We start from the raw sequence: 117,260 nt of genomic DNA, 5'->3' as shown, positions 1-117,260 counted from the left end.
CCGGCTGACGTGGGGTGCCTGCCAATGCTCCACGGACCCTGAACTCTCCGGATCCAGGTTTCGAGATGAGGCTTTAATTTGCAAATGTTGGCGGGGAGGACCCCGGGTTTCCAGGCATGCCTGCGCGGTATTGGAGCTGTCCCACGTTTTGGTGGAGGAATGGGCTGGGGAGAGAAGCCCAAAGTCTGGGGGGTTTAACCCTGGAGCAGAGGGCAGAGGGCTCAGCGGGGGATTCGAAGAGATATTTTCACTCATCTCCTAAATCTGCTCATGGGGGCCCTACCAAATTTCAGCTAACCTAGATCAATCCACTCTGCTCTTGCCAACAAACCACTCAGCCCCCTTGTCTAGAAATGTCACCCCTGATCAAGGAACGGTGCCTTAGGGAGGTTCACTCCAGGAGGCCGAAGGCCCGAGGGCAACAACCAGCTCCCAGCTGGTAACTCTGGCCCTAAGGAAGCATCTCCACTGGACCCTTGGGTGGGCTCTAGGCTGCATGTGTTCAAAGAACAGCTGCTTTGGTTTAAATATTAATAATGCAAAATGAAATGTGTGGGGTGCCAGCACGCCAGAGCCCAGCTGGGGCGCACTGCACCTCATGTCCTCTGCACTTTGGGTTTGGAAAAATGTGGTCAGTGAAATTACTATGCTTTTTGGCAAAGGGAAGATAACAGTTCACTTCTTTCCTAAGCCTTAATAAAGTAGGTTTTTGCCCTGCAAAGCAAACGAGGGAGAGTGGGGTCTCCCAGTGTACCCAGCAGTCCTGCGACCTGAATTCTGCTCACCTCGACACTCACAGGGGGCTCTGGGAGTCACAGAACTTCCCAGAGAGAGCTGGCCTTGTTTGAGATTCAGCAGGGCCTGAGGTGGGCCTCAAAGCCTACGTCTTCCTGGCGAGAGCTCCTCCCGCAGGATTGGGTTCTCTCCCCGGGTTCATGGTCCCATCCTGGATCCCTCCCCAATGCTGCTGTTCATCAGGGAAGTCAAGGTGAGAATGTTGGCGTTCCCCAGCCCCGTGGGCTCCCTGATACTGAATTACGGGTCCAAAGTTGAGGTCTCCAAGCATCTGATGTCAGCCCCTAAAATCTCCTTCCCTCAACCCCAGGATTTGTTAATCCTGGCAGCCTCTGACAGAGCTGCTGTAAAGAAGGGTTTCCCCCCTCTACAGCCGACGTGAACCAACTATCGCCAGAAGCTCTGTGAGCCTGTTCCTTCTTCTCCAACATCCCAGGCCCTGCTTGTCTCTTGCCAAATGCTGCCTCTCTCAATTGGCTTCTTGAGAAGTTAACAGATGCTTCAGGACCGGGAGCAGGAGCGCGGCGGAGGCGGGAGTTTCTGAGCCTACCCAGGGTTGGCCCAACAAAGGTGCCCTGTGCTGGGCGGTCACGGCAAAGCCGCAGGCCTGGGGACAGAGCTGGCCGGGGTCTCCCCTGAGTCTGTCTCTGGTTTTCTACAACCTGATAATGTTCCCAGTTAGAGGCCTGAGCAAATCATCAGGCAGTGAAAGGCAGGCGGCCCTTGCTGGAGGCTCAGCCGGGGCCCGCCCTGGGGGCCCTCCCAGGCTGCTGGGGAAAATGGTCACCCCTCCTGGGTCTGGGACGAGGCCTGGACCCCAGGTGGGGGGAGAAGCGGGGCTGCCTGGGGGAGAGTGGGAGCTGCAGTCACCCTGGTTCTGGGGCTCCAGCTGTGCTCCAGGCTCCAGCTCCCCCAACACCCCCCGCCCCCCCCCCCCCCACTTGGCGTCAGGCCCTTGGGGAAGCTGAGAGAAAGTCTCGCCTGTTCTGGATGCCGCGGGCGGGACCGGCCACAGTGACCCCCTTCATGTGTCACCGCTGGCTGTAAGCGCTGTGTTTGGTTTGGCAAAACGGCTATTTAAATAGCAGCGAAATGTGTCACTGGAAAAAAATTAGCTCATGTTTCCTGTGCCATTTCTTCATGATTTCCATTAAAAGTGTAACCACGGGTAATAAATTAACAAGATCTGTAAAAGAGACCATAGGAAACCATGGAACCAGAATTCCTATAAACTTCTAACCCACGGAGCTGAGCAGCAGGGCTACCTGGGGGAAGGGAGGTTGGCTCACCCATTCCTCACTTCGTTTTCTGTCTGTTTCCCACCCCGTTGGCCTGAAAATGCAAAAGGAAGCACCCCCCCCCCCACTTCTTTCAGGGGGTATTATGGTTATCAGAGTGACATTCTTCACTTGGAAAATGCTGAGACTTGTGGCATGGCCTGGCACTTCCTGTTTCCCCCCAAAAAGGGCAAGAAAAACAAAACTAAAAAATTACCTCCCTGCCGAAGCCTAATCCCCTCCTTCCCCTAAACCATGCCTCCCCTGGCCCTGGCCACCCTTAAGTTCTTGGCCTCTCCATTCCCTGTGGAAATCAGACCCTTTCACCTGGGTCCTGCATGGCTTGAGGCCGAGGTGCGGCTCAGTCTCGCAGATAGGAAGCCTGAGCGCAAAAGAAAATATTTGCCTTCAGGACAAAACCCACTAATCAATCAGGGGACAGAGGAGGGAGCCCTGAACACAATCCTCTCACTGCCACCAAACCCAACACACACACACACACAAGGTACACACGCGTGCGCACACACAGACACACCCACACACCAACCACAGTGCTTGTTTGTGCTGGGCTGGGGGCAGATGGTCTCTGTAGCATCATGAGTCTCTCTGGGGATCGCAGACCCAAAAAGCTGCTCCCAAGGAAGGCAGCCAAGGACTGTGTTTGGTGTGACACCGACGAGCCATGGGGGTGCCGAGGAAGTGTGTGTGCAGTGCCTCACCCAAGGACTGGAGGGCTATGCTGGTGTCACCTCCTGGACTGGGGAAGGGAAGAGTGTGTTTCATTATCGCCAGGGCTAGAGGAGTGGGGTGGAAGACTAGGGCGGAGTGTTTAGGGCTACACTCAGCGCTGGGGAAGCGGGGGATGTGTTTGGTGTCACACACAGGGCTGGGGGAGTGGGAGGATGTGTTTGGTGTCACACACAGGGCTGGGGGAGTGGGAGGATGTGTTTGGTGTCACACACAGGGCTGGGGGAGTGGGAGGATGTGTTTGGTGTCACACACAGGGCTGGGGGAGTGGGAGGATGTGTTTGGTGTCACACACAGGGCTGGGGGGGGTGGGAGGATGTGTTTGGTGTCACACACAGGGCTGGGGGGGTGGGAGGATGTGTTTGGTGTCACACACAGGGCTGGGGGAGTGGGGGGAATATGTTTAGTGTCACACAGTGGGCTGGGGGAGTGGGGGGAATATGTTTAGTGTCACACACTGGGCTGGGGGAGTGGGGGAATATGTTTGGTGTCACACACTGGGCTGGGGGAGTGGGGGAATATGTTTGGTGTCACACACTGGGCTGGGGGACTGGGTGGATGTGTTTAGTGTCACACACTGGGCTGGTGGACTGGGTGGATGTGTTTATGTCACACACTGGGATGGGGGAGTGGGGGGAATATGTTTAGTGTCACACACTGGGCTGGGGAAGTGGGGAGATGTGTTTAGTGTCACACACAGGGCTGGGGGAGTGGGGGGAATATGTTTGTTGTCACACACTGGGCTGGGGGAGTGGGGGGAATATGTTTAGTGTCACACACTGGGCTGGGGGAGTGGGAGTGAGGCCTGGGGGGTGTATTTAGTGTTACACCCAGGGGCTGAGGAAGCAGGGAGAGGATGAAGCGTGTGTTGTGTTATACACAGGGGCTGGGGAATGGGGAATAGATCTGGAGGCAGCGTGTTAATGGGACACAGGATGAGCATGGGGAGGATGGAAGTAGTAAAGGGAAGGCATCAAGTGATGATACCCAGTGAGTCTCTGTTTGTCGTGGCTCCTGCCTCTCCTGCTCCTCGCAGTCCCCTGTCCCGGTTTCCTCTTCAGTGATCCCTCTCACAAATACCTCAACACACCTCTATCATCTTGTGAGTTGAATGTGATGTACCCATTGTTCCCGGTCGGTAGAAGCTGGGATGGAGGAGGGGGATGGGACATTTTGTGCTACTTTCTATGTCCCAGGACATCCTCTGTCCCTCCAGCCCTTCTCCGTTTGCATATTAGACCTGGGGGTAAGAAGGAGAGTCCGGTAGCCCATTTCTTGTTTCTTCAGGACGGTGCCTTTCCCTGGAAGGCAGTGGGATAGAATGCGCAGGCTCAGAAAACTCTTTGTCACACTAAAATCATAGAGGGATTTGGCAGCAACTCTTTTTCCCACTGATTTGCATCAGGACATCTCCCTCGCCACTTGCATCTCTTCAACTCCCAAACTTTTCAACCCATCTCTGCAGACGCCCGCCTGCGGGGCCAGTTTCCCCAGCACCTTTCTTCTAGAGGTCTGTGTCTTCCTTTGCCCGTTCCTCTCGGTGAGGCCCACGTGCCCGGCTTCTGGCTAAGGGAATGGTGCGCAGCCCTCCCAAACCCCTCCTGGGACCCGGACCCCCGAGGGGGCCCTTTTCTGATGGCGGGAGACTGAGCACGCTGCAGAGGCACCTGCTGTCAGGAAGGGAAACATCTGCTTGTTTTGTTTACATTTCATCCAGATGTCTGGGTGCCATGCAGACACAGCCTGTGGGTCTGAAGGCTGTGGCTGGAAACCGAGCTTCCTTGTGCTGGGACCTGGGTGGAGGGAGGGAGGGACTTCGGACAGAGAAGGGAATGGGGCCGGGCGAGGCGGGAAGGCGAGCTGGGGAGCCCGGGGTGGGGTGGGGGGAGGCTCACAGCTGTGGCAACGTGACTCCTAATAAACACTGACCTGTTTACAAAGCCATCGCTGCACACAAGCATTTGCTAAATCTTGATTTGTAAAAAAATCGTCCCTAACGGTGCTTCGCGCTACTTAGCAGATGCAGAGCAGGGGCCTACTGTGCGCGCGCCCGCCCCGCCCCCGGGCCCGCCCCGCCCACCCCGTCTGCCCCGCCCCCGGACCCGCCTCCGGGCCCGCCCCGCCCCCCGCCAGCCCCGCCCGGACGCAAAGCAAAGCAGCCTCCCGAGACCCCTGGCCGAGGCGGCCAGTTAACAATGCCCGGCAGTGAGCATAAATCACCCCCGTGCCCCTTTTTCCTTGGGTTCAGGGCTGGAAAGTATCAGAACTGTGAAAATAGTTGGGATGTTTCGCTTTATTAGTGATAAAATATTGGTCGTCAGCGTGCGCAGTTTCACGCACTGCCTCCGACAGTTGGAGCAGTAATTGTGATGAATAGGGGTGCAGGGGCAGGGCTGCAGGCGGACAGGAAGGCTCGGTGGATTGAAAATATTAGGATTGATTAAAGGCCAAAGACTTTATAAATTTATCAGTACTGGATATATCCTCCTGGGGCTGGGGCGGGGGAGGGCTGCTACCCACTCAGCCAGTCGGAAAAAGAACTATGGTCGAATGCTTTCTTCGCTCTTCCCTTCATGCCCCAAACACGTTTAACCTACAGTTGATTAAACGAGCAGAAATTGGCCTGTTATTTGTGCTCTTTCCCTTCTGCCTGGAGGTGAGGTCTGTGCAGACGTGGATGTGGGCAGGAGCCGTCCCATCTCTCCCTGGAGAGGAAAGAGGCCCTTTCCCTGGGATTGAGCCGGCCACCCTACGCCCAGCGCTCAGCCACGGGGCTGCTGGGCCATCAGGGCAGAGCCTGCGTGGACTGTGATCAGGAACAACTCTGCTGCCGGGCCAAGGAGCCCTCGGGGCACAAAGGGTCATCTGGTTGATTCTGGTCTTCGCAGGAGGAGTGTCTGGCTTCCTGCTATTAAAGAGATCTTTGTAACTCTTAGGCTGCCAGAAAAGCTCAGAGTTAAACTTTCTGTTGAATCACAGTAACAGCATCACCTGCCTGTCACAATAGGTTTGTTTATGGCACAAACATGTATCCAGGCAGGAAACTTTATAGGGCTGGAGGTAAAACAGGTGACACAATAGATGAAAAACTCTAATGGAGATTATATTCTAGGGGGGAGTGAGAAAAAAACCATAAAATATCATAAATTATATAGTATATTATATTGTAATAAGTCCTAAGGAGAATAATAAAGGAGAGAAGGAGGAGAGGGAGGAGCCAGGGATGGGGGCAGTGGGAAAGGGTGACAGTTCTGGTAAGAAGGGAATTGCGAAGAAGACCTGGAGAAGGTGAGGGAATGTGCGTGGTTATTGGAAGGAAGTGCACTCACCTATGAAGTTGTTTTAATTGCACTAGATGTGAGTATTTTAGTATTGGCTGTCCACTTCCCTTTTGGAATTACGTGTGGAGATAAAAACATAGATAGAAAATGAATAAGGTAGACCAAAACTTTCTCAGAGAAAGGGATTTCCAAAACCCTAGACTGATGGCTTGCAAAGATTACCTGGGCCCTACCCCCAGAGTTTCTAAATCAGCAGTCTGAAGTGGATTCTGAGGATTTGCCTTTCTAACAAGTTTCTGGGGCTGCTGCTGCTACTGATCCAGGGGCCACACTTTGAGAATGACAGCGTTGTCTCTGTTCAGGTGAGACTTCCAGGAGGAGATAAACTCCTGAATAAAATTTGGGAAGATGGACAAATAGCAATTTTTTAATCTCATGCTTTAAAACAAGGCACAGTAAAAATTCTATTAGCCAGTGAGTGCAGACTGCGGGCCAAACTGCAGATAGCTGAGGGAATGGTTTGGTTGGCTGAAGGTGAAGCTGACTCTCCTTCCTTTCTCCAGAATTCTGGGCTGGAGCAGAGAAGGGGAGAGTCAGCAAGCAGAGGGGGAAAAATCTGCATTGGGCCAGTGTGTTGGCCAGATCGAGAGCTGTGGAGTAGAAGTCAGGGAGGGGAAGCTGGAGTAGAGTTGCCTCTCCTAGACCAAGGTAAACCTCATGAGGCTGGGGAATGAGGGTGGACACAAACTTTAAAGGTGGGTTTTCCCAAAATATGCTCCACCCATAACACTCCTCCCAAGGGATGTTTGTAGAAATCACCAAAAAAGAAAGCCATCTTTTGTGCAATATGTTTACAGCAGACCCATGTTAAACAAATTTCTTTTTTGTAGGAGTTCTTAGGGTCTCTAATATGTAAATGTGCATTGTGAACCAATCCAAGAAGATGTAATATTCGATATTTCTTAAACTTTTTGGCCACAGAACCACCCTTTTTTCACGGAGAAGCTTGTAAGACTAGTGTACAGAGGGACATACTTTAGAAAAGACTGCTTTAAGGACTAAATGGTTGCCTCTAGCACTGAAGGGTGAGGTGTCTAAACCCTCCCCCAGCCAGGAATTCAGGACACACCTCCACAGATAGGCAATCTATCTTTTGTTCCCTGAAAGACCTCTAGGTGGGCTTAGAAAGGCCTGCAGATCTGCCCAGGTCCTAAGCCTCTCCTGGATCCCAAGACCCCACAGTTCTTTGAGGAGAAAGCCTTTAGCCTTGGCCTCTTGAACTTACGCATGGCTTGGGCAGGATGGGAAGACATATTCCCACTCAGATCTGCATCTTGCTCAAACACACTCCCACCACATGAAGTGTGTGAAAGGAGCACATGCTGGGCTGGTCTGATTGGGCAGATGGGGTGTGGTCTACACTGGATCAGAGACCGTGGCTGATGCCTGTAAGCAGGGCTGACGAGGCTTGCAGAGCTCAGGAGGAAGGAGGGGCCGGGAGGCCCAGATGTGTGTGGAAACCAGCAGCCCTGATATTTACGACTATGATGGTCTTTCTCTAGTGGACCCACTTTGGAACATAAATAAACATAATGGGCTTCAAATAATTGTGACAACAGTGTTTAAACCCCAGACTGTGGTCCAGGGCAATGGATGTCTCTCTCCCTAGAAAGCCCCAGGTAGTCAGTGTTGGCTCAGTCCTAATCTTAGAGCACCCATGTCTCAGTGGGTTTTCAGTTAAAGAGATTGGGGTGGAGAGTGGTTGGGGAGTGAACCAGAAGAGAGAGCTCTGTTTTTGTAGAATGTGCCAGGCTGAAACGTATTACTTATCTCATCCAACTCCCAGCTGGGGCAGATTTCAGGTTTTGCCTCCATGCTGTCCCCTGCCCAGCCATTCCCAGAAGTTGTTGCTGAGACACACAAAGTCATAAATTTGATTCAAGGCCCAGGCACGTGTTAAAAAGAGTTCGTAAGGGTGAGACGTCCTGACATCCTGTAGGAAAGAAGGACACAAACCTGCAAAGTGTGGCAAAAAGAAATAAAGGGCTGTCACGTAACATTCTGAAGTAAGAGAAGAAAATGACAGTTGAGACTAGTTTCTGCTGAGTGGAAACGGGACTTTCCATGGAAGGGAAGACCTAAAGAGAGGCGCGGAGATGGGGAGCACAAGGAATGATCAGAGAATCGTGGAGTGGAGTGAGAAAAAGCAGGAAAAACATGTTGGAGTTGGAACTTGGGTTGATTTACCTTTCATAGTAAGGGATGTAGACTCTATCAAATAAACACTAGGAAGCCAGGTTTCATTTTATTTTGTATTTTTAAGTAATACATGCCCCAAAGTGGATTCATTTGCTTGAGAGAAATCATTTGGTTTGCCTGACTTTAGGTAAGAGTAAAACCTCCAAACAATGCAAAAGTATATTAAGTGAAAAGTAAGCCTCTCTCCCATCCCCAGGCTGTATGTGCTGCGATAGTCCCACTTATAACATACATAACCTATAGAATAATTCTCGTTCCTTTCCCAGTTTCTTGTGTATTCTTTCAGAGATAATCCAGTCTATGCAAGAATACATGTGACTCTATCTCTCTGACATGTGTAAGTCACAATTATTCGTCTGTGATGGATCTGTCCCTTGGAGCCCCTTTAGATGGAGTGTGTTGTGTCCCACAGTTTATTTAATAAGACATTTCGTGTTTCCAGTCTTTTTCAACTTCAAGCGATGATGCAGTGAATATCTGTGCTGGTTTGAAAGAAAATATGCCCCCTAGAAAAGCCATGTTTTTTTTTTTAATTAATTAAAAAAAATTAACTAACACAACATTTAGAAATCATTCCATTCTACATATGCAATCAGTAATTCTTAATAACATCACATAGATGTATGATCATCATTTCTTAGTACATTTGCATCGATTTAGAAAAAGAAATAGCAAGACAACAGAAAAAGAAATAAAACGATAATATAGAGAAAAAAATAAAAACAAAAAATACAAAAAAATATATAAAAACAAATAAACAAAAAAACTATAGCTCAGATGCAGCTTCATTCAGTGTTTTAACATAATTACATTACAATTAGGTAGTATTGTGCTGTCCATTTTTGAGTTTTTGTATCTAGTCCTGTTGCACAATCTGTAGCCCTTCAGCTCCAATTACCCATTATCTTACCCTGTTTCTAACTCCTGATGGTCTCTGTTACCAATGATATATTCCAAGTTTATTCTCGAATGTCGGTTCACATCAGTGGGACCATACAGTATTTGTCCTTTAGTTTTTGGCTAGTCTCACTCAGCATAATGTTCTCTAGGTCCATCCATGTTATTACATGCTTCATAAGTTTATTCTGTCTTAAAGCTGCATAATATTCCATCGTATGTATATACCACAGTTTGTTTAGCCACTGGTCTGTTGATGGACATTTTGGCTGTTTCCATCTCTTTGCAATTGTAAATAATGCTGCTATAAACATTGGTGTGCAAATGTCCGTTTGTGTCTTTGCCCTTAAGTCCTCTGAGTAGATACCTAGCAGTGGTATTGCTGGGTCGTATGGCAATTCTATATTCAGTTGAAAAGCCATGTTTTAGTCAAACTCCTATTTCATAAAGGTAGAATAATCCCTTTTCCATACTGTATGTTTGAAACAGTAATCAGATCATCTCCCTGGATGATGTGATTTAGTCAAGAGTGGTTGTTAAACTGGATTAGGTGACGATATGTCTCCACCCATTTGGGTGGGTCTTGATTGGTTTATTGAAGTCCTATAAAAGAGGAAATGTTTTGGAGAATGGGAGATTCAGAGAGAGCAGAGAATGCTGCAGCACCATGAAGCAGAGAGTCCACGAGCTAGTAACTTTTGAAGATGAAGAAGGAAAATGCCTCCCTGGAGCTTCATGAAACTGGAAGCCAGGAGAGAAAGCTAGCAGATGATGCCATATTTGCCATGTGCCCTTCTCACTTGAGAGAGAAACTCTGAACTTCATTGGCCTTCTTGAACCAAGGTATCTTTCCCTGGATGCCTTAGATTGGACATTTCTGTAGATTTGTTTTAACTGGGACATTTTCTTGGCCTTAGAACTGTAAGCTAGCAACTCATTAAATTCCTCTTTTTAAAAGCCATTCCATTTCTGGTATATTGCATTCCGGCAGCTGGCAGGCTAGAACAATATCCTTGGATGTAAATTCATAGAAGTGGAATTGCTTAATCAAAGGGTATTTGCATTTTTAATTTTGATAGATTCACGTGAGAAATTTTTAAGCAAGAGATGGTAGGCCCAGATCTATTTTTGGAAGATCCTTTTGGAGGCAATGAGATGATGGGCAAAGGGGAAGGGACAAAGTTGGAGGGGGCTCTCATTCAACCGAGACTAGAGACAGTTACTAGAGACACTAGTAACTGATTAGATGTCTACTTGAAGAAAAGGAAAGACAACACTGAGGTCCAGAGCCTCAAGATGGGGATGGATTAACCAAGAGATATGAGGAGTGGCTTTTACTAGATTCTCAAACAAGAATGTGTTTGCATTGGTGGGAAAGTGGAAAGCTAAGATATGACTATGACCTTCAGGCCCTGTAGAGCAGGAAGAAGGGTGAGGCCTGAAAAAGAGTTAGAGGGTCCTCATGTCCCCTACAGTGCACTGACCGAACATGCCATATAGGTACAGACAAGGAGGAAATCAAGAGCAGGGACTGTGGAGTCCATGAGTTGGCAAACGGCTTATGAACTGTGTTGGCTTATGCTTATGGCTGGAACCAACACTCACCATATTTCAATGGCTCAACACAATAGAAGATTATTTCTAGCTCACATCATCATCCAATGAAGTTTGGTGAGGGAGGGGCTCTGCTCCACGTACTCATTCAGTATCCTAGATTCTTCCATCTTCAGGCTCTTACCTCTTCTAGGTCCTCAGGGTCCTCTCCATTCAGCCATCAGATGGGAAAAGACAGGTTTATGGACCAGAACTGAAAATGACTAATGACACTTCTACCCACTCTCTGTTGGCCAGAATCCAGTCATATGGCTGCGTCTAATTGCAAGGGAGCCTGGGAAATGGCATTTGGCTGTATGCCCAGGAGGAAAAGGGAAATGCTTTAGTGAACAGCTAGCTGGCTTCTATCCCCAATACAGTGTGTCCTCAGAGGTTTAGGTCTTACATTTGTAAAATGAGAATAATGATACTTTCTATCTCATATTGTTGTTGTGAGGATTAAATGAGATGTTGTATGCCAACCATTTGGTCTGGCACACGTAGATGGATAATATTAATTGCGGTGAATATTGATGCACATCCACAGTGTATACTCACTGGCCCTGACCCCAACAGCAGTTGTGATTCTCCCTGTCTTTCTCTGCCCACTCCAGGTCTATACAGATAGAGGAAAGCTCGGTCTGTTTACGAGTGACCTGGATCATTCTGGCCCCAAAGTAGGTTGACTTTCTTGAAATAAATCATTTGGTTTGGCTGACTCCACGGATCAAATTCATGAGCTCACTCCAAATCTCACCCTGCTTGGTCCGTGTAGACACAGCTGCAACCTGTGCCAGAGCGCCCAGCTCACAGCGTCACAAAACATACAGGCCGCCGGACGATTCTTGTTCGTTCTTTCATGTTATTCCCACACTTATGAAGTCTGGAGGGAAGCTGAATGTTTGCTGTTCTGGGATCATTTGAAGCCGGGCATGCAAAGAGTTCCGAGTCGCTTTCAAGTCTGCCTGTAGGAAATCTATCTTGGCAACCAGACAACTAGAATTAGTTATTAAAGGCATGTCAAATGAATAAAGACACCTCTGTGAGGAAAACCGCAAGAGCAGTTACTTTTTCTAATATGAATGGGAGGCTAATATCAAATCACCTTTAATTTTCCACTCTTTCTTTGCAGTTTGGATGGTAGGTCAAATCTAATAATACAGATACAACGGAGAACCATTTCTGTTTTCATCCATCATAGTACATATGCCCACTGCAGATGTGTGTCTTAAAAGTCAGAGTCTGGAATTTAAACGAGTACCTGGATACTGGCAAGGCTGGATGCCAAGTCTGTGTTGCCCTCCCGGGCTGTGAGAAACCGACCCCTTCCCCGCCCCCCAACACACACACACACACACACACACACACAAAGAATAAAGCACGGCCTTGTCCATGGAACCACGTATCCCGCAGAGGATGGGTCACGATACGTGACAAAAGGCAAGAGTGACCAAAGAGGCACTCCCAGCTTAGGGCTGGGGAGCAGAGGGGTGTGAAGGTATTTTGAGCATGCTAGCCGCTGTACAGATATGACTCACCAAGGGTGCAGCAAACCCTTTTGTCCATGAGGGCTATTATTCAGGGTCACAGCAGAGAGATCTGCAGACAGGGAAAGTGGTGACAAACAAAGGGAGGATGTGCATTATGGTGGCTAAGAGGCTCCAGTGTTTGACACGTGGTCTGGGTTCAAACCCAAGTCTTGTTATAAAGGACAAATTACTCAGTTTCTCAGCTTCCTCTTCTAATAATACCCACCTCACATAGTTGTTGTGAGGATTAAATGAGCTAAATTCTCATAAAGGGCTGAGAGCAAATGTTGGTGCAGAGTAAGCGCTCACTGAATGTTGACTATTATTACTACTGTGATTGTTTTTCCGTCATTATCAATAGCAGTTGAGGGCCAAGTGGTCATTTATGGCATTTGCCCCAGGATCGAGCCCTCAGCCAATACTGTGACCTTTGTCCTTACTTTCAGGTAGGGAGCATCTGGTCAGGGCTTGGCACCCCCGCCTCCTTTCCACTGACACTAAAGGCCACAGAGCTGGGCTGGGGTTTCTGGGTTTTGTCTGCGAGAGCCACGGTTGACCGTGGGTCACACTGTCTCAACTTACAGGCACACCTGGTGGAATGAGCAGGAGATCTCTCCGGGGCCATTTAGTCAAGAGAGATCAGGGGTCATGGCCACGGAGTCCTAGAGAGTTCTTAACCTTTTCTGCCCTAGTTCTCTCCATGCTTGATATTTTTCGATGCAATCATGATTTAATTAACTGACCAATAACAGTGTGGCCTCAATTACGTGCATAATTTCTTTGATCAGGATTCAAATGAAACAAAAGTGACTTACTTTTGGCATGTTTGTGCTTCCTCCTGGTTTCTAAAAAGGATTTCAGGTGGCTAATTAGTCTATGCAGAACCCAATGTGAAGATGGAGATGGAAAACTTCACCCAGATACTGGGTTATGGCCATCTTTTGAATGTTTGCCTTTGTGAATGAAAGCAAGCAGATAATTGATGAGATTTTATTTTTCCTGACTAGTTGTGGTGGGGTAGAAACACAGTCTTGGCCTACTGCAATGGACGGGGCCTCTCTGTGTGTGTGTGTGTGTGTGTGTGCCTGTGTCTGCTCGTCACAGAGGCTTAATTTCATTTAGTCCTTGTGACAAACCAATGAAGCAGGTATTATAATTATTACACATGAGAAAACTGAATTTAAGAAAGGCAGCATCATATTGGAGTCACTAGAGGGAAATTCCCGAAACTGCTGAACTGTGTTCCAGTAGCCTTGATTCTTGAAGACGAAACTTTTACAATGTGACTGTGTGATTGTGAAAACCTTGTGGCTGATGCTCCCTTCATCCAGGCTGTGGACAGATGAGTGAAAAATAAGGGCAATAAATAAGTAAATAATGGGGGCTGGGGGGGGTAAGGGGCAAAAAAGAAATTGGGGTAGATTGCAATCCTAGTGGTCAAAGAGAGGGAGGGGTATGGGGTATGGGATGGATGAGTTTTTTCTTTTTATTTCTTTTTCTGGAGTGATGCAAATGTTCTAAAAGTGATCATGGTGATGAATGCACAATTATGAGCCATTGATTGTATACTTTGGCTGTTCTGTATGATGTGTGAAGATATCTCAATACAAAATATACATATATAGAGAGAGTTTACCCAAGCTCCAGTACCAAAGCAGAGAAGAAGGGTGCATCCAATCTAGTCCAATTGACTCCAGAGACTGAGCTCTGTTGGCTTTGTAAAGGGAAGAGGAGGAATGAGTGGATGAGAGTGGGATGAGAGTGGGAATACAGAGGGAAAGACAGAAAACATCCCAGGGACAGGATAAAACATACATGGTGAAGTTTGAGCCATCCTGCTCACTCTGTTCTGGGGACCCCGAACTCTCAGAACCTGGATCTGTGACCTGCTCCCCCCACCCCCACCCTCTCTCTCCCCCTCCCTCCTTTTCTCTTCGTACCTGCGGGAGCCCTGACCTGCCACGATGACCGATGAACTCGTGTCCCGATGCTGGAATCTGGGAATCCTGTGGCCGTGGGGAGAAGGTCAGGACCCTGCTTCGGGGCCACTGCCTGGGGCAGGGGCAGGTCCCAGGTGCTCCTCAGCGGCTGGCCTGAGCTGGCTCACCTGTGGGAGGGTGCCCGGGGCAAGGGGGCGCAGCAGGGCCAGAGGGAGTGGGTCCCGCGGCCACCCTGCACCCATCTGCTCACGTCCTGCGCTTCCTGGGAGGGAGCGCAGAGAGTGAGAAGCCGGCAGTGTAGACGCTTCGCTGCAGGCGTTTCTCTCCTTCACTTGTCACCCGGGCTCAGCGCGCGAGTCATCCAGAAGTGGCCGTGACACTGTGGCTTTCATCGCCATCAGAGGGGACCCCGCGGGAGGGAAGCGCCTTTCTCTCGCTCCGGCCAGCGCCCCTCTCCCCTGGGCGGCACGCTGCCTGCCACCCGGGAGCGGCGGCTGTGAGCCTTGTCCCTGCCCACCTCCTTCCTTGACTCGGCACCTCTGCGGCGCCACTGCCTGAGCTCTCCTGAGCCGAGCCAAGCCAGGGGAAGCCCTGCATATAAGGCCTCAATTTCAGATTAGAGTCACAAATTTAATTTCCTATTCCTTAATTTAATTCTGCATTTTAGTTTTGTTTTTATTATTTACATGGGTTCCCTTTAATGATTCCAAATTGCTGCTGCCCTCTAGCAGTATTTTGTCTTAGGTTAACTTCTTGAAAACTGATCAGCGTTGGAGTTTACTCCGCGCTGGGTTTAGTTATTTTCTGAAACGAAGCACAATTAAATTAGAATAATGAACATGCTCTTTAGAGGATTAATTCATAATAAGCAGGCCATGTGCTACAGCTCACAGAAGAAAGGGCACGAGGATCGAAAGCTGTTTTTTCTCCCTAAATATGAAAAGTACATTCTGCAGAGCAGAACAAATCAGCTAATGACATCCAGAGCGCTGGCCGGCCCCAGAGCGGCACAGAGCTGGCATCTCGAGTCCGGCCGATCCCTGCCAACGCTGCTGCCTACCTTTCCCTCCCCGAGAAGGCTGGTGGTGGGACTCTGCCTGTGGCAGCTTTCTCCACAGTACAGCGGATAGAAGGCACCGTGGGCTGCCTCGATTCAGCCCCGGGAAGCCCAAACCCCACAACCTGCCATGCCACAAGCTTTACTTCCCAGAGCCCATTCATTCATTCATTCGCTCATTCATTCATTCTCTCATTCATTCATTCTCTCTTCCAGCAAATGTTTCATTGAGCTCCTGTTACATTCCCAGCACTGTTCTATGCCTTTGGGGTATATGCAGGGAAGAAAACAAAGACTTCTGCTCTCCTGGCAATTACATTCTGGTGAGGAGAGACAGACAACCAACAATAGGGATCGTAAGTAAATTGTATGGTCTGTTAGAAGGCGATGAGCTGGGAGGAAGGAGGAAGCGTGTGGGGGGTGGAGTGGAATGGGGGCACAGTCTGTGGGTGAACTTGTGATGGGTCATGGTAGGCTTGGTAGGCTTGGTTGAGGAGGTGTCATTTCAGCCAAGACGGTGAAGAGGTGAGAAACTGAGCCACAGAGATATCTGGGTCAAAGGGTGATCAGGGAAGAGGAAATGGCGGCCAAAGAGTGGAGGGAGGAGTGTGGCTGGCGAGTCCGAGGAAGGAGGAGGCCAGTGGGGCCTGGAAGTGGGGCGTGGGTAGGGGTTGAGGGGTCCAGGTCATGGACGGGGGTTTTGAGCAGAGGCAGGTGGTGATCTGATTTACACCAAAGTCTCACTCTGCTTGCTGGCTGCTGATAGCCTTAACGGGGTGAGAGCGGGTGGAAGCTGAGAGAGAGAAAGACACCCTCTCAGCCAGCTACCCTGCAAGGTAAGTCAGAAGAAGGCTTCTGCTGCGCAGCTGCCCCAGAAACAGGGGCAGATCAAAGCAGCAGAGGACCAACTTCTGCGGCAACCAAAGCGGGGAAGAGGTACAAACAAACAGAATGAATAAATAAGCAGATGAATGATTGATGAGCGGATGGGTGAATGATTAATAAATAAATGAATGATTGATGAATGAACGAACATATGGCCTGGAGTCAGCTTCTCTGTGCTTTGGGTATATTCTCTTCTGGGAACCGAGAAACAAAAATCCTCCAATGGCCCTCACCTCCAGAAATCCCCGCTGGAGTTGGGATTTGCATCCTAGGGGCAGAGAGGGCTTTGGTTTAGGAGCAGGGGCCCAAGACTTCTGGGTGGGGGGGGCTGGAGCAATTGGGGCCGGGATGGAGGGTGCTTGGTGTAGCCTGTTGGTCCCAAGGGAGGACAGCTCTGAGGCTGCAGGAGGAGGGGAGGGTGTTGGAGGAAGAAGGAAAGAAGAGAGATTTGTGCTTTGCTTTCCCAGTCCCACACTAGACGTTCTGCAGATGCTGGGCCTCTGATTCGTCTCATACTAGGCCCTGTTAAGACAGAGAGTCCCATCTCCACTGAGAGTGTGACTATATTATCCCAACAGGAGGGAAGTTCTCTGCGACTGAAGTTGTCCCAAAGTCCCCCGACAGGCAGGCTGGTGATGACTCCAGCTCAGGTCCACACGACCCTTCCCTGCTGAGTGTGTCTCTCTGCACTGGCCCCACCCAGATACTTCTAGAAGCTCTTGCCTCCCAGCAGCCCCATAGCCTGACTCAGTTTTGGTGGAGGGTCCTGCCTGGGCTTCCCATGGAATCTGGCCTGCAAGTTTGCAGTCCGAGTCTACCCAGGAGAATACATGTGTAAGTTCCATTTTATTTTCTGAACTCTAACAAACAGTCATTATCAAACTGGCTCCTACTCATTGTGAGCTTACTCAGGGCTAGATATTGGGCTAAGAGCTTTACATTCTTACATTCTCTCACTAACCCCGGGATGTAGATATTTTTACCCTCATTTTACAGATGAAAACGAGGCACAGGGAGGCCGAGTAACTTGCTGGTAACTGCAGGAGCCAGAATTGAACCCAGATGGATCATGGCTATCTGGCATTGAAAACTGAAGGGATTTTCCTGGAGACCTCATCTAAGCACCCCGCTGATTTTTCACTTCTCTAACATGATGTTCTTAACCCTTTGGGGGCCGGAGACCCTTTGAACATGGGATAAAAGTGTGGAGCCTCCTCCTAGAAAATGTACATTACGCACAAGTATGTTTTAAAGGCAATTTCGGGGGCCCTCAGGCCTCTTGAAGCTCAAGAACCCTGATTTAGGCAGTCACTTTCTGCAGTGGCTGTTTTTTCTTCTTATAACCCCAGGGCGCAGGGCAACCCTCAGGGTCCCCATATCAGCCCAGTGGGGAATGGAATCACACAGGACAGGTTAATCAATGGAGGCTCACTGCATGCTCCTTCCATAATTACATTCCTGCCTTTTCATCCTAACAGCCAGCACTTAGGGTAATTGCATTCCAATAAGGCTCCCAGTTCTGGGCCTCTGGGGCCTGCCCTGGAACCTGTTTACATGCCATCTGCTGTCAGAGGGGTTTGGAGACCAAGACAAGCCTTTTAAAATTCTCTGTTGTCTTTGCTGTAAGAAAGACAAAGGACACAGTAACAGATCTTGTTCAAAATCCCATTTCTTGACCCATTCCACATCAGCCCTGGAGCCACTGGTCCCAGGCTGTCTTTCTGAGGTCAAAACGCCAGCGTCTGTCCCTTAGGGTGGGTGACTGTTGCAACACCTGGCTTTGGAGCAGGGCGGTCACCTCTGGGCCTGGCTGGGCAGAATCAGCCCAGGGCCAGGGAATCAAAGGTTTGGACGCTCCCTCAGGAGGCTGAGTGTTGTGTTGCCCCAAACACCCCAAGTGTTACTTATTTATTCACAAGATTTACAATCCCTCTAAAGGGCTCCTACTCCTTGCAAAGAAAACCCTTGAGCCAAGGAAGAAGGGAATCCCCAAGAAATGAGGATATCTTCTCTAAAGAAGTCCGCACAATTAGAAAAAGGGCAGGGTTGATGGGGGGTTGGGTTGCATTGGTTTCCCACACAGACCTGGCTCATCTGCTCACCTCCACCAAGAGTTATAAAGTGGGGAGGACTGGGGTTTCTTATATGACTCGCTGTTCACGGATGCTCCCCTCCAACCCCCAGGTCTGCACGCTTCCTTCCCACGGGGAGCAGTTTCCTCTGGGACTCTTGGTCTTGTGGGGGGGAGCAGCGCCCACCGCCCAGCTCCCCGGTGCCCCTCCCTCAGCGCTGAGGGCAGACTCTCTCCCCTCTGCGGAGTCCCCTCTGCTCGTGCTCAGAGGAAATGGATTGTTTCAGGATGGAAATGTGCTTGGTGCAGTAGGGGAGGAGAGTTGGAGTTTGGCCTCTGATGAATATTAGTCCCTCCCTCCAACCTGACAATGTCGTGGCTGATTGGCAGCTTAGCAGACAGAGCTCCAAATTCTCAGTAAGGCAGGTCTGGGTTGGAACCCCAGCTCTGCCAGCTTACAAACTGTATGACACTGCGCAGTCAATTTATCTCCCCATGCTTCAGTTTTCTCCTGTGGGGAGAAAAATAGGGAATGACATTTATTTTACAAGTTTCAAAGTAAAGAGAAAATATATGCCATAGTACCTGGCGTGTGATGCATGAAGCTTTCCTTTGCTCTTTCCCTCCATGTAGGCACAGACCTCTAAAGCATGTGGCAGGAGTCCGAGGGTACCACTGGGCTGTGTTGTCTCAGCGCTCTTGGGCCCTCCCCACTCCGTTTTTCCTTCATCCTCTCTCTCCCTCTTCCCACAGTGGATGGATAGCCTTGACTCCAAACCACCCCTTCTGGCTTTTCTGAGAGGGCTCAGTTCTCACCAACAGGCTTCGCTCCCCTCCCGGAATTTACAGCAGCGGCCAAGGCAGCCTCACAGATGTTTGGCCCAGGGAGAGGTCAGTTTGTCCATCCCTGCCTCTTCTGGCTTATCACCAGTGTCCCAGGTCCAAGTCTGCTAGGGCTGCTAAAAACTTTCTGTGGATGGTGGAACTGCAGACTTTGCAAGGGGGTCAGACCCCTGGGGGCAGGGCTGGGCCACGCACGTGCCTTCCAGCCCGCAGCCACCTCGCCCGCGCATTTACCACCCAGCACCCGACTGGCAGGGTCCGAGCTTTGGGGAACTTAACCCCCTGAAACAATCATTAGACTCTCACAGGACCCCAGACCCACCATTTTTTCCTTTTTTTGATGTGTTTTATATGTTCCCAGGTTAAGTGTTTTAAATGTAACCTTGAAGTACCCAAGTCGGCGCGGACGCGTTGGGTGAGGGGAGTGGGGGAGATGGGGGGAGTTTGGGTGAGGGCTGTTAGGCGCAAAGCTGCTTCGCATGATAATGGCAGTTTATCTGAATTCCATTCTACTGAAGGAAGCTTCTTCTACCCTTAATCACTGTGGCTTTTTCTTAGTGTCCCCCCACCCCCCACCCCACCTGGGTAGGCAGGAGAGTTTCTCTCCCTGCTGCAGCCCTGCTGGTCGTGGCTGAGGCAGAAACCCAGTTCTCCTGTCCTTGTACGAGGCCTGTCCACCTACCAGGCAATACCTAGCAGGTGAGGGGCCTGTAGGATGGCTCAGCAAGACCAGGTCTGGCTTGGGGGTGACCCCTGAAGGTCCCAGCATGGGGCTCCACAGAAAGCCAGGGCTGCAAGAGTGGCTCTGGTCTTAAGCTTCTGAGGCTGGGTCTGAGGTCTCCGCTCCTAGAAACCACAAACACCAAACAGGATCAACATTCCCCTGGGAAGCTCCTGCTGCCAAGGGCCCAGCATGGTCACTAAGTGTGCTTGGGGGTGTCAGGACCAGCAGGAGATGCCCTGGCTGACCTCTCTTGTTGGAGCCTGAGGCTGGCGGGTGTGTGTGTGTGTGTGTGTGTGTGTGGCCGTCTTAGCATTTGAGGGTCAGGAGGTAGCATTTTTCAGGTGGAAGGACAGCATTCAGTGACCCATCAGGACAAAGGGAGGTGTAGACAGAAAAAGAGCCCTGGGGGAGGATGAGGGGTTGGGATAGAGAGCCGGGGAGGTTAGGAAAGGAAGTCACAGGGAGATGGGCTGCAGCATTTGGAGATTCCAGCAGCAGGGGTAGGGCAGGAAAGGGTTAAAGGGTTTGGGAGCTCCTGTTTCCAATCACTTGTCAGCCAGCTTCGCTCTCATCCTTATCAGCAAGGGTAGGGCAAGGGCTGGGGGAGGCTCGCGGAGCTTTCATTTCCAGACTCTTCCCGGGCTGCAGGCTCTGGGCGGCAGCGGCGTCCTCTTTACCTTCTAAGGGCTCCCAGGCTCAGTATGGGGGGGAGGGCCCCGGGTAGGGGCTGGGAACCCAAACAAATTTAATGGAGCAGAGTCTGAGTTGCTAAATACAGCTCTGGGGTGGCAGTGGGGCTGCAGAATCTCAACCGTAAACTTTCAGAGTCAGGCTGTCCTTCCTCCCTTATCCCTCTTTTAACGTTAATGCCAGATCAGTGCAGCCTGTGTCTTCCCGCCCGTTTAATGCCCCTGGCGAAAACCTTCTCTCCCCTTTTACAGTTACTGCTGAGTCAGTCCTCTCCATTGTACATTTGTGCAGTTACATTTCAGGCGAAATTCATTCATTCTGCCATCCTATGTATTCACTCACCTCCCCTGTTTGAGTCAGCAGGAAATCTGATAAACCTGCTTTCTGTGTCTTCATTCTGGTTGTCGCTCTTTAAAAAATGTGGCTGGGAGAGGCAGAGGGCATAGCCACTTGTCATGTGAATACAGATTGTCCTCTAGAGCGCGACATCAATCCATGGCTAGTAATCTTCGGGTGTGGCTATAAATCAATTACTAATCCCCATATTGTGCATCCCCAATTTATAATCCGCCCAAGTATCCAGAAGGCTCCCGTGAGAAAAGATGAGCACCCTTCTGAAACCGAATACTTTGGGTTCCCTGAATCTCTTTGATTCGCCAGTCTTATGACTACTAAAGAGGGAAGGTTCATGTAATAGTTCGCAGTGGATAAAAGCTATGTTATGAATGCAAATGTAAATATCATACCTACAATTTCATAAGGAGCAAGAGTTGCCTGCCAGGAAGAATAGTGGGGGGTGTGAGTCAGATCCTCCAGGGAGCAGGGTCCGTAAAAAAGTGAACTGACTGAGAGAAGAAATGGGAGACCTAAAAGGGATTTGTTACTGAAGAGCAGGGCGTGGGGCAGCAGTTTGTGGAAGAGACGCTGGTTCCAACGGATCTGAGGGTCTTGTGACTGCGAGAGTGAGTCTTGGGCTAGAAACAAGATTTCCCCCTGGAGAACCAGCCCCAAGGTCTTGCATCTTCCAATTCTAGAAACCCCAGGCAGTTTTGGGGCACCCCAGCCTGCATGCTGCCTCAACATTTCTGCTAAAGTTGTTCCCCCTGAAATCCTACTTCCTGCCCACCCGGTGGATATCGGCTCATCCTTCTTTGTGAGCGCCAAGTCTTACATCCTCTAACATGTCTTTCCTGTCTGCCATCCTCACCCCAGTTCCAGTCTTGCCAGGCAGAATTTATTAGTTCTCTTACTTTGACCTTAGGTTCCCTGGATAGACTTCTATATTTGCATTGAGAACATTTCATTACATAGAGGTTAAGGACACAGGCTTTAAAGTCTGGTAGACTTAGATTTCAGCTCAGTGTAAACTCTCTAAACCCCATTCTCCTCATCTGTAAAATTGGAATGATAATACATACCCAGTAGGACCGGCAGAGGGATTCAATAGGTAATGAGCTCAAAGCACCGTAGTCACCTTTTGCTGGACAACAAATCATACCAAAACGTAATGGCTTAAAACAATAACATCTCACAGTTTATGTGGGTCATAGGGGTGGCTAAGTTGGGTGGTTCTAGGTTGAGGTTCCTCATGAAGTTGCAGGCAAGATGTCAGCTGGGGCTGCAGCCATCTGATGGCTTGTCCGAGGCCAAAGGCTCTGTTTCTAATATGGCTCAGTCACATGGCTCTTGGCAGAAGGTCTCAGTTTCTCTTCATGTGGTCTGCTCCAAAGGCTGCTTGATGAGTGTCTTCAAGAAATGGCAGCTGGATTCTCCTAGAGTGATCCAAGAGACAGCAAGGTAGAAGAAGCTGCAATGCCATTTATGACCTAGCCTGGGAAGTCCCACACCCTTATTTTCACAAGTCCTAGTAGTTACTCATGTCACCCCTAATCAATGCAGTGGGAACATTACATGAACCCCAGGAGATGACAATCCCAGGGTGGGGGTCATCATGGAGGCTGGCTACCACAAGTACTTAGCACAATGCTTGCCAAAAGCATATCATGGGTGGGCCACGCTGGCTCAGTGGCAGAGTTCTTACCTGCCATGCCAGAGACCTGGGTTGGATTCCCGGTGCCTGTCCATGCCAAAAAATATAAAGCTTATCATAAGGACTCAATAAACAGTAGCTGCTGTTAATTCACAGCTAATTAATCTGTATTGTCTACTAGAAAATAACCCCCTGAGGGCAAAGGCCATGTCCTCAGGGACTGTTTGTATCTGAAATGCCCAGGGTAATGTCAAGCATATTGGTAGGTCCCTCCTAAACGCTGGTGGAGGAGAATGAATGAATGTCGAGGTGGCTGGGAGAGGGTTAGCCTGGTGGAAGGCTCAGAGTGAATGGGGAGGGAATTCACACTCAGCTCTTAAGTAGGATTCTGTGACTCAGTTGTATATCCTGAATTACCAACCTGCCCAGAGTCAAGACACGGAGGTCCCTTAACTCTGATGCTTGAGTACCTAAGATATTTGAGTGCTAAAACAGCAGGCAAGGGCAGGCAAAGTTCTTATGATTGTCTTTGGAAAAGGCGGGCCCGGAGCAAGAATTTGGTGTGACGCAATGGTCTCAATTCCACGATTTAAAGAACAATCCTACCGCTGTTTACTCCTCTGGGCCAAGGTAGACATGGGACCCTCTTGATATTTTTGTCATACTCAAATTCTTATCTTGATGACTCCTTTGTCCTTCTACCAGGCAGAACAATCTTCCTTTCCAGTAGAGTCTGATGCACACTTCTTAGAGTTAATTAAAAGGTGCACAGAGCATTTCACGCCAGAGGTCTGAGTTCTCCATCACCCATGCCTGCTGACCACTCCAGCCCACCCAGCAGGAGGGGTTCTGAGTCTGTGAGGTAATCCATACTCTGGGAACTACTGTGTTTTCAGATGTCTAGTTCCAATTGTTAAGACTTGTTCCCATCAGACAAAGCCCCCTGTTTGTGCTGGTGCTGCTCTTCCACTTTGCAACAAGAAGCCACTCCCGTGGGGCTGCACCTTCAGCAGACTCAGGGACAAAGACCTAATGGGAAGGCAGTTCCACCAGAGATTTCCTAGTAGATTACATTGCCACTTGCCTGAGGTTCCGTCTCCCCCCAGGTCCTTGAAATCCCAAACAAGTAGCTTTAATTGGCTCTTTCTCCCCTTGTTATATTCTAGGGGGTGAGTAAGGCAAGAAGAAGGCTAAGTTTTTTCTGTTTGGGTGGTAAGAGCTTTGTTGCATTGAACAATATTTTGCTTGTGGATAATAAAAAGGAGATTGAACCATGAAAATTATGGGTGGGATGAAATCATGGGAGATGGACAATATTTGAAATGCATCGAAGTCAAATTAGGTCACCATATAAGACCATGAAAAGAAAATAAAACTGTTTACTGATCAAAATAAAAATACCGTAAATTGATCTGAAGAAAGCAATACCGTAATTTAGGAACCACTGTAATCCAAGGCAAATGGACTCTGGAACCCCCATTTCGAACAAGCTTCTTTATGGTATTTATTTCACTTCCCTGGTATTTAATCAGAAAGAAATTTTTTTTTTTTTTATAGAGTCAGCATTGAGAAATAGGGCCAGTGGGAGAGTTGGGGGAATTGTGCACATGAGGAATTCTTTTGGTGGAGGATCAAGGTGAGGGAGCTGGGCGAATGGGACTCCACTGGTTTCCAAATTCCCCTTCTGTATAGCTGTGGAAGGAATGTGTTATCCCAGCCAACATGTTCCCATTGAGATAAAGACACTGAACAAGAGTCCTAAAAAACTGTTTTTGAGGGCGGGCCGCGGTGGCTCAGCGGGCAAAGTGCTTGCCTGCTATGCCGGAGGACCTCGGTTCGATTCCCGGCCCCAGCCCATGTAACGAAAACGGAGAAACAAAATACAATAAAAAACAAGAAAATGTTTAAAAGATGTTTCCCTTTCTTCCTCTCTTCCTTCCTTCTATCCTTCCTTCCTTCTCTCTGTCTTTCCTTTAGAAAAAAAAAAAAAAAAAAAAAAAAAAACTGTTTTTGAGGGGTCAAAAAAATGTTAATGAAACAGTTTATTTAGGTGTTAAAAATTAAAGGAATATTTATGGTCAGTGGAAATACTTAAGAAGATGCAGAAAGAAAATGTTGAGCTTCCAGATGGGGGTCAGAGTGGGGCAGAAAGAAGTCAATTCCTGCAAAGGTTAGGCTAAGCCTACTTAAAATTAGGCCTACGAGTCACCCCCAAGAGAATATCTTTTGTTGCTCAGATGTGGCCTCTCTCTCTCAGCCAACACAACAAGCAAACTCACTACCCTCCCCCGTCTATGTGGGACATGACTCCCAGGGGTGTGGACCTTCCTGGCAACGTGGGACACAAATCCTAGAATGAGCTGAGACTCAGCACCAAGGGATTGAGAAAACCTTCTCTACCAAAAGGGGGAAGAGTGAAATGAGACAAAATGTCAATGGCTGAGAGATTCCAAACAAAGCCGAGAGGTTATCCTGGAGGTTATTCTTATGCATTAAGTAGATATCACCTTGTTATTCAAGATGTAATAGAGAGGCTGGAGGGAACTGCCTGAAAATGTAGCGCTGTGTTCCAGTAGCCATGTTTCTTTAGGATGATTGAATAATGATAGAGCTTTCACAATGTGACTGTGTGATTGTGAAAACCTTGTGTCTGATGCTCCTTTTATCTACTTCATCAACAGATGAGTAGAACATATGGAATAAAAGTAAATGATAGGGGGAACAAATGTTAAAATAAGTTTAGTTTGAAATGCTAGTGATCAATGAAAGGGAGGGGTAGGGGGAATGGTATGTACAATTTTTTTTCTGTTTTCATTTTATTTCTTTTTCTGAATAGATGCAAATGTTCTGAGAAATGATTATGATGATGAATATGCAACTATGTGATGATATTATGAATTACTGATTATATATGTAGAACGGAATGATCATAAGTTAAGAATGTTTGTGTTTATTTGTTGTTAGATTTTTTAAAAAATTAAAAATTTTAATAAAAATATTTACTGATCACTACATATTAAATATTTTACAAGAATTATAATCTGCTATGAGAGCAGAGACTATGTTTTTGGTCACATTTGTTTCTCCATTTTAAAAATCCTTACAACTACATGAGTAGCACAATTGTTAATCCCATTTTACAGATGAGGAGCTGGAGGTCCAAAGACGTTGAGCACTTGCTTGGTGTTCAGAAGAGGCAGAGCACAGATTTGAACCCCGGAAATGCCATGACTGAATGCCACCCTGTTGAAAAGTACATGAGAAACCAAAAGGTAAGCAGAAAGTGACAAGCACTCCATGGGTGGTGATTCAAACAAACTGCAGTTGGAGTTCTAACCTTTGGCCAAAGAAAGGTAGGGTAGGCACAGCAGGATCCTTAGAAGGGATGGCATTTGAGTTCGGTCTTAAAAATGTGGATGGAAAAAAAAGGGGGGGGGGCGGCGGGCCCCGGTGGCTCAGTGGCAGAGTTCTCGCCTGCCATGCCAGAGACCTGGGTTTGATTCCGGGTGCCTGACCTTGCAAAAAAAAAAAAAAAAAGAGTGGGTGGAATTTTCCTAATGAGCCAGCTCTCAGAGTTGGAAAAGTAAAAGGTGCATTTGGAGAATTTTAGAGCTCCAGTTTGCTGGGGAAGCAGCAGATGAGTGGCGCGGGCGGGAGGCAGTCTGGAAAGGGCTTCTGCCACTGTCACGTGCACAGGAGCCACCCGCAGTTCTTGTGAAGCTGCGGCTTCTGATTCAGCAGGTTTGTGGTGCCAGCCCCTAGTGAGGTCAGGGCTGCTGGCCTGGGACCACACTTGGAGCAGCAGGTTCTAGAAGGCCTTGCTTTCCTGGCTTGGGGAAATACAGCTTTAGAAAGGTGGTTTGGTGGTTGTGGATGTAGGGCGTGCTGGAGGAAGTTTGGGTTTTGGTTCCTGTAGCTCCTAACTTGTAAACCCTCAGAGCTGGCATTCTGATGCTGACGGGTCCAGACAGAAAAACAGACACCACCTTAGTTATTTTAGCAGAGGTAATTCAGCCACTGGCTTCAGACCCTCACTTAGTCACAAGAGCTGCCTAGAAACTGTTGCTCTTCCTCCTCCAGAACTGGCCAGAAGCAGAATTGGTTGGCACTGTCTAGGGGGCACGGAAAGGAGGTGAAACTTTGGCTTGATTTGAGCCATTCCTGGGGGCCTGTCCAGGCACAGGCTGGGCCCTGCCACCCAGCTCACTCTGGAGCACTTGCCCACAACGGGCACATCTTCTGGGGAAATGAAAATCACTGCTGATAGCCCGAAGACGCAGCATTAGGAAATTAAATCTGCGGCTTTAAAAAATCCCACACTGCATTCTGGGGCTGGCCTGTCTCCCTACCTGAGAGCTCTCCCTCAGCCTGGGGGGCTCCTCCTGGCCTCCTCCCCTCGTCGTCCCCTCCTTCTCTGGTCCTCCCACCCTCTCTCCCCTCCACCACCCTCCTCTCCTCCCTCTTCCTTTCTCTCCCGGGGCTCTACCCTTGGGGCTTAGGCCTTCCTTCCTGTCTCCAGGCCTCCAATGCCCAGCTCCAGGGAAGCATCTGTCTGTCTCCCTTTCACTTTCCTTCGGGGAATCCTAAATGCTGAATAGGCCCTTCTGACCAGGCCTTGAAGGGGGCTTGGCTGGGGCCAGGGAGGCGCTGGGGACCTGCTGAGGCCACACAGAAGCCCATTGATGGGGCAACCCTTCCACACAGACAGCCGGGTCCCAGCCACCACGGCTCCGGGCCGGGAGAGGCGTCCCTTCAGGCGGTGGCCAACATCCCAGCCACTGTGAATGACCTCAGTGTCTCTGGCTGGTGGGGGACCTTCGCTCTGCGGCCTCCAAGTCCTTCAGGCCTATCGGCCCGACCCCTGGTGTGAATATGCTCGTCTTGAAAACAGCTTGTCGGTACATCTCCATCAGCAGTGCTGATTTCATTAATTGGAAGAATTAGTTCTTTGTAGCCAATGGAAGAATATGGAGCCAAAACACATGGAGCGTTTTTCCCCAGTGACCCAGAGACCCTTGGACGAACTCCTGGGTGCCATGAAAATGGATCGTTTTGCAGAAAGAATATCATTGGCTGTTTATTTAACATCACTCCCCATCTCCCCCCCAAAAAAGGCCTTCGAATTGCTCTCCCATCTGGCTGCCTTTCTTCCCTCACTTTTTCATGCAAAGCCAGAGCAGGCAGGAAACTTCATCAAGTCTGAAAACATCCAGCAGCAAAGTGTAAATTAGATGTGTAGGAAAGCCAGAGGAGGGGGAGAACATCCTGGGACGGGAGTTGTCGGGAGACGGTGTCTTGACCCCACTCGGTGGAGGCAGAGCCGACTCTGGACTCGCATTTACCCCTAGGAGCTGTGGGACCTCGGGTGAGCCCCTTAACCCTTCTGAGCCTCAGTTTCCTTTGCTGGTGAAGTGGGGAAGTAACACGAACTCATAAGGTCGCTGGAGGATTAAGATACGAGGACTGTAGGGCAGGCAGAAGACACTCGATTGATGGAAGCTCCTATTACTATTGCTGGGACCCAAACCTGGGCAGGATCCTGATGGCCACAGAGCCCAAGTCCTCACCCCTCCGCGACCCACCACTGCTGGCCCCATTCAGAGAGACAGATGGGCAAAAGGATGGTCCGGTGGGGGAAGACGGAAGGACAAAGAAGGGTGACCAAAGGGATCAGATGGTATGTGGAGTGCTGGACAGATGGACAATTTCATGAAGAAGGCAGATCGATGACAATGCAAAGGGGGCACTGAGAGGTGGTTGCCCTCGGGAAGGGAAAGATGGATGAAAGGACAGATGGAGAGCAATCTCAGAGTGGGGTGGGTGGAGGGGTGGGGAAGGCAGTGCTATGACTGGGGAGAACAGATGGACAGCAGGCTGCTGACAGGGCTGGGCTTCCTTTTAGCCTCTATTCCTCCTCCAGGAATATCCCTCAATTCATAGGAGCCCCAGGGGCTCTGTAGGCATTTGATTGAGAGAGAAAGAGAGAGAGGTGGGGGGGGGGTCGAGGGGGGCTTCACCTGGCTGCTTTTCGTCTCCCCCTCCCACAGCCCCTCCCTGGGTGGCCACACAGATAAGGGCTCAGCGGCGATGTGAAGCAGGGGTGGCGGTGGTGGAGCTTTTTGAAAGAAGGGGAAAGAAAAACTGGCTAAAAGTTTTATTTATTTAAAATAAAGGTTCAGTTATGCCTGACTGTAAACACGCAGGCCCACCCCTCCTCCCTGGCTCTTCTCGTGGCAGAGGGCTCGGACCACACAGCAAGCTGGGGGCGGGAGGCGGGGGTGGGGGGTGCGGGCCGCAGAAGGCCACGGGGCAGGGCGGGCCTGGGGTGCCCCGGGTGTGGGGCGGGGAGAGGTGCTGGGGCACTCAGCGACCCGCAGAGCAGCAGGCTGGCGGGCCCCGGGACACAGGCCGCAGCCCCAGCGCACCCAGCACGGGGGACGTACGGAGGGGCCCCCACCCCCACCCCCACCCCTAGACCTGGGCAGGCAGGCTCGGAGCAGGTGTCCCGGGAGCACACCCAGATGCTCGGTTTCCCCCCTGTTCCTCTCTTTGTCAGAGACAGCACGCGGGCTCCCGGAGGAGGTGGGCTGAACCCCAGCTGTGAGTCACATTTTCTATTTGAGCAAAAAATCCTTACCTGCTTTTTGGCCTGTGTTTTCCCCATTCCACCTGACTCTCTTTTCGTCGTCTTCTTCTTTTTCTGGGACTTGAGCTGCTTGGGTGGCCTGTGATGAGATCCTGTGGGCTCCCTGGAGGAGGGGCACAGGGGGAGGGATAAGAAGCTGCAGGTCTGGGGAACTCGGCCTCGTGGGTCTTATGTGGTGAAGTTGCTGGGGCTGCCGTCAGTGGCCCTGCTAGCCAGGAAGGGCTGTGGTGCGAGGGGTCCGGGGGGAACAGGCAGGAAATGTTTGTGATAAGAGTCTTCCCCTCTTGGAAACTGCCCCCGGTTCCAGGCCCAGCTGGAAGGGCCCCGGGGCCAGGGCCCCAGAGCCAGCAGGCAGCAGCGGGGGTGGTTGCTGGGAGAGGCAGTTTTCCGGCCCGCAGATGGGGGTGGGGGGTGGGGGCCCTGCGATCCTCGGGGCCCCCGGGTCTTGAAGAAAGGCTCTACTTTGGGATCAAAATGACCCTGGGAACCCAGCCAGGGCTGCCTTCCTTTGGGATCAGGAATTTCCATCAGACTTCATGAGGCCAAATCAATCCCTTAAGAAAAACAAAACCAAACCAAACAAAAAGCCCTGGGCTCTGTTACTCCAAGTTGTCGAGAGGGCAGAGCAGGCGGCAACTACAGCCTGGCCCCAGGGGATTTCATGCTCTGGGCTGGTCCCCGATGGAGCCGTTCATTAATTTTAAGCAGGAAAAATGGAAAATGGGATGTTCTGTGAGGGATAGAGTCCTCGAGGAACATGTGTCCTGCAGCCATTTGCAAAGCTCAGGGCTCGGTGGCTCCCACTGTCTCCCCTTCGCTCAGGGCCCGGCAGCTCCACCATCTGTGGCTGACTTGGACAGCTCACAAAGGAGCTGGAAGTGCCGCACAGGGGCACCCCCGGGTGGGGGTCGGGGCGGGGGGAGGCTGCGGGTCTCCCGCTATTGTACTAGGACCCTTTCTTAAGGATTAGCAGCTTCCATCTTATCCCTTGGGGCTGCACTGTAAATGCCTGTGTCATGCTAATTTGTGGTTGGCAGGAGATTGATTGGGAAGAAGCCGAACAACCGTAAGAAAAGTCTGAGCGCCCTCTCCCCTGCAGCGGTTCGCGTGTGTCTTCTAGGAGGAATGTAGCGACAAGGCTGCAGAAAGGACGGTTGCGAGAGAATGAGGGTCGGATCACGGGATGGCCAGGATCCGAAAGAGGCAAATTTGGAGCGGTGGGAGTCTGCGAAGCACAAATTCAGGGACACAACCCCCTAGGACTGCTTAAAGCGTATTTCAGCTTGAACTGGAGAGGAAGCCTTAGAGAATATGGGTGGTAAAGACTTTGCTTTCTTCTGTCTCCAGGATGGCTGGGAATTCTGCAGAAGAATTTGGGGGTCAGAAAGGTGGGAGTTCTGCTCAGGGATGGATTTGGACTCTGCTATAATCGTAGTTCCAGCTAGATATCCACGACTGCACATGAAACTGATTGCAAGGTCCTCATTCTACATTGGTTCTCTAATGCTTCTTATAACCATATGAGGTGGTTATAAGAAGCTTTTACACCACTCCTGCTTTACAGAGGAGGAAGCTGAGTCTTGGAGGAATTAAATAGCTGGACAATGGTCACAGAGCTATTAAGAAACAGACCTTGAGCCTCTCTGGCACAGAATTCCATTTTCTCAAGGCACATATTGCATCTTCTGTCACTTGTGCTGAGAGATCCCTCCTTCTAGAGTAGTGCATCACCCTCTGAACAAGTGGACGGGTGCTCCGTGCTTGGATTGCAGGTCTCAGGCAAGAACTAAAAGGACACCCAAAGCCTCTAGAAGCAAAGGGGAGTGAGCACCAGTCACTTGTATATGATGTCATCTAGACTTCAGTTCAAGGATGAATAAAGCACAGGTTCTCTGCCACCCCTACACCTCGGAGAACTGCCGTGTGACCTCTGTGAGGCTGTTGGAATGCTTAAAAGGAGCCTCACAGATCTACACAATCAGAAGGCCTGCAGCTTGAGTGGGTAAAGATTAGGGTGAACGCTGAGAAATGAAGTCCCAGGAAGCTAAGAGATGGGAATCCCAGGGAGCAGAGAAGACAGTAGTCACACTAGGGCTTGCCTTGGAAATGGTCCCATCCAGCATCATAAAGTTCTTAGTGGGTTGACTGATTAGAAGTAGAAAATATGACCATAGAACTCTTGCAATGGCCCTGTAAGACAGGCCTTGAAGTTGCTCTGCCTCTCTAGGTTGGGCTTCCTGCCCACCCACACTGAGCAAGGCCCACAGGTCTCAGGCAAAGTGCACACACCTCGTCCTAGGACTGGTGGTTTTAAGCTGCAAAATGTCGGACATGTGAGCCCAACTGCTGTTCTGAGCTTCAGGGTCTAAAACCCATATTATCTACTTTGGTCTCATGACCTGTTCCTCTGGCTTTATTAATGCCAGTTTGCTTTGGCTGAACTGGATGTCTCCACAGGAATCTCTGCCTTTCCTTCAGAAGTTGCATGATGCCCTGGATTCCAGGCCAGATTGCAAAAAACATTTATTTTGTTTGCCATCATGTCTCCAGGGCCTGAGACTTGGTAGGGGCTCCATGACTATTTGTTGAATCAATGAGTTGAAGAGACTGACCTTCCTAGAAAGAGAAGATGGTTCTTGGGGCAAGAATGGCTCTATTCCCCAACGAGAACCTCTAGACAAATGTTGCTTTCTGTTCTTCACCTCTGGTAGTAGGGAGCTATCTTTCAGTGAGGTTGCCCTGGCTTTGTGGATGAATTTCCTGCATTTTTTACTCACTTATACCGATTGGATTTGTGATACAGTGTAAATTCACTTTCTTTCTGCCCTTGACCTGTTCTACATATCATATCTATTATTATTATTATTATTATCCTGTCTATTTGGCATTTCTGATTGATTAGAGTCTATTTCCCCCTCTTCCCCCTCCCCAAGACTTCCTTCATTTTGTGGTCACCTAAGTCCCCAGATGTGGGTGGTTGCGCAATTTGCATAATTTTCTTAAGTCTTAATGTCTTCTGTGAAATGCAGATAATGATAGCTACCTTAGGGAGTTGTGATGAGAGGGTTCTATTAGCTAAAGTTTATTATGTTAGTCATCTAATGCCATGTAACAAATTATCCCAAAATTTACTGGTCTAAAACAACAACATTTATTGTCTCACAGTTTCTTGGTTCAGGAATCTGAGAAGAGTTTAGCTGGATCTTTTGACTCAGGGTCTCTCAATAGTCTTACACTCAAGGTATTGGCCAGAGTTGTGGTTCTCTCAAGCTTAACCTGGGAAGGATCCACTTCAAGTCCACTCATGTAATTGTTAGCCAGATTCAGTTCTCTGAGGTTGTTGCACCTCACTTCCTCTGAGGGTATCAGTTCTTTTCTGGCTGTTGACTGGAGGTTCCTCAACACTTGGGCCTCCACAGGGCAGCTCACAATGTGGCAGCTTCATCAGAGCAAGCAAGCAAGAAGACAGAAACAGAGTGAGCAAGATGGGAGTTATTTTTTTGAAACCTAATCTTGTAATTAACATCCCATCAATTTTGCCAACTTCAATTTGTTAGAAGACAGTAGGTGGGTCTAGGCAATACTCAGAAGAAAGGATAACACAGGGTATAAATACCAGGAGGTAAGATCATCGAGGTCCATTTCAGAAACAACCTACCACGTTTATAAAGATCCCAGCAAAATGCCTGGTAGATACTAAGTGCTCAAGAGTAGATATCATTGTTACCTGGGCTGGTGACATGGTCTACGATGTGTTTCTCTCCAGTGGCCTGGGTCTCTGCTGTCACATTTGCACTCCTGTTGGTATTGCTGGGTTTTCTCCAAAGACTTTCCCTTCTGGCATCAGGAGGTTTGTGACTGCTCTCCGGGTGCAGGCTGGCAGGCAGATGATCGATGCTAACTTATACTCCCACTGTCTTCCCAACAGCTTCTCTATGATTGTGTGTGGTCTTGCATTGTGATCAGTGTACAGATATTTTAATTTCCTGCTCACCTGCTCGCTAGAGGATTAGATTTCTTTTTGCCTTTATTTTTATGTCCAGCCGCCTATGGACAGGTATTTTCTGTCTGACCATCTGGTAGCCATTCACCTTTATGGTAACTTGAGAAACAAATTAATTTCACTTGTTTCTTTAGCAATATCTGCCTCCTTTGACAGCAAGTTACCCTTATCACCTCTTAAAGTTCTTACTACACTGGTCTTTCTGATACCTTGGGGACTTTTTAGATTCCCTAGCTTTTTTTTTGCAACCACGTCTCCTTCTTTGGTTTAGCTTCTTAAGTCTTTTCTTCTGCACCAAGGTTTTAGACATCCTATACATACTTCTAAGACTGCTGTATCTCTCTCCTCCCACTGTCCCACTGAGAGTGATGGATTCAGCCTGACAAGACCAAGGCCTAAAGTAATCAGAAAACAATCAAATGAAAGAAAAAATTTGACCCCTACCTTGATCCTGTCCTTTGGCAGACTCCTAGGCCTTTGGCTAGGTCTGGTGGGTAATTTGGGGAGGGAGAGAATGGAAGACAGGGGAAATTCCTGGGCAAAAATGAGGTGGGTGGAGCCTCTTCACTCTGCTCTGGTTTTTCATCCTGAGATTCTCAAGGCCCCCAGTGCTCCTAGAAAAAAGGTGGAGACACCAGGGATTGGTATTCCATTAACAAACAGATGGGAACTCAAGGGCCTCTGTAAGGAGTTTCAGCTTAGCCCACCATACTCTGTTGCATTTTTGTTGGAAGAAGTGTCGGAAAAGGCAGTGGTTAGGCATCAGCCTATCTGCCCAGAGACTACAAACACATGATGAATGTCACGATGTACCTTTGTTGCAAATGGTGCTGGACATAGGGGATGATTAATTCCCAGGTCAGAATGAGGGCAAAGACTGTCCTTTGGGATAATACAGTTCCTCCCAACACCCTCTCCATACTAGCCTCTTTTCGGTTAATGGGTATGATAAGCTTTCTAGGTCTGGTTGCTCTAGCACAGTGGTCAAGAGTGGACACTCTGGTCATACAGGCCTTGGTTTGAATCCCGGTTCCTTTACATTCTAGCTAAGTGACTCTACCTGGCCTCTCAAAGCCTCAGGTTCCTTATCTGTAAAATGGGCATAATGATGGTTTCCATTCCCATAGCATTGTTCTTAGGATTATGTGAAAGAATAAAAGTTGCAGTACATTTAGCACAGAGGGCCTGGGATATAGTAAGCACTCAAAATCTATTTTTTTGTTTTATTCTCTCTGCCTCCAGGACCTTCTAGCAGCTGAAGCCTCGGTTTGTGAAGCTAACCAATTCTGCTGTGTCTCTTAGCTGATGCAGATGGCCCCTTTCCTCCCTATTCCCTTGAATGTTGTGTTGGGCTAAGGTCAGTAATTGCATCTGATGACCCCTTACATCAGTCTCCTTTCTGGACATTTTGTCCCTGGGATCTTGGCTTTCGTCCCTGCACTTCTGTTCCATGCTTCCCAGGGCATGGAGGAGTCTCCAAGTTCTGTCTTCTTATCTTTGTGGAGTGTCCTCTCAGGACTGAGGGACAGTCCAGCTGGGAGGTCTCACTCTTTATCATTGATGACCTCATCATGAACTTACTGAGGCAGTGGAAAGAAATGTAAAGCATTCAGACAAGTTGTTATTTGTCATCCCTCTCAGCCACCCCCCCCCCCAAAGTTAATGGAATTTAACTCACGCTCTAAAACACAGAATTCAGTCAAAACCCTTTTTGTCTATAGACATAGAGTGAAAGTTTAATTTGGCTCTGGAGCTGGGCTGAAGGAACCACTCAGGAGGCCAGCTGCCATGTCTGTGGTGGGTCAGATCTCAGTGTGAGAGGAGTGAGACTCTGGAGACAGGGGAGGACACTTGTGGTCTGAGGTGCCTCCTTGATCTTCAGCCTTTCCAGGCCAGTGGCTTCCTCCATTCCTCCAGGACCCCTGGCAGAGCGGCGCCCCAACAACAGCTAGTCTTCCTTCTCATTTGGAAAGTGGTGTGCCGGTTTCCGCAGTAACAGGATCCCCCACCCAGTGGTCTCTGAGCCCCATCTCAGATGCCTTTTGGCAAGGACATCAAGGCCAGGGGTGTGCAGTCTTTCCGGAGAGGGTGAATCATCTGCATACTTTCTCCAAAGGGAATTAGGCTTTCTAAACTCAAATCTCTCATGCGGTGTAAACAGTGGAGCTGAAGGCTAGTGTGTTAGGTATTGTGGGGTGGCGGGAGGTGGGGGGCAGGTGTTGGCTATGCTCGGAGGGGAGGGATGCTGAGTCAGTTGATAGAGGCAGACTCTGAGGAGTGTTGGGAATTAGTGGTGTGGCACGGAACACAAAATGACCTTGTACCTAATCATTGGGAGATAAAAAGGGCTGGCACCAGCAGAGACCCTGACTGGGTTAGGCAGAGTGATGGTGGCTGTGAGCTTCTTCTCAGAGACCTGACGAGCTTGTGGATGTCACAATATTCTCCCCAGGAGGGTGAAACTAAACCTGTACCCTAACATGGCGAGAAGATCATTTTGCTGTCTCAGTTACTAGTGTCCTATCATCAGGGATGGATAAAGCGTGTTTCTCAGAACGGGGTTGGCTAGCTTTGGAAGAGGCTTAGTTGTTGTAGGCGCTGAAAGTTGACCTTAGCAAGCTGACCATTGTCATGGGTCCTGCTTCTACCTCAGTTATTTCCCTGTTACTTTTTAAAATGTATTTATTACCAAAAAAAAAAGAAAACCCTAGAACAAAACAAAAACTAGAGGGAAAAGGTTGAGCAGATCTCTGCAGTTACTAAGCATTTAGATTAGAAGACCCTGCTAACACCCTTGTGATTTAACCTGGTGGTTTGGGTTTGACTTTAGCCTGAAAGTGTTAGCCTGGAAACTTGGAATCAAGAATCAAGTCAGAGAACTTTTGTGACAACAAGAATTGCTGAGTGGGTGGATGGGATTCTTGATTTCCATGATTGTGGAGGTTTGCACAGGAGAGGATCATTGGTGTAGACTTGAAAATTGGTGCCCGTGAGTGGGGAACCCATGAGGGAGCACTCCAGGGGTCATGGAAGCCCTATGGGTCCATTGGAGGAAGAATTTCCTTCTTCTGGTAGCTGGAGGCAGCCTTCTCTGTGAAGTGTGGGGCCATAAGCCCTTTGATCTTGGCTTTGGTTTACTTAGTTGCCTCTTTACCAGTGCTGTTCCTGACTGCAGGTGATGTCAGACTTTGTAAAGAGGGGGCTGAGAATCAACCGAGGTCCTTGTCATCCCTGGCCTGTGTGCTGGACCTTCTTAGTACCATGAAGCCTGTACCCTATTGTAGCTCATTGTCCTGGAAGTGGGAGATAAGGTTTTGTGTTCATTCCTGGTAAAAGTCCAGGGAAGACTTTCTTCCAAATCTCAAAAAAGAAGCCACAATGGGAAACCCGGGAGTGTCGATGGGCACAGGGGATGGAGATGACCAAAGGGTATTTGTCACTGCCTTGGAAAATTGTCCTATACATCGGCAAGTCACAGGAAATTAGCAGAGTAGAAACAGCTGGATTCTTTTCGTCACCTTAACCCACATATTGTCTTGTGATAACACACTCCACTTTGGGAGAGTGTAGATATGTGGGAGTGCGCTAGTGGGAGGCAGTACAGCAGGACTTTAGATGGCTGTGTCACTCTGGGGGAGCTGCTTTGGCTCTCTGGGTTTCTCCAGCTTTCTCCTCTGTTGGTGGGGGTGGTGGGAAGGGGGTGGACAGGGATTAGGTGGTCTCTATTCCATGACTCACTGGCCACCGCATGACCACATCTCTCACACACACGGAGCCAGAGATGTTGATTGCTCTCAGGAGCAGCGTGCTCTCCCCTCCCCCGCCTCCCCAGCGGGTTATCATGCTGACTCAACTAACGCAAAGCTCTGTCTGGACGCAGTCCAAACGCCAGATGTGCCCACGATTAGCGTCGGTCTGGGGAATGTTTCCATGACTGAAAGGTCAGTGTCGGCTGGAAGTGCCCAGAGTGGGAGTCTGCCCTCCGCCCCGTGTCAGCTGCCAGAGCTGAACCTTCCATTATCTCACTGGCCCCAGTTTGGGGCTCGTCCCCATCCCCCACTCTTCCCCACCTCCCAGGGAACTTAGCTGGGGCGGGGGCTGACCAAGTTCAGCAGGACGTCCTCTTTTTACTTGCCTTCCCTCTTTGCTTTCAGGCCGAAGGACAGAGTGTGATTTTCCACCTGGTAAAAACTCCAGGGGTGTGCAAAAAAGGAAGTCCTGCTGGTGTGTAAGTGAAAACACTTTGTTCCCTTTTAGATCTGCAATGTGCTCATGTCTCTTCTGATTTTCTTATGGGGCCATCGCCTCCATTATGTAAAGCGAAATGAGCGACAAGATTGCGATGGGCTGGGCTGCCATGTTCTACCCTATTTACAGGCCATTTTAAGTATCGCCTCTACACTTCAGACGAGCTTTCATGTTTAATTTCCATTCGTGTAGGGCTGTGCTAGGCTTTCCTCTAGGTAGCAATGAAAATTAAATACAATTGAGTTTGATGTGTACCTTATTGATTCCAGATCCATTTCAGTAGACTGTGACACTTCAGCGACCTGCAAATTTTACACATTACAGTCCATACTTTACACAAAGGCGACACACCCGAGATGTGCATTCACGTTTCCACCAGCAGCATCCAACTTCCGACAGATGATACAGGCCCTGACAGAAGATGAAGGCTCCTAATGAAGATGCATTACAGATGATATTTACGGTCATCCCCTAGGACACACACAAAAAATGATTCATGAATAATCTCATGGAAGTTACACCACACAGAAGGAATAATATCCTCACTTCTACCTTCTCCCATTGGTTCTCTGCAGGCCACATCTTGTTGCATAAGTCACCATCACTCTCTTTCAAAGGGATGAAGTAGTAGAGGGGAGAGGTTGTCTGTCATCCAGGATTGGGAACTACCAAATAATGAAAACTCTCAGCACCTTTGATTGATAGCATCTCATCAAAGCCCAGAGCTTCACTTCTTTGTGTATGACTGTAAGGGTGAAGGCCATTTTTCTGTGGCCTCTGGTTCCTCTGACAGAGGCAGCATTACAGAAGGCCACGTGACCAAGGGGAACCATTGGTAACAAGAGCAAGGCAAGGATGGGGCGGGTGTGGGACAGTCATCGGTCCCAGGTTGTTCAGTCAGTCATCTGTCTTCTGCAACTGAGTTGGCAGTCAGAGGCTTTTTTTTTTTTCCCCCAGCCTGAAGTGGGAGAAAGGGAATTTTTACTAGAGGGCATGGCCTTCTTGCGTCAGGGAGTGAAAGTATCTTCTGCCAGCTGGGGCAGGGAACAGAGGTGAGTCAGAAGGGCTCACGGAGAGTGGCGTTCCCCATGGCAGATCATGTTGTATAATGAAGCTTAGGTGTTGGTCTACAGCCAAGGTTCTCAACGCTGGCTGCACATTAGAATCACCTGGGGAGCTTTTAAATTCCTGATGTCCAGGTTGCACCTCAGACCAATTAAATCAGAATCTCTGGGGTGGGACCCGGGCTGCAGTAGTTTTTAAGGTTCCCCAGGTGATTCCAATATGTGCACAGGTTTGCGACCCACTCGTTAGGACCTCACCAATCAAAGTGTGGGCTGAGGACCAGTAGCACCAGCGTTGCCTGAGACTTGTTAGAAATACATCTTGGGTCCCACCCCCAGTTCTACTGAATCAGCATCTGCAGTTTAGCAAGATCCCTGGGAGACTTAAAGTATATTAAAGTATGAGGAGTGGTGGTTCTCAAACTTTGTTGCTCATTAAAATCATCTGGGGGGCTCTTAAAATTCCCAATGCCCAGGTTGTACTTCAGACCAATTAAGTCAGAATTTCAGAGGGTGGGACCAAAGGGACCAAAGCATCAGTATTTAAAAAAAAAAAAGTTTCTTAGGTGATTCTGATGTGTAGGGGTTTTTAACCCTGGCTACATATTAGAATCACCTGGGGAGCTTTAAAATACCCTGATACCTGAGCTACACTCCCAGAAATTCTGATTTAATTGGTCTGGGTTAGGCAACAAAAAGCTTCCCAAATGATTCTACTGTGCAGCCAGCGGGAGAACCTCTGCTCAGGAATTTGGTTCAGCTTCATGGAAGGGACAGTCACCTTAACAATCCTGCTACAAAGTCAATGGATCCAAGAACAACTGAAGGTAAAGAATGGCTGCAACGTGGCTAGACTTACCTGGTCTCAGGCTTTGACGTGATTTCCTTAACTGTGACAACTACTCTACATTTTTATGAATTCAAGTATATGTTTGCTCCTGTAGTTTTCTCATGAAGTTCCTTTGGAAAATTTCAGCCTCAATTCCACTGAGTCAAGAGGCAAAAGGACTGGTCTAGGACTGGGCCACAGGACCTCAGAGCAGCTGAGGGTCAGGTGGGAGGCAAGGGCGCGCAAGGGAGAAAGCTTGGGTGAGCCAGGGCTGAGATGAAGAAAAACTCTGATAGGAGAAAAGGAGCTGATTGCAGTTTTTTTTGTACCTGTTGCCCCGTGGTTCTCTCTCACCATTTCCAAATGACTGTGGAGTCAGGCAGTTCTATAGTAGGTTGGCCCGATTCAGTAAATAATAATACAGGATGTCCAGTCAAATTTGAGTATCAGATAAACGATGAGGTTCTCTTACGTAAGTATGTCCCAAATATTGCCTTGGACATACTTATACTAAAAAAATTATTTGTAATTTTTACAGGGCTTGCTCAGCATGCTGGCAGGTGCGTGTGTGTGGGGATGGCGCTGCAGCAATGGACAATGCCCTTGAACTTCAATTCTGTGGGAGCACTGGAGTCCTTGGTGGTCAGGTGGCTCCTGGGAGTTCTGCAGGGGGGCTCTCTTGACCAGTTTAGCTGCATCTCTCCAAGAAGGGAGCTGAGAGGATCCAATGGACTGGAGGCAACGGTGTTGAGCGATGGTGATGCAGACATCCGGAGGGAAAGGGAGGTTGAAAAGGAAAGCGTGGTTCATATAAGGCACAGCCATAGCCTCTCCCTGAAGCGGCTGTTCAATGTCTGAGCCCGGAGTGTCTGGCTTTTGGCAGAGGTTGGTCCACTGAAACATGTTCAGAGTCAAAAGTGCAGTTTCCTGTTCTATCAGTGCAGAACAGCTCATCGCCTGCTAGCTGCAGGGTGTGGGACTTAAGCGGAAGGGAAGAGGGAGTCAGGGTGGGAAAAAGCCAGCCAGAGACACACACACATGGCCAGAGAGATGCGCAGGGTGAGAAAGGAGAGGGAGGAGATGGACGGATCTAGAGAGGCGGAGAGGATGTGAGAGTCACAAAAAGAGAGCTGGTTAATTGCTGGGGGTGTGCAGGGTGGGCACGGAGGGCACCTGTTGCTTGTCCCGCAAGTCTGCCCCTAAGCTAGTGCCCACCTGTTTCCTGAAGTGCGATCTCTCAACCGATTAGCCTTAAGGAAAGCCCAAGAGGGCAAGTTCTGAAACCTCAGCTCAGTTTCTGATGCTTCAGAGGGCGAGTGCTCCACCTGTGAGGAGTATCTTGTGTTCAGACCCTGCAGGTATTGCGGGGAGCAGGCGTGCCTCTTGGAGGAGTTCTCACTTAGACTGTCTGGCGTTGGAAGTTCTCCACAGACCTCCAGACACCCTGGGGACACCACCATCTTCTCGGAATAACAGATCACTGAGGTTCAAATGAAGCTCACAGACTTGACTTAGTGTTGCTTCTGGGATTCAAGGCTCAGGAAATCCCCACTCTGCTCCTCTTTCTCCATCTCTGTTTTCTGTTCTTCTTGTCTCCTTCCTGACGGGCTGTGGGGTGGAGAGCAGGGCTTCCAGGACATCTTCCACAGGAACCCTAGGTGTGGCATGGGGAAGATTCTCAAGAGAAACCTCAGTATCTGGTGGCAAATTAAAATGAGAATTTTCTTTCTTTCGTTCGTTCTTTCCTTCTTTCTCTCTTTCGTTCTTTCTTTCTTTGTTTCGTTCTTTCTTTTTTGCCTCCCTGACCACTTAGGTGAGGGCAGAACAGTCAGAAACTTTACTGAAGTTGGGAGAGAAGCCAGGGTGAGGAGGGACGTGGGAGGCAGCAACCTTCAGAACAGGGTGGGACTCCATAGTTCACACTTGTGGGGACCCTAGTCTCATAAGATTGGCCCAGCTCAGATTTTGTTGAGGACTGGGCACCTGAGCGAGAGCTGGGTTTCCAACTGAATTTCACTGACAGGTAGATGGAGCTGGTCTTGGGCCTTGCTGACTAATTGGGGTTTGACTTATCAGATGTTGGCCAGGGTCTGGCCTCTAGCTCCAAGCTTACTCTCTGGGGTCAGGGTATATTTCCCTTAGAGATCGAGAGGCCTGGCAACTGGAGGACGAGCTGGCCTGGGAGGGGACTGCAAGCTTGGCTTAGATTCTAACCTACAGACAAGGCCCATTGGTCAGTAGACTTTGTGGATAGTTAGAGCATGTGTCAGATGACCCTGGGAGCCTCCTGCATTGCTATCCTGCCCAAGGCTTTCCCCTGGCACTCTCGCTACTCCTCCAGGCTAGCACACATATACCCACCGGGGAAAGGCTGGTGAGCTCCTCACTTGGCCCAAGGCTCCAAGTCTCTGCCTGGTATAGGCACCAGTGTGGAAAGAGCCAGGACCCAGGAGAGACACATGAGTTGATACACACGAGATTGTGATGTGCATTTTTTTTTTTTCCTATGGAGCTGAGAGTTTGACACCCTGGCTATTGTGTGTGTTGGGGACTGAGGAAGAAGAGCTTGGAGGCAGGGGCATGGCTGAGAGGACTGCTAAAGGAGAAAGGTTCCAGCTCCCTGCCAGCCCCTGTTCTCCGTCATCTCCTTGCCAGGAGCTCCTGGCCCCTTTCCTCTCCCCCTGGCATTTCTCACGCTCTGGGCAAAGTCTAAATTGGGTACTTGGATGGGACATTCCCTGGGAACTGCCAACATTCCAGGTCCAGGGTGGTCACAGGGCTCGCTGGCTCCATGTCTTCTCCTCTTAGTTTGGCCTTCGCCCTAATCCCCACTGGTGCATTATGCCAAGACCTCCTTGCCTGCTGCCCGCTCTTATTGGGCCCATTCCAGTCGCCGTCAGGGACTGGTGAGGTGGGCCTATGCATACGTACATGTGTGCATGCGTGCGTGTGTGCATGTGTATATGTCTGTGTCTTTACATCCTCCTTGAGCATTTGACTAAAAGTTTATGGGCCCTGACTGAGGCATAAATTCCACTATCATTTCCAACCCTGGACCTAATTGTCAGAGAAAGTGCCTGAGTATAATTTATTAAATAAGTAGAATTCTCCTAGCTTTCACGCTGTCTCTCGTTTGGGAAATCTTCTCTGGGACCCCAACCGTATGTCTCTTCTTCTTTAGGCTCCTGTGGTCCAGGAGGTTATGCCTCGTACCACCCCACTATGAACTCTTCTGCCTTGTACCATTTTTGAGTGATTAGTCCATTAGCACCTAGAATGAAAGAACCCAGGTTTTTGGGGTTGGCCAGATCTGGATCCAAATTCTTAACAAGGTTATGAGCTGATCACCTTGAACTAGTTCATTTCTCTGAGCCTCAGTTTCTTCATTCACCAAGGGAGGGGCAATGATGTCTCAGGATCTTTGTGAGGCTTGGTGGAGTGCCTGAGAAGGAAGCACCTGGCCGGAGTCCAGGCACACAGCAGGCACTGGACCTGTCCGAGCTCCTGCTCTCCGTTCTTCTCTCCTCCCAGTTGCTGGGACAGGGCTGGGCTTGTGGTTGGCACCCAGAAAAGTCCTGGTGACTGATTGATGATTATGGAGCCTGCAGTTATTGGGATGAAGTCCCTAAACAGGGAAACGCTCTAAGCAAACCGTGAATTAGGGGCCTGTTTGCAGCTCTTTTGTGCCGGCACATCATGAGGAGGGCTTTGTGTGGCAACCCCCCCCCCCCAATACCTCCCCCCAAAGGTCATTCTAAGAAAATAATAACCAGGCAGAGGCTCTGGCCCGAGGTGTGCAATTCCCACCTACTTGTGACCTTCACGCCCAGCCTCCCCCCACCACCAGGGCAGGGGCAATAAACGCGTTAGCAGGTGACAAACGCAGGCCTAATAAAGAAGACGGGCTTTAGGATGCCATTAAGCCCAAGCTAATGGGTTTTGCCCCCGGGCCTGGACTCCCTGAGGTGCAGGAGGGCTTCTGACCTGGACTGACCTCCTAGGCCGGGGCAGGTCCTGACTAGCTCCCGTTTCTTTATTTTTTGTTTCTCAGTCTATTACAAAATAAATGAAAAGACAAAAATGCCCAAACCAGACCTTTAAAAAAATTGTGTTATAGCTTACGTTTTTACATTCATCCGATTGACAAGTTTACACCTCAAATGCAATTAACTGTGTTGTTTTACTAAAATTTCAGCGACCATTAAAAATTATGGGTTGTGCACTACAGGCAGGGTGATAAGATAACGGGTATAAGTTTATAGGGGTATGATGGGCATCCTCTGTCCTGGCTCTACCCGTGCCCCCCACTTCATGGGGAGGGTCCTCATGGGGCAGCTCAGAGTCCAGGGTCTTGACTTCTGCTGGTCACTGAGGACCTCACTGTCGAGCAGGGCCCTAATGACAGAGACCTGAAGATGGCCTCACCCAACTGGGAACCAGGCCTAATCATTAGCCACAGACAGGAAACCCAGAGGCCGGCCTCCTCCACAGGCGGTGTGGCCCTCAGTGGTGGGTGCCCACGCCCTGTGTGAAGCGGGTGCTGGGCAAATACTCCCCATCACCGTCAGCATGCTTTCGTTCATTTATTTGATGGGAAGTGCCAGAAAAGCAGGAGCCATGTCTGACTTTCTCCCTCCTGCCTCCTGGTAGCATGTGATACATGCTCCATAAATAGACGCTGAAATGCAATAGACCCAGATCTCCTCTGAGAAGCATCCTGATTCCCACACAGACCCAGGCAGGCCTCTTCTGGACTCTTCCTTCCTTCTTCCATTTCAGAGCAAAATGCATCGTGTTGTGATTATTTTTTTCCCTTTCCTCTGTCCCACACATGCTATGAGTGTCTACCAGATATCCCAGGTACCTGGCCCGGCATGTGGCACAAAGAAAGCACTCACTAGAATACCTGCACATGACTTGAGTGAGTGGTTGGATGGATGAGTTTGCCAGGTGGAGGAAGATGCAGGCTGCCTCCCACCCAACCCCACACCCAGCATGGTTGGAAGTTATGTTTCCTGATGAGTGTTTTCCTGTTTTATGAATCTCTGTCTGTCCCTAGAAGCCGATGTTCTTTTCTCCCGGTATCAGGGCACATCTGGTTGTTGGTACATGTTGCTTAGTTAGAAACTCTTAAAACAGCATGAAATTGTTAGCACGTTGCTCTTGCCTGCCAAGCTGTTCCTGAGACTCAGGCTTTGGTGGATTTGGTTTTCTGTTTGTTTTCTATTTTCATGCAGTTTAGAAATTGGTTTGTGACAACCTGGGAGGAAATAAGCCCGCCTTGAGCTCCACCAAGGAGGGGGCAAGTCTGGGATAAAGACTCGGGGGAGAGCAAAAGCAAATTCAGGGGTGGAGAGACTCTGGGATTCCTCCTTTTATTTTCTTTCCATGCATTTTGGATTGAAGTTCAGGCTGATTTGATGTGTAGGGAGAAGGGGTGCCCAAAGGAGGGAGGGTTGGGTGGAGGAGAGGCTGGTCTCTGTATGAATCCTTCCAGGAGAGCAGCAGGGACCGGTACAATATCTTTGGGTTCCAGAGTAGACAGATATCCTTTGTCCGACAAATGTCCATGGATGGGGGCTGTGAAGGAAGATGCTCCTTCCTCATGTATTTGCTTCTTCTGCTATCTGTGAGGGGGGGGGGCAGTGCCAGAAATCAACTTTCCCCACATGGCCCCAATATGCCATCTCCCTTCCCCACTCTCGGTAGCTCTTGTCTCTTGGCAGATTTCTTTTCTGGAAATAATCTCATATGGGGAAAATTCTAGGCTGGTCTATTTCACCTTGGGTGGCAATGCTAGCCTTGATGGGTGTGTAGACCCAGACGCCTCTGATTTTGAATGGTTGCACTGGGAAAGGGGAAAGGGAGCTCAGAGTGCTTCCCTTTGTCTTCTAACAGTGGAGATGGTACTCAGAAATGGTTCATTGGTCAAAATGTCAAAAACAGTACCCCCTCTCCCCCAATTCCTGTTAGTTGCTCTCTGCTCCATTTTTGATAGCTACTTTAAAATCGTTCTTTTCTAGCCTTTTCCACAATAGCGTGGCCTCCATTTCAACCCTTAATTTCTCCTCAGAGAATGATTCTGGACTGCACTGCTGTGTTGTGGGTCTTTAGTGAACACATCTGAGACTTCCCTTTTGGCCCCCGGCAGCCTGAATGAATCTCAGAACACAACCTCGAGGTCCCCAAGTCAGGGTACCCTACTTCCTTGTTGACCTTGAACACTGAGCGAATTGCTCCCCTAATCCTCTAAGTTCTCTGAGGGACCCCATGGTTATTTGGTGTCCATAAGGTATCATATACTGACACATGGCTTCAATGTAATGGCTTCTCCAAGCCAAATAGGCAGCAAGTGACATAGTGACAAAGCAATTAAACGAATGTCTATCTGAAGTGAAACCTTTCCTCATGTCACTACACTAGAGGTTCAGAAATTCAGCAAGGAATAGAGTATTTCAGTTTTGTCTTCATCACTCAGCTTCCATCCCAGTACTTCTACTCTCACTTTCATGCTTCTCCTACCCAAACTCTAAGCCTGCAGGAATGCCTTTGCTCTATAGAACAATTCCCTTTTTTTTCATACCCCTTAGTTTTCTCTTTTGGCTTAAAACAATGAACATATATTACCTCGCAATTCTTGGGGTTTAGAAATACAGGTGAGGCTTAGCTGATGATTCTGCTTGGTTTCTCCCAAAGCCACAGTCATGCCCTCTGGAGTTATAGTCAACTCAGGGGTCGACTGGGAAGGAGATCCAGTTCCAAGCTCATCAGGTCTTACTGATTCATTCAGGTCTCACTGGCTCTTGCTGTGTTGGCCTCTCCAAAAGACAGTTCATAATGTGGCATGTAGCTTGACAACATGGAAGCTAGTTGCACTGAGAACAAATGACAGAGCAGGTACCTAAGATAGAAGCTAGAGTGCCTTTATAACTTAATTGTGGAAATGATTTCCCATCATTCTTCTCTTATCCTATTGTCAGAAGTAAACATCTAGGCCCAGCCCACACCCAAGAGGAAATAATTACACAAGGGTGTAAATACCAGGAGGTAGGGGCCATTGGGAGCCTTCTTAGAAACTGCCTACCACAGATATGCTCTGTGTAAACACCTGTTTATGTCATCTCACTTTTTTCATATTTTCTTTTGCTTTTAACTGGTTTATAAGAACTACTCTATAAACAAGCCCTTTGTCATTTGTTTGTGTGCGTATATCTTCTCACATGTAATCAGTATTTCTTTATGATTTATGCTTTTGATGTTAATACAGTCTTTTCAGCCCCAATGACATGGGATATTTTCCTTATTTATCTCTCAAAAATACTACTGTCTTAAAATTTATCTTTCACAAGATCCACAATCATTCTGGAATGTATTTTTTATGTATGAGATCAAATAGAGACCATGTCAAATATATATACATATATGTTTGGGTTGTTTTTCTTCTGCCTGAAAAAAAAACACAACAACTTTTGAGTAATTTCTTAGTGCAGGGGTTCTGGTCACAAATTGTGACCATTTTCTATTTTTTTCTTCAATTTCAGCATCATTCTTAAAATACATTTTCACTTGGAATAGAATACTAGGTTTGTAAGCATTTCCTTTCAGGTTTGCTGAAGCCATGCCATTGTTTCTTGACCTCTAATTTTTTTTTTTTTTGAAACATCAGCTGTCCTTTGACAACAATCTGTCTTCTTTCTCTGAATACTTTTAAGGTTGTCATAATCTTTTGGTTTTAGTGGTATTAAGATGTGATTATATGTGGTTTTCTTTGTTTATCTTACTCGTGGTTCACAGTACTTCTTCTATTTTGACTCACGTCTTTGTAAATTTGAGAAATCCTTAGCTATTATATCTTCAAATATTGCCTCTTCACTATTCTCTCTCTCGTTCATGCTAGGATTCTACTACAAAAGCTCTTCTTGCACTGACTGTCTTTACTCTTCTAGTTTATATTTTACATTTTATTTTCTTCTTTTCAGGCTTCATATTTGTTGGATTTTCTTTTGCTTCTAGAAGGATACTAGGTGTATTTGTAATCCCATATCAACTTGATCTAATAAGGAATTTCAAAACTAGCTCTCAGTCCCTATGAGGGTCAGTCTATTTTAGGTAAATCTTATTTATGGTGTGTCCTTCTTGTTCTCAATCTGTTTTAGTTTGTCAATGCTGCAGGGATGCAATACACCAGAGATGGACTGGCTTTTATAAAGGGGATTTATTTAGTTACAAATGTACTGTTCTTCTGAGGAAAGGCAGCTAGCTTTCTTCTGGCTTCCTGTCACATGGGAAGACACACAGCACATCTGCTGGCCTTCCTCCTGGGTTCAAAGGGTTTTCCCTGGGGTGATTTCTTTCTGTATCTCCAAACATCTGTGTCTGTGTTGGCTCTGAGCTGAGTTGTGCTGTGCTGTGCTGTGCTGAGCTCTCTTCTGACCTCCCTCTTTTAAGCCTTCAGCTATTTAAATTAAACGTCATTCATTGTGAAAGGCACTTCCCTTAGCTGACTGCAGATATTATCAGCCATGGATGAATTTCACATGCTGATGATTTAAGTCCACAGCAACAGAACAAGTGGGGTCCATCACCTGGCCAAGTTGACATTGAGCCTAACTACTACACAATCTAAAGACTATAGGGTGGCTAAGCCCTTCCCTGAAATGATGTGTTTTGGACTCCAAGCCTGCTCAGCTTTTCACCTTCTAAGCTTCTTGAATCAGCAGGTGCCCTCTTTTGGGAAAGTGGTTCTAAAGGCCCAGCCCTTTTTCCTTTCAGTTGTTCTCAGAGATCTTATGGTCTGGGAAGGCTCATGGCTGGTGTCTGCTGGTTCTTGTTCCCAGATCCATTGCTTCCAGCTTCTGATGCCAGTGGTTTCCTTTCTAAGTATCTGTGGGCCTTCACTTAGCTCCTCCAGGACACAACTCTGGGATCTGGCTTGCTTAGCATCTCACAGGAAGGGATATGGCAACATCAGCTGGGCTCTGCCTGTGTCTAGGTACCTTCTCTCTCTGTTGGCACTCCAAGCATCTCCAAACATCCATGTCTCTGTCCGCTCTGAAGCAACTGTTCTGTAAGCATCTGCATCTCACCTCTTAGTTTTAAATACATTAAAATAGGTTTTTAATTTTAAAATTCCAGGAATATAGAGAGATCTAAAAAGAGAACCTAATGAAAGAGGTTATGAATTTTAAGTTCTGAATGTTAGATAAGTTATATCCAGCCATATCTACAGGATCCTTGCCAGTGCAGCTTCTTATGAGTCCTTAGGAAATCTTCCCTCTCACCTCCTCCTCTGCCACTCTTTTTACCTGGGAAGGATTTAAGGCAAGAGTCCCTGTCACACCCACAATCTCAACTAGGCTTATTAACAAGGAGGTCCATGAATGGACTTCTGGAGTCTGTGAATTTCCAGAAGTTGAATGAAAAATGTAATGGATCATTCTATGTGCCTTTTTCTGGAGAGTGTGTTCACAAATTTAATCAGATTCACAGTGAAGTCCATAACCCCCCAAAATCTGAGAACCATTGGACAAGCTAGCATTAAGTTGTGCTGCTTCTGAGGAATGGATATATTTTCTCCTCTTGTAATTAGTTTTCTATACGTGACATACTAAACTATTTCTAATTTACTCCATTTTCATTTTACTGAAATTATTTCTACCTGAATCAATTCAATTTTGTGTAAATATTATAGGAAGCTTTGATTCATCAGTCACTTCCTTTTATTTCATTGTCAAATATTCTAGCCAGTTATTGTTTTTGTGATAGGAAGTTTTCTATAGTATCTATGATTCTTATCAACATAGTGAGAAAATTTCATGGGGTAGAAGGAATGTAGAGTGACAGGGAAAGGGAAAATATATTAAAGGTGGCTCTACCAATAATAAATTCAAGTGTCCTCAGGGGAGAAATGGCCCATAAAGATAGTGGGGTCAAATGATGAGGTGAAAACATCTTGTTTTAGTGCATCTCTATCTCTGTTAGGAGAAGATCTTGGAATAGAATACCCTTACAGAGTAAAATGTTAGAGAAGTGGGCACTGTCCTGTGGGATGTTGTGCCTTCCCATTTAATGGGAAAATGCAGAGAGCAAATTGGAAAGATCTGTATGGATAGTTTCTCCCTCTTCTTATCACTCAACTGAGGCCTAAGTGTGACTCATCATGAGGTCATCCTTGTCTGTTAGACCCTCTAGTTCTCCCTACATCACCCAGTGATTCAGAACACTTACTCTAATTGCAGTACCAGGGTGGCTCCTGGCTCGCTGGGACCCTCAGAGCATTATCCAACTTTAGAAACATCTGTGCCACTTAAACTCATATTCTCCATTTGTTTATTTGAATAAATATTGGGGGGATAATGTTGGTTAAAAAAAAAAAAAGAGAGAGAAAGACTTCCAGTCAATCACAATGTTAGTGTAAGATGCTCCAGGGTGCCATTTCTCCACAGAACCTTTGAACAACTAGAAAAAACTGGCAGAGCCAACTTCTTCAAAACTCCAGAAAATAGTTAAAGGATTGCAGTAACTTGGAAAGTGTGGAATCAAGAAAATGCATCTTGAAAAATGGTAGGAGAAGCTCAGAGCACCCTTGTGGTCCCTCCTTTGTTCTCTCCCTGGTGTGTTATGGGGCAAGTCTGAGCTTCCATTGTGGGTCTTTGGCCCCATTCCAAAGGAAAGAAAGTAGCTTCTGAGTGCATTCTAGGGTACCTGTATGTGGGTGCCAATCTATCAGGTGGCAGTCTGAAACACTGTACTAGGAAATTCCTTTCTGGCTTTTCCTCCAAGAACTTGCCCTGCAGGTAGAGGCAGCTTCAGATAGCAGAAGTAATATGAGAAATAAATAATTAAGTCAAAACAGTCTTGGGCAAAAAAAAAAAAAAGAAGTTACCGGTGGGGTGGAGAGAATTTCTCTATCCATAGTGGGGACTGTGTGTGAAGCAGTGAGGATATACTATCTTGATCCCTAGTGACTTCAAAGATTTTTACGTGAGAGTTAATATGTCTAACACTGTTTAAGTTAATGTGAGTCCTATCATCAATAAAATTTAATTGTAAATTTCTAAAAAACACAAAAAAGCAAACAGTCTTGGACAAAGGATTACCTGCTTTAAGTCATACTGGGGAGAGGGAGAGTAGACTGAGGGGAGCATTCAAATTCCTATAAATGGGGGAATTCGTAAGGCCATGAACAAGTGGAAACCCAGGACAAGACCTGGGCTCAGAAAAAAAGGAGAGGACCCTGCACTTCACATTTGACTCAGGCTGATCTTCTTGATAGGAGCATTAAACTCGGAAGGAGAGCACCAGCTAATGTAGAGTCAATTTGCAAAGATTGTAAAAGGTGTTTTTTTGCATTGGTTTGTTTGCTTTTGTTAGTTCCTGGTATTCAAGGAAACCTCTGACATATCAATAGTGGGATACAAAATTTAAGGAACAAATTGCTCAGTGGGTACATCCCTGATTTAATTTATTTAAAAATATTAAAATGAGCAGTGTGCATCAAGAGATTACAAGACAAACAAAGAAAAAATGAAAAAAAATGATGGCCCATCCAAAGTAACAAGGTAAAAATTGAGTAACCATCAGAGAAAAAGAATTTGGACATTCTGAACAAAGACTCTAAAAAAATTTTCTTTTCCGTGTTCAAGGAGATTAAGCAAAACACAGAAAAAGAACTAAAGGATATCAATCAGAAAAATGATGAGGGAACAATATGGAAGTCTCAATGAAGACATGGAAATTTCAAAAAGGAACCAAACAGAAATAATGAAACAAAAATTCCTTAGTGGGCTTTAACAACAGATTGGAGTTGGCAGAAGAAAGAGTCCATGAACTTGAAGACAAGACAACAGAAGTGATTCAGATAGAAACAGAAAGAAAAAAGTAACAAAGGTGAACAGCACCTAAGAAGCCTGTAGTACATCATTGAGCATGTCAAAATAAGCATTATGGGAGGCGCAGAAGGTGAAGAAAGAGGAAAAGTGGTGGAAGAAATGTTCAAAGAAACAATGGTAGATAACTTCTCAAATTTAAGGAAAGACATGAATATGCACATTCAAGAATCCTGAAGAATCCCGGTCAGGGTAAACAAGAAAAGAACTACACCCGGACACATGGTAGTCAACTGTCAAATGCCAAGAACAAGGATAGAGCTCTGAAGCTGCAAGAGAAAAGCAATGTGTTAGGTACAAGGGAGTCCCAATAAGATTAAGTGCTGATTTTTCATTGGAAACTGCAGAGGCAAGAGGGCAGTGGGATTAACTATTTAAAGTGCTAAGAGAAACAATTGCCATCCAAGAATTTTATATCCAGGGGGCTCTTTTAAAAATGGGGGAGAAATAAACTGTCACCACTAGATCTGCCATACAGATAATGCTTAAGGAACTACTTCAGATTGAAAGGAAAAGACACTAGGCAGTGAATCAAAGTGGTATAAGGAAATAAAGACTGCCAGTAAAGGTAACCATATGGGCAATTTATAAATGACAGTACTATTGCAATGCATTTTTGGGTATGTAACTCTGCTTTTTACTTCTTAGATGTTTTAAAATGCAAATGCATAAAATGCAGTGATAAATCAGTGGTCTTGGACATATGTAAAGATATAAGTTGTAGCAAGTACAAACAAAAAGGTAGGGTATAGGAACAGTGTATATGTATGCTATTGAAGTTAAGTTGGTATCAAATCAAATGTGATTTATATCAAGTTGGATATTAAATTTAAGCCCCATGGTAACGACAAAGAAAATATATGAAAAAATATGTTAAGAAGTGAGAAGGGGCACAGAATTGTACAATATAAACAATGAAATTGGCATTAATGGGAGAACTGAGAGACAAAAAAGATATAAGATTTGCAAAGGTCTAGCAGCAAAATGGTAAAATTAAGTCCTGTATTATCAATAGTTACTTTAAATGTTAATGGATTATGTGAGGCATGCAACTCGGTGAATGGAGCTTAAGGACTGTATGTTGAATGAAATGTCAGGAACAAAAAGACAAATATTATCATGCCTCACTCATATGGACTAACTATAATGTAAAAACTTGGTGAACTAAAGTCGCCAACAATCAGGTTGGAGCCTGTTGTGAAGGGTCCTAGATTGTAAGCTCTCACAGCAGTCACATATATTCAGGAGGTGTAACTGTTAATTCTAAATTCTGAGATATTGAGCTGTATGTATATAACATGGTTGTTCCCAGAAACTCCAGGTATTTATGCGACACCTGAGACTCAGAGTTAGAGCTCTGAAGCTATGAAAGTCAGCAGTACCCCATACAGAAACCATTTAAAAAGTTGAAAAAGCAGTCAGACATGGAGTAGAAATATGAATGAAGCTGATCTGGATAGGACTAAGGTGTATCAGAAGACTGGGTAAAGGATGATATCCATATTTTGAAAACTTCAACTTCTGTGTGAGACTAAACGGAGGGATGTTTATTGAGTGCAAAATTTATATTTTGGGTAGTGCATTTCCTAATTTAACTTGTATGGTCAGTTTAGTTGAATACCATAAGTACATGGAATCTTGAATAAGGAGTGATATTTTGTTGGTTTGTCCAGGTTAGTGTGCTGCCTTGATAAATCCCAGAGTAACTTGGGCAGTGAATAAACAAGCATTTGCAAATGGACAAAGGAGGAAATATTCAACTTCCCAATTTGGAAAATTTCTGATATTCTCGCCAGCAGCTGTGATAACCAAATCAATAGGCTGAGCCCTTGATCTTGGGGCTCGCTCTTATGGAAATTATATCAGCATAGGACAGGCTAAGCCTACTTAAAATAAGGCCTAAGAGTCCCCCCCCCAAACATCTTTTGTTGCTTAGATGTGGCTTCTCCCTAAGCCAACTCAGCAGGTGAACTCACTGCCTTCCCCCTACATGGGACATGACTCCCAGGGGTGTAAATTTCCTTGATAATGTGGGACATAAATCTCAGAATGAGCCAGGATCCAGCATCGAGGGATCGAGAAAGCCTTTTTGACCAAAAGGGGGAAGAGAGAAATGAAACAAAATAGTTTCAGTGGCTGAGAAATTTCAAACAGAGTTGAGGTTGTTATACATTATATAGATATCCCTTTCTACTTCATAGTGTATTAGAGTGGATGGAAGTACCTGAAACTGTTGAGCTCTGTTCCAGTAGCCTTGATTCTTGAAGATGATTGTATAAAGATAATAACGTTTACCATGTGACTGTGTGATTGTGAAAATCTTGCAGCTGATGCGACTTTTATCCAAGGTATGGACAGATGAGTAAAAAAATATGGATAAAAAATAAATTATATGGGGAAAAGAGTAAAATAAATTGGGTAGCTGGAAATACTAGTGGCCAATGAGAGGGAGGGGTCAGGTGTATGGTATGTACGAGTTTTTTCTTTTTTCTAGAGTGAGAAAATGTTTTAAATATGATCATAGTTATGAACACACAACTATGTGATGATATTGTGAACCACTGATTGTATACCATGTATGGAATGCATGTGTGTGAAGATTTCTCAATAAAAACATTAAAAAAATGTAGGTGGATTAAACTCTCCAGTAAAGAGGCACAGATTGACAGAATGGATAAAAAAACATGATCCAACTATATACTTTTTACAAGAGACTCATATTAAATTAAAAGACACAAAAAGGTTGAAAGTTAAAGACTGAAAAAAATATATACTGTGCAAACAGTAACCAAAAGAGAGCTGGGGTAGTTATATGATATCAGAAAAAATGGGCTTTAAGGCAAACTATTATGAGGAACAAAGAAGATCACTATAAACTGATAAAGGAGTCAATTCAAGCAGAAGATATGAGAGTAATAAATATATATGCATCTAAAAACACAGCCCCCAAATATATGAAGCAAATATTGACATATATAGAGCATTTTACCCAATAACAACAGAATACATATCTTTTTCTAGTGCACATGTATCATTCTCCAGGATAGATCATATGTTAGGCCACAAAACAAATCCCAATAAAATAAAAATTACTGAAAGCACATAATGTATCTTCCCCAAACACAATAAAATGAAGCCAGAAATCAATATCAGAGTGAGAACTGGAAAATTCACAAATATGTAGAAATTAAGCAACGCATTTTCAATAAACAGTAGGTCAAAGAAAAAATGACAAAGGAAATTAATAAATTTCTCGAAGCAATTAAAAATGAATGCACAACATACCAAAACTTACTGGATGCAGCAAAAGCACTGCTGAGAGGGAAATTCATATCTCTAAATGTTTACATTAAAAAGGAAGAAAGATATCAAATAAAAGATCTAGCCTCATAACTGGAGGCTCTAGAAAAAGAAGAACAAACTAAACCCAAAGTAAGTGGATGTAAAGAAATGAAGCTTAGCACAAAGATAAATGAGATAGAATATTTAAAAAATAGAGGAAATCAGTGAAACCAGAAATTAGTTCTTTGAAAAGAGCAGCAGCATTGACACACCTTTATTAGACTGATAAAAAAGTGAAAGGATTCAAATAGCTAAAATCAGATATGAAGGGTTGAGGTGGGGGATTGGCATTACTATAGTCCCCATAGAAATAAAAAGGATTACAGGGATACTATGAACAACTGTATGCCAACAAACTGGAGAACTTAGAAAATAGACCATTCCTAGAAACACAGAAACTACTTACACTCTGACTTGAAGAAATAAAAGATCTCAACAAACCAGTGAAAAGTAAAGAGGTTGAATTAATAATCAAAACTCTCCCAGTCGTCCAGGGAGATGGTGGAGTAGGGTAGGATGGTTTCTCCTGCTCCCGTGGGGCAAAAAGAGAGGGGACAGATAAAATGACCAGGACTGCAGGCCCAGGGGGTGAGTGATTAAAGAGGGTCTTCAGCATTTGGTGGGGAGGTCCTGGTAGAGAGAGGCGGAGGGATCAGGTCAAGGAGAACACGGTGTATCTGTGGAGTTGTGGCCCCACTGGGGTGGGGGGTGGCATGGGGGAGAGTGTGGCTCCAAGGGAGAAATGTCACAAAATAAGGTATCAGTGGCTAATAGAGTTCAAAGAGAGTCAAGAAGCTATTCTGGAGGCTCCTCTTATGCAAGCTCCAACTGGATATTGCTAATTGCCACAGTTTGCCAAACCCAACCAATATCATTTCTGTTAACCCTAGAGAACACCCAGGGCTGTATCTGAGATTCTACAAAAGCTTCGTGCACTAAGTTTACTTTCCAGAAACCTATAATCTCCAGAAGACTCCTAGGCCAGATAAGTCCTGAGACTCAGAGGGGCCAGCCTTTCCAAGAAGATCCCCCTATTCTCTATTGTTGACACCCCTTTTCAACATGAAAAAGTTAGAATGGGCATAGCCCAAATGTCTCTAAAAATTGGCAAAAGGATCAAAGGAGAAGGAGGAGTTATACCAGAGAAGATAGGATTAACAAATGAGTGTGACGCTGAATCGTTATATTGATATTTCTTTTAGTCTCCAAAGTCTTTCAGTAGCTAGAAGGGAAAACCTGAAGTTGTGGAACTTTAACCCATACCAAACTTTGAAATCTGATCTATAACTTGTTAAAATGTACTTCAAAATTTATTGCTCTTTTGTATATATGTTATATTTCACAATAAAAAAATGTTAAAAAAAGATTCCATCTATTTCTGCTCTAATCTTTGTTATTTCTTTCCTTTTGCTTTTCCTTTTTTAAATGAAATAAAAAAAGATTCTACTTTAAGTAAAAAAAAATTAATCACAAAACTACAGAAATCAAAATAGCATGGTATTGGCACAGGACAGACATACAGACCAATGGAATAAAATTGAGAGTTGAGAGATAAACCCTCACACATATGGCCAATTGATTTTTCACAAGGTGTCAAATCTACTCAGTGGGAAAAAATGTCTCTTCCAGAGAAAGGGCTGGGAAAATTGGATATACAGAAGTATGCAAGTGGACTTTTACCCCACATCATATGCAAAAAGTAATTCAAAATGTATCAAACACCTAAATGTAAGACGAACTGAAAAATTGCCAGCAGAAAAAACAGAGAAACATCTTAAGGACCTCGTGTTAGGCAAAGTTTTCTTAGACTTTACACCAAAAGCATGAGCAACGGAAGAAAAAATAGATAAATGGGACTTCATCAAAATTAAAAATTTTTGTGATCAAAGGACTTCATCATAAAAGTGAAAAGACAACCTATAGAATGGGAGAAAATATTTACAAACTACCTATCTGATAATGGCTCAATATCCAGAATATAAAGGAATCTTGTAACTCAATAACAAAAAGGTAACTCGACCATTCAGGGCAAAAGACCTGACTAGACATTTCTCCAACAAAGATACACAAATGGCCAAAAAGCCCATGAAAATATGCTGAACACCACTAGCCATTGGGAAATGAAAATAAAAACCACCGTGAGATATCATTTCACACTTACTAGAATGACTACTATAAAAAAATCAGATAATAAGTGTTGGAAAGGATGTGGAGAAATAGGAACACTGGTTCATTTTTGGTGGAAATGTAAAACGGCACACCTGCTGTGGAAAAAGAGTTTGGTGGTACCTCAGAAAGTTAGGTATTACCATATAACCCTGCAATGCTACTTTTAAGTTTATAACCAAAAGAATTGAAAGCCGGGACTCAGATATTTGCACACTGGTGTTCATAGTAACATCACTCACAATTGTTAAGAGATGGAAGCAACCCAAGTGTCCATTGACAGATGAATTGGTACCCAAAATGTGGTATGTGCATTTTATTATTCAGCCATAAAAAGGAATGAAGTTCTGATACATGCAACAACACAGATGAACCTTGAAGACATCATGTTGCGTGAAATAAGCCAGATGCAAAAGGAAAAACACTGTATGATCTTTCTAATATGAGATAATTAGAATAAATCAATTCACAGAGGTAGAAAAGAGAATCAGGTCACCAGGGGCTGAGTTGGTGGTAAGGAATGCAGAGTTAATGCTTAATTGATACAGAGTTTCTATATGGGGTGATGAAACAATTTTGGTTGTGGGTGGTAGCGATGGTAGCACAACATTGTGACTGTAATTAATACTATCCAATTATACATTTGAGTATGTTTAAAAGGGGGAAATTTTAGGTTTTATGTATATTCCTAGGATAAAAATAAATTTAAAAACCACTGGACTCACCGAAACAGCAAACCCTACTATAAACTATGGATTATATTTACTAGTACAGTTATAATTACATTTTTCATTAATTGTAACAAAGGTACCACAGTAATACAAAGTAGTAATAACAGGGAAAACTGGTTATGTGAGTGGTGGTAAGTGAAAACTATTTTCTGTAAACCTACAACTTTCTAAAACAGAGAGAGGGAGATAGAGAGAGAGAGGGAGGGAGGGAGAGAGGAAGAGAAGACGAAAGAGTGTGGTTCAGTGAAAAGAACATGAGATTTGGAGTTAGTCAACCCTGCTCAAATCCAAACTGTCACAGAAAAGCCATGTGACCTTTGCCTAAGTGCATATTTAAACCACTGGGATTAGGGAAGGGATTCTTTCTCTCTTCATTCTTCCCTGAGGCCAGGACACCTCCAAGGATGTTTTCTGGGTCACTGAGTTAGGGATAGGCTTCCCTCTCCATTTCCCATCCTTTCTATAAGCTTCTTTCTCATCCCACATAGCAGCTGTTCTTGTGGCAAGAGGGGGCATTGTCTTAACATAGGCATTTAACTTGACTGCACTGGGTTTGTACTTGGTCTAGCCCAGCTCACCAAGATAAGAGGTTTGGGGCATAAGCCAGCTTGTAATAAAGATTTTGTATACCCAGCTGCGGTGGTTTTTAGAAAACATCTTTATAAAACAGGTGATATTTGACCTTTGCTCCTTTCTGTATTCTGGTAAAGCAGATGTGATAGCTGGACCCTAGCAGCCATAATGGAACATGAGGATGAGGGATACACTTTAAGCATTACAGAGTGATAAGAGCATCCAGAGGATTGAGGAAAAGTCAGCTAGTCCTGGACTTTCAGCATTCTTTTAATTGAGAAGAAAATAAACCTCTATTTTGTTTAATCCATGGTTTTTGGGGGCTTTTTTGCTACATAGAACCTAACCCTAACTAATATATATAGTGTTCACATATTTGGGATCTGGAGTCAGATTACCTGAGTTCAAATCCTGCCTCCACCATTTCATAGACTCAACTTTGGGCAAATCTCTTAACCTCTATAAGCCTCTAGTTCTCTTGGCTGTGAAATGGGAATCATTATTTTACTTACATGGATTTCTTGTGTGTATTATCTTGGGGCTCTCAGGGTGAGCATATCTTTGTGAACATCAGCGACTATGATTAGGACCCCACACAAAATCTGTGGCCTGTTCTGCTCATGCCCAGTCACCACATAAATGTTACATTTTGTAACATTAAATAACCATATTAGCATGCTAGTAATGCACAGAAGCGCTGCGGGAAAAGCAAAACAATAGCAACAGTTGTTTTTTCCAGAGAGATTTATGGGTTTTTTGGAGGGGGGAGTATGGAACCCTTTATGTGGAGCACAAATAAGCTATCTTTGGTCCTAGCACTCCTCAGAGCACTGTCCAGGAAACCTAGCCATAAAAGAAGTAAATCAATCATGCAGGAGAAGCACTAATATTTTTGGTGCTAAATTCAGACAGCAATTACCCCTGAGGTTGCTTGATAAAGAGAATACTCTGTGGTGTCATGAACAATGTCTACAACAACTTCCTTACCCCGAATATAATGATGCTTTGTGTGGGACTGTTTCTTGTAATGACATTTCAAAAGTGCTGATGGCATCACACCAGAAACAGTTCAGCAGAAGGAATTCTGCTGGGACCCATAGGACACACTCCAGGTATCTGCATTCCACCAGCTCTGGCAGGATCCAGGGATTGATGTTAGAAAAATCTGGAAGGGTGAATGCGCTGCTTATTCTTCAAGCAATCCTCTCTGAATAGTGCTTTTTCTCAGCGGGGTTTAAAAAGAAATACCCAGTGGTAAGGCGTTCTCATTGTACTTCCTAGATGTACCCGAAGGGCAGATTTCTTTGTTGCCTGTTGGGTACCGGTCCAGGTTTTTTAACTGGCTATCAAGCTGGAGTGAGGTTGACATCCCTTTGGGAAGCTGAGGACGTGCCCTTCCATCACTGCCTACCAGAAATACCAGGAGTCTCTCCTGAAATTGCCTTGAGTCCATTCCAGTGCATAAATGAAAGAACAAATGAGGTCTCCAAAGCCTCCCTCATTTAACGTGGCTGAAGTAGTGCCCATGGCTAAATATGTTTAAAATTGGTATAACCAGACCCTTGCCACAGCCAAATAAAATCTTGGCAAAGCACCCTAGAATGCCTAGCTTTGGGCAATGCTACTGTCAGGACCCCGTCCAAGACAAACTCTACGTTAGTGCCAAACTAAACGAAGGAACTTGTACAGTTTTGTTATTTATAAGTCAGTTAAAATGTGGAATGCTTATCAGAGATAACATATTTAGTTTTAGGACAGCCGATCCGTGGGCTTCCTTTCTGGAAATAATTGGCTGACATGGCAAATTTCTTTTCAAGTCACTTCTAGCTTGTGATAACAAAACGCCGTCTTCTCTGTATATAAGAATGTCTGTCTTTTTGTTCTACATGGGGGCAGGTAAGGTTGGGGCTGGCATCCGGGATACCCAAAAGATCACACGGGAACAGGCTAGAGAGAAAAGATCGCAGAACACATCTCTATAATTCTTGCCTGGACACTGTTCACAGTCAGAAGTCTAATCCCTCTTGGATGGCCGATCCTATCTTTCAGAGCTGGTTCTGGACAGGCATCAAGAGTCCACGTTCTAAGTGGCAGCGTCAGCCAGGATCCATTCCATACCGGCAACAGCTGCATATAATCTAATATGCTCTTGGGGGTGAGTGTAACAGCGGTCTGGGGGGGGGGGGCGGGGGGGGAATCGCTGAGTCTAAGGCTCACACACTCCCTGACGTGTAAGAATTTGATATTTTTTTTCTGAGGCACTGATCTGATTTGCCCACAGTGCAAACTTGGAGTGGGGAATAAACCCAGCATTTGCATTTCATATTCTCTCATGGAGGTGAAAAGGATCTTTTATGTTTCTGTGCTCGTACATGAGAACACCCCCCCCCCCAAAAAAAACAAAAAACAAAAAAACAAAAACAACACCTGGTACTAGTGAAAGAATTAAAGAAGTTTAAGAAAAGAGACATTTCAGATACGTGAAATATCACACACACACACACACACACACACACACACACACGGCAATTTACTATATGATAAATGTGGCATTCCAATAAGAAAGGGAAACGATAGATTATCCAATAAGTGACGTGGGGACCATTGAAAATTTACAAAAAAATTTGGCTCATTTTATTTTTCATATATAAAAATTCATTCCAGATGGGTAAAGAGCTAAACTTAAAAAATTCTTCAAAATATCTGAAGAAAATATAGATGAATATTTTACTAACCTTTGAAGTAGCCAGTCAGAAATACTAGAAGCTGCAAAGGAAAAGTGTGTTATATTTGACTACATAAAAATAAGAAAAAACTTCTGTTAAAAAAAGACACCATAATCAGAATTAAGAGACAAATGACAGCCTCAGAGAAAGTATCTTTAAGATATATGACAAATAAAGCGTTAATAGCCCCCAAGTAGAGAGAATTTCTATAAACCAACAATTCAAGGACAAAACAACTGACAGAAAAATTGACACAGAACAGAAACAGACAATTCATAGTAGAAGCAAAAAAAGGCCAGCAAACTTAGCTAGCAATAAGGGAACTAAAAGTTAACAATGAGATGTTTTTCTAGCATCAGATTGATAAAAACTGAGGAAGGTTTAAAATATTCCGGGTGGGTAGGGTTGGGGAAATTCTTGGGGGAGTGTAAACTGATCCTGCCTGGAGAAGGGCAGTGCAGCACAGGCTATCAAAATTTCAATGCACAAATCATTTAACCCAGGTATTAACATCAAAACGTTTGTCTTAGAGAAGCGCTTGCCCATGTGGAAGGATGCAGTTTGCAACATTATATGAGGGAAATTTTAGTAACACCTGAAATAGCCATCAATGCAGGGTAGCTTTAAACAAGCATGACTCATCTGCTATGGAATATGATACAGCACCCAAAAGAATGAGGAAGGTGCTGGCATAGATTGGTCTGCAGCCCATAAGAGAAAGTGCCAGTTGCAGCCCCACATGTGCAGCCTGATACCTATAATTCGGGTGCACAGTGGCATGGATACAGAGACGACAGTGTGGGAGAAACCTGTCACACCAACGGCGTGTATGCTGTCTCTTGGCAGGGGAATGCGAGGTGCTGGGGAGGAGGTTGGTAAAGCGGACTTCCACTTTTTCCTCTACCACTTCTATGTTGTTTAACTTTGCATGCACACATACGTGCCCACTGACACACACAGATGTGTTCACATATTCTGTGTGGTTTAACTTACACACACAAACGTGCAAGAATGTGTTCATGTATTGCATCTGTTGTTCAACTTAATTCACACAAATACCCATGAATGTGTTCGTGTGTCCTTTGCATGTTGAAAAAGCAAATAAAGAAAATCACACACCCACAGAACGAGCAGTGGGATTCTGCAGTGGCTTGGATCTATCTAATGTGAGTGATTCTGTCATCTGTGCTATACATTCACTCATTCATTCACTTAATAAATATATTTTGAGTGCCTCCTCTGTGCCAGCCACAGAAACTAGAGAAAGACTATGGAATCTATTCCCATACTATTTCAGCGAGTACTCTGATGGATAATATATTTCATAGGATGTTAAAAATAAAATATTGACAGAGGCACAAAGGTATAATAAGCATACAATTTCAAAGTTGCAGAATACACAATGGAAATTTAACTCTTGACGTCACTGTATCCATCCTGAGAATATAAAATGGTTAAGGCAGTGGAGAGGGGAAATGGATCAGGGAAAGAGATTTCTCTGGAGGGAACTACTGCAGTGCTGTGATTCCCTCCCCAGGGGCAGTGAGGGTGGGATGGGGGGTAAAAGACAACAGGGGCAACTGGAGAATTCACTCACTCCCTCTGTTCCCACAGCAGCCTTCCAGTCTCAAGCACAGTGGAGTGGGGAGAGAGGAAAGCATACTCTTAAATCAAGTTTGAAAGTTTAATTATTATATAGAAATGGGCATTCCAATTACCAACTTGGGGCTGGGCTTGTCACTAAAAGTGATTTAGACTGTCAGCCTCCCAAGACTAAACCCATAAGTCACTGACCGGCCCAAATTCTAATCCAGTGGTAGAGGAAGTCTACCCACATGGAATCAGGTTTAAAGGGATACTGGAAGATGAAAATGAAATTGTGCTTTGATTACATCATAAGTCATGCGTGGTTAATACACAGGTTACGTATAATTGCTCATCGAGCAAGAAGTAAAACTGTAGAGTCAGTGGAAAAGGAAGGTGATGTGTGGTGCCAGGCTCTGCACAGGATTCCTATGGCTTTTCATGGAAACGTGATCCTTTAGCAAGCCAGGAGTCTATAATGGTTTAGCCCTATTTGTGAATTTGGAGATTCCCCAAGACCCTCCATGTATCTTTTGCAGATGCCAAAGATCTGCTATGGTATATTTTGGAAGGTTTTCCATTAAAAACATCCAATTAAAATTAAGCTTTGGCACCTAAAGTCTTAGCCTTCATTTATGCAGAAAATGAAGCTGTCTGGTTGGAATTTACTGCTAAGGTATTTTGAGGTTCTGTGAAACCACCACAGTCCCTGGAGATGCATGAAAGCCTCTGGAAGGTATGGAGAATGCATATAGAAGACCTGCTAGCCCTGCCAGAAGAGGAGAAGCCTCTCCCAGCAATCCCCTTCACGATTCAGCTCGAATGTCACCTCTGTGATGCCTTCCCCATTCCTCAGACTGGGTCCGTTGCTTCTTTCTCTGTTTTCCAGGGGAGTCTTCTATACAAAGCATTGGCATTGCTTGGCACATATTAAATTGCTTATTTGCCTCATCCACAAGATCCTCAGCTTCCTAAAGGTAAGAGGTACTGTAGTTCTTTGAAAAAACATCATTACGTTTCTGAAATTGGGATAGCATTGATGGTATGCCACAGTGTAATTGCAATATGTTTTCTTAGTGGTACATAAAATAATGGTATGTCTCACAAATGATGGTGACAGAGCCAGTGAAATATAGTATATTGAATTCACCTTTGCATCCCTAAACAGCCAGAACATGGCTGTGCTCACAGTTCTTACAGCAGCAGGGGTTACCCTAAGTAGAACACCCCCGTCCGCACTGCACAAACCTTACAGCCCCAGGAGTCTGCTAAGTATTTCTTTGCTCTTCACTGCCAGAGTTATTCAGATCAGTGTCTCCTGCTGGCACAACCTACCACCACAAAATACACGAAGCGAGCAGATTTGGTGGTAGTGGGTTGTGCCAGCAGGCAGCGGTCACAACTCAATCCTCCAGCAGCACAATGGCTCACAGAAGAAGTTAATTTCTTGCAAATACTAGCTGTCCAGCTAATGCTTTTGTGGAGGTGGTGGCCTTCTCTGGGATATTTCAGGGACACAGACTCCCTCCCCACCGGGGCATGATTAGCCATCAGGATCTCCCATCGCCCTTTGCATAAAGGCAGAAGAGTAAAGAGACTGTGCAGAAGGCAGGTCCGCTTTTAAAGAAATGTCTAAACTGTTTGTTAAGGCCTCTAGATACATTTCTTCCTAGACACACCCACAGTGTGCTGGCCTTGGGCATGAAGGCCCCAGAAGTGGCGCAGCCCTCTGGGGCCCAAATCTGCCGTCACTCGGATCTTCATGGAGCTTGTCGTCCAGACCGTTGGCCAGGACCTGGCTGTATTTTCCATCCTTGACATCCTTCTGTCTGTTTAAGAACCAGTCTGGGATCTTGTACTGGCATGGATTCTGCATAATGGTGATTACATGTTCCACCCATCCTCAGCAAGCTCTCCTGTCCTCTTGGTGAGGTCAACATCTGGTTTCCTCAACACTGCATGAGCTCCCCTCCATCCCAGCCTGAATGGCAGTGATGGCAAAGGCTATTTTCTGGCGCCTATCGATGGTGTTGAGTAAAATGTGCTGGAACTTCTAGGGCATCACTGGAGACAGGGCTGCAGCAGCCCACCCGTGGTCTGTAGGCCTCCGTGGAAGGGCAGGTCCACTTTTAAAGCCTTGGTCTGGAAATGACTAATCTCACTTCTCACATTCTGGTGGCCAGAATTAGTTATGTTCCATACCAGGTGCCAGAGGGTTGGAGTAGGGGCATGGAGAAGGCCCGGCTGGGAAATGCCATCCTTGGTTGGGCATCCATTCCCCAGAAACAATCCTATATGATAGGAATGGTAGCATACATTTTGGTGGGCAGCGAGTTCTCTCTCTGCTGTGGAGAACTGCTGGATTGTTACCTACATCAGGTAGTGTTTTAGGTTGGACTGTGTGCCCCAGAGACATCTGCTCGGATCCTAACCCCTGGCCCAGTGAACGTGACCTTGTGTGGAAATAGGGTCTTTGAAGATGTAATTAGTTAAACTAAGGCCAAAATGGATCATGGTGGGCTCTGGTTCAATGTGAATGGTGTCCCTATGAGAAGAGGGACATCTGGACACAGAGACAGACAGACGGACACAGAGTGTACATAGCCATGGGAAGACAGAGGCAGAGATTTGAATTATGTTGCCAAAAGCCAAGGATAGCCAGTGATCACCAGAAACTAGAAAAAGGCAAGGAGGCGTCTCCTCCAGAGCCTTCAAGAGAGCTCCTGGCCCTGGTGGTAGCTTGGTTTCAAATTTCTAGGTGCCAGAACTGTGAAACAATACATTTCTGTTGTTTTAAGCCCCCTGGTTTGTGGTACTTTGTTACAGCAGCCCTAGGAAACTAAGACAGGGTTGTCTGTGTCTTACTGTGAATTTAATTTTGACTTCTGATTCCAACTACACTAGTTAATCATTTCTTGGTTGCAAGAGGCAGAAACCTGACTCTGACTAGTTTTAGAAAAGATGAATACATTCTGATTAGGTGTGATTGGACCTACATGCTCAAATAATGTCTATCATCTTTCTTTCTCTTTCTCTCTCTCTCTCTTTTATTTCTTTTCCCTTTTTTCACTATGCTGGTCTTAATTGGCAGGCAAGATCTCTGCCATGGTTGCAATGAGAAAAATGCTTGGGCAGCTCTAGGCTTACTAAGTCCTTTCAGCCCAGGATCTCAGAAGGAAAGAGAAAGGTCTTTCTCACAGATTCACATCAGCTCCGCGTTTCTCCCCACAAATGACTGCACTTAGCCTTTAACAATTCACTTGACCACCCTTGGGCCAATGGATGTGTCTAGGGGGAATGGGATGTTCTGTATGGAGAGCTCTACAGCCCTCTCCGCCCCCACCCCCCGAAGAATCTCATGGAATGAATGGGGAAGGTGCAGTTCCTAATAAGAAGGAATGAAGAACAGACAAAAAAGTGAAAACTGTAAGTAAAAGCTCATCATGTGTCCTACTGTGTAGCCACTTGAACTTGATGCCTTCCCAAATATCCTAGATCCTTCATGATTCCATGCTGCATCCTCTTTCATGAATGACCTCTTCCCTGCTTCTCCCCTACTCACCCATCAAGACCAGCTCCAGGAAGATTTTCTTGACACCCTATCCCCCCTCCAGCCAGCCTGGTTACAGCCACTGATCAGAACTTGGATCCAAACTGTCTGAGCTTGGAGGCTGCTTCTGAGGCCCAAACAATAGTGGGCTGTGTGGTTCGGCCACACTGGCCGCAGCGGATTCTGCAATCCTGTTGGTCTTGGAGCAGCCTGCATTGTGTTGTTGTCATCTGAACCCACGGAGGTGTAAAATGCCATCTTGCCCAAAACAAACACCAGTGCCAGAGAAGTCCTCATTCCATCAAACAGGGACTGAGCGGGGAAGAAGTTTGCCAAGAGTTGGCTGCCCACAAAGCTCCAATTAGCCCCCAAATTATCTCCTGCATCACGTGTACAAGGATTTCTAACCAAAATTTGCTGGAAAATGGATTCTCAATGCTTCTGTCTATTTACCTAATACTTAACCCAAGGATAACAACACACATACAAATTTAAAATAAAACACATGTTGGTTTTTTTTTTAAATAAAAATTTGAAACAGATGGTCTCTTTTAAGACAAATATTTATTCCCCTGACATTTCTTTCACTTACATGTTTATATTTTTAAATATAGGCTTTATGCAGAGACCTTAGAGATGTCACGATAATAAAATCCATGCTGTTCATAATTGTCTATTTCCTAGAAACACGGGGCTGGAAGCAACCTCAAGAAGCTATCTCTGGCATCCCCCTCCTCCAGGCAGGCCAATGTGTGACCAGCTGAGACCAACTGGAGTTTATTCTGTTTATCTTGGAGGCTTTTGTGGAAGGAAGCTGTAAACTCTTTCTTACTGAGCTCATGGACTCTCCATTGAGTTGTGGATCCCCGGGCTGGGTGAAGAGTTCTTGGACAGGGCAGAGTTCCGAGCAAAGTTGTACAGGGTGTTTTTTTCCATGGCATGTGAGTCCCTTGTTATACTCTTCATCAGTCCAGCCCCGTATTTGCAGTGCAGCCGCTCTGTGACTTTGCCACCACATGCTTAGTTTGGGTACCATTGTCATCTGTTCAGATCCCTCTGCACACACTTCCAATAAGGTCAGTGCTCATCTTGGCCGGGGTCATCAATTTCTCTTCCACTAAGGTAGGTGAGTGTTCAAAGGGAGAATCAATAGATGTATCAGATGTTAGGCAGAAAAAGATGGACACTTTTCAGAAGTCAGTGATGACAATCTTTAGCCTGAAGTGTGTGGTTTGAGGATCTTTTTGTATTCTTGTATCAGTTAGCTTTTGCTGTATAACAACCCCCCCCCCAAAAAAAACCTTATTGATTTAAAATAACCAATGTATCATTTCTCACTGTTCTTTAGGCAGGTTGGGCAGATCGTTTGGTCTGGACTGGGTTGGCTGGGGATGGATGGTCAAGGATGACCTCATTCTCATGTCTGGTGTTGGTTTTATGTCAGGTGGAGCAATGGGAATCCCACGGCCACATGTTTCTCACTGTCCAGAAGGCTAGCCTGGGCTTGTTCCCACAGTAGTAGCCGCAGGGTCGCCAAGGGCAACAAAAGAGAGCAAGCCTCAAATGTGCCAGTGCTTTCCAAATCTCTGTTTGTGTCAAGTTTTCCATCATCGCCTCAGCCAAAGCAAACCACAAAGTCAGCTCAGAGTCAGGGTGGGAGGCATATCAAAGGGTATGGATAGAGAGAGGCCATCTCTGCAAACTACCACAATGCTCTTTGAGGATATGAACAGGAGGCGTCTTTTCTTGGTTCTTATCAAAGGCAAATGTCTTAACAACCTTCTTAGAGAAAGAAAACCTTGCAGTTCCTCACCCCAAACCTTATCCCAGCTGAGTATCTGATTTAATGATACCCTTTCCTGCCAGTCTTTCATGCAGGCTTCTTGAGGGCAAGGACTTGATTATCTTTGACTCTAGTGCTGGGTGCATAGCAAATGCTCAACAAACAGCTTTAGGAAGGGAGGGAGGGAGGGAGGAAGGAAGGAAGGAAGGAGGGATGGAAGGAAGAAAACTTGTATTCCTAATAGAGAGGGCATGTTAACTTGATCTGAATTCACCATAACCCAATTTATTTGCTTAAAAATTAATGACATGAAATTAGTGTCCTCAAATCATCCCAGCTAGGAAGAGATTTGAAAACACAGATTAGACCAAGTCCATCTCGTGCTTAAATATCTCCAAAGACCTTCTGTTATGCTTATAATAAAATCCAAATTCCTAACTATGGCTTTCAAGCACAGCGGGTTCTGGTCTCTGTCTTTCCCACCTCACCGTATCATCTCTTCTCATTCCCTCTTATGTACCAAGCTCAGTCACAATGACCTTCTTTTTGTTCTTAGAGCACATATATATGTTATATGAAAGCTTTTTTTCCCTCCCACTTAGAGCTTTTATATTTTATACTTGGAATGCTTCCCCTCTTTGCTACCTGGCCTTTACAAGACTGGGTCCATCTTTTCATTCAGACTTCAGCTTAAATGCCATCCCTCAAAGAGGCCAGCCCTGATCATTTACACTAAAAGCTACTCAACCATTCTCTGTCATCAAATCGTTCCAATCCTCCACACAGCTCTTGACAGTATCTAATGTCTCCCCTGTTTGATTATTTGTTTCTTTGTTTATAGTCTGTCCCCCATCCCTCAGTGGGGTGTTAGCTCCTGGACTGTACCTTGAAGGTGCTATTCACAATCTCATTTTCACATCTAGAACATTGCCTGGCATGTAGTATGTACTCAATAAATGACAGATATGATGGGTCACTGTCTTGATCTTTTAGGTCTTAATGTCTTCCTTCTCCTTGAATGAAACAAAAAGAAAATCCTTTATTAAATGACTAAGGAGCAATTTAATCTGGTTCCTATTCTATAACAATTCCCTAAAATATAAGGCATTGAATACTTGCTAGGGACATATATGAAGTGATGGCTAGAGAATCTCTATTTGCATCCGTCCCTTCAAAAAAATTGGAAGAAAGCTTCAGAAACAAAACATTAAGATAACAGAGCAGAAGATAGTTTTGATGATCCCTTTTATGGCAATAGCTTTAAGATGGGACATTTTCATACTGAAGAGCTTACATTGAAAAGCAACAGTCGCCTGCCCTTACCACCCTCCTCCCTTATCTCCTTTTCTGCTACTGGGAGACGTTCAGTTTTATCTGTTTCTGTTTTTAGTTCTAAAGCATATCTAAATGATATGTGTATACCATTATCCCCTGATTTATCAACTTCAGACATTATCTTCTGACGCCCGGTTGGATAGATGAGGACCTGAGCCCTCCATGGCTGTCTTTCATGTTGCAGACTTTCCTCAGCCTCTGGGCATCCTTGGTTGATCATTCACAGCAAGAGCGAGGGAGCTGGAAGGATGCTTAGAAACTCTGTTTGCATGGGTAGCAACTGGAAGACTTTGGTTAGAGTGAGAAGTGTGTGGGGGTGTGTGTGTGTGGGGGGCATGGCCTGGCCCTTGTCCTGTTGGTTTCTGAGATGTCAGGATGTTGGGGCTTGGCTCTGAGAGCACCAAAAAACAACACTTCCTGCCCCTGTCCTCCCAGACAACAAAATTCGCCTAGAGAAGCCCTTTTCCCTCCCCTCCTCCTCTTTCCCCATCCTCTCCCTTCTTTTCCCCTCTTATCTGTGCTCTTCCCCTCCCCTCTTCCCTCTTTCCTCCTCTCTTCTTTATCCATCTTTTCCTTCTCTGGCTTTGGGATTCAGAGTCTGGTTCTGGGCCACTCTATGAGCTAAAGTGGCAGGTGGCAGGGGCCAGAAATGCTGCTGAACATTCGGTATAGATTTTGAGTTAACTCCCATTTCTTATTTTCATCACCCAACTTGTCTGCTGTCTCCAGGCAATGACCTTTTCTAGGATTTGACCAGGCAGGGTAACTGAAGCCCCCTCCAAGAAGGTCGTGGTAACTCCTATTCTTCCTCCTATTTTGCCTTCTCAGCCAGTCCTCTTCTATCTGCTTTAAGTTTTCTGGAAATTGGTTGAAATTCTCCCTCTCCCGAAGGACCACTCCCATTTTCTTCCTTATTTAGTGCTTGTACCTTTTAACAATTCATTTTAATGGGGTCTCATAAGGGAGAGAAGGAAAACGCATGTGCTTATTTGCCATCCTTACTCAGAAAACCTTGACTTTTTTTCCATTTAGAAAGATACTCTTAAGCTGTTCAATTTGGGTCTTTATGATTTCTCTCAAAGATTAATTTATTCTACAGGTTTTTTTGCTCAGGTAAGCTCGTGATATCCTTTGTCTAGATGCAGTGAGATGCATTCTTTGTCACTTGTCTCCACTTTGCAGTCCTAGAGCTCCAACCTAAGCAGGCGGTCTGAGCTTCTTCCCAAGTTTGCAAGTTCTTGCTGATTTTCACATGTTAAGCTGCCCACTGGATGCCATCAGCAAGTTCTCTGGGAGCCTTTGATCATATCAGCAAAGGGGGTTTCTTTCATCAAGCCAGAGGCTCCCTGGTGATAGGGTCCACCTCCCTGTCAAACTTGGGGATCCCCAAGGATATGAACGATGATTTTCTAATCAACTAAGGGCTTCCTTAGTAACCTTACTATTCAGGTGAGCTGAATAATAATTAACGGGGCTGCCTCCTGCAGCAGATTGGAGGAGCAATCTTTGCTCTTATAGCTCTTCTAGGACTAGGAAATGTGGGATTTAGAGCAGACATGATGAGTACAAATAAAGGTGGGAGTGGGGGCTGGGGATAGGGGCAGTCAGGTGACAAACCCCAGGGAAAAGTAGCAGGTGGGCTGGCTGGCTGGGCTGAGGCTGGGAAGTTTATCCTAACCTCAGAGTGGTGTGGCTGCTAACCATACTTAAGTTTGCCTGCTTGGAGAACTTGGATTTTATCTTTCTGGGAAAGCCCCCTTCAACAGGGTCTCCACGTGCACTTGAACCAGTCAGAGGCCTCTCATCACAGAGAACAAACCTGTCTTCCTCTGAGCAGTAATAATAAACAGTGGGCAAGAAAAATGCAGCTCAGGGTGAATGGAAGCCCTGGAGGTTGCTGGGCTCCAGAAGGGTCACAAGTTTAAGCTATTCTTTCATCTCCCTAAGAGAATTACCAAATTCCAATTTGAACCAATTCCAGCATTTACTGGAAGCTGCACGTGGAGACTCAGGTACTTGCATGCAAGATCTTATGAGTAAAAACATGGCCGTGGTTAAGGAAAGGCTGGAGCCAGGAATGGTATCAAGATCAATAATAAAAAATTGGGAAATAACTTAAATATGGAACATAACAAATAAGATAGTTATATTATAAATCTATTATAGAATAATATGTAGCTATTAAAATTTGACTTGTAGAAGAACACTTAACAATATGGGAAATCTATAAAATCTACTGTCAATATGATTCCATTTAAAAATAGAATATGTTTTAAAAATATATTTCCTATAAATGTATGCTTTAGTGTTTTTTGATTTGCAAACACTCAAGGTGGTTATGCACACAAGCTTCTTTTTCTGTTCTTGGTTTTCTAAGTTTTCATCATTGAGCAAATATTCTTTTTCAGTGAGAAATACATTTTTTTCTAGAAAATGAACCATATATATAAGTATAGAATATACCAGAGGTTGCAAATTCAGATTCATAAAGAGTCCAGAAAGGCAGAAAAAATTGAATAAAGAAGACTGGGGGTAAAGAAAATCAGCTGCCAGAAATATAATCAAATATTCAGTTGTTCATTTTTACGTGACTGTGGAATAACACTCATAGCATAATACAAACACGTATGATATTGGAGATTATGTCTTAAGTTCAAAATTGAAAAACATTAACACTTTAAAAAATAGAAATATTTGATTATTAATTTTTTTCATAACTCATTACTTCTTTGCTTTAGAACCAGAAATATGACACTTTTTCTTTTGCCCCAACATGTCAATCTCGGGTCTTGCATTTCGTGTTGTGATGTGCTGTACAGAATTCAGCCTTGAATCCTTTAACTGAGAGCAATAGTTTTATTTAGTTTCATAATGGAAAACAGCTGTTCATGGCCAAACATGGATAGAATCTTTGTATGATGGTTTTTATATTTAGGGTAACCACTCCTGAGACATTTGTAGAATTCTGGCATCTAATTTTGCAAAATTTCGTGTGGGGGACTTAATCGTAGTTCAAAAAATTCCATTTATAGCGCCATATTAATTGAGAGAGGTGAGCTGAATACTGGTAGTTTATTTTCAGAAAATTAGAACCTTTTCCAGAATTCCATCTTCAACTCCACAATTTGAGGAGAGCAGTTTTAGCGGTCTCTTTCATTTCTGAAAATCTACTTCAACATTAGAAAAGTGAGCCAGATTACTGTTTGCCAAATGAGTTTTCCCAGCAATGTAATTTCGCTAAGAATGACCAAACTGAATAACTCACGTCCATGAGTTGTGACTATTCTTGCTGTGGAATACCCAAAATAGCCTAGCTGGCTTGTGATGTTTACTGAAAGTCTGATATCTTCATCCACTCTTTGCTGCTGAGTTGGGGAGAATATTGGTCATTAGATGATATGAACAAGTTGATATTTTTTCAACTGTTTCTCCCATCCCACAAATAAAAGGTCCTAACATTATATTCCAATTACACTTCACATATTAGAACAGAAGCAAATTGTGAGTATCATGCATCCAGTTCATCAAACCAGGCACTGAATGCTTCCTTTAGCAACGAGTGGATTCAATTCACTCAGCCCATGATATATCCCATCTTGAATTTTTAGCACATGGGCAATTCCTTGCGAATTATTTAGGTCCCACGATCTTGTAAAATTTGCCACTTTAGATTTACATTTCATAGCAAGTTCAGTATTAATGCTAACCATCTCAGGAGTTCTGTTTTGTAGTCAGGCATTTTGACCTGTCTGCTTTAAATTTTTCAAGACTTTGCAACACACAAAGCTAAGTCATTTCCTGAAGTTGGGCCTGTGATGGACACCATGCCCAAAAGTTCTCCAATCACATTGAAATCTCAGTGGAACCATAAATAAATATAGCTGACTGGGTGGTATTATTTTAACTGGGGCTCTCATAAGTTTCACTAGGAAATGCCACAAATGATTTAACTTTTTCACACAACCTGTCCTGTAAGTTCTCAGCCATATCGTCATCTTGCTGAGCAACAGGATTTCTGTTTAGTCTTCCATTTGCAAATAGTTGTTTTTGTTCAAGGCATGAATTTCTGATCTCAGTAGATACTTTTATAAACTCGCCTTCCATGAAAGATTTCAGTGCATGAGCAATGCTTTCTTCCAACTCATAACTGCATTTCACAGTTGCATCACTTGTTTTGTTGGCATTAAAAAATAAAACAGGTTGAAATGTCAGTCCTTTGTTTTAGAGCATTAAGCTTCTTTGGTTGGATTCTTTTGATACGGACACTTTTTATTTTGCATGTCAAACTTGGAAGACTACTTTTCACTTTTGAAAAAAAAGAGTAGCTCTTTTTCATTTTTCTGCAAACACACAGCCCTCTGTGATTGCTTTTCATTTTCTGCCTGAGCCATTGATATTAAAAAGATTACTGTCTTCATAGCACTACTACAAGAAAAACAATAGCCCAAGATGATGATTAGTAAGAACTAACCCTCAGCTTTGGTGATAGGAAGAGAATGGGGTGTGATGAAGAGTATGGTGTTAGAGGAGCTACTAAGCTCAGTGGATTCGTCCCTTGCTGGAATATGGGCTCAGGTTTGACAAGTCTTCTAAATTGTTAAAACTTAAAAATGTATATAATGCACTTAGAAATGGGATCTATTTTAAGTGTACAGCTTGATGACTTTTCTCCAATGGAGCACCACGGTATAACCTGCAGACAGACTAATACCAGGACCTGTAGTCTCCCCTCGTGCTCCCTTCCAGTTGAGACATTTTATTTCTTTAAAGGAAAAAAAATTTGGATTCACAGGTGAACTCTCCATTTCTAAATTTTGTCAAGTGATTCAAAGCATTTAAAGACCCTTGGGCCAGATGAAACACATTTCCTGATCGGAATCATTCCAGAGGGCTGCAGTTTGTAGCCTCTACTTACATGTCTTTTTAGCATCTTGAAGCCATGCCACTGTTTTCTTCCACCTACAGGGGAGTGGGCAGCCATAGTTTGTACTATATGATCCCAGTGTGCTTGTCTGGGGTCTTTCTCTGAGATTCTGGAAGCGGGACACAGGGATACTCTTCAGCTGGATATTGGTGCTTAAAGTGGGAACTTCAGTAACTCCAGAGCTGGAGCGAGCCCTATATAACCTTGTCAGTGGAGAATCAGAGAAACTCTGGCTCTCAGAGAGGAAAATATTTGTACAGAGACAATAGAGAGAGGAAATATATAGTGAAAGAGGGAAGGAAAGAGAAAAATTACCTCGGTTCTCCCAAACTTTCCACTTTTCCAGTTCTTGGATCTAGCCTCTCTTGAGGCCAATATAACCTAAGGATCTAGATGCTACTGAGACTTACTCGAAAGGAGTAATTGGTCAATAAAGGCCCAATGATGGGAAGCTGTGGTAGGCTTCTCTATGAATTCAGGAGAAACAATCAGGCACAGTAGCTTACAGCAGCAAGGGATGAGGTGACAACCAGTGGCTGTCAATCAAGTGGGGGTCTCCACACAGAGCCAGCCTCTAAGACAGTGAGCTGGGGTAATGGATAAGGAGGCTGGGCAGACAGGGAGAATATGGAAGTTCCCTCAGGTGAGTTCATTATAGGGGTCTGGTTTAAGGAATGTGGAAGGACAGATTATTATTCCCAGTGCTTCACTCCCTCCCTGTGATAGAAACCACACCCTCTGCAGGCGCTCAGAGAAGGTAAAGCATATACTCCCACTCCATTGACTTTGGGCTTGGCTATTTGAGCTGCTTTAGCCAATGGAATTGGTTGCACTTGACAATGTGCCGTTCTGAGTTGAGGCCGTAAGAGTCATGGGAAGTTTTCACCAGTCCTCTCTTGTGCTCCTTCCATCCACAATGAGGAGAGGTTGCTTCAGGTAGCTGCAGGTCCCAGAAAGAGACATATGGACCTGATCTGGACCTGACCATAGCCTGAATCAGGGCCCTGCCCACAGGTCATGATTGGAAAAAGTAAATGTTCTCATAGGCCACTAAGATTTGTGCGTGTGTGTTCATTACATAGTATTATCTCAGCAATAGCTGACAAATACAGAGGATGGATGGATCCTAGGCAAAACTAGGGAACAGTTGCTGTGGTAGATTGAATAATGTCCCCACAAAGACATACTCAAGTCCTAAACCCCAGTCCTTGGGTGTGAATTCATTTGTAATAGGATCTTTGAAGATTCTATTAAGATGAGATGGAATTGAATGATGGTGGGCCTTAATCTGGTATGACTGGAGTCCTTATAAGCAGAGAAAATTTGGACATGGAAGCACATGCCATAGGAGGAGATGGGAAGAGACAGATTGCCATGTCACGCAGAGACTGATTGCCCGTGAGCCAACAACAGGACATTAAGACCTTGGAGAAAGCATAGTCAACAGGTACCTCGATTTTTGAGGTCTAGCTTCCAAATTGTGAGCCAATAAATTCTTGTTGTTTTAGCCAATTGGTTTGTGCAATTTGTTCACAGCAGCGCTGGAGAGGGGAGAAGAGAGCTTGAGACAGGAGCCAAGGCAGAAAAGACCCGACTGTACTAGAATGGGCCAAGCCTGGAGAGGGGAGGGGAGAGCTTAGTCTCAGAGGCAGCACGAGCAGAACGTGGGTTCTTAGAGGTCAATCCAGGGGGCACCAGATCCGTGTCTGATTGGAAGAAGGAAATCAGAGTGGTCTGGGGAAAATACCTGTCACTTCATTGATCATCTGGCTTGGAGGAAAATCAGGGGGAACACAGGAGCCAAGCTGTTGTAACTGAGCTGGTGACATTATTCTAAACTGTTGTGTCTGCTCAAAATTTATACACTCCCCATGTTGGTCAGGATTGACCCCAGGGTGCCACGAGCATTTGCGGATTTAGCTGTGACGGTCTCAGGAAAGTAGCAGCAGGGAAAATAAGACAGAAGAGGACAATACCAGTACTGGAGCTGCCACAAACTCAAAGGGGTGTGTGCGTGTGTGTGTGTGTCTATGTGTTGACTCACCTTTTATAAAGCTGAGGATTGCTTTCTGTCCACCTGCTCGGTGGTCTTGTTATAGCTCAACCAGGAGTGGGGTTGGGCCTGGGAGACTGATTAATGTTCTGACCACTTTCACTGGCTTTCTAAGTGTTTCCAGCCCCAGATGAAGCCTGTGCATCAATAGACCGATAGGGCAACTGGTGGCCAGTGGCTCGCACTGCCACAGTGGGGGATGGTGAGCAGGAGCATAGGCAGAGGGTGTTTCTGATTTTCCTTCTTGAAATTCCTTTTCCCAGGGGCTTCCAGGCTCAGGAAGCTCTTGTCATCTCCTAACTGAGGTAGATGAAGATGGGAGTTGTGTGGGGAAGCATTTCTACTTAATCGAGGCCAGTCATACTGAAGCTCTAGGACTAGACTAAGATTTGCAGAGCTGCACAGTTGCCTGGACAGCCTGTTTTCTGTCTTTGCTACCTTGTTATCTGGCCGTTCTCTGAATTCCTGTAGTTTTTCCAGGACTTAAACAACGAGATTAACAGCTATCATTTTTTGAATGCCTACCATATGCTAGGCTCTCTTAGTGGATCTTTTACAAAATATTATTAATAATGGCAACAGAAGAGATAACTGATATTTATTAAGTGCTTCCTATGTGCAAGCACTGTGCCAAGCTGTATTATCTCATTGTATTAACCAGCATTAACTCATTGCGGGTCCCCACGATGAGGCGGTGCAGGTATCATCATTTTTACACACCAGCAATCAGTGGTGGAGGCAGGACTCGGATCTGGAATGGTCTGACTCCAGGGCCTCGGCTTTCCTCATTTATGACGCCGTTTGGCTTGGTCTTATTCTCTAGCCACGCCAGGGCACCGTCCAGTCACCCACGATGGAGTTAGGTCAGGAGAAGAACACAGTGTTGTGACCGTCCCCAGGGAGGAGTCTGGGTGAATAGCTCTCACTGGGAGCAGGGGAAGTGTGTGCGCCGGCAGCCGTCCCACGTCCTGTGGGGCAGTGGGGCTGGGAAAGAAGCCTGTTAGCAGGGAGCGGCCCTGGAGGCTGGGCAGGGGTCCAGGTAAGAACACCAGGCCCTGAAGGAAATGCACTCAGGGTCCTGGACTAACCTTGGGGCAAGTTACTGACCTCCCCTGAGCCTCAGTTCCTTCCTCTGTAAAATGGGGATATTTCTATTGCCTACTTCATAGCATTGGTATGACAACAAACATACAGGATGCAGTAGTGCCCAGTGCCTAGTACAGATGACTACATTTCCAAGAAGTGACTTAGGCACAGGGCCACGACAGGGGTCAGGGTATGACAATTAAGAGGCGAGAAAGGTGCCAGATGAGTAGCATCTGAAATTCCTTCTGCTTGAGATCAGTGATTGTTTTAGCGACTTGAATGGGGTTAAGTGACCTTGGTACCATCCAGAGGCCAAGCCAGGGTGACCAAGCAGGTCCTGCCCCTTTTATAGGTGAGTTTTGGAATCTTGGCCCCTTGCAGCTGAAAGGCTGTTGCTCGGGGCTCTGGACTCCCACTCTGATGTTCTTTCCATGATTCTGTGCTGCTGGCAAATAAGCAGACATTTGGCAAACGACGTATGTACAACATGTCAATAGCACGTGCTCTGGAGTGGTTTTAAAATGTGCCTCCACATTCTTTGACATTCCTCCCTTCAAACGGTAGCATCTGATTCCTTGCCCCCTTAAGCATGGGCCAGCCTTAATGACTTGCTCATAAGGAGGAGAATGAGGGGAAAGTGACACCAGAGGGTTTTCAAGGCTGCTGGCGCTGTCTCTTGGGATGCTTGCCCTTGGAACAAGTCACCAGTGGATGAAGAAGCTCAGACCTTTGGAGAGGCCATGGAAAGTGCTCCAGCTGAGAACCCAGGCACGGGAGTGAGAAGTCTTAGACGAGTTGGCCCAGCCTTTAAGCCCGTGCAGTGATATTGTGGAACACAAATGAGCTGTACCCACCATGCCCCACCCAAATTGCCCATTCAGCAGCAAATAAATGCTGCTGCTTTAAGCCATTAAGTTGTGGGGGTGTTTGTTATGCAGCAGGAGTTAAGTGACACACATGCAGACATGATACAGTATAGTGGAGAGCTTGGGTTCTGGAGTCAGATACCTGAGTTTCAAAGTTTAGCTCTGGCATTTGCTTGCTGGGCAAATGTCATAACTTCCTCAGACTTTCTCCTCCTGTAAGAGGATGATAATCATATTTATTTTACAGGTTTTGTAAGCATTAAATGAGGTAAAACAAATTAGAATAGGTTAGTGGTGGACATATGGTAAGTACTCAATAAATAATGGCTATTAGTATTATTAATAGTGATGTACATGACATCAGCATCATGTATACGTGAACAGAATTATACCTGAAACAATGCAAAAAGAATAACAGTACCAAACTTGGGGGGAAATCACATACCCCTCTTCCTTGAATGACAAGAGATGACAAGCTCCTACCTACGCACAGTTTGTCTTCCCTCTCCTGCCCCCTTTCCTGACCTGCCAGGCAGCTGCTTCCTTGGGGGCCTCACGAGTACTTGAGAGGGGATGTCTGCTTGAGCCTGGATTCCAGGGAGATCCAAGGTAAGGAAAGGGCTAGGCTGGTGGAAAAACCAGAAGTCACCGCCTGTCTGAAATTGCCTGGGCGCTCCAGAGCTGACCACTGGAATTGTTCCCTTGCAGGCAATTTGGAAAAGATACTTTAGAAGAGAAAGTCCGATTCAGAAAACCTTCCTGCCAAGTCCTTTGTTTTCCTAATGTTGCCGCCGCGTCTGGAGCTGAATTTTAAAAAATGGCATTTTCCTGGAATGGTCTTTTTTTGGGTCTATTTTGGAAACGTCTCATGTAAAACAAGCTCACCGGTGGGCTGCTGGGTCTGGTCTCCTTGGGGAGAGCTTGGGAAGCGGTGGGTGGGGGAGGAGGAGTCAGGGTGGGAAAAGGAACAAAAACGGAGACTGAGGGAAAGCAGGGCGCGACAAAGGGGCGACATTCCTGTGTGAGAAATAGGCTCAGGGCTAAGGACGCATTCCAGTCGCCTAAGCTTCAGGGTGAGGGCGGGGCTGAGCAGGGGCCCCTGGGAGCCTGTGGGCGGCAGCACTCACCGTCTCAGTCCATCACAGAAATGGACCTGTCCCTGGGCCTGCTGTTTCCTTCCCTCCCTTATCTGGGGTATGTGGGAGGGCAAGAGGGGCCCTCCAAGGTCAGGGGTCGAGGTCAGATTTGAGCAGCTTCCTTAAGAGCAGGACTGCATGTGCATTCACTCTAGAGGCTTTAGGAGGATGGGGTTGTGTCTCCCCAGCAGAATGGAGGGTCTCCAGATATGAAGCCCCTGTTTCTCCTAGATCTAAGGACTCTCTGGAGCTGGAGACCTCAACAGCCTCTTCCTTCTCTGTGTTTCCCAGAAACTAGTGTGTGGCCCTGACCGGCCCACTGACCCGCCCTCCATCTTGCTTCTCTACCCCGCTCAGATGTGCTGACCGGAAGTCTCTGCCTGGGCATGCCAACCCCTGCCTCCCTCCAGCCCAGGACAAGGACTGAGGTCAAGAGGAAGTTCTGTGGCAGGAAGACTCTTGGAAGCTCTTTGCAGAGCTGGCTTCCACTGCCTGGGTGTTCGCGCGACTCTCCTGTCTGTTCCTAAGTCTGCTCTGGCCTCCGGTCCCCTGGGATTGGATCCGTTTTCTTGTCTGGCTCATTCATTCAGTCACTCACTCATTCATTCAGTAGACACCACGCTCTGCTCTAGAACAAAGCAGATGTGGCTCCTGCTTGCAGGGAGCTAAGAAGCTGGTGCTTGAATATTTGGACAGCAGCTTCACTATTCACTATTTTGCTTTAAAACCTCAGTGGCTTTGGGTCTCTCTCCCTCCTAAGGTAGCCCATTTCAATTTTTTGGATGACTCTGAAAGCCAAAAAAGTTCTTACATAGATGAGTCGAAGTCCTTCCACTCTGAAACTTCTACCTATTTGTCTCAGCCTGTTCCCTTCCCCTTCAAAATTGCTTGCATTTTAAAGCCTATGTTTTAGGTCTACCTGAGTTTAGGGTTGTATTTTCTTAGAGAATGCCTCTTTTTATCATTATGTGATTATTTTCTTAACTTTTTTTTTGCTTTAATAATTCTTCATTGTTTATTTTTTTTTTGGATAATGGTTGGTGTACTTTTTTCGGTTTCATCACTTTCAAATAATCTGTGTTATATTTTAAGTTTATTAGAAACAAAAAATCAAGTTTCTTATCTGACCTTAACATTTCTATTTTATGACAGGTGAATTTAATCCTTTTATATGTATATTCATTACTGGAATACTATTATTACTGGTATTTATTACTGTCTTAATGTTTTGTTCTGTTTTAATCTTTTAGTTTCTTTCTTGCTTTCTACTATGTTCATTGAATAGTCTTTATTTCACCCTTTCCCCTCTTATTGTTTTAAAACTTCTATACATTCGTATTCTCTCCTTTTGGTTTTGGCAATTATCCTTAAAGTTTTAACATGCTATGCAATTTAGGATTGCATTTGGATTCAAATAATAGCAAACAATGGCCTAAATATCTAGGGGTTTATTTTGTAACGTGAAGTCCAGACTTAGGCAGAATGGGTCTGACACGGCTCCTTGCGAATATCGTCAAGCACCTACAGCCCTTCTCTTATTCTTTCTCCCATCCTTACTATGTGGCTTTGTCCTCTTTTCCTAGTCACAAGAACCTGGCTTTCCTCCAATCATTTTTAATTCATTCTAGGTAGGAAGAAGAAGAAAGGAAAAAGGGTAAAGGCAAATGGAACTTCTGTTTATATTCTATTGGCCAGAACTGTTATATATCACTACCCCTGTTGCAAGGGAGTCTGGGAAGGTGAATATTTTTAGCTGGAACATGGTTATCCTGTAGAAAACCAAGGTTCTGTTATAAGGAAGAAGGAGAAAGAGTATATATTGTGTGGGCAGCTAAAAGCATCTACAACTCATGCATATTACTGTAACAATTTTGTAGTTAACTAGAATCTATGCATCTTTAGGATGCTCTTATTCTAATCACTCCATCCCAAATTTCATGTTATTGTTATTTAGCAGTTCAGATTCACCTTGTTTTTAAATTCTATAGAACTCAGACATTACTATGGTTAGTACTATTTTTACAGTTAATTTTTATTTAGATTTGCCTGCAGGCGCATACATTTCTTCATTTATGTTTCTTCCAACCCACCCCTTCCTCTTAGCTCAATTTCCTTCAATATTTGGAAACTCTCTTGTCTTTGTCTGAAGATATGATGTCTTTTTTTCTTTATCCTCACTGTTTTCTTAAAAAAAATTTTTTTATTGAGATGTCTTCACTCACCATGTATCCAAAATATACAATCAATGGCTAACAATATCGTCACTGAGTTGTGTATTCATCACCATGATCATTTTTAGAACATTTGAATCACTTCAGAAGAAGAAATAAAAAGACAAAAGAAAAAACCCATAAATCCCATAGCCCTTACCCCTCCTTCTCAGTGACTACAAGTATTGCAATCTACCCAGCTGGTTTTTTTTTTTAACCTCTTATCCCCCTATTATTTATTTATTGCCCTTCTTTTTTTACTCATCTGTCCATGCCCTGGTTTATCTCTACTCTTGAATGATAGGTTGGCATTCTGTAATGAGGGTTATTCTCCTTCAGCATGAAGACATTATTCTGCCTTCTTCTGGCCTGTATTTGTTGTTGATGACAGTCTTCTGCCTATTTTTCATGCAGGTGATCTCTCTTTACTCGCTGATACTTTTAAGATTTTTCTCTGAACTTGATATTCTGTAGTTTCAGTATAATGAACCCACATGTAATTTTGTATTTATTCATCTTGCTCAGGACTCTGAGGGCTTCTTCAATTTGAAGACTTATGCCTTTCATTGACCTATCAAAGAAATTCTCATCCACTATTTTTGATATTACTTCTCTCTCATTCTCTCCAGTCTCTCCCTCTGGTACTCATATTAGACTTATGTTGGACCTTTGCAATCTAGCCTTCAGGTCTTGTGTTCTCCCTGTCTTAAATTACATTCTGAGTGATTTTCTAAGATCTATTCTTTTGGTTCAGTAAGTCTTTCTTCAGTTTTGTCTAATCTGCTGTTTAACCCATTTTTGACTCGCTATCTTTTATTTCCAGAAGAACTAGAAGTTTCTTTTTAAAATTCATCTATTCTTTTTTTTTTTTTTTTACATGTTTGATTCATTCCTTATGGTTTCTGTTCCTTCCTCTATTCTGTAAGTATTTTAAACATATGTTATGGTTTCTTTTGAATTGTTCACTTTTCTTTATTCTTTGAGGTAATAATCCTCACATTTGTCTCCTCAGTCTTCCTTATGATAAAATCAGGGTCACCTCCTCATGTTGTTTGTAATTTTTGGTTGTGAGTATATTTTCAGTGATTTTTTTTCCCCTGGGAAAGAAATGATTCCCTACAGGAAAGTAGCTCATTTCTTCTGCCAGGTGTCTCAGGGTTTACACCTGTCCAGGACAATCCTTATATTATTATTTTTTGGCTTGGGATTTAGAGACATCAGATTAAGTAATGTCAATTTAGAGAACACACCTATTGGGACACACCAAACAGGTGCTATTTGAAGTTTTGTCCCAAAAAAGAAACTTTTTTTCCTACTTGCAACTGTGTATACAGATAAACATCATTGGGGCACCTCTGAGCCTGTGAATAGAGCTTAAATGGGAGCAACTGTCCTCCCACGGTTTCCACTGGGTGCTGGAGTCTCAGTTCTATGTTCTCCCAGAACTAAATGTTCTGCTTTTATGTAGGTGTGAAAACTCCAGCCTCTAAACATTAATTGATATTTAGGTCAATATCTCCCTGGATTATCCAGACATCAGCTGAGGCATGCCACTTTGACTAGACATTCCCTCTTATTTTTTTTCTGGCCCCTCAAGATTTTGCTTCATTTTTATAAGCTCAGCTGTATTTGTAAAAATATGCATTCATATATTTCACCATTACTTTTATGGGTTTGTAGAGGGAGAAGTTCATATTAGCTCAGTCTGTAATGTTGCTGAAACCTGAAAACCTAAGGGCCCTTCAATTTTTGAAGATAGCTTTCGAGTCCTTCCCTTAACTTTCTTTACCGAGGTCCATATCTCCTCTTTTCCAGTCACTCCTCACATGAGGAAGTGTTTTCATCCTGATTGCTCTTCCTTTATGCTGAATATTCCAGTTTTTTCACATCCCTTTTACGGAGTAGGATGGCAGACAGAACTGGGATCCCCAGATGTGACCAGACCAAGAGGTCATAGAGCATTGCCACCCATGGTTTGGCAATTGCCACCCTACATCCCTCTCCATGAGGTAAGGTCCTAGGGACTCTGCGGGTCAAAACATCACAGTGTTGGCAAATAGTGAGCTTACAAAAATAATAGAAGGGTAAAATAGGATCTGGAAGAGTTCACGCAAATGAGATATAGCCCTGCAGAGACATTGCCCAACCCTCTCTTGGGATTGATGATTTAATGGCAGAAGGCTTCAGGAAACTGCCTCAGCGTTTTCTTAACTTATTTGTTATTATTTGTCCCTGGTCTACTTCTCATTGGGGCCTAGACTTATTTTTTTAGCCTGTGGTGTAAATACCTGAAATCTCTGTTTAGAAACCTTGCCGTGTTCTGTTTGGGTGTGCTTTGTTCTGATAAGCTTGGATTTTATAACTCCTGGGTCTTTTGTTGAAAGGTCAGGGAGTCTGATGGAGATAGTTGCTAAGGAATCTTCATTTAGGGTAGATTAGGAATCCCACCAGTTATTGCTTCAAAACCGGTGGGGGTGGGAGAGAAGATAGATATCAGGTAGAAAGAAACCTGCCATTAACTTGCTACATGACCTTTTCCAAATCCCTTAACCTCTCTAGGGCTCAATTTCTTTTTCTCTTAATAGAGAGGGTTCAGCTTTGACTCCCTTGCCTCAATGATCTGAGCTCTGATTCCTTTGGTAGAAAAAAGGCAGTGATGTAGGGTCACGTTGCTGGAAAGGGAATATGCTGCTTATCATTCTCATCCTTAGCTTCATGTCTCTGAAAGGCAATTTTTAAATTCTTGAACTAATAATCAGAATAAACTTTTATATAGTGCTTAAGTTATGTGAGACACTGTTCTAAGCACTTTACAAGCATTTTTTCATTTAATCATCACAACATTCCTAAGAGCTAGGTACAGATATTAACTTCATGCTGTAGTGAGAAAACAAAGACACAAAAACTTGCTCAAGATCAGATAATTAAAAAAAGCTAGAGCCAGAATTCAAGTTAAGCAATGGGGCTCCAGCATTAGTACTGTCAACCCATATGCTTAAGAGCTGAGAGACAGGTTGCTGGAGGAGTTTATGCCATGGTCATGAAGACATTCTCAAAACAATTGAAAAAAGAAATAATAAAGGGAAAATAACATGTAATGGGGGATTTGACTTAGAATTGGTGGGAAGACTTCCCAAAAAAGTATCTATTGAGCTAAGATACCAGGTATGGAGAAACATTAATTAGATGGAATGAGAGGGGAGAGCCTGGCAGGCAGAGAGATCAGAATATGATCAAGTGCGGTCAAAAACTGGGAGGTGTCCATGAGCCTGCAGGTCAGGGAGTGGAAGCAGTGGGACCAAACAAGGCTGGGGAAGTGGGCAGGGGCAGCTGACTCAAGGCTGAGTGTCTCCATAGGTCTCAGGTTTTTCAGTTTCAGCACCATTGGTGTTTGGGGCTGCATAAGTCTTTGTTGAGGGGGCTGTCCTGCGCATTGTAGGATGTTGCAGAATGTTTTGCAGCATCTCTCACTGCTACCCACTAGATGCTAATAGTGCTGTGACTCCTTACCCACCCCCAAGTTGGGATAATCGAAGATGTATCTAGATATTATCGAATGTCCCCTATGGGGTGGGCAAAGTTACCCCTGGTTGAGAATCACTGAGCTAGACGTCTCACCCTTTTGCTTTTTGTTCTTCCTCCATGTCTACCAGATGGACCCTGAGTCACGGGATCAGTTCCATGTGAGCACTTACTTGGGTCTCCTTAGGCCAGGTCACAGCCAGGTCACAGCCAGGCCAGGTCACAGCCTGGCTGGCCAGGTAGGCACAGCCTCCTAGAGCCATTCTTTGGAAACTGTCACGTTCAGTTGGAGGTATCATCATATAGAGAGGGCAACACTGAAATTAGTGTCCCAAACTAGACAACGGAGATCAAGAACTGCATCATGTCCAGAGGGAAGAAACAAAGAGGGTTTCACAACCAGCCCCTCTAATGTTTCAGCACAACGTGATACTTTCCCAACATACCCTGACCTCTTTCTCCTGAAACTAATGTGAGGTCATAAAACTGAACAAAGCAAGCTTCTTCTGAAGAAAATTGCCTTAAATAAAAAAAGAATAGAAACAAGATACTTGGTATTCAGGGTAATAATAACTAGATTCCTGTGAAGGGCTAAAATACTGCTGTTTCAGTTAATGATTGTTGTGGAAATTTGTACTTTTCAAACTCAATATCAAGCTCCTCTGGAACTTGTTGTCAAGTGTTTTCTGCTGCCGCCAAATGGCTTGAAAGTGATTCCTCCCCTGATGTACACATCAAGTCAATCGAGCGACATCAAGATTTTGAGACGAGAAAGAGTTTATTCATCAAAGAACTTGTCTGAGAACTGTCTCCCTGAGTTACAAGCATAGTAGCATTATATTGGCTCTTCTGGTGGGTGGAAAGGTAAGTGGGGTTAGGGTGTCAGGGGTCAGGGGCTGGCTGAGGGAGTGGTTACCTCGTGCATGTGTAGCTTCTAATCGTGCTAAAACATGCTTCTGTGTACATCGCATATTCAAAAAAAATGACATCTAAATCCTGCCCAGAGGCAGAAAATTTGCTATTATAATGAACTAAGATGACTTTAGGTGCCTGTTCTTAAAGTTGGTTTAGGTTGGTTATCTTGGGTAAGGGACAAAACAGGATCTTGTCAGCTAGCTGCAGGGGTTAACTTCACTTCTGATTGAATATAGGGTTTTGTGGTTAAGTCCTTGCACATGCTGACTAAGGAGTTGCAAAGTTCCTTGTGGCTAGGAGTTGGAAAACAACAGATGGTTGTGTGTGTGTGTGTGTGTGTCATGCGTAATAGCTCCTAGGCTGTTACAATAGGCCCTTTTTGATGTTTTTGAAAGGTGCGATGACTATTCGAGCAACTTACTATTGAGAGAGGGCATCAGAGGGTTGAGGATAAAGAAGAGTGGAACATCTCTGCCTGCTGCTGTAGGAATTATCTAGTCCTTGGGTTTGGCTGTGCCCGCTGTCGCAAGTCTGGCATAGCTTGACACATATATTCAGAATAGAAAAAGAGGCCAATGGCCTGAAGTCTTTGAGAAACCAGCCCAATAACTAGCTTGATGATTATGGGCCCAAATATCAAAAGTATAATAATTATTATGGGACTTAGTATAGGTAAGAACCAAGATAATTTGGGTAAGTAATTCTTGATAGATTCCCATACAGCTTATGCAGAAAGACTGTTAATATTGTGTAGCCAGCTGGATTGGGTGTATAGTTTTCTTATGTTTAACACAATCTGGCTTGAGGTGCTTACTTAGGTACAGCTGGAGGTGGTGGCTATGGCACATATTCCTCCTTGTTGTGCTATGAGATAGTCTAAGGCGGCTCGGTTATCCATGACCACCTTAGCCAGTGTGTTGATGGGAATAGGCTTTGAGAGCAGGGCCTGGTGAGCCCTTCTACTGTAGCTGTCAGGGCATGCATAGCGGTTTTGTGATAAGCAAATCCTCCCTGGGGAGGCAAACAGTCCTATGGCTAATTCTAACCCAGCTATAATCATGCCCAAAGTCCTTTCTTACTCTTGTGTGGTTAGTAGGTTGGTGTGTAGATACGTCAGGTTTTAGATAGCCTATTGAACATTGGCCCTTTATCTAAATATTGTTTACGTGTTGGAGCATCTGGATCTGAGGGTTAAAGATGCCCTTTTGAAATCTCTAGAAACATAATTGACTCTTGGGATTTCCACAAATTAAAATATAGCTTTTGGGGGCACCTAGGACTTCCCAAAAGTTTCCTGTAAAGCCTCAACTTTCCCGAAAATCTTGTGACTGTCCATTGTTTTGTTTGGGTCATGGCAGAAGTTAGAAAGCTGACTTAGATTAGAGGGTTCTTGCAAGGAACGAGAGTCAAAAGGCGGATGTAAATGAGATCTTTTCCCAGCGTCCCATTTTCCTGATTTTTTTTTTTTTTAAGTGTTAGCTCCCGCCCTGGATTCAGAAATCTATAGTATACATATAGGAGGAGGGCTCCTATGTTTCTTATTCCTCTTTTGTGGTCCTAACATAAGGCTTTTTTTTTTTTTAAATCTGAAATTCCATTTACAGTGTAATTACAAGTATTCTCATTGCGTCTATCTGCCGGTTTCCAGCCCCTGCTAGGAGATGACAGGTCTGGGATGTGGGGTCTTAGACACAGGCTTTCTATTCTGCCTTCCCTTTCTTCTGCATCTTCCAGTGACTGTTCTGGGGGAGGGCCAAGCTAAAACATGGAAATGGACTTTGGGTTGGCAGCTTTCCTTTTATAGTAAGTTCAAGTTTAATCTTTTGTTGGCCTGTGAAAGAAGTTAGGTCAGAGACTTGATGGAAATTTTGCACCGGTATATTGACATAGGAGGAAGACTTGGTGTAGGGGTTGGGATAGCATATCCAACAGTCTTTTGTTTTTTTCTTTGTAATTTTGTTAAAGATTTATTGCAGAAATGGATAGTCAGTTTTAGGCAGCATCTGTTATGTACTCTTTAAAAAAAAATTTTTTTATTGAGAAATATCCATACACATGCAGTCCAAACATGCTATACAATCAGTGGCTCACAATATCATTGCACAGTGGAATATTCTTCACCATGATCATTTTTAGAACATTTGCATGGCTCTGGAAAAAGAAATAAAAAAATAGAATTCACACACCCCATATCCCTTACCCTTCTCTCTCATTGATTCACAGTATTTCAATCTACCCAATTTTTACCTATTATCTCCCCCTATTATTTATTTATTTATTTATTTATTTATTTAACGGAAAGAAAAAAAAAGAAATTAACACAACATTTAGAAATCATACCATTCTACATATGCACTCAGTAATTCTTAACATCATCACATAGATGCATGATCCTCGTTTCTTAGTACATTTGCATCGGTTTAGAGGAACTAGCAACACAACAGAAAAAGATATAAAATGTTAATATAGAGAAAAGAAATAAAAGTAGTAATAATAGTAAAAACAAACAAACAAACAAAAAACCCTATAGCTCAGATGCAGCTTCATTCAGTGTTTTAACATGATTATTTTACAATTAGGTATTATTGTGCTGTCCATTTTTGAGTTTTTGTATCTGGTCCTGTTGCACAGTCTGTATCCCTTCAGCTTCAATTACTCATTATCTTACCCTGTTTCTAACTCCTGCTGGACTCTGTTACCAATGACATATTTCAAGTTTATTCTCGAATGTCCGTTCACATCAGTGGGACCATACAGTATTTGTCCTTTAGTTTTTGGCTAGACTCACTCAGCATAATATTCTCTAGGTCCATCCATGTTATTACATGCTTCATAAGTTTATCTTGTCTTAAAGCTGCATAATATTCCATCGTATGCATATACCACAGTTTGTTTAGCCATTCTTCTGTTGATGGACATTTTGGCTGTTTCCATCTCTTTGCAATTGTAAATAACGCTGCTATAAACATTGGTGTGCAAGTGTCCGTTTGTGTTTTTGCCCTTAAGTCCTTTGAGTAGATACCTAGCAATGGTATTGCTGGGTCATATGGCAATTCTATATTCAGCTTTTTGAGGAACCGCCAAACTGCCTTCCACAGTGGTTGCACCATTTGACATTCCCACCAACAGTGGATAAGTGTGCCTCTTTCTCCGCATCCTCTCCAGCACTTGTCATTTTCTGTTTTGTTGATAATGGCCATTCTGGTGGGTGTGAGATGATATCTCATTGTGGTTTTGATTTGCATTTCTCTAATGGCCAGGGACATTGAGCATCTCTTCATGTGCCTCTTGGCCATCCATATTTCCTCTTCTGGTAGGTGTCTGTTCAAGTCTTTTTCCCATTTTGTAATTGGGTTGGCTGTCTTTTTGTTGTTGAGTTGAACAATCTCTTTATAAATTCTGGATACTAGACCTTTATCTGATATGTCATTTCCAAATATTATCTCCCATTGTGTGGGCTGTCTTTCTACTTTCTTGATGAAGTTCTTTGATGCACAAAAGTGTTTAATTTTGAGGAGCTCCCATTTATTTATTTCTTTCTTCAGTGCTCTTGCTTTAGGTTTAAGGTCCATAAAACCACCTCCAGTTGTAAGATTCATAAGATATCTCCCTATATTTTCCTCTAACTGTTTTATGGTCTTAGACCTAATGTTTAGATCTTTGATCCATTTTGAGTTAACTTTTGTATAAGGTGTGAGATGCGGGTCTTCTTTCATTCTTTTACATATGGATATCCAGTTCTCTAGGCACCATTTATTGAAGAGACTGTTCTGTCCCAGGTGAGTTGGCTTGACTGCCTTATCAAAGATCAAATGTCCATAGATGAGAGGGTCTATATCTGAGCACTCTATTCGATTCCATTGGTCGATATATCTATCTTTATGCCAATACCATGCTGTTTTGACCACTGTGGCTTCATAATATGCCTTAAAGTCCGGCATCGCCAGACCTCCAGCTTCGTTTTTTTTCCTCAAGATGTTTTTAGCAATTCGGGGCAAACTGCCCTTCCAGATAAATTTGCTTATTGGTTTTTCTAATTCTGAAAAATAAGTTGTTGGGATTTTGATTGGTATTGCATTGATTCTGTAGATCAGTTTAGGTAGGATTGACATCTTAATTATATTTAGTCTTCCAATCCATGAACACGGTATGCCCTTCCATCTATTTAGGTCTTCTGTGATTTCTTTTAGCAGTTTTTTGTAGTTTTCTTTATATAGGTTTTTTGTCTCTTTGGTTAAATTTATTCCTAGGTATTTTATTCTTTTAGTTGCGATTGTAAATGGGATTCGTTTCTTGATTTCCCCCTCAGCTTGTTCATTACTAGTGTATAGAAAAGCTACAGATTTTTGAATGTTGATCTTGTAGCCTGCTACTTTGCTGTACTCACTTATTAGCTCTAGTAATTTTGTTGTGGATTTTTCTGGGTTTTCTATGTATAGTATCATATCATCTGCAAACAGTGATAGTTTTACTTCTTCCTTTCCAATTTTGATGCCTTGTATTTCTTTTTCTTGTCTAATTGCTTTGGCTAGAACTTCCAACACAATGTTGAATAATAGTGGTGATAGTGGACATCCTTGTCTTGTTCCTGATCTTAGGAGGAAAGTTTTCAATTTTTCCCCATTGAGGATGATATTAGCTGTGGGTTTTTCATATATTCCCTCTATCATTTTAAAGAAGTTCCCTTGTATTCCTATCTTTTGAAGTGTTTTCAACAGGAAAGGATGTTGAATCTTGTCAAATGCCTTCTCTGCATCAATTGAGATGATCATGTATTTATTTATTTTTTATCCTTATTGTTATTATTTTTTTATTCATCTGTCCATACTCTGGATAAAAGGGGCATTAGATACAAGGTTTTCACAATCACACAGTCCCATTGTAAACATTTTATCTTTATATGATTGTCTTCAAGAATCAAGGCTGCTGGAACATAGCTCAACAGTTTCAGGTACTTCCCTCCAGCCACTCCAATACACCATAAACTAAAAAAGGATCTCTATATAATGCATAAGAATAACCTACAGGGTAACCTCTAGACTGTTTGAAATCTCTCAGCCACTGAAACTTTATTTTGTCTCATCTCTCTCTTCCCCCTCTTAGTCAAGAAGGCTTTCTCGTTCCCACAATGCTGGGTCCCAGCTCATCCCTTGGAGTCAGGCCCCATGTTACTAGAGATATTTAAATCCCTGGGAGTCACGTCTCACGTAGAGGGGAGGGCAGTGAGTTCACCTGCCAAGTTGGCTTAGGGAGAGAGGCCACATCTGAGCAACAAAAGAGGTTCTTTGGGAGTGACTCTTAGGCACAATTATCATAAGGCTTAGCTTCTCCTTTGCAGGGATAAATTTCATCGGGGCAAACCCCACGACTGTGGGCTTAGCCTATTGAATTGGCTGTCCCTTCTGATCAGTTTCACTCATATCTCCGGATGAAGTCTGATCACTTTTTCAGCTTTTTAAACAGTTGCTGACTAGGGGTAATACTGACTTTCATAGGTTCAATGCTCTAACTCTAAGTTTCCGATGCCACGTAAATACCTGAAGTTTCAGGGAACAACCAGGTTATATACAAATAGCTCAGTATTTCAGAATTTAGAAATATCAGTTACGACTCTGTGAGTGCTATATAAGAGCTTGCAATCTAGGAACCTTTACAATAGGCCCCAACCTGATAGTCCATGCTCTCAATTTCAATCCTCTGAGTTTGTATATTATAGTTAATCCATATGAGTGAGGCATGATAATATTTGTCTTTTTGTTTCTGACATGTTATTCAACACACTGTCTTATGGCTCATTCACCTAGTTGCATGCCTCACAACTTCATTTTTTCTTGCAGCTGCTCAGTAGTGTGTAAACACTATAGTTCCCCCTTCTATTCCTCTGTCATCCAACAGTCTTTAATTGACCTCCCCAGGCCAGAGCTTTGGAGGTTTTTCAGAAAAAGTTGTTTTCCCATGTTTGAGATTGCAGATTAGGGATAGTAAGAGTTATATGGGTCAAGAGCAGACATCTTTCCTTTATAGCAAAATATGGCATGGTTCCACCTCTTAGGAAGAAGATAAGCTTGCTGAAGAACTTTGAACAAAACAGTAAACAACCAAGTAAAAGAAGAAAAACTCCAAGGTAGAGCAGAATAATCTGTGCTCATTCTTATCTAGCTTTGATCTGAAGAGAAATTTGAGATCAGAGATCAGCTCATAAATGTACTTTCGGAAGCAGGTAAGAGTAAGAGTGTCTTTTCTCTGAATAGGTGATGTATCCCCTCTTGGTGGTTCATTTCACTCTGGAGTGGTGGATCAGGGCTTGATTCCTTGTAACTTGATAAGGGCTGTGCTGGTTTGAAAGAATATATGTACCCTAGAAAAGCCATGTTTAATCCTAATCCCATTTTGTGATGCCAGCCGTTTCTTCTAATCACTATTCAGTTCTGTATGTTGGAAACTTTCATTAGATTATCTCCATAAGATGTGACTCACTCAAAAGTGGGTGTTAAACTGGATTAGGTGGAGACGTGTCTCCATCCATTCTAGGTGGGTCTTGATGACTTTACCGGAATCCTATAAAAGAGGAAACATTTTGGAGAAAGTTTCCTTTCTCCAAAGGAAAGGGAGAGAAAGCAGAGAAGGACAATAGGATGCCGCAGAATCACAAAGCAGAGACTCCACTGGCCAGTGACTTTTGGAGATAAAGAAGAAAAATGCCTCCTAGGGAGCTGGAGAGGAAACTAGCAGATGACACCGTGTTTGCCATGTGCCCTGCCAGCCAAGAGAGACACCCTAACCTTATTTACCATGTGCCTTTCCACTTGAGAGAGATACCCTGAACTTCATCGACCTTCTTGAATCAAGGTGTCTCTCCCTGGATGCCTTAGATTGGACATTTCTATAGACTTGCTTTAATGGAGACATTACCATAGCCTAAGAACTGTTAACTTGCAACTGATTAAATTCCCCTTTTTAAAAGCCATTCCATTTCTGGTATACTGCATCTGGCAGCTAGCAAACTAGAACAAGGACCTCTCCATTTTGGTTTTGATTGGCTGTCTGGATGATGTTCTTTCCAGGTTTTAAGCAAAATCCAATCATCTCAATTAAAATTGAGTAGAGACACATCTGTGGGGAACTTTAATCTGTCCAAGGCATAACTACAATCTCAGACAGAATAGCCCTGAGAGATCTAATATACTTTATGGTTTTTATTTCTCATAGGATGTAAGAGTTTCTAGAATGAATATTTTTGAGGAAGGCTCTCCCATAGGTTAATTCATAAAGCTATAAACCAAGCCCACCTCTAGGAGCAATTCTTACTCAGAGCTGTGGAACTGGTAAGGCATTGTCCCAAGTCAAGTTAGTTTCTTGGCAGATCTTGGCTAAGGCTCTTTGGAGAATCTGATTCATTCTTTCAGTTTTTCCTATAGACTGTGGCCTCCAAGGTGTATGTAAATCCCAGGAAATATCTAAAGTCCTAGGCACTTCTTGTGTAATTTTCAAAATGAAGGTGCTATCATCATCTGATATTGAAATTGGTAAGCCAAACCTGGGAATATTCTTTGCTAGAGCTTTAGTAACCTCTGATGTTTTCTCCATTCTACAGGGAAAGGTTTCAACCCACAGAAAAAGTATTCACAAACATTAGTAGGTAACTATAATTTCCTGGTACTCTTGGTATAACAGTAAAGTCAATCTACCAATCTTCCCTGGCTCCTAGTCCTTGGCATTAGATTCCTTTGGCTAGAGGTGGAGGATTAGTTTTTAGGTTAGTCCTAGCACATGTTATACATTGCTGGTTCACCTTTTGGGTAATTCTTCTCATATTTGACCCTAAATAAATTTATATAGCCATAAATACATAGTCTGTCTCCCATATCAAGTGCTCTGCTTTGAGTGGGAAATGATAGATTCAACTAGCAATTTTCCTGCTTCAATTACAGGCCATCCCGAGAGAGTTTGTTCATTGACTCCCCATTCCTTTCCCCTATCCCCCTATCTTCATTAGAATATACAGGGATTTCAAATAGGCTCAAGTGAATTGTGGGTCTTGCCAAAGGAATTAAAAAGGTGATGTTAGTAGGAGTCAGAATTTTTGCTGCTTGCTTTGCTGTTTGATCAGCTAAATTATTTCCTTTTGCTATGGTGATTTTATCCTTTTGGTGTCCATGACAGTGCACTATTGCTACTTCTTTAGGTAACATGACACCTTTTAATAGGGCTTATATGGCATCAGCATGTTGTCTGAAGTTAATAGTCCTCTTTCTTACCATATAGCTCCATGGGTATGGAGGACTGAGAAAACATACCTGGAGTTTGTAAAAATGCTGATTCTTTTGCCTTTCCCTAAATGTAGGGCTCCAGCAAATGTGACAAGTTTAGTACACTGAATGGACATTGTCCGGGACTTCTCGCTCAGCGTCAAGCCCCCGGCCGGCGAAGGGGACAGAGGAGAGAGAGACAGACGCAGACAAACCGACTTGAATGGCAGACACGAATCCGTAACACGCGGCGGTTGTGAGCACAGACCTTTACTGGAGCTAAGCTTGCATTCTTTGTAACAGGTTCCGCGCGGGTAGAGATATCCCGCGGGGGGACAACCTCTATGCGGCCGTCAGGTACGGCTCCCTGCGGGTCGTCTCGCTTTCCCCGTCCGGGTAACGCCTTTATATACAAAATCCAAACCCAATGGGCTAACGCCACGTATACAAAGGTGATTGGTAGACAGGGTTGGCGGGCGCGTACGTCATACGCGGAGGCAGGATGCGGGCGCCATCTTGGCTCACTCGATGGGCGGGGGGAACTCTAGAGCAGGCTGCGGCGTGTCCACTAGGCCCGACCCGGGAGGCGGCTCTCCACAGGACATAGCTGGTGGAAGAGTTCTTGCTTCTAAAGTCTTTTGTAAGGTTACCACTGCCTATCTAGCCTTCCGGGGTTCATGAAGTTGCTTCCATGTGTGAACATCTCAAGGTCTGGATCATCTAATGGAATGTCTGAGATGTCTGGGGGGCTAGAATAGACTTCTATAAGTTGATTAAGTTGCTCCTGTGTCTATTAAAAAGTCTACTACTCTGTTCCCCACCTTTAAGGAAACCTGGGTTCTAGGTGGGAGATATTAATCTGGCTCATGTCATTAGAAGGTGCCCCTGGGCCACGTCATGTCATCATCTTCATCCCCAGCCAACTGGAGAAGTTGGTACATGGGTTTCCAGGTGGTCTGGGCTCTGCCTTTTTAAGGAGATCTGGGCACTCCTGTTTCCAGTGCCTCTCTTCCTTGCAATAAGCATATTGCTGAGATCCTAAGGGATGGATTAGTTTTGTGAGTGTATTTGATGGGGACCCTTAAGGTCTTACCCTTCGTTGGTCTTCCTTCTGGTTCTGGTGCCGATGTGGCAGAGAAATTCCTTGGCTGATGGCAGCTCCTGTGAGTGCTGCTTGTTATTTCATTTGCTTCTCCTAGGCTAGTCTCTGTTATAGATCTTAAAAGCAATCTCTACAAGTTGTGACATAGACATACTCAATCCACCCTCTGGCTTTTGTAATTTTTTCTAATATCAGGAGTACTCTGACTTATGAAGGACATGTTAAAATGTCTCATGTTGTCAAGGCTTTCCGGTCTAGGTCAGTGTATTAGAATCAAGGAGGACACGTTTCAGAGCCAAAGACTAAGTAGGGGGCTTAGAATCTTGAATAACCATTATCTGGCACCCGAAACGTTTTTTCTGTAATTTAGTATTGTGTGAAAGACCCATGAAACATTGAACGTAGGGAATTTCTTCCCATTTGTTCTTCTTTTATAGAATAATTCTAATTGTAATACAGTAAGAAAATCTAAGGCCTTCTTCAGGCCACTTAACGTTATCCTCTAATTCATATTGTCACCAAGAATTTTTTTTAAAATTTATTTTCTTAATTTTTAACTTAAAAAAAATTGATAGTTGTGCTGGTTTGAAAGGAAGTATGCCCCCTAAGAAAAGCCATGTTTTAATATAAATCTCATTTCTTAAAGGTAGAATAATCCCTATTCAGTACTGTATATTTGAAACTGTAATGAGATCATCTCCCTGGTTGATGTGATTTAGTTAAGAATGGTTGTTAAACTGGATTAGGGGATGACATGTCTCCACCCATTTGAGTGGGTCTTGATTAGTTTCTGAAGTCCTATAAAAGAGGAAACATTTTGGAGATTCAGAGAGACTCAGAGAGAGAGCAGAGAACGCTGCAGCACCACGAAGCAGAGAGTCCACCAGCCAGCGACCTTTGGAGATGAAGAAGGAAAACGCCTCCCAGGGAGCTTCATGAAACAGGAAGCCAGGAGACAAAGCTAGCAGATGACACTGTATTCGCCATGTGCCCTTCCAGCCGAGAGAGAAGCCCTGACTGTGTTCGCCGTGTGCCTTCTCACTTGAGAGAGAGAGAGCCTGAACTTCATCGGCCTTCTTGAACCAAGGTATCTTTCCCTGGATGCCTTTGATTGGACATTTCTATAGACTTGTTTTAATTGGAACATTTTCTCGGCCTTAGAACTGTAAACTTGCAACTTATTAAATTCCCCTTGTTAAAAGCCATTCCATTTCTGGTATATTGCATTCCAGCAGCTAGCAAACTAGAACAATAGTATAACATATATACAAAGCAAAGAAATTAAAAAAAATAGTTTTCAAAACATTCTTCAACAAGTAGTTATAGGACAGATCCCAGAGTTTGTCATGGGCTACCATACGATCCTCTCAGATATTTCCTTCTAGCTGCTCCAGAATATAGGAGACTAGAAGGCTTAAATATTTTTTCATCATCACAATTGACTTTTTATCCTTTTTTTTTTTGTGGAAAATAGCATATACACAAAAAAGCTATGAATTTCAAAGCACAGCACCACGATTAGTTGTAGAACACATTTCAGAGTTTGACATGGGTTGCAATTCTACAATTTTAGGATTTTACTTCTAGCTGCTCTAAAATACTGGAGATTGGTGGGGGGGGGCACAGTGGCTTAGCAGGCAGAGTTCTTGCCTGCCATGCTGGAGACGGGGTTCGATTCCTGGTTTCTGCCCATGCAAATAAAATAAAATAAAATAAAATACTGGAGACTAAAAGAGATATCAATTTAATGATTCAGCATTCATATTCATTTGTTAAATCCTATCTTCTCTGCATAACTCCACTACCACCTTTGATCTTTCCATCCCTCTCTTTAGAGGTGTTTGGGCTATGGCATTCTTAATTTTTCATATTGGAAGGGTCTGTCACTAATATGGGTAGGGGGATGGAACTATCTGATGTTCTGGAGAGGCTGAGGTAGGTTTCAGTACTTATCTGGACCGGGGACCCATCTGGAGGTTGTAGGTTTCTGGAAAGTTACTCTAGTGCGTGGAACCCTGGTGGAAACTTATATATTGTCCTAGGTGTTCTTTAGGATTGGCTGGAATGGTCCTGGTTGGGGGTTGGCAGGTTATGATAGGTGGCAAGGTCTAACTGAAGCTTGCATAAGAACAAGTGGCCAAGAAGTTGGCCACTCTTCCTTTTCAAGGGTTCATAAGCAGTGATCAATGATCTAATATCCATTTTAGAGGGTTGCATCCCTCCTTTGCATCCTGTGAGAATTTCCCATTGCATGAGACAGACAATCAATAACACTAGATACTGAAACAACGAACAATGAGAACAAAAACCAAACCCAGGAGTCAAGTACCAAATACTAAAAACTGAGAACTAAGTGTGAGACTAAGTCTCTAGAGGCTTGGGTCTGTACCTGCAAAGCAAGTTGGCAAGCCTAGGGTGGGCTTTAATCCACAATCCTAGTTTTGCCTCAAGTACCACGTGAACCTGTGCACCAGACAGACTTTGGCAAAATAGTAGATATTTTGTATGAGTACTAACCCAAGAGATGTCTGTTCCCAGAACTGTTTCTGTTTCTCAAAATAAAGTGCCATCAGGACCTACAGTGCCAGCAAAGTTTAGGTGGGGACTCGTGCTGAATCTCTTGACAAAAGGGTTTAGGTGGCCACTTAAGGTCAGCAGCTGAAGGGGTCATGGAGTCCTTGGGCAATAGGATTTTAAAATCCCTGCAGTCGGGGATGCAAGGGTGGCTCAGTGGTAGAATTCTTGCCTGCCATATGGGAGACTTGGGTTAGATTCCTGGTCCATGCACTTCCCAAAAAACAAAACAAACAAAAATTCAATAAGTGATGCTGCCATAACAGGATACTCACATGGAAAAATAATGAAATATGACCTGACCAAACAGCATATGAAAAAAAAAAGCCCCTGGGGTCCCATCTGGGGTGCCAATTGTTGCCGCTTGAAAGTGAGTCCTAGCACGATGCACACCAAGTCAATCTAGTGACGCAGATTTTGAGAAAAGAAAGAGTTTATTCAGCAAAGGCAGCTTCCTGGGAGACAGGAGAACTTGTCTCAGGTCTGTCTCCCGGAGTTACTAATGTAGCAGTACTATATTGGCTCTTCTGGTGGGTGGAGAGGTAGGTGGGGTTAGGGTGACGTGGATCAGGGGTGGGCTGAGGGAGTGGTTACCCTGCACATGCATAGCTTTTAATCATGCTAAAACATGCTTCTACACACATTGCATGTTAAAAAAATGACATCTAAATCCTGCCAGGAGGCAGAGAATTTGCTATTATAATGAGCTAAGGTGACTCTAGGTCAAGATTTTATTTAATTGTGCATGGCCTTAAAACTGGTTTAGATTGGTTTTCTTGGGAAAGGGACAAAACAGGATCATACGGTTATCTATAGGAGTTAGCTTCACTTCCTACTGGGGACTTGTGGTTAGGGCCTTGCAGGTGCTGAGCTAGGGGTTGGAAAGTCCCTTGTGGCTGGGGAGTGGAAAGCACCGATTGGGAGGGGGTGGGGGTGACAGCTCCTAGGCTGTTACAGTAACAGGGAAAACGAGAAAGAGTTGTTTTGTCTAGCCCATTTCTTCTTTCTTCAGGAAAGCAGTGTTCTAGGTGGTCTGCTTTTTTTTAATGAAATTGAGATGTTGCAAATATTATAGTTGGTCTATTGAACATAAACTTTGTCAATAGTCTGGGTCCTTTGTCTCTTGGTTGTAGGAATTCCTTAGATTTCCTTGACCTCAAAGTGCAGGGTTTTCAAAGAATACACAATTTGACTAAAAAGTCATGAGACCTGAAAGAGTGTCCCCGAAGAAACTTGTGTCAACCCTTTTCACATTTCCTGGTCAAAAGGAATCTACTTTTCACTACTACGGCCCGTGACCTCTTCCTGAGATCCTGGTCCTGGCCTGGAAACCACGCCCTCGGAGGAAACCCAGCTCAGGAAAGGCTTGGCCTTAGTCTAGAGGTCACTCAGGACAGACTGTGTATCTGGGCAGGAGCCAGAGCTGTTTGCTCTGGTCATAACTCACTTCTAGATTTCATCTCTCCTGTAAAATTATCATCCCCGTCTCACAGTCAGAAAATGAGGCAGAGTGATCAACTCAGAATAAGAGCTGGTCTTAAAGCAAAAAGCCCTGGGTTAGTAACAACTGCTGCAATAGTAGTAAATATTTATTGAGTACTTACTAATAAGTCATCCCTGTATTAGGTACTCTGTATATATTATCTCAATTATTACATTATCTCTATGAGATAAATATCATCCTGTACCCACTTTGCAGAAGAGAAAACTGGGGCCGAGAGAAGTAAAATTATTTGCTTAAGGTCACACAACTTATAAATGGCAGAGCCAGGACCTCTTTTGACCCTTATAAAGACTTTCTGAGAAAACCTTGGAGGAGATTCCTGATGTTCCCCAGAGCTCCCTCTCTGATAATGAAGTCTTAAGAAGACCACATAGTATTTCTGGGAAAGTTGATCACATGCATGGCTTCTGGACTTTGCTGGGCTAGAAACAGTCTCAGACCCTTCATCAAAAGAAAAGATGTTTGTATTTATAGAAAACTTTATGGTTATAAATGCTGAGTTTCCCTGTTCAAGTTGTCTTTATAGATACTACCTGTAAAGACAAGTTGGCTCTTTCCCCTTGGCATCATGAAAAACTAAGGTGATCTTTCTGGGTCTCAGTTTCATTTCTTATAAATGAAGGGTTTGAGAAATATGATCCCTGAAATCTTTTTTGCCTTTAGGCTTGGGTGTGTGCACACATGTGAACCTGTGAAGGCCACTTGAACACCTGGCATCCCCTTGGTGACTCAGTAGTCACGTCCCATTGACTCCCACATTGTAGAATTCAGGTTCCAGGTGGCCAATCCCTGTGCCAGCATCTGTAAATGGTGAAGAGGATAAATCAAACCAGCATTAGTCTCCTCACTCTCTGGTAGAAGATGGAACTAAACTCAGACTCGGTCTCCAAGGACCAGAGCTGAAGAGGGCTTCAGGAGGATCTGCTAGGGGATTACCATTCTTGGGCATGAGTTTCCATGGAACAAACTTGCCATGGAGATGATCCAAGGGAGGAGACCCATGAGACTGAGAGTGAGGGGAAGTTGGAAGGATGAGTTATCCTGGTTTATCCTGGAGGCCTTCAGGGATGCCCAGAGCCTATGCCTCCTCACAAGGCCTCTCAGAGCTGATACATGCAGGTAAAGAATGATCCAAGGGAGGAAAGATGGGCTCAGCCAGGAATGTTCACATCCACGAGATAAAACTGTCACAGTATAGGAAGGGCCTGGTGGGTAGCAGGAAGCTGAGTCAGCTATCATCCAAACAACACTGATACATAAGAGGGTAAAGGGAAGGAAAAAATTAGTAGAATGATCCAATAATGACATAGAGTCAAAAGCTGGCATTTCAATTGGGAACAAACCGTGATAGACGAATACAACGCAGATTGAAGGTGTTGTTTATTGTGTGGTACAGAGCATGGGTCAGTAAAGGACAGCCTGAGGGCCAAATCTGGCTGCTATTTTGTTTTTGTAAATATGCTTTTATTGGAACATATACCTGTTCATTTATGAATTGCCTAAGGCTGCTTTCAGAGTTGAGTAGTTGCACCAGATTTTGTTTCAGTTTGCAAAAGCTGCTACAATGTATTATAGCTGAAATGGATTGGCTTTTACAAGGCAATGTATTAGGTTAACAATGTACAGTTCTAAGGCCATGAAAATGTGCAAATTAAGTCATCAAGAAGAAGACAGCTTCTCCTAGGAAAGGCTGCTGGCATCCGGGATTCCTCTGTCACATGGGAAGGCACATGGCGAGGTCTGCCAGTCCTTTTTTCCAAAATGTCTCTGAGGTGTTTTCTTTCTTTCTTAGCTTCTCTCGCTCTGAGCTCTCTCCAAAATGCCTGTGGGCTTCTATGGGTCCTTGCTTGTTTCTCCCGGGGCATTTCTGTTGAAGCTCTCTCTCTCCCTGATCTCTCTTAAAGGATGCCAACAAGTAGATTAAGACCCACCTTGAATGGGTAGGGTCACATCTCCATGGAAACAACCTAATCAAAAGGTCCTAGTAACAACAGATCTGCTCCCATAAGATTGAATTAAAAGAACATAAGCTTTTCTGGGGTATAGAACAGATGCAAACGAGCACAGGTTGTAAATTTGAATTTCAGATAAACCATGGGTAATTTTTTTAGTATAAGTGTGTCCCAAATGCATGAGATGTACATGTACTTTTCATTATTTTTCTGAAATTCACATTTAGCTGGGTATACTGCATTTTTATTTGCTAAATCTGGTTAATCCTTCCCCTTTCCAGTGTGGTTCTGGTGGGACCACCAACCACAGGGTTGTGCTGATACAGAGCCTGCTCAGATTCTGGGTCCTGGAACTATGAGTCTTAAGCAGAGACAATTGAGAATGGATAACAATTGGTGCTGTTCATCTGATGGCAATGTTCTAGAAAGAACTTCAGATCTGACCTGTTCCTTCTTTCCCAAGGCAGTGTTGTTCAGCCCTTTTCTTTCAATTCTGTAAGCTAGACCTTTTATTTCCAAACAATTCTTTAAACTGGTCAAAGTTGGCTTCTGTTGCTTGCAATCAAAGGACCCTAACCCATATTTAGCAACACGCATGGTAAAGGGGTGGACAGAGTGAGGGGAGTAACTAGGGAAGGCATTCTTGGGGAGGTTTTGAATGAGGAGCTATGCATAGGCAGACACGGAAGGAGGAGAGAGTCTCCTGAACCTGCTGGAATCTGAGAAGTCATTTACATTTGCTGTAACATAAAGCAACAGGGAGCTACCAAAGGCTCTTGAATAGGGGAAGGTTGTGACAAAAATGACATTCGATCTTAAAAAAAATATTCAAAGCCAGTTTGAATATTTTCAAATAGCAGAAGGGGGGTGTCCCTTGCCCACAGATATCCCAGCACCCCCCCTGCTCGCAGGGCCGGCAGATGAGCTGCTGTAAGCATCAGGGCACGTTGCTCAAGTCGGACTTGAGGCTCCACCCTGGGGGAGGCATGCGGCCAGAGTGAAGACCATCAGCAGAGAGTGACGGGGATGATTAAAGGGTTGGAAAATCAGGCCCATGAAGGAAGGTTAAAGGGATTGCGGCTATTGAGCCTGGAGAGGAGAGGCGGCAGCGTCACAGCTCCTTCGTGTCCACGCATGGCTGTGAGTAGACAGGGACAGGCAGGGACAGGCCGCACCAGCCCGGACGCCTCGGCCTGGAGGGCGAGGCGGCTCCCGAGGGAGGCAGAGGCCTAAGTGTAAGGGCTCTTGAGTGCTCTCCAAACTTAGCGCACCCTCTCCCCTCCCCTTTGTTTTCCGCATCTGTCGTTATGCAAAGCAAACCACAGGCAGGCCTCTTGCCATAGCTGCTTTTCTGCAGACTCTGAATGCAATGTGGCTATCAAATTGACGCGTTAGATAAATGCCGGTACAAAGGCGATTCTGTGTCTGACTTTGTGGAGAGCCCTGCCTGGTCCCCCCCTGCACCCGGGTAGCTGGCCCGTCCCTGTCCCTCCCTTCTCCCCCAGTCTAGCCTCTCCCACCGTGGCTCCTTCTGGCCGGTGCTCCTGGAGTCCACATTTGCTTTGCTCCCTGTCTGATTGATTGATTTGGCAACCTAAGGGGTCTTTCGTCTCTATGCAGGTCAAATGTGTTTCATTTCACTTTTGTTTTTCATTTAGGACCCCTGGATGTCTCGCTGGCCGGCCTGGCACTCTCTCGTCCGGCCGTGCCAGGGCAACCGGGCCAGCCACGCCAGGGGATCGGGGCCGCCACCCTGCCCCTCACACAGGAGACAGCGCTTCCTGCTGCCCGAATGAGATGTGTGAGGAATAGGGTCATGAAGACGGGGAGGTAGTGAACCCCACATTCAGGGACCTCAGAATGGGAGCTGGTAAGGGGTGGGAGGAGAGAAGGGGAATGGGCGATGGCCAGCACTTACCACAAAAGTGACGGAATCTGGCTTTCGAAACTTCCAGAGCTGAAGTTTATTTGGTTACGGTCCAGCTGCTGATGAAATCCCTGAAGGGAGGGCGCCAGTGACCTTCACTCGGCTCCTGAGAAGGTGAGAGGAAAGTGGAGGCCAAATCCCCACCAAGAAACTTCTGTCCGGAAATGGGGCACTCAGACCTCACCTTCTGCCTTTGTAGCCACAGCAGAGACCACGTTCACCTCCGCGAGGCCCTGCCTCAGGGGGCCAGAGGAGCCAATGTGGATGGGGACAGGGAGAGGAGCAGGCCCAAAGGCCACTTTGGGCAAGGAGTGCCAGGACTGGACCCTCCTTAAACCAGAGCAAGCGCTCAGAGCTCCTCTCCTGTGTCTGGAGAGCACGGGGTGAAGGGCAGGCAGGCCCTGAGCCTCGGCTGTTATGACCAAGAACCAGGCAGTTGGGCCTGTAAAATGGGCACAGCCACACTGGCTACCTGCTAAGGCTGTGGCTAAGGTTGAATAGCCTTGTGCTTTGCACGCTTGGCAGAGTGGGCAACCAATAGGCATTAACTACCATTAGAATAATTTATTCTCAATACTTTTTTGGCATGGGCAGGTACTGGGAATCAAACTCAGGTCTCTGGCATGGCAGGTGAGAACTCTGCCACTGAGCCACTATGGCCTGCCCTATTCTCAGTACATTTTTACTGAATGGGATTGATGGAGCAGGAAGGGCTGGACTCCCGAAACCTGCTCATCCCTCTTGTCAGTGCTGACTCCCCTTCTCCAGCCCCAGCCCCTGCAGGTCCCTGACGGTGGCCAGGCTGGGAGGGGTCCACAGCCCCCATTTCACCCTTGACTGTGGCTCTCTGTTTGTGGTTGTTCTTCCTCTCCTCCTCCTCCTCCTTCTAAGCAAAGGGTAGAGGCCTGGGAATCCTTGGCTCTGCAAAGAGGCGTGGCCCATCTGCACGCTCTATTCCGCTGGAAAAATCAGAACAATTCCTATTATTTTCGGTTCCCAGACCTTGAATGTGTTAGACTTCAGGTTCATTTCCTACATCTCTCTCCGTCGTCCGGATCTGCAAGTAATTTAACCTTGTTTTCACAGAGCGCAAAGACATTCTGCTTGTTTACACTGGAGACAAATTTTCCTCAATTGACGCAATCGTATTGATTAAATAATGACTTTCTTCCTCATTTAAAGGTAATTTCAGTTGGTATCATGACACCGAGGAGAAGAGTGAATGCCTTTCCTGAGCTGCTGCATGAAGGGCGGGCTGGGAGGGCGCCTGCCCCCTGCTCTGGGCAGGGCCTTCTCATTTTTCTCACCTGTTCTGGGGCCTCAGCAGACGGCGGAGGGAGGCTGGTGCCAGACCCTGGAGAGGAGGGTGGCTAAAGTAAGGCCAGATCTTGATTAGGGAAATTAAAGATCCGGCTTTTGCTCGGATGACAAGGTTGGGGCAGGGTAGGTGCTGCTTTGTTTTTGAAATGGATTCGGTTTGATTTCATAAACCAGGACCTGCCTAGACATTATTCTGTAGGATACCTCACCTAATAGGGAATTTCTCTGAGCAAAGGATTTTAAGTGAAAGGGAAAGGAAGCACATGCGTCAGGAAGAACCCCAGAGAATCCCTCATGCAGAAGAAGCTCCAAGATGGAGGGGAAGCCTATGTCAGAGAAAGTTGGGTGTTCTAGGCTAAGTCCCTGAACTTTGTCCTGGCCCCAGTGTTCCACCTCATCGGATCAGATGATGGCGAAAGCATTTTCTAGCCTCGGTGTTCTGCTATACAATGAAATCTGGATTATTCTTATTATTTGCTTCCATCTCACTGGGTATTTCAAGGTTCAGGATGAGTCCAGAGGATGATGTTTGGGGGGATGGGTCTTGTCTCCCATCATTTTCCTGTGAGGTCCGGAGCATGCATTCTGGGTTAGCAACGCCAGGTGGAGATTCGATATCCCCGGAGGTTCTATGGGGGATGAATGTGAGGCAATCATTTAAAAAGATAATTTAGAAAATCTTTGGAAATACTGGTGTGGATGTATTTCTAAAAACGAATGCAAAGTGACGTCAATGGGATGATTGGGCAGAAAATTGATGGTAATAAAAAATGATAGCTGATAATTTTTAGGTATTTAATCTGTTGCAGGCGCTGTAGGAAGCACTTCCAGGCATTCCTTCATTTTCTCTTTACCAGCAGTTGGGCAAATGTTTTCTGTAAAGAGCCAGGTTGTAAATGTTGCAGGCTTTGTAGGCCGTACCATCTCTGTGGCAGCTACTCAGCAATGCTGGTGGAGCAGAAAAGCAACCAGAGGCAATACCTAATGAGTGAACGTGGTTACGCTCCCGTAACATTTTTATTTATGGACATCGAAATTTGAATTTCCTATAATTTTTATGTGTCACACACATTCTTCCTTCGATTTTTTTCCAGCCATTTAAAATGTGAAAACCATTTTTAGCCCATTAGCCTTGCCTCATATAGGTGGACAGCCAGGTTCGGCCCTTGGTACCCAGTTTGCCGATCGCTGCTCTTTACCGCACCCATTGGAGGGAGTTACTATTTACCAGTGAGGAAAATCAAGGTTGAATGTGGTTAAATAACTTGTCCACATCTACCAGTTAGAGCTAGTAGAATTAAAGTATAATCCAAAAGCCCAGATACAAGAGCCTGGACTTTTAGTACCTACGTTTCAGGGATATTAGAATAGAGTGCTGAAATATGGGGGGACTTGATCCCTTAAACTTTGATTTAACGTCGTTACAGAGGCTTCTTTTTTTTTTTTTTTTTTTTTTTTTTTCCCGTGGCTGTTTAGATTCAAAGCATTAGAGCAAGGCTGATCGGTTATAAAGTCAGGAGAAACCTGTCTGGTTGAGGAGCTACAGGGCTCAATAGCTCAAAGGGGACTCACAGGACTGGGCAGGAGGAAGGGGGGGACATGCAGAAAATGAAGAGTCAGGCCTGTGAGTTTCAGGATCCCTGGAGAGGCCTACTTACCCTTGTCTAGGGGGTGGGTCATCTTGGCTCCTACCTGGGCATGGAGAGAGTTGAGGCTGAGGGAGGAAGCAAAAGCCTGCTGTGGCCCTCACTGCCTCCCATTCTTGTTCTTGAAGATGACGCATCTTGTAGAGTCCTCTAATGCTTCCTGCTCAAACCTTGTCTCTAGGTTTGACTGACACCTCCCAGAGATGGCCTGTGTCTCCTCTTCCTGTCCGCTCCACACTTGGTGTGTCCTAGACACTCAGGGAGGCAAGGATGCCAGGTGAATGAGGCCTTCCAGCTCCAGAACTGGGTGCCTTGGGAGGTTGTGAGCTCCCCACTTCTGGAGGTGTTTGGGGAAGCTTGCTCTCAGTGGGCGTTAGTGTGGAGGACCTGTGGGGGAAGGGGACGAGGGTGGAGGAGCACTGATTTAGACACCTTCCCATGACACCTCTTTTCATTTCATGACAAATCCCAAAAGGAGATTTAACACTTCCACAGATGGGGAAACTAAGGCTCAGAGAGGTCAGGTAACTTATACAAGGTACACACCAGTAATAAACGCTTGCCAGGCACCTACTATGTATAGGAACCAGAGCCAGGAGCCCTAAATATTTTATTTCCTTTGAATCCCACAACTGGTTTCTAAGAGAGGCATTGCAAACCATTAGATAGATGAAAACACTGAGACTCAGAAGTGTGGGTCTTATTTCAGGAGTGAGGCAACCAGAGGGCAGATAGCAGAGTCAAGTGGAGGCTCCAATCTGCTCTCTGCCCCCTCCACTGGTCCCTACGTTGGGCTGTGCAGATGTACAGTCTGGAGTTCTTGATTTGATCCTCCCTTGCTGGCTGTTCAGTCTGGAGTTCTTGATTTGATCCTCCCTTGTACAAGTTACTTGACCCCTTTGAGCCTTAGTTTCCCCATCTGTGTAAGTGTGAAATCTCCTTTTGAGAGTTATGAAATGAAAAGAGGTGTCATGGGAAGGTGCCTAAAATAGTGCTAGCCATGGAGCAGGGCGCACGAGTGATTGCTTTCTTTCTTCTAATTCGAGAAGATTTTGTGAAGTTGACTGAATAATCAGCTTCAGTCAGTTTGGGGTACTTTAGGGGCTAGCAGAGAGCCAGGCATGGAGCCGAGAATTAGTAAATATTTATTGAATGAATAACTACACAGTGTTTATATCTACTTGACACCAGCCATCTGGATATCCAGAAACTTCTGAATGGATGGATTATCGACTTTTCACCTTAATGTTGGATGACATCCTAGAGTCTAAGCAGCAAAGATGATCTCAAACATATAAATACAAATACAGTCGGTTCTTATGTGGATTCACTGCAGGACTTGTGTGGATCAGTGAAAGTCTGCATTGCGGCTGAATTTAAAGAAAGGTGATTTGTTCTTTTCAAATAACTCTGGCTATGTCACCGGATTTATTTATTTACCATCCATCCAACCATTCATTCAATCATTCAACAGCAGCCTAGAGGGGCTCTTAGGGCCTCCTTTAATACATGGAGAAGAAAGATTATCTGGAGAATGTCGGTTATTTGTAGATGAATAGAGGCTTCCAGACTGCTTATGGGAGCTTGGAGACAGTGTGTTCGCAAGTGTTTTAGACTTTCCTCCAATATCCTGCTTACGCGGTTTCTGTGCACCATCGCTGGAGAATCCTTATGCCAATTTACAGCCACGTTCTTATCTGTGAAAGGGGTGGGAATGCTGCGAGCATCTGTCTGTGGCCTCTGAACGTGTGCAACGCGTCTGAAGAGGAAGCACTGACACAGGCTTCCTCTTCCAAGCAGGGGACTCTCACTCTCCACCCAGGAAATAACTCAGTGGGCAGGAATAACCGCCGTGAACTCTGTGAGACTGGGTCAGTCATTGTTCTTGGAATCAAAATCGGGGTGGAAGGACTCTTAAAAAAAAAAGTATTGTGCTTACATATATATATATATATATATGAAACATGAAGTTCCCTATTTTGACCGCTTTTAAGTGTACAGCTGAATGTTATTAATTATAGTCACAAGGTTGCATTCCCGTCTCTATCATCCATTTCCAAAACTTTTCCATCACTCCAAACAGAAGCTGAAGTTACTACCTATTCAGCTATAACTCCCCATTCCCCTCCTCCCCCAGCCTCTGGTAACCTGTAATCTACTTTCTATTGCTATACATTTTCTTATCCTATATGTTTCTAAATATTTCGTATAAGCGGCTCCTTTTCTTTTTTTAATGATTCAGGTGCAGTGATACGATATGTCAGGTCTGTTGAAATGGATGTAGCGATGTATCCCCTATACTCATGACCTCAGGTTTCTATACTTTCGATACTACTACTTGTGTCTGTCCCTGCCCTGTGTCTTACAGCTGTCACTCTGGTGGCTCTCAGTACACCAAGTACTAGCAGCTTAGCACATTATTTATAATTTGTTGGCTGTTTCTCATGTTCAATGGGCCCCCCAAATAAATAACATAAACCAAACAGCAAAAACTCACAGGGTGAGCGGTTTATTTATTTATTAGTTTATTCATTTTTTAAAGTCCATCCTTTATTCAGATAGCTTTAGTTTTTACCTATGCCTTTTCTTCTGTTCCAGGGTTCCATCCAGGAGACCACATTACTTTTTTTTTCGTTTTTAAACAGTTTCATTGACACATCATACGATCCAGCCCAAGTGTATAGACATGCCTTTGTCACCACATTCTATCTGAAAAGACATTTCCTTTTCTTCCACAAAGAATCCATACCCTTTTCCCAATCCCCCCACCTGTTGACACTTGGTTTTGACATAATGTCTTTGTTATATTCAGTGGAAACATATTACAAGGTTACTGTTGCCTATAGATCCTAGCTTGCCTTGATTGTACTTTTTCCCAGGGTGAGCTTGTTAGGAATCTTGGTGAAGCACGAGTTGAAAGGATCTGAATAAATCCAAGAGTCCTTCAGTTAGAAAATGGTAGGAACTTTGGACTCGGTAATGTCTACACTGGCTGTTCCCCCCTATTTCCTTGCTCTTGACTGAAAGAAGGAGAAGTAAGTTCAGTATTGGCGAGGCGCTACCATGTGCATTTCTTACTTTGACAACCTCATGGTCCCCTTAGGGAGGGATATGGCTTCCCTACCCGGGGCAGGGACTGAGGGGGAAACAAGGGTGTGTGTCAGGACCCCCTGTGAGACCTGTGCATTCTCAGGATCCCACTGGGGCGGTGCGGCTGTTTGCCAATGACTGCTCTGACAACGGACCCACCACACTTCCGAAGCTGATTTTTGAATACTTTAATCAGGGTTGTTTGCTTCTTGACTTCTTTCAGGGGCTTCTGGAAAAATTCTGGCATCAGAGAAGGAGCACCCAATTAGGAGTCAGGAATCTAGGGTTCTGGGCTAGATTTAGCTCCACGAGGTTGCTTAACCTCTCTAAACCTCAATTCCTCCATTCATAAAGTACAGGGGTTCTGGTTAAACCCGGCATGTGCTGGACTCTCTCTAATACCCTGTGTATCTTTGGTATCTTCAGGGGGTGGGGAGTCGGAGGCCCCTCTTCCTTGGGGATGGGCTGGGTGGCCAGGCTATCTACCTCAGCAGGCAGTGTACAGTTGCCCAGCTTTTTCGGCATCCTGGCCAAAAGATGTGCTTGTGCCAGTGACCTCTGACACCATCCCTTGACACGTGGGCTGCCTGGGGTTCAGGGAGAACGTGGCCTGGGGGTGTGTGTTGGGGGGTAGGCATCAGCTTTTCAGGCTGGGCCGCCTTCCCCTTGGCATCCCTGTCTGTCTGTGCCTTCATCCACCTCAGTCTCCCCCAGCTGGAGCCACGGGCAGGCATGTCCCATTTCTGAGCCAATTCTAACCAAGGCAGGAAATGGATGTGCAGCCTCAGCCTGCCACTGAAGGGAGGAAGGGGCTGGAATGAAGCCTCATGTTTCCAATCTGGAACAATTGTGCCTTGGTTAAACCTCAGAGACGATGGTGCTACCACTGCTCAAAGCTGATATTAAGCCCTATTCCTCAGATGTGGGGTCCAGAGGCTCAGGCACGACTTGCAGGCTCCTGGGTGCCGTCCTCCAGCTCCTGAGTCTCCTTTGCCAAGTGCGGACTGGGTGTGTCAGAGGTGGCCTGGAAGCCTGGGAAGCCCCTAACCTCCAGAATTTCCTGTTCGCCCCATCCCCCAATGGCACCAGCGATTCCCAAACTCATAACCTGACCGTAGTCTTGTCTAATATTTCAGGCCCTGCCCCTTCCTCCTTGAGGCTCCCTCTGAGGCTGGGGGCCTCCCTGAACTTACGGCCCTCCTCCAGCTCACGGAGCAGAATTCTGCTGGGGATGGGTAACTCAGAGTCCTACCCAGCTTGTTCCAGTGCCTGGGCTATGATGCACTCTCCTCTTGTCTTATTAGGGCCAGGCATTTGGTTGTCACCTGCAAGAACCACACCTGAGTTTGACCTGTGTGACTCAGCACGCTCACAGGCAGGGCCTCCCAAGCTGGAGCTATTAGCCCATAGTCCCAGGGGGCTCGGTTCCTTACCCTGCTTCTTTTATGCCACTTTGAAAAGAGCAGACCAATAAATGCTTTCTGAAAGAATGACTGAGTTTGTAAAGGAACCATCCTGAGATGTGACCTGGGCTTGTGAAGTACAGGTCTCCCCTTATCTTCTCAGGAGGGATTGATGGACCTGAACTGTAACTAATGTTGGTTAAGCCTTAATCCTGGAAAAGGTAATATGAGGAAGGTTGTAGTGATAGGAGCTTCTGGGGGCTAAGGAGCAGAACTGAAAATGGAGAAGACAAGGAGGATATAGAATTTGTTAGGGTGTCTGCCCAGAGGCGAGGAAGCGGTGATGCTAGACAACAGGTGCTGAGCCTCAGACGGAGGGCAACAGGAATTGCTGGAAATCAGCCCTAGGAACACACAATGCCTGGGCTCAGATGAGCTACTTCCAAGTGTGAGTCTGAGCCACTGTTGGCCGTGGGTGGCTTTGCACCTCTGGGGTTCAATAAAAGCGAATCAGTCCCCTCTGAGTTTGCCATTTGACAGGGAGGACCCCTGTGGATGGGCTGGGAAAACAGAGCTTCAGAGTGTGCAAAGAGGGTTCACACTGCCAGCCAGATCCTCTGTGCCAACCTCACTAACAACCCACAGGGAGAGGTGACTTCCTCCTTCCCCACAGGCCTGGCTCCAAGCATCAAGGCCTCTTGTTTCAGTTTGCCAAAGTTGCCAAAATGCAATATACTAGCAATGGATTGGCTTTGGCAGTGGGGATTTATTAACTCACAAATTTACAATTCTAAGACCATGAAAATGTCCAAACTGAGGCATCAACAGGATGATACCTGGACTCTGAAGACAGGCCACTGGCATCTGGGACACGTGCCACATGAGAAGGCACATGGTGATGTCTGCTGGTCCTTCTCTCCAAGGTTTCATTGCTTCTAGCATCTGGCTTCAGTGACTTTCTCTCTCTCTGCTTCTTGGGGGTCCTTCTCAGCTCTCTGGTCTTTTCCTGTGTGTCCTTTATCCTCATAAGGGACTCCAGTAAAAGGATTAAGGCCCACCTAGAATGGGGTGGGTTATATCTCAGTTGAAATAACCTAATCGATAGGTCCCACCCACAATAGGTCTGCACCCCCAGGAATGGATTAAAAGAACATGGCCTTTTCTGGGGTACACAATAGCTCCAAACCACCACACCTCTCTGCCCCGTACCCAGTCCTTCCCTCTCCCCCATTGCTGGCTGGTCAGGCTACTTTTGCTTGCACTCAAGAATAGTCTCACAGGGGAGGGTCCCTCCAGAGCCCTCTGAGACAATGACCAGGGGCCTGAAAGGGGAGGTTCCACAGCCTTAAGTAAGGGTCAGAAAGTTGGGGTGGGGGAAGGTGTGAAGCAGAGACTTGAGGTCCTGGAAAACTCACTCTGTGTCCCCTCTGGTCCTAGGACTATTGGTGGGGCAGCAGCGCCTCCTGGTGGCCATTGCACCTAGGATTTCCACCACTCTTCCCAGGCTGCATCCACCCACAGCCCACTTAAGAGATCACGTCTTCCCACATGGAGGCCCTCTCCTCCCTTGGGACCCTGCTAGGCCTGCCAGCCCACTGTCCTTTCCTTCTATCCTCCCCTTTGACCTATTCTCTTTCCTTCTTCTAGCAGACCTTAGCTTTTGTCTTTTTTGCAGTCTCAGCAGAACACTGCTCTGTGAGAAAAGAGATTGCTAAACTAGCAATAAGGTGTTAATAACTGATAAAAGCATAACAAGCCAGCACTGTCCTGCAGCTTGCCTAGGCTGGAGCAATGTATCTCCTTAAATGTACCATTTGTCTCCCAAATTTCATCCATTCAGTTTCAACCTTAAACAACTCTAATTTGTTGAATGCCTGTTCTATGCCAGTCTCTATGCCGGGGATATATTCTGTACCTCGTTTTGCATCGTGTCCAAGGCACACGCGTTTGGGTTGGGAGAGGAGAGGAGAGCCGGTGGCAGGATGTGGTGTAGCTGGGTCTCCAGCCGGCCCTGGCCCCCAAATCTCCATAACTTATGCTGGTCATGATGATCTGGTTTTAGTCTTAGGACACGAGAGTCCTCAAGCTTGGCCACATCTAGCTGCAGGGCACACGTCGGGTGTGGGGTGGGAGGAGGCCAGGATGAGGGTCTCCTCCCATTTATTTAAGTATGTAATAATAAAAACCTATAGTTTTATTTTCCTAAAAGTAAAACAGCTAAAATGTCTAAATAAAAATGAGGTTTATAATAGAATTCAAACAATTCTTGGCCTGGATTTCTGTCCCAACATGGAAACTAAGCCACTTCCCACTCCAAGCCTTAATTTCCCCATCTGTAAAGGAGGAGCAGGAGCTCGAGGGCCCCCTGAATTTTTGTGGTTTCCATTTTTTTTTTGCTTTCACATGGTCGGGCAGGCTAGGATGCGGCTTTGATCTGTGCAAACTGGATCCTTTCCTAACACCACCTACCTACCTCCCACCCCACTCACATGGATTCTAGGCTTTTATTTTTGCTGGAGTAATATTTTTCTAGTGTTTATTTTTAATAGGTCTGCATCTGTGGTGACCGTCTCCCATTTGGAAAATTAACTGCTTACAGATGTTGCGTGTGGCACAGCATTCTCCCAGGCAATGAAACCACAAGGGTTTGGATATCATTTCAAAAAGAAGAGGATTGAAAAGCTGCGTGTCTCTGATGTATGTGGCAAAACTTCTTGACCTATAAAATGCTCAAATGAGATTTAATATTGGAAATTGAAGGGTGGAGGATTTCTTCAGGTTTGCGAGCCCAAGTGTTAAAAAGCTCACATTGAAGTGGTCAATTGTGGGATGTGTGTGGCTGGGTCTGCAGAGGGAGGATGCTGCTGCCTCACTGGGGACTGACTAACTCCTTCTCCTCCTTGCACCCAGCCTGGGAGGGAGCTCAGCCTTCCCCCACCCACACGGGGCCCTGCAGCAGCTCTGGCCCTGTACCTTTTGGGGTCACGGTGGCTCTCTGGGTTTGGGCAGAGGGCACCCCACCCTGGAGCAGGACCCAGAAGTTCCTTCAGTCCCAGGGGCCTGGGGCCCACTGTCTGGATCTCCACCCACTGCTGTCCTCCCCACCTGAACTCCCCCTCTTTGGTTCCTGTTCTCCTGAGGACATTGTAGGCTTCCTCCTGAAGCCCCCACCCCTGGCGTTACCCCAACTCTTCCTCTCCAAGGCCAACAGAAAACCAAATTCATCCCTAAAAAGACATCTTGGGTGATCTCAACGGACCTCCTAGAGACTCCAGGTCTTGTTTCTGTTTTCTTATTCACTGGCCACCCTCCCTGTTCTTTCCCCAGCAGTTCCCAATCCTGGCTCAGGACTGGAAACCAGGGAGGAAGGGTCAGGACTAACTGTCGGTGTGGGCGCTTAGGGTATGCATGTGTCATGTGTAGGTGTGTGTGTGGTGTGACTATTTTGTGATGTGTAGGAAGTATTGTGTGTGGTGTGTGTGTGTGGTGAGTATTCTGTGCAGTGTGTGTGTGTGGTGACTGTGTGGTTTGTGTGTGTGCATGGTGCACATGTGTGGGTGGCTACGAAGAAGGAACAGGGCAGTGTTTCTCTCTCCAGGTGGCGCTCACCCCAGCAGGCCTTCTGGTCTACCCGGCACACAAGTCTTACCTGTGGCTGGGGGCTGCTCCTTTTTCACTACGCTTCAGTTTCCCTCTGTCATTTAATGATTTCTCTGGCCTCCGTCTCTTCCCACCAGCAGGCAGATTCCTGTTGCCTTTGTCCTGTGAGCGTGACCAAGAATAAGTGAAAATCTGAGCAGGAAAGGACCTGAGAAACTGTTTCTAGATCAAAATGAATGTCACCATTTTAAACCTAAGGAGTCCGAAGACCAACCTGTGCCACCTACCGTTTGAACAGGAATTTCATGCCTGTTCTATAGCAGCAGATTTAAATCATATGTTATTATTATTTTATATATTTTTGTAAGATTATCTTTAAGGAAAAAAACTAGGCAAAATGGGCAGAGTAAGCATATAGAGTATTCGCTGCAGGCTGCTTAGTGTGAGTTTAGAATGTGGAGATTTAGAAGAGAAAGCTCGAGCTAGATACAGCTTGGAAGAAAAAAAAGGATGAAAATTGAGAGCCAGAAAGTTGCGTCGCTTGTTCAAAATTCTGTAAAATAAATCTGATAAGATTAAGTTGAGTATAAGGTAAATTTATGAGTAGGGTCAATATTGCCACTTAGAACATGATAATTATTTTTAAAACAATATTTCACAGCATTCAGTAGTACATATGGGTAAGTTGTGCTCCTAAGTTTTTTTTTACATAAACAACTAATATAAATATAATAAATTATTTTTCGAAGAAATGACAGGAACATTTACCAACCAGTCTTTTATTTGGGGGGAACTGTCTAGTACTAAGTGGGGGAAACAGAGGAGAAGGGAGGAGACAGACAAAGGACAAGGACCAGTGATGGACAATAAAACCATGTGAGTTAGGTCTCCCTCTCAGTAGCAATTGGGTGCCCATGGGGAGAACCTTCTACAAGATAGTGCTGCCTATCCCTGGGTTTTCATATTAGCACATCAGAGAGCATCTTATCTCGTTCTTATCTCGTTTCTTCTCATCATAAAATATCAAGCAAAAGATCCCCCCTTAGACTCTACATCTGGGACAAAGATGAAGAAATTTGCAGTTGCCTCCTAGATGATCACACAGAGATGATCTTTTTTTTTTTTTTTTTTTTTTTTTTTTACTGTGCAAGCATTCTCAAGACTTCAAAGGGCTTCTTTGGTTGAAGAATCTTCATAACTTGGTGAGGGAAAGCGATTTGACCAAGCCTAGCTTTTCATGTGCCTCATGTGTCTCAGACATGATAGTTTTGGTCTCAGCAAATGTGCAGCTTCTCTTTCTTTCGCTTACCATCTGTTTCCTAGTTTATTTGTTCTTGGTCCACAGGATGCCCAACAACTGGTTTGACCGGTTTTTGTTTCATTAAATGGATGAGACTGACCTGTTTGGGGTCCTGTGGAGACAGACTCAATAAAGACCCCGGCACTGGGACAGGCACTGGGACACACGGCTGGCTGAGCCACAGGGTCCTCTTCCTCGGAGGTCAGTTTGAGTGTTGCTGAATCTATGACGCATTTTGATATTGCAGACCTGTATGGTTTGGGTGGCTGGAGAGGTAGTTCTGGAAAAAGGAATGAGATTTATCGGTGGGTACCAGAGCAAGCAAGAGGTAAAAGGCAGGTGCTGATGTGCTACATTCCAGCCCTGAGGTGTGGGCAGTTGCTGCAGAGGGCAGGTGTCTGTGGAAGGAACTAGACACGAGAGCAGGCTGAGGTGCTGGCAGTCTGGCTTTAGCACCAGTTTATATGGTAAACCATCCCTTAGTGGACCACATCAGAAATGTGTGTCAGATAATTCAGGTTCCCACACGTACACAGCGAACTCATGACTTGCATGACACATTTTCAGGCCACCTCCTCCACCCCCTAATCCTTAGTCCAGCTACCGATGGTGCTTGAAGTTGTCCTTTACAGTTGGCTACAATTCTGAGACCAGCTTGACCAATTCATCTGCTAGTAACAAATGATTTATTTTATTATGTAAATTAAAAACCCTTTAATATGTACCCCCCCAATAAATAGTTTGGTTTGGAAAATTACCTGTGATACACATATCATCTTTTGAGCTTAAAGAAAGAGATCTAACATTTTTATTAATGTTATTAAAGATTATTCCCAGTTACTGATTCATGCAAAATAAGATTATACCCAGACATCTAGCCACACGTCAAACAAATAATAAAAGTCTTCTGGGCTGCTTGCTAAGTGCCAGGCACTTTATACGTGTCATTTGCATATATGGCCCCCAACAGCCCTGTGAGATAGGTAGTAGTATTCCCAGCTTCCAGAGAAGAAAATTAAGTCCCAGAAAAGAGAACTAGCTCGACTTCAGGTCACACAGTTTGTAAGGTCAGAGCTGGAGAGCAAACCCAGGTGGTGGTGTTTCAGAGTTCTAGCTCTTAAACCCATTGCTATCCTCCTTCCAAATGTGTAGACATATTGGTTTGAAGAGTTGTCAGATTATTAGCCTGTCTGGGTGTCCAGCTGCTTATGTGGCTTGTTCAGGTTTCACCAGGCAGAAATGCTAGAGCAGAGAACCTTAGTGACAATATTCAGCTAGTGAATACTGTTCAAGCAAACAAGAGAGAGTTGGCCATAGAACCTTCTGGGTGGATCCACGGCAACTCCCAGGAGGGTGTGTTCGGGTGTGGTGGGGCTCTCTGGGGCTAGATAGAGAAGTGCCTTTCTCACAGAGGTGCTGGGGGCCGGGGGCCAGGGCAGGACTTAAGACTGCTGGCTACCATCCTTGGACCTGGGCAGGAGGGCTTTTGAGGCTCCACAGGCTACAGACATACAGAGATGCCTAAAATACACACGAGGCATCTGTCACTCAGGTGTGGCCCTTAGTCCTGGCGCGGGGTGAGCTGGAACCCCAAGTGGTCACTCTGTAGCATCGTGCAGGCCCCAGCAAAATATTTTTCCAATTCAGTGGTAGAATGCTCACCTTCCATGTGGAAGACCTGGGTTCGATTCCTGGACCATGCACCTAAAAAAAAAAAAAAAAAGAAAGCTTCTCCAAATCCCTAGAGCTATGTCCTATGTCCTTGAAAGGAAGAGTGGCTATGTCCCAATGTGGGGTCCACCGACATAGAGGACACCACTTTGCAGTGCAGGAAG

General features: G+C 45.2%; 1 long non-coding RNA gene across 5 annotated transcripts; it reads left to right on the top strand.

Annotated features, from left to right (window-relative positions):
- Positions 1-4,944: 4,944 nt before the first annotated feature.
- LOC143660736 (uncharacterized) lies at positions 4,945-65,626 on the top strand. 5 transcript variants are annotated; one of them, XR_013164219.1, is made up of 10 exons: positions 4,945-6,462; positions 6,664-6,808; positions 15,592-15,731; positions 19,085-19,222; positions 25,722-25,850; positions 34,470-34,584; positions 37,382-37,455; positions 60,118-60,223; positions 63,268-63,355; positions 65,470-65,626. It is a non-coding gene; the product is annotated as an uncharacterized LOC143660736 (long non-coding RNA). The 5 variants fall into 5 exon arrangements; XR_013164218.1 differs by lacking the exon at positions 19,085-19,222; XR_013164217.1 differs by lacking the exons at positions 15,592-15,731; positions 19,085-19,222; positions 25,722-25,850; ... (3 more) ...; positions 63,268-63,355; positions 65,470-65,626 and adding exons at positions 11,464-11,526; positions 11,625-12,142.
- Positions 65,627-117,260: the final 51,634 nt, after the last annotated feature.

The sequence above is a fragment of the Tamandua tetradactyla genome, chromosome 17 (genome assembly GCF_023851605.1).
Source record: "Tamandua tetradactyla isolate mTamTet1 chromosome 17, mTamTet1.pri, whole genome shotgun sequence".
Lineage (NCBI taxonomy): Eukaryota > Metazoa > Chordata > Mammalia > Pilosa > Myrmecophagidae > Tamandua > Tamandua tetradactyla.
This window is presented reverse-complemented; position numbering and strand designations above follow the sequence as displayed.